This window comes from Pristiophorus japonicus, chromosome 1 (genome assembly GCF_044704955.1).
Source record: "Pristiophorus japonicus isolate sPriJap1 chromosome 1, sPriJap1.hap1, whole genome shotgun sequence".
NCBI lineage: Eukaryota > Metazoa > Chordata > Chondrichthyes > Pristiophoridae > Pristiophorus > Pristiophorus japonicus.
In genome coordinates, this window is record NC_091977.1 from 216,028,532 (window position 1) to 216,172,710 (window position 144,179).

The following is a 144,179-nucleotide window of genomic DNA, read 5'->3' on the forward strand; positions in this document are numbered from 1 at the left end:
GAAACTTCAGTACCCCATTCCTGCTTTCTCGCCATACCCCTTGATCCCCCTAGTAGTAAGGACTTCATCTAACTCCCTTTTGGATATATTTAGTGAATTGGCCTCAACTACTTTCTACGGTAGAGAATTCCACAGGTTCACCACTCTCTGGGTGAAGAAGTTTCTCCTCATCTCGGTCCTAAATGGCTTACCCCTTATCCTTAGACTGTGACCCCTGGTTCTGGACTTCCCCAACATTGGGAACATTCTTCCTGCATCCAACCTGTCCAAACCCGTCAGAATTTTAAACGTTTCTATGAGGTCCCCTCTCACTCTTCTGAACTCCAGTGAATACAAGCCCAGTTGATCCAGTCTTTCTTGATAGGTCAGTCCCACCATCCCAGGAATCAGTCTGGTGAATCTTCGCTGCACTCTCTCAATAGCAAGAATGTCCTTCCTCAAGTTAGGAGACCAAAATTGTACACAATACTCCAGGTGTGACCTCACCAATGCCCTGTACAACTGCAGCAACACATTTGAGCTAAAGACTGATGAGGCGGTCATGGACCGCACTTTCAGAAGACTGATTGAGTAGCTGCCTCCTCCTTCGCTCCTTTTCCTCCTCGGCCTCCTCGTCATCCTCCTCATTTTCCTCCGCCTCCTCCTCCTCTTCTCCCTCTTCCTCCTCCTGAGGTGGTCCCACAATCCCTGGTGGCAAGGGCTTGGCCCTCATGATAGCTAAGTTGTGGAACATGCAGCAGACCACCACATAACGAGACACCCGCTGAGCCAAGTACTGGAACCATTGCTTCAGTAGGTCGATGGTCTGCTTGATGATGTTCCTGGTGGCAGCATCGCTCTCATAATAGTGCTGGGTAGGTGTGTTGGGGATGGGGAGGGGAGTGGTGAACTAGGTGGAGAGCAGATAGACATTGGCGCATAAATTCCTCTCGAGGACTTCCCGCGGGCAAAGCACTAAATAATAGGCATAAAATGCGCACTTACCTGAAGCTGCTGCGCCCACTTGAAATCCCGATCCACAGGCGTCCTCTCCCTGCACGTCGCAGCGCGTGCACATAGGGATGTCTGCAGGAGTCACGTGAGCCTGGACATCTAATCACAGGTAAGTATTTTCTCATTCATAGTAATAGGAGATTCATAAGTAACGAATCTCCTATTGCTATGAATGAGAAAAACCCCAAAACGCACAAACACTATATTGTGTTCCAAAAACAGATGAGACTGCAACAGGGAGGTTAAAGTAACAGTGACCTGAGTCTTTATTAAGACACTCCAGAGTGAGGAACAGTCCTTAGGGGTCAGCTTATATACAGTGCTCCCAAGGGCTGCTGGGATCCCTTGGGATTTCAGGGGATGCACTCCCTGGTGGCGGAACATGGGAGTGTATGATTTACAGATACACAACATCACTCCCCCCCTCCCCCCAAAGTCAAAGGGAAAACTATTTACAAGGTGAGACGGTCGGGAGCCTTTCTTTCCCTGGTGGACCGCTTCGGTACAAATGTCTGTTCTGGTGTGTTGGCTGTGCCCTCGCTGGGCTGGCGTGTTGTTGGCCCTGCAGGGCTGCTGGGTGAGCCTGGCCTTGCTGGGCTGTTTGGTGTGATGGGTTCAATTTCCTGGTCCGGGGTGGTATTGTTGATCCTTTGGGTGTGTGTTGTGGGCTCGAAAAAGATGGTGTCTGCTGTGGGTTGTTCAGGGCAGTCTGTGAACCGCAGTCTCATTTGGTCCAGGTGCTTTCTGCAAATTTGTCCATTGTCTAGTTTGACTGCAAACACCCTATTTCCTTCTTTAGCTATCACCGTGCCCGCGATCCACTTGGGACCATGTCTACAGTTTAGCACATACACAGGGTCATTCAGATCAATGTCACGTGACACAGTGGCGCGACCATCGTTCACATTTTGTTGCTGCTGCCTGCTCTCTACCTGATCATTCAGGTTGGGCTGGACCAGCGAGAGTCTGGTTTTAAGTGTCCTTTTCATGAGTAGCTCAGCCGGGGGCACCCCTGTGAGTGAGTGGGATCTCGTGCGGTAGCTGAGCAATACTCGGGACAGGCGGGTTTGGAATGAGCCTTCTGTAATTCATTTAAGGCTCTGTTTGATTGTTTGTATTGCCCGCTCTGTCTGCCCATTGGAGGCTGGTTTAAACGGGGCCGAGATGACATGTTTGATCCCATTGCAGGTCATGAATCCTTTAAATTTGGCACTGGTGAAACATGGCCCGTTGTCACTGACCAGTATGTCAGGCAGGCCGTGGGTGGCAAACATGGCCCTCAGACTTTCAATGGTGGTGGTGGCGGTGCTTCCCAACATTATTTCACATTCAATCCATTTGGAAAAAGCATCCACCACCACCAGGAACATTTTACCGAGAAACGGGCCTGCATAGTCGACATGGATCCTCGACCATGGTCTGGAGGGCCAGGACCACAAACTTAGTGGTGCCTCTCTGGGCACGTTGCTCAACTGAGCACACACGCGGCATTGCTGTACACAGGACTCGAAGTTAGAGTCGATACTGGGCCACCACACGTGGGATCTGGCTATCGCTTTCATCATTATTATACCCGGGTGTGTGCTGTGGAGATCCGAGATGAACGTCTCCCTGCCCTTTTTTGGTTACCCAACAACAGGCAGTCTGCCTGAATGGACAGCTCGTCCTTTCGCCGCTGAAACGGCTTGATTAGCTCTTGCATTTCAACGGGGATGCTGGCCCAGCTCCCATGCAGTACACAGTTTTTTTACTAGGGACAGCAGTGGATCTTGGCTGGTCCAAGTCCTAATCTGGCGGGCCATGACAGGTGATTTATCATTTTGAAACGCATCCATGACCATCAACAAGTCTGCGGGCTGCGCCACCATCAACAAGTTTGCAGGCTGAGCCATTTCCACCCCTGTGATGGGTAATGGTAGCCGACTGAGAACATCCGCACAGTTCTCGGTGCCTGGCTTGTGGCGGATGGCATAGTTATAAGCTGATAGCGCGAGCGCCCACCTTTGTATGCGGGCTGAGGTATCAGTATTTATCCCTTTGTTTTCAGCGAACAGGGATATGAGGGACTTGTGATCGGTTTCCAGCTCAAATTTGAGTCCAAACAGATACTGATGCATTTTCTTTACCCCGAACACACACGCTAATGCCTCTTTCTCAATCATGCTGCAGGCCCTCTCGGCCTTAGACAAGCTCCTGGAGGCATAGGCGACAGGTTGCAACTTCCCCGCAATGTTAGCTTGTTGTAATACATACCCGACTCTGTACGACGACGCATCACATGCTAGCACGAGTATTTTGCACGGGTTATACAATACAAGCAGCTTGTTGGAGCATAAAATATTTCTGGCTTTCTCAAAAGCAATTACTTGTTTTATTTCCCCATACCCAGTTCTCACCTTTACGCAATAACACATGTAGGGGCTCTAAGAGGGTGCTAAATCGCGGTAGGAAGTTACCAAAATAGTTGAGGATTCACAGGAACGACCGCAGCTCCATGACGTTCTGTGGCCTGGGCGCGTTCCTGAAAGCCTCGGTCTTGGCGTCGGTGGGCCGAATGCCGTTAGCAACGATCTTTCTCCTGAAAAACTCCACTGCTGTTGCCATGAAGATGTATTTCGACCTCTTCAGCCACAGCCCTATGCGATCCAGTCGCTGGAGGGCCTCCTCCAGGTTTTGTAGATGCTCAGCGGTGTCCCGACCCATGAACAATATGTCATCCTGAAAAACCACTGTGTGTGGTATCGACTTGAGTAGGCTCTCCATGTTTCTCTGGAAGATTGCTGCAGGCGACCGAATTCCAAACGGGCATCTGTTGTCGATGAACAGTCCCTTGGACATGTTGATGCAGGTGAGGCCATTCGAAGACTCCTCCAGTTCCTGCGTCATGTAAGCCGAAGTTAGGTCGAGCTTGGTGAACGTCTTGCCTCCTGCCAGCGTCGCAAATAGGTCATCTGCCTTAGGTAGCGGGTATTAGTCCTGTAGCGAGAAACGATTAATAGTACTTTATAATCGCCGCAAATCCTGACCGTGCCATCACTTTTGAGTACTGGAACAATCGGGCTGGCCCACTCGCTGAATTCCACTGGGGAGATGATGCCCTCGCGTTGCAGCCTTGATTTCCACTCTCTCCCTCATCATGTGAGGTACTGTTCGCACCTTGTGGTGAATGGGTCATGCCTCTGGGACCAAGTGGATCCGCACCTTCGCCTTGGAAATGTTTCCAATGCCTGGCTCAAAAATGGAAGGAAATTTTTTAAGTACCTGGGTACATGAGGCCTCATTGACATATGATAGTGTTCCAGCGGATTTTGCCCAGCCAGCTCCTTCCAAGCAACGTGGGTCCATCGCCCGGGACAATCCAGAGTGGCAGTTCGTGCACCGTGCCCTCGTCGGTGAACTTGACCATGGCGCTGCCCAGGACAGTGATGAGCTCTTTGGAGTACGTTCTCATTTTCGTGTGGATCAGTTTCAGGGCTCAGGGCTGGTCTGAGTTCTTTGTTGCACCAGAGTCTCTCAAACATATTTTTACTCATGATGGATTGACTAGCGCCAATGTCCAGTTCCATGGCTACAGGTAAGCCATTTAGTTTTACATTTAGCATTGTAGGTGGATATTTCGTCTCAAATGTGTGCACCCTGTGTACATCTGCTTCCTCTCTGAGGCTTGAAATTGCTTTGATCCACCATGGACCGATCTTCCTCTGTCACGTTGTGGTTAGCAGGTTTTGCAGAGCTTGCAGTTCGTCTGCAAGCTCGTTGGAGGTGCCCCATTGTTTCACAGCTCTTGCAAACATACCCTTTGAAGCTGCATGAACAGGCTGAATGGAAGCCTCCACAACGCCAACAAGGTGTGAATTGCCTTGTCTTCATCCTTTGTTGGACTCTGAGTCATCTGGGTCACCTGAGGCCTGCTGGCAGTTGCAGATTCGTGGTTTCTGCCCTGTACATTTGTGCTCGCAAACACAATTCCAGTTAATTTATGAACATTGCTCGCACTTGTGTGCTGAGAGATTTGTTTGGTGTTATCACAGGTGGACATAAACGCCTGTGCTATCGCAATGGCCTTACTGAGGTTCGGTGTCTCTACAGTCAAAAGTTTTCATCGGATAGTCTCATGGCCAATGCCCAGTAAAAGAAAGTCTCTGAGCATCTGCTCCAGGTAGCCATCAATCTCACATTGTCCTGCAAGTCGCCTTAGCTCGGCGACGTAGCTCGCCACTTCCTGACCTTCAGATCGCTGGCATGTGTAGAACCGATACCTCGCAATCAGCACGCTCTCCCTCTGGTTAAGATGCTCCAGAACCAGTGTACACAGCTCCTCATAAGACTTATCTGTGGGTTTCACGAGAGCCAGAAGATTCTTCATGAGGCTGTAGGTCGGTGCCCCGCAGACCGTGAGGAGGACCGCTCTCCTTTTTGCAGCGCTTCCTTCTCCATCCAGCTTGTTGTCTACAAAATATTGGTCTAGCAGTTCGACATAGGCTTCCCAGTTCTCACTCTCCGAGAACTTCTCCAGGCTGTCCACAGTTTGCTGCAGCTTTATGTTGGATTTGTATATTCATCGCCAGTTATTGTGTTCCTAACACAGATGAGACGGCACACAGGGAGGTTAAAGTAACAGTGACCTCAGTCTTTATTAAGACACTCCAGAGTGAGGAACAGGCCTTCAGGGCCGACATATATACAGTGCTCCCAAGGGATGCTGGGATCCCTTGGGACTTCAGGTGATGCACTCCCTGGTGGCGGAATATGGGAGTGCATGCTTTACAGATACACAACACACTACATAAAACAGTTTAAAAAAAACCTCACACAATACACGAATAGAAATTAAAGTTGTTATACATGTTTTTTAAAGAAAAAAAAATTGGCGATTTAAAAAAAATTTAGGGTTAGGGTTTAAAATAACATTACCTGAGTTGGCAGGATTTTAACATAAATATGCTTTTAAATGTTATTTTAATCATGTTTTTTTATAGGTTTTCAAACTCTTTAACCTTTTTCAGGCGCATGATTTTTGAGGACATTTGCTGGCAAGATATGGGTAAGTCCCACAATCTCGCCTGTACAAATGTCCTCACTCCAGATATGTCTATAATCTGTCAAGCTCCAGTTTGACAGATTGGAAAAGTCAGTTTTCAACTCAAGCGCATTGCACGCTGAAAACCGATGCATTCCCGGGTCCGCAGAAACTTCGTATGGGCCCGGCACGTTGGAATTTCTACTCCAATGTCTCCGACCTGCCAGCTGTGAATTTGATGTGTGTCTGGAAGAGTGGTGGCATTGATGGCAAGGATTCGCTTTGTGTGGTCGTACACCAATTGCACATTAAGTGAGTGGTAGTGTTTGCGGTTATGGAGGATCTCAGGATTGTTATGCGGTGCCCGCAAAGCCACGTGAGTGCAGTCAAAGGCGCCCTGCACCGATGGGGAATCTCACTTTCCTGGAAAAGCCACATGCCCACTTGTCCTGCTTCCCTCTGGTGATGGGGAAGGAAATATAATCCCTTTCCAACTGTACATAGAAACATAGAAAATAGGTGCAGGAGTAGGCCATTCGGCCCTTCTAGCCTGCACCGCCATTCAATGAGTTCATGGCTGAACATGCAACTTCAGTACCCCATTCCTGCTTTCTTGCCATACCCCTTGATCCCCTTAGTAGTAAGGACTACATCGAACTCCTTTTTGAATATATTTAGTGAAATGGCCTCAACAACTTTCTGTGGTAGAGAATTCCACACGTTCACCACTCTCTGGGTGAAGACGTTTCTCCTCATCTCGGTCCTAAATGGCTTACCCCTTATCCTTAGACTGTGACCCCTGGTTCTGGACTTCCCTATCATTGTGAACATTCTTCCTGCATCTAACCTGTCTAAACCCATCAGAATTTTAAACGTTTCTATAAGGTCCCCTTTCATTCTTCTGAACTCCAGTGAATACAAGCCCTGTTGATTCAGTTTTTCTTGATAGGTCAGTCCCGCCATCCCGGGAATCAGGATGGTGAACCTTCGCTGCACTCCCTCAATAACAAGAATGTCCTTCCTCAGGTTAGGAGGCCAAAACTGTACACAATACTCCAGGTGTGGCCTCACCAAGGCCCTGTACAACTGTAGCAACACCTCCCTGCCCCTGCACTCAAATCCCCTTGCTATGAAGGCCAACATGCCATTTGCTTTCTTAACTGCATGCTGTACTTGCATGCCAACCTTCAATGACTGATGTACCATAACACCCAGGACTCGTTGCACCTCCCCTTTTCCTAAATCTGTCACCATTCAGATAATAGTCTGTCTCTCTGTTTTTACCACCAAAGTGGACAACCTCACATTTATCCACATTATACTTCATCTGCCATGCATTTGCCCACTCACCTAACCTATCCAAGTTACGCTGCAGCCTCATAGCATCCTCCTCACAGCTCACACTGCCACCCAACTTAGTGTCATCCGCAAATTTGGAGATACTACATTTAATCCCCTCATCTAAATCATTAATATACAGTGTAAACAGCTGGGGCCCCAGCACAGAACCTTGCGGTACCCCACTAGTCACCGCCTGCCATTCTGAAAAGTACCCATTTACTCCTACTCTGCTTCCTGTCTGACAACCAGTTCTCAATCCATGTCAGCACACTACCCCCAATCCCATGTGCTTTAACTTTGCACATTCATCTCTTGTGTGGAACCTTGTTGAAAGCCTTCTGAAAGTCCAAAAATACCACATCAAATGGTTCTCCCTTATCCACTCTATTGGAAACATCCTCAAAAAATTCCAGAAGATTTGTCAAGCATGATTTCCCTTTCACAAATCCATGCTGACTTGGACCTATCATGTCACCTCTTTCCAAATGCGCTGCTATGACATCCTTAATAATTGATTCCATCATCTTACCCACTACCGATGTCAGGCTGACCAGTCTATAATTCCCTGTTTATCTCTCCCTCCTTTTTTAAAAAATGGGGTTACATTGGCTACCCTCCACTCGATAGGAACTGATCCAGAGTCAATGGAATGTTGGAAAATGACTGTCAATGCATCCGCTATTTCCAAGGCCACGTCCTTAAGTACTCTGGGATGCAGTCCATCAGGCCCTGGAGATTTATCGGCCTTCAATCCCACCAATTTCCCCAACACAATTTCCCGACTAATAAGGATTTCTCTCAGTTCCTCCTCCTTACTAGACCCTCTGACCCTTCTTATATCCGGAATGTTGTTAGTGTCCTCCTTAGTGAATACCGAACCAAAGTACTTGTTCAATTGGTCCGCCATTTCTTTGTTCCCCGTTATGACTTCCCCTGATTCTGACTGCAGGGGACCTACATTTGTCTTTACTAACCTTTTTCTCTTTACATATCTATAGAAACTTTTGCAATCCGTCTTAATGTTCCCTGCAAGCTTCCTCTCGTACTCTATTTTCCCTGCCCTAATCAAACCCTTCGTCCTCCTCTGCTGAGTTCTAAATTTCTCCCAGTCTCCGGGTTCGCTGCTATTTCTGGCCAATTTGTATGCCACCTCCTTGGCTTTAATGCTATCCCTGATTTCCCTTGATAGCCACGGTTGAGCCACCTTCGCTTTTTTATTTTTATGCCAGACAGGAATGTACAATTGTTGTAGTTCATCCATGCGGTCTCTAAATGTCTGCCATTGCCCATCCACAGTCAACCCCTCAAGTGTCATTCGCCAATCAATCCTAGCCAATTCACGCCTCATACCTTCAAAGTTACCCTTCTTTAAGTTCTGGACCATGGTCTCTGAATTAACTGTTTCATTCTCCATCCTAATGCAGAATTCCACCATATTATGGTCACTCTTCCCCAAGGGGCCTCGCACAATGAGATTGCTAATTAATCCTCTCTCATTACATAACACCCAGTCTAAGATGGCCTCCCCCCCTGTAACACTGATATACCCCACAACCCTCACTGTAACAGTTCAATGTATCCCACACCACTCACTGTAACACTGATATACCCAATACCCGACACTGTTACACTCTAGTATAACCCACACCCCTTACTGTAACACACTGAGAAATCCCACACTCCTCACTGTAACACTGATGTAGCCCACACACCTCACTGTAACACACTGATATACCCCACACTCCTCTCTGTAACATTTTGATATATCCCACACAACTCACTGTAACACATGCATATACACCTCACTGTAACACCGATATACCCCGCACACCTCATTGTATCACACTGATACACCAGTCACCCCACAGTACAACACTCTGATAAAACCCACAGCCTTCACGGTAACATTCTGATATACGCCACAACCCTCAATGTAACACTCATATACCCCACACCTTTCACAGTAACACATTGATATACTCCACACACCTCACTGAAAAACTCTGATATACCCCACACTCCTCACTGTAACATACTGATATATCCCAGATCCCTTACTGTAACACTGATATACCCTGCACCGCTCACTGTAACACTGACATAGCCCCACCCCTCACTATAACACTCTGATATATCATACACCACTCACAGTAACACAATGATATACAACATACCGCTCACTGTAACACTGATATGCACCACACCCCTCACTGTAAAACTGATATATCCCACACTCCTCATTGTAACACACTGATATACCCACACCCCTCACTGTAACTCAGTGATATATCCCACACCCCTCACTGTAACGCACTGATACATCCCACATCCCTGACTGTAACATCCGATAAAAACCACACCCCTTACTGTAATAATGATATACCCCACAACCCTACTGCAAAACTGATATACCCCACACTCCTCATTGTAAAACACTGATATCTACCCCGTCAATCCCCCTCAAGCTCTTATATGTTTCAATGAGATAACCTCTCATTCTTCTAAATTTTAGGGGCTATGGGCCTAGTCTACTCAATCTCCTGCATTTGTTAGAAAGCCTTTATGACCACAGAACATCCAAATGGACTAAACAGCCAATGAACTTTTGAAGTTTAATCACAGTTTTCATGTAGGAAATGTGACAGGCATTTTGTGCATAGCAAGATCCCATAAACAGCAATGTGACAATGGGGAGAAAATCTGTTTTAGTGATGTTGGTTGAGGGATAAATATTGCCGGGAGAACTCCTTTGCTTTTCTTCAAAGTAGTGATCTTTTATGTCCACCTGAGCGGGCAGAAGGGGCCTCAGATTAATGCCTCATCTGAAAGCTGGCACCTCCAACAGTGCAGCACTTCCTCAGCCTGCATCTGGAGTGTCAGCCTAGATTTTTGTGCTCAAGTCTCTGGAGTGAGACTTAAACCCATAACCTCCTAACTCAGAGGTGAGAGTGCTACCACTGAGTCACAGCTAACATATATAATACCTTTAATTATCTTAATATGTCCTACAGCTCTTCAAGGTGAATGAACTACTTTTGGAGTGCAATTACTGTTGTAATGTAGGCAAACATGACAGTCAATTTGCACACAGCAAGTTCCCACAAACAGCAATGCGATAAATGACCAGATATGCTGTTTTGATGGTATTTGTTGAGGGATAAATGTTGGCCATTGATTGCGTCACTTCCCCGGCTCATCTTCTAAACGTTCCATGGAATCTTTTATGTCTACCTGAGAGGTCCAATAGGTCCTCTGTTTAACTAATGGGACCTCCGGCAGTGCAGCAGTCTCTCAGTACAGCACTGAAATTCCAGCCAAGATAATGTGCTTGCGCATTTGGAGTGTGACTTCTGACTCAGAGGTGAGAATTCAACCACTGAACCAACACAAACACATTACATTTCGATAGCATCTTTAACATAGGAAATAGTTCTATTGTGCTTCACCGATGCATAAGGAAGAAAACAATGGAAACCAGTGCAAAACGGAGCCATAGAAGGAGATATAAAGAGGGGCAAAATTTGGGCAGGAGGAGGTGATTTTTATGGAGTGTCTTAAGGGAAGAGAGGGATGTAGAGAAGCAGAGGGGTTTGGGAGGGAATTCCAGAGCTGGTGGCCTAGGAGGCTGAAGGCATGCACACTGATGGAACAGAGCGAGGGAGGCACAAGCGACCGCAGTCAGAACAGACTGTCTAAAAAGAAAAAAAAAAGACTTACATTTATATAGCACTTTTTGCGAACTCAGGACTCCCCAAAGCACTTTACAGCCAATTAAGTATTTTTGAAATGTAGTCACTTTTGTCATGTAGGTAACACAGCAGGCAATTTGCGCGTAGCAACATGCTACAAAGAGCAATGTGATAATGACCAAATAATATGTTTTTTTAGTGATGTTTGTTGAGGGATACGTATTGGCCAGGTCATCAGGGTCTTCTTTGAAATAGTGCCATGGGATCGTTTATGCCCACCCGAGAGGACAGGCAGGATCTTGGTTTAACGTCTCATCCAAAAGGATGGCACCTCCTGCAATGCAGCACTCCCTCAGTACTGCACTGAAATGTCAGCCTAGATTTTGTGCTCATGTCTCTTGAGTGGGATGTGAATCCACAACCTTCTGAGTCAGAGGCGAGAGTTTTACCCTCTGAGCCACAACTGACAGATGCAAGGATCTAACCACCTGGGATACAGCAGAACATCCTTCACACAAATCAAATAATGGTGGAGAGAGGATCTCAGTTAATAAATAAACAACTCAAATCTTACATTATTTACTGGCAAAAGGATTAAAATAAATTGTATTATGTCCAGATCTTTTGTGATGTATAGTTTCAATTCGCTTTTTTTTTAGAAAAAAACTGATTTATAGTATATGTTTTCCCAATCCTCTCATCGCCTGATTACATGGAAAAATCACAGCTACACTCCCAGGATTTTCCTAAACAAACTGTCAGCAGGCAATGACTCAGAAAATCTACTTACATGTTTTAAGTTTTTCCGAACTGAAAACTGAAAGATAAACAGCATTTTAGTAGAATTGTCAAAGAATGCAAATGGCAAAAAACTCAGAGGATGTTCATGAGTTGAGTGATTTGTAACCTGCTGTAAGTTCTGGACCATGGTCTTTGAATTAACTGTTTCATTCTCCATCCTAATGCAGAATTCCACCATATTATGGTCACTCTTCCCCAAGGGGCCTCGCACAACGAGATTGCTAATTAATCCTCTCTCATTACACAACACCCAGTCTAAGATGGCCTCTCCCCTAGTTGGTTCCTTGACATATTGGTCTAGAAAACCATCCCTTATGCACTCCAGGAAATCCTCTTCCACCGTATTGGTTAGCCCAATCTATGTGCATATTAAAGTCACCCATTAGAACTGCTGCACCTTTATTGCATGCACCCATAATTTCCTGTTTGATGCCCTCCCCAACATCACTACTACTGTTTGGAGGTCTGTACACAACTCCCAATAACGTTTTTTGCCCTTTGGTGTTCTGCAGCTCTACCCATATAGATTCCACATCATTCAAGCTAATGTCATTCCTAATTATTGTATTAATCTCCTCTTTCACCAGCAATGCTACCCCACCTCCTATTCCTTTTATTCTATCCTTCCTAAATGTTGAATACCCCTGGATTTTGAGTTCCCAGCCCTGATCATCCTGGAGCCACGTCTCCGTAATCCCAATCACATCATATTTGTTAACATCTATTTGCACAGTTAATTCATCCACCTTATTACGGATACTCCTTGTATTAAGACACAAAGCCTTCAGGCTTGTTTTTTTAACACCCTTTGTCCTTTTAGAATTTTGTTGTACAGTGGCCCTTTTTGTTCTTTGTCTTGCGTTTCTTTGCCCTCCACTTTTTCTCATCTCCTTTCTGTTTTTTGCTTTTATCTCCTTTTTGTTTCCCTCTGTCTCCCTCCATTGGTTCCCATCCCCCTGCCATATTAGTTTAACTCCTCCCCAACAGTAGTAGCAAACAATCCCCCTAGGACATTGGTTCCGGTCCTGCCCAGGTGCATACCGTCCGGTTTGTACTGGTCCCACCTCCCCCAGAACCGGTTCCAATGCCCCAGGAATTTGAATCCCTCCCTGCTGCACCACTGCTCAAACCACATATTCATCTGTGCTATCCTGCGATTCCTACTCTGACTAGCACGTAGTACTGGTAGCAATCCCAAGATTACTACTTTTGTGGTCCTACTTTTTAATTTAGCTCCTAGCTCCTTAAATTCGTTTCATAGGACCTCATCCCTTTTTTTACCTATGTCGTTGGTACCAATGTGCACCACGACAACTGGCTGTTCTCCCTCATTTTTTAGAATGTCCTGCACCCGCTCCGAGACATCCTTGACCCTTGCACCAGGGAGGCAACATACTATCCTGGAGTCTCGGTTGCGGCCGCAGAAACGCCTATCTATTCCCCTAACAATTGAATCCCCTATCACTATCGCTCTCCCACTCTTTTTCCTGCCCTCCTGTGTAACAGAGCCGGCCACGGTGCCATGAACTTGGGTCGTTGTGTGCTCCCGGATGCAGCGATGGATGATGAACTGCAAGATATTATCTCTGTATCCTGTTGCAGACTGGAAGAATCTACTGGTGAAGAAATTGAGGGCGACGGTGACCTTGATTGCCACAGAGAGCCGTGGTCGCCCTGATCTGATACTGGAGATCTGGTGGCAGGAGGTGGCAGATTTCATAGAATCATATCAATTTACAGCACGGAAGGAGGCCATTTCAGACAATTGTATCTGCACCGGCCAACAAGATGCTATCCACCCTAATCCCACTTTCCAGCTCTTGGTCCGTAACCCTGCAGGTTTCAGCACTTCAAGTGTACATCCAAGTATTTTTTAAATGTGGTGAGGGTTTTTGCTTCTACCACCCTTTCAGGCAGTGAGTTCCAGACCTCACCACCCTCTGGGTGGAGAAATTTCCCCTCAATTCCCCTCTAATCCTGCTACCAATTACCTTAAATCTATGCCCCCTGGTTCTTGACCCCTCGACCACGGGAAAATGGTCCATACTATCCACTTTATCCAGGTCCATCATAGTTTTATACTCCTCAATACGGTCGCCCCTCAGCCTCCTCTTTTCGAAAGGGATCTGTGGACAAGGTCCCTTTGCTCCTCTACACTTCTCAGTGTCCTACCATTTAATGTATATTCCCTTATCTTGTTTGCCCTCCCCAAATGCATTACCTCACACTTCTCCAGATTGAATTCCATTTGCCACTGTTCTGCCCACCTGACCAGTTCATTGATATCTTCCTGCAGTCTACAGCTTTATTTTTCATTATCAACCACACAGCTTATTTTAGTATCATCTGAAAACTTCTCAATCATACCCCCTACATTCAAGTCCACGTCATTGATATAAGCCACAAAAAGCAAGGGACCTAGTACTGGGCCCTACAGAACCCCACTGGAAAAAGCCTTCCAGTCACAAAAAAACCCATCAAATATTAGTTTTGCTTCCTGCCTCTGAGCCAATTTTGGATCCTACTTGCCACTTTGCCCTGAATTCCATGGGCTGTTACTTTCATGACCAGTTTGCCATGTCGGACCTTATCAAAAGCCTTGCTAAAATCCATATACATTACATCAAACGCACTGCCCTCATCGACTCTCCTTGTTACCTCCTCAAAAAATTCAATCAATTAGTCAGACATGACCTTCCCTTAACAAATCCATACTGACTGTCCTTGATTAATCCGTATCTTTCTAAATGAAGATTTATCCTGTCTCTCAGAATTTTTTCCAATAATTTTCCCGCCACCAAGGTTAAGCTGACTGGCATCTAATTATTCAGTCTGTCCCTTTCTCCCCTTTTAAACAAAGGTTTCACATTCACAGTCCTCCAGTCCTCTAGCAGCACACCTGTAGCCAGAGAGGATTGGAAAATGATAGTCAGAGCCTCTGCTATTTCCTCGTTTGCTTCTCTTAACAGCCTGGGATACTTTTCATCTGGGCCTGTGGATTTATCCACTTTCAAAGCTGCTAAACCCTTTAATACTTCCTCACTCACTATGTTTATTTCATCTAATATTTCACACTTCTCCCTGCAATGTCTGCATCGCCCCTCTCTTTTTTTGAAAACAGATGCAAAGTATTCATTAAGAACCATACCCACTTCTTCCAGCTCCACACGCAGATTACCTTTATGGTCTCTAATAGGCCGTATTCTTTCTTTAGTTATCCTCTGCTTCCTCCACCGTAGTTCCTAGAGGGCGAAGTCGGCTGCCAATACAGCCCCCATTAATGTAACCAAGTGTAGCAGTTTGATTTTTTTAAGAATAAATGTAGCTACTGTTTAGTTGCCACAACTCTCCTGATACTAAATACTGTTGAAATTACGGAATGAGATTGTTGCACCATGTGAAAATGACAAGAAAGTACTGAAACTCGCTGTGACTCATTACTCATTATTCCTTTAAATAATACCCCTGAAGTCGGCTTCCAGCTGCTTCATGCCAGCTCTCCCTGTCACTGTTTACTCCAGGCGCTAAGGTAGGTGGTGAAATCAATTTTGCAGATTGGGCGGTCAGTAATCATAGCACACTTACTGATGTCACGATCCACCTGCCATTGAGACTCCCGGTGATAACTGTTAGCCGCGGTTCTGCGGGAGGAAGGATTTGACGTGCGGCGTTGGATTTGCCTTGCCCCGTTAGCGCCATCTGCTGGTGGTAACAGGAGGCACTACTAAGGTACCAATATTTCCCCCCTGTATCTCATTAACCAATCAGATTGAATATGTGTTCATTGTTAATCCAGTCAGAACCAGGAAGTGTATCTTACAATATTTAATTCAATGCCTAATCATGTACAGAAAGCAAAATAAAGAGGATAAAGAAAGATTGGATAAAAAGAGTGATAAAAGAGACAGAAAGAAAAAGTTAAAAAAATATCCTTTTTAAAAAAATCTCCAACAATAATAAAATCAGAAGTAATAACACTCCACACTTGTAAAGGTTATATTTCAGTGCCAGAGAGGTAATTTGGTAAAAATGAACACTTACCACATTGTGAAAAGGGTACTTAAACTGGAATGGACAAGCCCTATTTTTTTCGGTCGTGTTTATCGCATCTATCACGTAAGTACAGTAACTGCACACCACTCCATGTTTTGAAGTGCCGAGTCTGTTGGTGAGATACTGTGATAGCAAAGCAAAGCAGGGCAACTTGGACAGCAACTTTCTGATTTCCAGGTCTAACTGCATGTGTATTCACCGGAAATTGCTGTCTGATTTACACTTCAATAACGGTGAACTCTTTTAGTCTTATCATTATTTTTACTGCAAAATCCGAACTGCCTGTGTTTCAGTCATGTAGTTTGATTGATAAAGGTTGACCACAACACTGGGAGGACTCCACTGCTCTTCTTCGATTAGTGTCATGTCATCTTAAATTGTGGACAGAGTCGAGGGAGCTTTACATCTATTGCTTTGCACCCAGTCCAATCAAATCCACTCAGCAAGTGCTTGAAGCTGAGATCGGGGCCCCGATTTTAACTCCAGCCCCATCCCTGGAAAGGGTTAGATGAGTGGTTAAAATTTGAAAACTCTAGCTCTCGGCTTCAACGCTACGTGCTTCCAACCGCCTTCATATTAATGATACTGTACTCGTGGCACTGATGAGTCCCCGCTGCAGAGGGGCAGGATGCTCATGAATTAAATGCAAATCAGGGTCCTATAATGCATTTAGGACCCTGATGTGATATTAACTTCTGGTGCACAGGATTTAATGATGTCAGCAATATTGTCAGGGGAACACAGGTGGGATTGGATAGGGACTGCTCAGTGTGCCTAAAGTAAAGTGCTTTAGGACATCCTGATGTGAAAGACACTATAGAAATGCAAGCTCTTTTTGTCTTCTATCAATAAAGCTGCAACATTCTCAATTGCTGTATCACTTCATTATGGCATGTTGGGTTTTGTTTGTATTTTAGAAATGTTTCCAAAAAAAGTTGGAGAAGCTGAGTATGCTTTAGCTATTGGAGTGAAGAGGAGGAGGAAGGAGGGCTGCAGCAGCAAAGGCATAAAGAAGAAGGGCCACAGAGAAGACTTTAACTCAGGGGACATGCGCGGAGAGGGCCTTACCCACCACACAGGGTAAAACAGAGGCTTAGCTTATTTGAGGAGCAGATTATTGCAGCAGGTGGTCGCGGATCTTGGCAGCCTCCTTGAAGAAGATTTCTTGGCTGCTGGACCGGGCGGCCATGCCGTGCCAGTGGCAGTGAAAGTGACCACTACCCTCAACTTTTATGCCTCTGGATCCTTTCAGGCACATTGAGGGTGTTGCAGTCAGCCTCCCACATCAGACACATCATAGATATCTTACTGGTCAGGCCAGCCAATATATTTCATTTCACACTGATGATAGCAGTCAAACTGAGAGAGTATTGGGGTTTGCAGTTCTGGCTGGCTTTCCACAACTGCAGGGGGCAATAGACAACACACACATAGCTTTTATTGTCCATCCCTAATTGCCCTTGAGAAGGTGGGCCTTCTTGAACCGCTGCAGTCCTTGTGGTGAAGGTACTCCCACATTGCTGTTAGGGAGGGAATTCCAGGATTTTGACCCAGTCACAATACAGGAACAGCGATATACTTTCAAGTCAGGATGGTGTGTGACTTGGAGGGAAACTTGGAGGTGGCCTCAGTGCCCTCAGATACAAGGAATGGACTCATGGCACAGCACTTCACTTAGACGCATCTTTCTTCCCCATCTCTTCTATGACCAGACCGCCTTGCATTAAAAATCCAGGGACCTTCATTCCATTGTTTTTGAATTCTGAACTTTGTCACCTTAAAATCAATGAACCAACTTCCATATTAAGGACATAATGACAAGGCAGGCTTGAAAGCACAGTGCACATGAAAAAAACCAAAATGAAAAATGTTTTAACGTGCATAAATAGTTCCATTTGAAGTAATGAAACATCCAAGTGTCAACCCTCAGTACTCTTTTTAGCCAATGGATTCCTGGGTCTACCACTTCAACGAGGTGCTACCCTAGTGGCTTGAGCAGAGCGGTTCATTGCCCTCCATTGCCCTTTGAATGCTCGTTCCTGTCCCATTCCCAGGATGTACATTCTCATTTTAATGTAAAATGTTTAAATGGCTATAGATGTATTGCTAAATTCACATTTGGTAAATTAGCCATTGCAGAGCACATGCATTAATATTTCAAGACTGCTGTAAAGACAGAAATTATAAAATCAAAAAGCAGATAAAACTTTATTTGTGATACAGAATCAACACTCCTCCAGTTGGGATGTCAGCATGAATATAAAAAGGGACTTTAGTGAAAGTTAAGATTAATAGAAAGGATTTTTGAATAAACCAAATCAGATGTAACAAATCAATACAGTTTAAATGTTTAAATATCGAGTGCAATTGAAAGTGCAGCAGCAAACAATTGAATCTGAAGTTTATTCAATGCTGGAGGCCTGATACTGAGGCATCATTGTGTTGCTTCTGTCACTCAAACCACAATTAAATCTGGCCTTAACACATTTTATTCAGTAAATTAATTCATCATGGGGGTGTAATTGCTCCATTCAAATCCCTTTTTGCCAAGGGACGGGGGGAGGAAGCACCTCCCTGGAATTGCCCCCATCATTGTAGAGGCGATAATGGTTTGGCGCTGAGCCTCCCGATGAGCTCCTCAGGTCATGGTGCACGCGGTGATGATGCGAGGCTGGCGCGGGGCGATGCCAACGACAGCTTTTCAGGGTGGATAAAGGGGAACCAGCGGATGTGGTGTATTTGGACTTTCAGAAGGCATTTGACAAGGTGCCACATAAAAGGTTACTGCACAAGATAAAAGTTCACTGGGTTGGGGTAATATATTAGCAAGGATAGAGGATTGGCTAACTAACAAAAAACAGAGAGTCGGGATAAATGGTTCATTCTCAGGTTGGCAACCAGTAACTAGTGGGGTGCCGCAGGGATCAGTGCTGGGACCCCAACTATTTACAATCTATATTAATGACTTGGAAGAAGGGACTGAGTGTAACGTAGCCAAGTTTGCTGATGATACAAAGATGAGAGGAAAAGTAATGTGTGAGGAGGAGACAAAAAATCTGCAAAAGGAAGTAGACATGCTAAGTGAGTGGGCAAAAATTTGGAAGTTGGAGTATAATGTTGGAAAGTGTGAGGTCATGCACTTTGGCAGAAAAAATCAAAGAGCAAGTTATTATTTAAATGGAGAAAGATTGCAAAGTGCCGCAGTACAGCGGGACCTCGGGGTACTTGTGCATGAAACACAAAAGGATAGTATGCAGGTACAGCAAGTGATCAGGAAGGCCAATGGGATCTTGGCCTTTATTGCAAAAGGGATGGAGTATAAAAGCAGGGAAGTCTTGCTACAGCTATACAACGTATTGCTGAGGCCACACCTGGAATACTGCGAAAGGATATACTTGCTTTGGAGGCAATTCAGAGAAGATTCACTAGGTTGATTCCAGGGATGGGAGGGTTGACTTTTGAGGAAAGTTTGAATAGGTTGGGCATCTACTCATTGGAATTCAGAAGAATGAGAGGTGATCTTATCGAAACGTATAAGATTATGAGGGGGCTTGACAAGGTGGATGCAGAGAAGATGTTGCCGCCCATTTAAAACAGAGATGAGGAGGAATTTCTTCTCTCAGAGGGTTGTAAATCTGTGGAATTTGCTGCCTCGGAGAGCTGTGGAAGTGGGACATTGAATAAATGTATGACAGAAATAGGCAGTTTCTTGAACAATAAGGGGATGAGGGGTTATGGGGAAGTGGAGCTCAATCCATGATCAGATCAGCCATGATCTTATTGAATGGTGGAGCAGGTTCGAGGGGCCGTATGGCCTACTCTTGTGCCTATTTCTTGTTATTGTGTTCCTAACACAGATGAGACTGCACACAGGGAGGTTAGAGTAACAGTGACCTCAGTCTTTATTAAGACACTCCAGAGTGAGGAACAGGCCTTAGGGGCCGGCTTATATACAGTGCTCCCAAGGAATGCTGGGATCCCTTGGGACTTCAGGGGATGCACTCACTGGTGGCAGAACATGGGAGTGCATGCTTTACAGATACACAACATCACTCCCCCGCAAAGTCAAAGTGAAAACTACTTACAAGGTGAGGCGGTCGGGAGCCTTTCTATCCCTGGTGGACCGACTCGGTACAAATGTCTGTTCTGGTGAGTTGGCTGTGCCCACGCTGGGCTGCTGGGTGATCCTGGCCTTGCTGGGCTGTTGAGCATGATGGGTTCAATTTCCTGGTCCGGGGTGGTGTCATTGATCCTTTGGGTGTGTGTTGTGGGCTCGAAAAAGGTGGTGTCTGCTGTGGGTTGTTCAGGGCAGTCTGTGAACCGCAGCCACATTTGGTCCAGGTGCTTTCTGCAAATGTGTCCATTATCTAGTTTGACTACAAACACCCTACTCCCTTCTTTAGCTATCACCTTGCCCGCGAACCACTTGGGACCATGTCCATAGTTTAGCACATACACAGGGTCATTCAGATCAATTTCCTGTGACACAGTGGCGCGACCATCGTTTACATTTTGTTGCTGCCGTCTGCTCTCTACCTGATCATGCAGGTTGGGGTGAACCAGCGAGAGTCTGATTTTAAGTGTCCTTTTCATGAGTAGCTCAGTCGGGGGCACCCCTGTGAGCGAGTGGGGTCTCGTGCGGTATCTGAGCAGTATTCGGGACAGGCGGGTTTGGAGTGAGCCTTCTGTGACTCATTTCAGGCTCTGTTTGATTGTTTGTACTGCCCGTTCTACCTGCCCATTGGAGGCTGGTTTAAACGGGGCCGAGGTGACATGTTTGATCCCATTACGGGTCATGAATTCTTTAAATTTGGCACTGTAGAAACATGGCCCATTATCACTGACCAGTATGTCAGGCAGGCCGTGGGTGGCAAACATGTCCCTCAGGCTTTCAATGGTGGTGGTGGCGGTGCTTCCCGACATTATTTCACATTCAATCATTTTGAAAAAGCATCCGCCACCACCAAGAACATCTTACCGAGAAACGGACCCGCATAGTTGACATGGAGGGCCAGGACCACAAACTTAGTGGTACCTCTCTGGGCGCGTTGCTCAACTGAGCACACATGTGGCATTACTGTATACAGGGACTCTAAGTCAGAGTCGATACCAGGCCACCACACGTGGGATCTGGCTATCGGTTTTATCATTATTATACCTGGGTGTGGCTGTGGAGATCCGAGATGAACGTCTCCCTGCCCTTTTTTGGTAGCACTACGCGGTTACCCCACAACAAACAGTCTGCCTAAATGGACACTTCATCCTTTCGCCGCTGGAACAGCTTGATTATCTCTTGCATTTCAATGGGGATGCTGGCCCTGCTCCCATACAGTTCACAGTTTTTTACTAGGGACAGCAGAGGATCTTGGCTGGTCCAAGTCCGAATCTGGCGGGCCGTGACAAGTGATTTATCATTTTGAAATGCATCCATGACCATCAACAAGTTTGCAGGCTGCAACATTTCCACCCCCGTGGTGGGCAATGGTAGCCGACTGAGAGCATCTGCACAGTTCTTGGTGCCTAGTCTGTGGCGGATGGTATAGTTATACACTGATAGCGCGAGTGCCCACCTTTGTATGCGGGCTAAGGCATTATTAATTACCCCTTGTTTTCGGCGAACAGGGATATGAGGGGCTTGTGATCGGTTTCCAGCACAAATTTGAGGCCAAACAAGTACTGATGCATTTTCTTTACCCCGAACACACACGCTAATGCCTCTTTCTCAATCAAGCTGTAGGCCCACTCGGCCTTAGACAAGCTCCTGGAGGCATAGGCGACAGGTTGCAACTTCCCCGCAACGTTGGCTTGTTGCAATGCACACCCGACTCTGTACGACGACGCATCACATGCTCGCAGAAATCTTTTACGCGGGTTGTACAATACAAGCAGCTTGCTGGAGCATAAAATATTTCTGGCTTTCTCAAAAGCAATTACTTGGTTTTTTTCCCCATACCCAGTTCTCATCTTTACACAATAATACATGTAGGGGCTCTAAGAGGGTGCTTAACCCCAGTAGGAATTTACCAAAATAGTTGAGGAGTCTCAGGAACAACCGCAGCTCCGTGACGTTCTGTGGCCTGGGCGCGTTCCTGATAGCCTCTGTCTTGGTGTCTGTGGGCCGAAAGCCGTCCGCCGCGATCTTTCTCCCCCAAAACTCCACTTCTGTTGCCATGAAGATGCATTTTGACCTCTTCAGCCACAGCCCATTGAGTAGGCTCTCCATGTTTCTCTGGAAGATCGCTGTAGCCGACCGAATTCCAAACGGCATTTGTTGTAGATGAACAGTCCCTTGTGCGTGTTGATGCAGGTGAGGCCCTTCGAAGACTCCTCCAGCTCCTGCATCATGTAGGCTAAATTCAGGTCGAGCTTGGTGAACGTCTTGCCTCCTGCCAGCGTCACAAATAGGTCGTTTGCCTTAGGTAGCAGGTATTTGTCCTGTAGCGAGAAACGATTAATAGTTACTTTATAATCGCCGCAAATCCTGACCGTGCCATCACTTTTGAGTACTGGAACAATCGGGCTGGCCCACTCACTGAATTCCACTGGGAAGATGATGCCCTCGCATTGCAGTCTGTCCAGCTCGATTTCCACACTCTCCCTCATATGTGAGGTACCGCTCGCGCCTTGTGGTGAATAGGCCGTGCCTCTGGGACCAAGTGGATCCACACCTTCACCCCGGAAAAGTTTCCAATGCCTGGCTCAATAAGGGAAGGAAATTTGTTAAGAACCTGGGTACATGAAGCCTCATCGACATGTGATAGCGTTCGGATGTCATCGCCGTTCCAGTGGATTTTGCCCAGCCAGCTCCTTCCAAGCAGTGTGGGGCCATCACCCGGGATAATCCAGAGTGGCAGTTCGTGCACCGTGCCTTTGTAGGTGACCTTGGCGCTGCCCAGGACTGTGATGAGCTCTTTGGTGTATGTTCTCAGTTTCGTGTGGATGGGGCTCAGTGCTCGTCTGAGTGCCTTGTTGCACCACAGTCTCTCAAACATCTTTTTATTCATGATAGATTGGCTAGCGCCAGTGTCCAGTTACATGGCTACGGGTAAGCCATTCAATTTTACATTTAGCATTATAGGTGGACATTTCGTCAAAAATCTGCACACCCCGTGTACTTCAGCATCTGCCTTCTCTCTTTGAGGCTCGAAATTGCTTTGATCCACCATGGACCGATCTTCCTCTGCCACGTGGTGGTTAGCAGGTTTTGCAGAGCTTGCAGCTCGTCTGCAAGCTCGTTGGAGGTGCCCCATTGTTCCAAAGCTCTTGTAAACATACCCTTTGAAGTGGCATGAATAGGCTGAATGGAAGCCTCCACAACGCCAACAAGGTGTGAATTGCCTTGCATTCATCCTTTGTTGCGGACTTTGAGTCATCTGGGTCACCTGAGGCCTGCTGGCAGTTGCAGACTCGTGGTTTCTGCCCTGTACATTTCTGCTCGCAAACACAGTTCCAGTTAATTTATGAACATTGCTAGCACTTGTGTGCTGAGAGATTTGTTTGGTGTTATCACTAGTGGACATAAACACCTGTGCTATCGCTATGGCCCTACTGAGGGTCGGTGCCTCTACATTCAAAAGTTTTCATAGGATGGTCTCGTGGTCAATGCCCAGTACAAAAAAGTCTCTGAGCATCTGCTCCAGGTAGCCATCAAACTCACATTGTCCTGTAAGTCGCCTTAGCTCGGCGACGTAACTCGCCACTTCCTGGTCTTCAGATCGCTGGCACGTGCAGAACTGATACCTCACCATCAGCACGCTCTCCCTCGGGTTAAGTTGCTCCCGAACCACTGTACACAGCTCCTCATACGACTTATCTGTGTGTTTCACCAGAGCCAGAAGATTCTTCATGAGCTGTAGGTCGGTGCCCCACAGACCGTGAGGAGGACCGCTCTCCTTTTTGCAGCGCTTCCTTCTCCATCCAGCTCGTTGGCTACAAAGTACTGGTCTTGCCATTTGACATAGGCTTCCGAGGCCTCACCCTCTGAGAACTTCTCCAGTTTTCCCACAGTTTGCTGCATCTTTGTGTTGGATTCGGATACTTGTCGCCATTTATTGTGTTCCTAACACAGATGAGGCTGCACACAGGGAGGTTAAAGTAACAGTGACCTCAGTCTTTATTAAGTCACTCCAGAGTGAGGAACGGGCCTTAGGGGTTGTCTTATATACAATGCTCCCAAGGGATGCTGGGATCCCTTGGGACTTCAGGGGATGCGCTCCCTGGTGGCGGAACATGGACGTGCATGCATTACAGATACACAACACTTATGTTCTGCTGTACAGGGGCCGTCGGGGTGCTCCTTAAAGGGGTGGGCCTTTGTGCCACAGCCGCTATGTTTTTCTGTTGGCCGACTTTTCAGTCAGCCCAGCAAAAGTTGGTTCAGCTGGATCACCATCATGCAGCCTGGCACCCCCTCGTGGGTGCCGGGCTGCTGGCCCAGCTGAAAAGGTCTCTACTGTCCTAGTGGTGGCCTCCAAAGCCAATGCAGAGATCACAGCGTCCCTCGCCTTTAAAAGAAGGGGAGGGGAGTTGTGGCACGTTAGCGCTATGCGGAGCGACTGCATAGCGCTCATGTCATTAGCGGTGCGCTGGCATCTTCAGCGCGGTGCTGAGAAACATGCCCCGCTACCACCCCGAGAATGCCTCGAAAATGAGGCATAACGCCTCAGACAACGCTCCGCCTCATTTCCGGTGCATTATGGCCCAATTCAGCGAGAGGGATGGTAATTCCGTCCCGGGCTCAAAAAGGCTCGAGTGCGGAGGTTACCGCCCCGCAACACTGGCGCGGAGCCATTACGTGCCCCCCTCCATGTACCCGATGTCACATGTTTTTGGAGTATTACTTGTGTTTGATGTAGTTGCCATTGAATACAGGCCCTGATTTTGCTCGCCTTGCCGGGTCCGGGGCGGGCGATGTCGATGGCGGATCGCGGTCCCGCTGCTGGCTTCAACCCGCTGACTACAATTAATTTACATTGATAGAGCTTGTTAAGCCTGCCTAGCGTGTTTCCGGGCCAATTGGAGGAAGTGGGTCTGGTGACATCATTCATGATAGGTCATCAGCCGGTTTCCTTAAAGGGGCCATGGCCAACTTCTATTGACATTTGTACTGTCAGTGTTCTCCAGCATTGAAGTGCTGCAAACACTGGCTGCATCCAGGTTCTCCCATTACTCCCTCCATACGCTTATGGAGGGAGCCACAGCACGTAGGGAGGTTCTCTTCCCGTCTGATGGGCGGAAGAGACCTCCCCATGGGGCCAAAACAGCTTGGTTGCACATTGCACAGGAGGGCACAAGCAGGGATGTGGTCAGGAGGACCTGGGTGCAGTGGTGCAACCATTTTAATAATCTCATTCGATCATGAAACGTTACTGCAAAGCCACACTCAATTTCATCCTGCTGTGCCACTCATCACATCCCCATCACTTTGCCCTCCCTACCCTACTCCTGCACATCCTTATGCACACCAACTTACCTTGCACCTCCACCCGTCCCTTTTTATCTACATTATCATATCCACATCTCATTGTCACCCCTCACACTCACCCTCGTCCGAGAGCAACCATACCAACTAACAACACACAAGGGTAGGCACTTCGATTTTATCCAATGCTTATTTAAAGTTTCTATTAATGTGCTGTCAAACATTGAAACTTTTAGTTTGAACACTTTGCGTTCTTGGACAGATTTGTGTGCACCTTTGGAAGTGGCTTAGTGAGTTGCAGTGAATGGCAAAACAGACCAATACCCCCTGTAATGCTGATGAATGTGAAAGGAATGGTTTGGACATTGTAGGGATGCTTTATGGTGTTGGTATGGGGTGGTGCTAACCTGGTGCATCATGTGGCAACCAGGGTGTACAGCAAAAAGCTAAGTGAATCTGGCCATTATGAGGCAATCCCTGGCATCCCTGGCAGCAATGTGGTCGGGTGCTGATGCCCTGTGTCCTGTGCAGCATCAGGTGATTACGGAGAAGGTTGGTATTGTTGTTGGTGCTGTTGGTTTATCTGGTGCTGCTGGTGTTGGGGATGATCGTGGTGGGGTTCTGAGGACCAAGGTGTGACAGTATAAATGCCAACCATGCTGGTGGAATAGATGGCAGGTTAAGTACAGATGACAGAAGCGACCTGTCAATGGTGAGAGATGCAATGAGGTGGGACTGGATGGAGACTTGTGGAAAGACTTGCAGCATGCTGAATCTGTTGTGGAAATGCAGTCAGGAACAGCATGTGGCTAAGGGAAGTGATCTCTGTCAGGTGGGAGCTTTTACTATACATTTGAAGCTGTCGAGTAATCAGCTGGAGAAATGGTCACGGAAATCCCGTCTTAGGTTGCCAGAAGTGGTCACCGAACAGCGTGGTTCCCGTGGCCATGAAATTAAAGTTAAAAAGTAAAGTAAAAAAGCCTGTTAAGGGTTTAATTGGGTCACCTGCTTCTGCCTGTCGGGTCTGCTCAGCACTGGTAGACCCGACATTGGGAAAATCATGTTATGGCGGGTTGACAGCAGGTTCCCAACAAACACTTTCTCACCCGACCCGCCACCAGTCCCGCCTGCTGACAACCCAGAAAATTCCAGCCACAGTGTGCAAGTTTTCTGTAACAAAATGACCATAAACTGTTGTTCTTACAGGTATTAGTTGCTGTTGGTAATATTTGGCACTTCCACAGCTCTCGGGGGGGTGGGGGGGGGGGCGGAGCGGGGGAACACAAAACCAGTGTACAAAAGCTTGAATGAAAAGACAAACATATGCCCAGATAAAGGTGATTCATGTTAGGGTATGGCATGGCTGCTGATACATGTTAGAGTGTGGCATAGGTGCTGGCAGTCCTCCAGTCCTTCACCCAACTGGCTCTTCTTCTCTCTTTGTATTGGTCAGCTGATGATAGGTGGACACCCAAAACGTTAATTTATTTTTTCTATTTTCTGATGTTGATTGACTTGCTGCAAATCCTCAGTATTTTGTGGTTTGATATGAGTATCAAGAGTAGAGCCTATCACAGCCAAGCCTGATCGAGTACTCATGTGATAGCTACACAATCACAACTTTCAGCAGAGGGTCAGGTGGTACTGATCAAGAGTAGGAGCAGTTAATTCAACATTACAAGTGTTGCTAGGGCAGGATGATCTGCAATCTGCAGCAACTCACCAAGGCTTCTTTGATAGCACATCACAAACCTGCGACTTCTAACACACCTAGAAGGACAAGGGAAGCAGGTGCATGGGAATACCACCACCCCCAATTTCTCCTCCAAGTCACACCCATCCTGACCTGGACATATATCACCATTCCTTCATTGATGCTGGAACAAAATCCTGGAACTCCATCACTAACAGCACTGTGGGAGTACCTTCACCACATGGACTGCAACGGTTCAAGAAAGCAACTCACCACCACCTTCTCAATGGCAACTAGGGATGGGCAATAAATGCCAACCGTGCTAGCGATGCCCTTATCCCAAATAAATTTAAAGCGTCATTGACCTGTAACATGGGCTCAATTTTCCCCAATGCCATTTTTTGGCATACTGCAAGAGTTCTGCCCATCTTTTTTGGCCCCAACTACTCCACAAAAATAACTAGCACCTTTCCTCGGTCTATTTTTTTGAATTTGGCACTGCACAGCCTGTCCTGTAGCTTTGGGGGGTGGAGCCTATTGTCTGCGCTGAAAAAACAAATGCCCCCCCCTTCTGCACATGCGCGAAAAAAAGGACGTTTTTGATTTGACTACTATGGGCGCGCCTGCCCACGACAGCTCCTGGTCTGTATTCGGTGATTTTTAAAGAACCAGTTGTGTGTGAGAACTTTAATTCTGAATGGAAAAATCAGAGCTGCAATACAAGATGCAACACGGCTCAAGGACGAAGAATTAATCACAGGATGAAGTGGAGGCACTAGTTACTGTAATTGAGGCCAGATGGCAGGAGCTGGACACCAGCAGAGCTCACATAAAAGTTTCACCAAAATAAATGAAGAAATGCTGGAACCAACTTGCAGAAGATTACTGTGCAATGGTGACCACCCCGAGGTCTGCAGGCCAGTGTAAAAAGAAATGTCAGGAGCTTGGTCAATTAGGTAGTGTAAGGAATATTTTCATTTATTCAATGGAATTGCAATTGTAACTGTGACCAGCTGTATATGTCCCACCCAGCAGACAGACACCCTCTCTAAAAAGTTATATTTTCATCTTTGCAGAGGAAAGTGGCACACAACAAAAGGGAAAGAACTCGAACAGGAGGAGGCCTGGCAAATCTGCACCCACTGACACCTTTGGAAGAAAGGGTCGCTGCTTTGATGGGTCCTGCCTGGTGAAAAGCAACCACCACTGCACAAGCTGGGCCCACACTCGAGGGAGAGGGTAAGTCCTGCAAATTCCACAGTCTGACTTTGCTGAATGTTAAGTACTGCGCGGGCTAGTCATGCTTCGGTTCATGGGGATGTCTCCATCAGCTACGCTTCGGTTGATGCAATGTGCTATCATTCATCGTGGTCCTTTAAATGAGTCTGCTGCCTGCGCTGTGTGAGCCTACTCATACCACCCTGCCCCCTCCTCTGCTGCTGTTGTATGTTTTGTTATATTTTGCAGAACTTGAGGCCAACCCTGACGAGGCTGAAGCCGATGCAGAAGAAGGTTCAGACGCGGACGAGCCTGAAGAGGAGAACATCTTCCAATCCCACCTTCCAGACCAAACGCATGGGGGTGAGGGGGAGGGGGAGGTGATGGATGAAGCCCACACTATTGTACTCACTCTGGAGGAGGTGCAGGTGCTTCCCATTGAGGTGCCAGGCCCATTCCTGAGTGGTACGAGTGCTGGGACATTCCATGGTTTTTAAAAGTCCGAGGCTTGGGATTTCAATGGGGTGCAGCGAGGCACACCCAGGGCCCCACCATCCGAGGCTGTGGGTCCCAGTGGGATGCAGCGAGGCACACCCAGGTTGAGGAGGGGAAGGCGAGCTCGACAGCACTCTCCTGAGGTGCAGGATCTAACAGATGTGGTTCAGGTGATGGCAATGAGTGCGGACAGCATTGACCTTACGCGATCACTCTGGACACCATCAGTGGGGTGTGTGATGAGGTATCGGGACTATTGGGAGAAGTAACAACACTCTCGCGAGAAATGGAAATACTGTCCGGGAATACGAGGGAGGGAATGTCGCAGGCAGCTGATACAATGTCGGAGCACATGAAGGAGGGAATGTCGCAGATGGCGGATGCGTTGTCAGTGAACAAAAGAACATAAGAACATAAGAACATAAGAAATAGGAGCAGGAGTAGGCCATTTGACTCCTCGAGCCTGCTCCGCCATTTAGTACGATCATGGACTCAGGTCCACTTCTCTGCTCGCTCCCATTAACCTCTTATTCCCTTATTGGTCTTAAATTTATTCAATGTCCCAGCTTCCACAGCTCTCTGAGGCAGTGAATTCCATAGATTTAAACCCTCTGAGGGAAGAAATTCCTCCTCATCTCTGTTTTAAATGGGCGGCCCCTTTATTCTAAGATTATGACCCCTAGTTCTAGTCTCCCCTATCAGTGGAAACATCCTCTCTGCACCCACCTTGTCAAGCCCCCTCATAATCTTATACATTTTGATAAGAGCACCTCTCGTTCTTCTGAATTCCAATGAGTAGAGGCCCAACCTCCTCCACCTTTCCTCATAAGTCAACCCCCTCATCTCCAGAATCAACCTAGTGAACCTTCTCTGAACTCCCTCCAAAGCAAGTATATCCTTTCTTAAATATGGAAACCAAAACTATACGCAATATTCCAGGTGTGGCCAGAGGGAATGTTGCAGGTAGTTGAAACACTGTCGGTGAACATGAGCGAGGGAATGTCACGGGTAGCTGATACACTGTTGCCGAACATGAGGGAGGGAATGTTGGAGTTTGCTGCTGCAATAAGGGAACACGCCCAAACCCCGCGCCCATTGAGAGAATCAACTGCTACTCCCACTCCAATCCCTAGACCAGCCTCTGAAGAGGCCAAAGCCGGGCCTTCCACATTACCACCTGCCCCCATCGCCCCGCCCCAGCCCCGCCATCAAGAAGTGCGCATTACCTGAAATGTTCGAAAAAATAAGCTTGGTACCAACCCGAGAAAGGTTGCGCCACCACCTGCAGGCAAAACACAGCGGGCGGTCTTAGGATAAGGTGGAGGAGAGATGAGTGCAGCCTTTCTTTGATGTTATTCTTATTATTATTATTGTTGTTACTGTTGTAACTGTTCTCAAATTAAAAGCTTTTTGTAAGTTCTGTAAATTTACAAGTTTGTAAGTGATCTTAAAGTTTTTAAGTGATTTTAGAATTTGGAAGTGATCTTAAAGTGTGTAAGTGATCTTAACTGAAAACTTTAAAGTTTGATGCAAGAATATTTTTATTAAAGTTAAGTTAAGTTAAGTACAAACACGTGTTTGTTAACTTTTGAATAAAATCTATTTTAAATTATAACTGAATCATTTCCATTATTTGTTCCACGATTAGCACTACTTTTTGAAGTAAAGAAGAATCATTTCCATTATTTGGACCGCTCCCTTCGTGACATCCTGTTCCATTCCACAGTCACCCCCAGCACCCTCTCCCCTTCCCATGGCACCTTTCCATGCAAGCGCAGGAGATGTAACACCTGCCCTTTTACCTCCTCCCTTCCCACTATCCAGGGCCCAAATACTCCTTCCAGGTGAAACAGCAATTTACTTGTGCTTATTTCAATTTAGTATACTGTATTCGCCGCTCACAATGTGGACTCCTCTACATTGGGGAGAACAAGCGTAGATTGGGGTGACCTTCGTTCAGTCTGCAAGTGTGACCCTGAACTTCCAGTCACCTGTCACTTTAATTCTCCACTGCATTCCCACTCTGACCTGTCTGTCCTCGGTCTCCTACACAGTTCCAACGAAGCTCACGCAAGCTTGAGGTGTTATATATGTATACTTGTATTTACTCTGTACAGCCACCAGAGGGCTCATCCCCTGGAGTCCCAAGGGATCCCATAATCCTGTCAGCGCAAATGTTCTCTGGAAGAATCACTCATCACTCCGGATCAGTTCCATATATCAAAACGGTTTATTACGCCGGCGGGGAGATGAAGCCAAAGGTTCATCCAGGCACCTCTCTCCACTGAACAAAGGATTTCATGGATATTTATATATTTTACAACAGTTTACTACAGTTACATCAGCCCATTTCGGCTGGACATATCCAATCATGTTGATTATAGATTACATATAGGTTCAATTAGACCAATAGAATTGATCTTTAAACATCAGGTGGCTGCGTGATCGCCTCATGTGTAACTATGGGTTACTCATGATCTTGTGACATTGTCCAGGCCCCACCCCTATCTTACTGTCCTTGGGTGCTGTCTTGGTGTAGTTTCCTTATCTCAATCCTGTTACAGGAGGACTATTGTTCCATCATTCTACCGGGACATCTTGTCTGGGGCCTGGAAGCCTGTTTATTAAAGACATTTGCTGAGCTTGTCTTTTCTGTGTATTCCTGTGTGAGGAACGGCAGTTATCAGTAACTAAGAATGTGGTCAATTCTGCTCGCTGTACTTCCTCAGTGCTTTGCTGAATCACTGGCAGCCATCTTTATATATATCCTGCCACCATTTTACATACAAATATTTAATTCTAACATTACATATATATTTAATTCTAACATTATGCCACTGGTGCCTTTGCTCTATGGAAAACACCCTTCAACAATCCCTTGGGAGCACAGGTATTTAAGGAGGCTACACAGGTTGGAGAGGCACTCTGGAGACCTGCAATAAAAGACTAAGGTCTCACTTTACTTTGAGCTCATAGTGTTCAGTCTGACTCTTTCTCCATACACAACAACTGGTGACGAGACACAGATAGCGAACCCAAAGATGCAAAGAACAGTGGGCATCCTGGAGAAATTCTCGGAGGAAGATGATTGGGAAACTTTTGTGGAGCGACTCGCCCAATACTTCGTGGCCAATGAGCTAGATGGGGATGAGAGCACTGTCAAATGAAGGGCGATCCTCCTCACCATCTGTGGGGCACCAACGTATGGCCTCATGAAGCGTCTGCTCACTCCAGTGAAACCCACGGAGAAATCGTAGAACAATTTGTGCACACTGGTCCAAGAGCATTTGAACCCGAAGGAAAGCGTTCTGATGGCGTGGTACCGGTTCTACACCTACATAACATAAGAACATAAGAATTAGGAACAGGAGTAGGCCATCTAGCGCCTCGAGTCTGCTCCGCCATTCAACAAGATCATGGCTGATCTGGCCGTGGACTCAGCTCCACTTACCCACCCGCTCCCCGTAACCCTGAATTCCCTTATTGGTTAAAAATCTATCTATCTGTGATTTGAATACATTCAATGAGCTAGCCTCAACTGCTTCCTTGGGCAGAGAATTCCACAGATTCACAACCCTCTGGGAGAAGAAATTCCTTCTCAACTCGGTTTTAAATTGGCTCCCCCGTATTTTGAGGCTGTGCCCCCTAGTTCTAGTCTCCCCGACCAGTGGAAACAACCTCTCTGCCTCTATCTTGTCTATCCCTTTCATTATTTTAAATATTTCTATAAGATCAACCCTCATCCTTCTGAACTCCAACGAGTAAAGACCCAGTCTACTCAATCTATCATCATAAGGTAACCCCCTCATCTCCAGTATCAGCCTAATGAATTGTCTCTGTACCCCCTCTAAAGCTAGTATATCCTTCCTTAAGAAAGGTGACCAAAACTGCACGCTGTACTCCAGGTGCGGCCTCACCAATACCCTATTCAGTTGCAGCAGGATCTCCCTGCTTTTGTACTCCATCCCTCTTGCAATGAAGGCCAACATTCCGTTCGCCTTCCTGATTACCTGCTGCACCTGCAAACTAACTTTTTGGCATTCATGCACAAGGACTCCCAGGCCCCTCTGCACCGCAGCATGTTGTAATTTCTCCCAATTCAAATAATATTCCCTTTTACTGTACACCTACAAAAGTTCTGAAGGCCAGGAAGTGGCGAGTTATGTTGCCAAGCTAAGACGCCTTGCAGGACATTGCGAATTTGAAGGACATTTGGAGCACAGCTCAGAGACATTTTCGTACTTGGCATTGGCCACGAAACCATACTTCGCAAACTTTTGACTGTAGAGACCCCAATCTTGAGTAAGGCCATAGCGATAGCCCAGGCATTCATTGCGACCAGTTATAATATGAAGCAAATCTCTCAGCACGCAAGTGCTGCTTCAAGTACTGTGAACAAAGCGATGTTGTTTTCGTAGCGTAACGTACAAGGCAGGTCCTACATACCTGCAGCTACACGTCTGCAGAGTCCACTATCAAGGGTGATGAATGCAAGGCCATTAACACCTTGTTGGCGCTGCGGGAGTGATCATCGTTTCCATTCATGCCGATTCAGAGTACATTTGCAAGGGTTGTGGAACAATGGGACACCTCCAACGAGAGTGCATGCGAGCTGCAAAGCCTGTTAAACCTGCAAACGACCATGTTGCAGAGGAGGACAGATCCACGGAGGGTCACGACGAACCAGAGCCTCAGATCGAGGAAGCAGAGGTATATGGGGTGCACACATTCACCACGAATTGTCCCCCGATAATGCTGAATGTTGATCTAAATGGACTCCCGGTGTCAATGGAGCTGGACACGGGCAAAAGCCAGTCCATCATGGGCAAAAAGACTTTCGAAAGGTTGTGGTGCAACAAGGCCTCAAGGTCAGTCTTAACTCCAGTTCACACAAAACTAAGAACTTACACAAAAGAACTGATTCCTGTAATTGGCAGTGCTACTGTAAAGGTCTCCGAAGATGGAGCGGTGTACAAGCTACCACTCTGGGTGCTACCGGGCGATGGTCCCACGCTGCTCGGCAGGAGCTGGCTGGGAAAGATACGCTGGAACTTGGACGATGTCCGAGCGCTATCACCCACTGATGACACTTCGTGTGCCCAGGTCTTAAAAAAATTTCCTTCGCTGTTTGAACCAGGCATCGTGAAATTCCAAGGAGCAAAAGTGCAGATCCACCTAATTCCGGGGACGCGACCCATCCATCACAAGACGAGAGCAGGACCGTACATGATGAGAGAAAGGGTAGGGATCGAGCTAGACCGGCTGCAACGAGAGGGTATCTTCTCACTGATCAGTTTCAACAAGTGGATCAATCCTTTTGCACCAGTCCTCAAGGGAGATGGCACTGTCAGAATCTGTGGTGATTACAAAGTAACTATCAATTGTTTCTCCCTGCAAGACCAATACCCACTACCAAAGGCCGACGACATCTTTGCAATGCTGGTGGGAGGAAAGACGTCCACGAAGCTGGATCTGACTTCAGCCTACATGACGTAGGAACTTGAGGAATCATTGAAGGCCCTCACCTGCATCAACATGCACAAAGGTCTTTTTGTTTATAAGAGATGCCCATTTGGAATCCGATCAGCGGCGGCGATATTCCAGAGAAACATGGAAAGCTTACTGAAGTCGGTCCCGCACACCGTGGTCTTCCAGGACGACATCTTGGTCACAGGTCGGAAACATTTGAGCATCTGCAAAACCTGGAGGAGGTTCTTAGTCGACTCAACCGCGTGGGGCTCAGGTTAAAACACTCAAAATCTGTTTCCCTGGCAACTGAAGTGGAGTTCTTGGGAAGGAGGATTGCGGCGGACGGCATCAGACCCACCAACGTGAAGACGGAGGCAATCGAGAATGCACCGAGGCCACAGAACTTGATGGAGCTGCGGTCGTTTCTGGGATCCTGAACGACTTTGGTAACTTCTTACTGGGTCTCAGCACCCTGCTAGAACCACTGCATGTCTTACTATGAAAAGAGGATGAATGGGTTCAGGGCAAAAGCCAAGAAAATGCCTTTGTAAAAATGAGAAAACTGTTATGCTAAAACAAATTGCTTGTGTTGTATGATCCATGTAAGCGTTTGGTACTAGCATGTGATGCGTCGTCATATGACGTCGGGTGTGTATTGCAACAAGCTAATGATTTCGGGAAACTGCAACCGGTTGCTTATGCATCCAGGAGTCTGTCTAAGGCTGAGAGAGCCTACAGCATGATTGAGAAAGAAGGGTTAGCGTGTGTCTCTGGGGTAAAGAAAATGCTTCAATACTTGTTTGGGCTCAAATTTGAATTGGAAACTGACCATAAGCCACTTATATCCCTGTTCTCTGAGAGTAAAGGGATGAATACCAAAGCATCGGCCCTCATCCAGAGATGGGCGCTCATGTTGTCCGCATACAACTACGCCATCCGCCTCAGGCCAGGCACAGAAAACTGCGCTGATGCTCTCAGTAGGCTGCCATTGCCCACCACGGGGATGGAAATGGCGCAGCCCGCAGATCTAGCCATGGTTATGGAAGCATTTGAGAGTGAGCAATCACCCGTCACTGCCCGGCAGATCAGAACCTGGACAAGCCAGGATCCCTTATTATCTCTTGTCAAAAGCTGTGTGCTTCACGAGAGTTGATCCAGTGTCCCAGTGAAAATGCAGGAAGAGATAAAGCCTTTCCAGCAGCGCAAAGATGAAATGTCTATACAGGCAGACTGATTTCTGTGGGGCAATCGAGTAGTGGTCACCAAGAAAGGCAGAGATACCTTCATCAATGATCTCCACAGTACCCACCCAGGCATCGTAATGATGAAAGCGATAGCCAGATCCCTTGTGTGGTGGCCTGGTATCGATGCGGACTTAGAGTCCTGCGTTCACAGATGTAATACATGCTCGCAGTTAAGCAATGTACCCAGGGAGGCACTGCTAAGTTTATGGTCTTGGCCCTCCAAGCCGTGGTCTAGGGTACACGTCGACTATGCAGGTCCGTTCTTGGGTAAAATGCTCCTTGTGGTTGTGGACGCGTTCTCCAAGTGGATTGAATGTGAGATAATGTCGGCTAGCACGTCCACTGCCACTACTGAAAGCCTGCGGGCCATGTTTGCCACACATGGCCTACCCGATGTCCTGGTGAGTGACAATGGGCCATGTTTTACCAGTGCTGAGTTCAAAGAATTCATGACCCGTAACAGGATCAAACATATCACATCTGCCCCATTTAAACCAGCATCCAATGGTCAGGCAGAGAGAGCAGTGCAAACCATCAAGCAAGGCTTGAAGAGGGTAACTGAAGGCTCACTGCAGACTCGCCTATCCCGAGTCCTGCTTAGCTACCGCACGAGACCCCACTCATTCACTGGAATCCCACCTGCTGAACTGCTCATGAAAAGGGCACTCAAGACAAAGCTCTTGTTAGTTCACCCTGATCTACATGAACAGATAGAGAACAGGCGGCTTCAACAAAGTACATACCATGAAAGCGCAAATGTGTCACATGAGATTGAAATCAATGATCCTGTATTTGTATTAAATTATGAACAAGGTCCCATTAGGCTTCCCGGCACTGTCATGGCCAAAGAGGGGAGCAGGGTGTTTTGGGTCAAACTTTCAAATAGACTCATTCACCGGAAACAATTGGACCAAATCAAGCTCAGATTCACGGACTATCCTGAGCAACGTACCTTGGACCCTACCTTTTTAGATCCCCCAACATACACACCAGTGGCAACCGGCACCACAGTTGACCACGAAGCAGAACCCATCATCCACAGCAGCCCTGCAGGGCCCAACACACCAGGCAACCCAGCAAGGCCAGCTGCACAGCAGTCCAGCAAGGGCCCAACAAATGATTCAACAACACCAGCTTTCACACCAAGACGATCAACCAGGGCAAGAAGGGCCCCAGATCGACTCACATTGTAAATAGTTACACTATTGACTTTGGGGGAGAATGTTGCTATATATGTATACTTGTATTTACTCTGTACAACCACCAGAGGGCTCGTCCCCTGGACTCCCAAGGGATCCCATAATCCCTTGGGAGCACAGGTATTTAAGGAGGCTTCACAGATTGGAGTGGCACTCTGGAGCCCTGCAATAAAAGACTAATATCACATGTTACTTTGAGCTCACAGTGTTCAGTCTGACTCTTTCTCCATACACAACACGAGGAACAGCACCTCGTCTTTAGTTTAGGCACTTTACAATCTTCTGGACTCAATATCATGTTAAAAAATTTCAGAGCGTAACCGCTGCCAATCTTCAGCTCCCGTTCCCACGCCCGCTCCCCCTCCCCCACCCCCACCCCTGCCCTGCCACCCTCAGAGCCTGTCTCTTTCTTCCTTTTTTTCTCATTGTCTCTAATGGAGGTTGGTCATTATTCCACCATTCACACCCTATCTTGACTAAAGTTTTTCTAACTCCTGGCTTTGCCATTTGAATTTGGGCCATCATCCTGTTTGTCTCTCTAATCTCTTCTGACTTCCAACCTATTACAGACCTTCCCTTTTGTTCTTTCTTCCCCTCCCCCTTTCAGTGCTTGTTAAGAATCTGTTGTTTCCGTACACTCTCCAGTTCTGATGAAGGGTCATCGACCCGAAACGTTAACTCTGCTTTCTCTCCACAGATGCTGCCTGACCTGCTGAGATTTCCAGCATTTTCTGTTTTTATTCCAGATTCCAGCATCCACAGTATTTTGCTTTTGCATTTCCATTATTTGTTCCATTAATACCACACAACATTAAGGAACAGGTCCAAACAGTAATGGCTGAGCTGCTGGAGCAATCGTTAAAGGGGAACGACGGCCCGCCTTCCTCCGCTGTCGTGCTCCAGGTTCAGGTAGTTGCATGGTTTCCTCATCCTCCTCCTCATCTATATCTTCCTCTTCATCATCAGCCCCTCTCACCTCAGGTGGGTCTTCTACTACCAGCTGCTGCTGCCTCATGATGGCTAAGTTATGCAGCAGGCAGCACACGGTCGTGAAATGACCGACAATCTCAGGGGAGTATTGCAAGTAGCCTTCAGAATGGTCCATGCATTGGAAACGCTGTTTCAAGATGCCAATGGTCCTCTCTATTATGTTGCACGTCGCAATGTGCGACATGTTGTATTTCCCATCAGCTTCCGTCCGGGCTGCGCATAGGGGCATCATGAGCCAGGCGGCGAGGCGATACCCTTTGTCTCTGCCCTTCTGGCTGCTGCTGAAACATGGCAGATATAGCATTGACGCATTGGATGAACACATCATGGGTGCTCACCGGGTATCTTGCATCAACTGACATGATGCGATGCATGTCGTCACACACGAGCTGCATATTAACGGAGTGGAAGTCTTTTCCTTTCCTGTACATCTCGGAATCTTCCAAAGCTGCTCACAAGGCGATGTGGGTACAATCAATGCACCCCTGTACTTTTAGAAAGCCAGCAATTCTGGAGAAGCCCACAGCCCTTTCATGCATTGCCTGGGCAGTCATAGGGAACGTTATTTGGTCATTCCTCCGGCTATATAGTGCAGCAGTCACCTGCTGAATGCAGATATGTGTTGCATGTTTACAAATGGCGCACACATCCCCAGTTGTGGCCTGGAATGATCCAGATGCATAGAATGAAAGTGCAGCTGTAACCTTCACTTCAACTGACAATGCAGTCCTCCTGACGCTTCTAGGTTGCAGGTCTGCTTTTACTAACTCACAGATCTCAGTTACAACTTCTTTGCGGAAATGCAGATTTCTCACGCAGTCTGCATCACTCAGGTGCATGTATGAATGCCTGTGTCAATATACCCGATGTGGGCCTCCTGCCCATTGTCCGATGTGCTCTGAGGTTCCTCATGCGATGACGTCAGGTCAATTGTCTCCTCCGCAGTACCATGATGCAGAAGGCTTGCATGAGGTATGGCATTGTCAGTGTTGCCCCCATGATTAAATTGTACCTTTGCAAGAAGCTCAAAACGGCAGGCAGGATAAGCTTCTTTGTTGTCTCTCTCCCCAAGGTTGACACCCTAGTATGGAACTCACCCAGGTCTGCGCATACGCAACAGACCTGCTTAGAACCGGAAGCTAGGCATTCAAGTGAGGTCATTTGGGGCAACCAAGTCTAATGCAATTCTTTAATTTTCCATTTGTTTCAAAGTACCACCGCACCACTGACCAAACATCTCCTCAATGGGCTCAAGGGTCAGCCAGCAGAAACGCTCCCTCGTCCGGACACAGGGGCTTGGCAACTCCCCCCCACCCCCCGCCCCCCGGGCTTCTTTTGATGCTGCTGCATCGTGTAAGGGTTCTCATCCCTTCAGTTCAGCTTCCACATACCCCCAACCCCACCCCACCGGGCTTCTTTTGAAGCTGAGCTCCTGTGTCCAGGCGAGGGACTGATTCTGCCAGCCGATGCTCCGACCTTCGAACCCGGCATGGCATTTTGAAAAAAATCTAAAATTAAAGAATTGCATTAAACTTCCATTTTCTGCCTTGTATGTTTGAAAAAATTAAACTTCATGAAGCTTATTTAATGTGTTCTTCACCCCCTCCAAAACTTCCCCTAAAAACAATGGCGTCTTTCTGCACCGGTTTTTAAATGTGCGCTGCTTTTTCTTGTGCCCAGAAGGTTTTTGGGAGTGGTCACATACGCCGTCCTAGGAGAAATGTAAGTTGGCCAAACTTGCATAAATGTGAAAAGCTGGCGCAGACATCAGGTTATGCCCCCTATGACACAGAAAAAAACAAACCTAAAAGAATCGTAATTAACTGAGTTATGCTGGCGCACAATCTTTGGGGAAACTTGGATATTTTAATTTAGGCTCAAAAAAGTGGCACGTGCCAAAAAAACAGCACAGGTAACTGGGGAAAATTGAGCCCATTAACTCTATTTCTCTCCACAAACGCTGCCTGACATGCTGAGATTTCCAACAAATTTCAGTTTTTATTTCAGATTCCAGCATCTGCAGTATTTTGTTTTTAAATTAAAATAAATACTAATTCAGACTTAATGTTCCTTACAGTAATACTGCTTAATCATTGATAGTTCTGTCCAGTTATGCATGGCAAATGAATTAATTAATAACTGACATATACAAACTCAGTGGAGTATGTTCACTTGTGTAGTCCAACACCCCTCTATTTTTTTTTTATGCTTTTCTCTCTTACCATCATTTGATAATAACACTTTGTTTCCTTCTTGATTGTCATAAACGACCTATGCTCGGGTGTAGGGAGCAGCATTATAACGTTTGCTGATGATACAAAACTTGCCAAAGTAGTATCATCATAGGCAGTCCCTCGAAATCAAGGAAGACTTGCTTCCACTCCAGAAGTGAGTTCTTAGGTGACTGTACAGTCCAATACAGAAATGACAGTCTCTGTCACAGGTGGGACAGACAGTCGTTGAAGTAAAGTGTAGGTGGGACTGATTTGCCTGTGCTTGTTTTCTGCATGCTCTCGGCGACGAGACTCGAGGTGCTCAGCACCCTCCCTCCTTCGGCCAGCGACTCCCAGGTGTCGGTGGGTGTAATGTATTTACATAAGGTCTGCCCACCACCAGGGGGGCATTACTGTCGGAGCTCCTAGGGTCACAGGTACACTCGTGCTGGGCCCGTTATATAACCTGAACTTCAACTTTGTATCTTCACTTCTGGAAGCCATTAAAGACTGACCAGGTTAAACCTGGTCACTGGCTCACAGTTCAGAGTTCATTGTATGATTTCATACACTACAACTGGCGACGAGGCAAATACGAACCCACGCAAAAGTATAGCGAGCACAGCACGATCGAGTACTGTTGAGATTCTCGAGAGATTCAATGAAGGAGAGGATTGGGGAGATTTCATGGATCGTCTTGACCAGTATTTCGAGGCAAACGACCTAAACAAAGACGAAGATGCAGAGAAGCGCAGGGCAGTTCTTCTCACCGTCTGTGGCCCCACGATCTATGCACCTATCAAGAATCTGCTCTCATCCACTCTTCCTTCAGAAAAGGATTACAAAGAACTGTGTGCTCTAGTTTGGGAACACCTTAAACCCACGGAAGGAATCCTCCTATCCAGATATCGCTTCTATAAACACGTTCGTCCAGAAGGCCAGGACGTAACGGCATTTGTTACTGACCTGAGACGTCTTGCAGGGCCTTGCAAATTTGGGCCTGCATTGGAAGACATGCTACTTGACTTTTTCGTGATCGGGGTCAACCACGAGGCGATCTTAAGTAATCTGCTGGCTGCGGAGATGCCATATCTCAGCAAGGTCTTCATCATCGCCCAGGCTTGCATGTCCACGCAGAAAAGCACGAAGCAGATATCGCGACAAAACAGGAACTCCATGGCAAGCACTGTGCACAAAATTGCATCGATGGCCGGCAGAGCTGCACATGGCAGGCCCTACTCAACCTCGTCTAAAAGACCGGGAGCCACTCAAAGTTTGCCATCGAGGCCTACTCAACTACGTATGCGAGAACGGGAGCCGATCAAAATTCGCCATCGAGGGCCTACTCGACTGCGTATGCGAGAACAGGAGTCGCTCAAAGCCTGCCATTGGGCACAAATCCGAGCTCAACATGTTGGTGTTGCGGGGGCAATCACCGACCTCATCAGTGCCACTTCAGGCAGCATGTATGCAGAGGGTGTGCGAAGACGGGGCATCAGCGGACGTGTTCACAGCAGAACAAGCGAGCTGCGACACACCACGTGGATGATGATCAATTCAGCGTGGATCTGGCAATGCAGCCCGAGGCTTTTGAGAGCTCCGAGGAGGAAGTTTATAGCGTATGTGCATTCCTAACAAAGAGCCAACCGAAAATGATGGAGGTAAAATTACTAACAAAGAGCCAACCGATAATGATGGCGGTAAAATTAAACGACGTGTAGATTTTCAATGGAATTAGACACGAGTGCGAGTCAATCGATAATGAGCCAGAGGACTTTCGAAAAGCTGTGCGAGACCAAGGCAGAGAGACCCAAGTTGAGTCTGATAAATGCGAAATTGCATACCTACACCAAAGAGTTCCTACCAGTGATCGCTAGTGCAGCAGTAAGAGTGTCGTACGAGGGAGTGGTTCATGATCTACCATTATGGATTAGCCCGGGCAATGGCCCATCGTTATTCGGCAGGAGTTGGCTCAAGAAAATAAAATGGAAATGGTACAATATCAAAGCTTTGTCATCAGCGGATGATAATTTGTGTGCTCAAGTGCTGAGCAAATTTCCCTCACTGTTTGAACCGGGAATTGGCAGCTTCAAGGGAGCCAAGGTGCAGATTCACCTAGGCCCAGACACAAGGCCCATCCATCACAAAGCCAGGGCGGTCCCGTACATGATGAGAGAAAAGGTCGAGCTCGAATTGGACAGGCTACAACGCGAGGGGGTCATCTCACCAGTCAAATTTAATGAATGGGCCAGCCCCATTGTTCCGGTATTAAAGAGCGACGGCACGGTCAGGATTTGTGGAGACGACAAGGTCACGATCAACCGAGTTTCGAAACAAGATCAATAGCCGCTACCGAAAGCTGATGACCCGTTTGCAATGCTAGCCGGGGGAAAATCGTTCACCAAATTGAATCTAACGTTGGTCTACATCACACAGGAACTGTTGAATCATCAAAGAAACTTACATGCATCAACACACACAAAGTACTGTTTATTTACAACAGGTGCCCTTTTGGCATTCGTTCAGCGGCAGCCATATTTCAGAGAAACATGGAGAGCCTATTGAAATCCGTGCCCAGGACCGTGGTATTCCAAGACAACATCCTAGTCACAGATCGTGACACCGCCGAGCACCTGCACAATCTGGAAGAGGTTCTGCGTCGTCTGGACAAAGTGAGACTCAGGCTGAAACATTGGAAGCACATTTTCATGGAACCAGAGGTCGAATTCCTTGAACGAAAGATTGCTGCAGACAGAATCAGGCCTACAACGCGAAAACAGAGGCCATCAAAAATGCGCCCAGGCCCCAGAATGTGACGGAACTGTGTTCGGTCCTGGGTCTTCTCAACTACTTCGGTAACTTCTTACCCAAATTGAACACAGTATTAGTGCCTTTGCACAAGCTACTCAGGAAAGGAGACGACTGGGTGTGGGGTGAACTTCAAGACAGAGATTTTGAGAAGGCTAGAAATCTATTGTGTTCCCACAAGCTACTGGTACTGTATGACCCATGCAAGCTTCTAGTTTTGACCTGTGCTGCGTCGTCCTATGGGGTCGGCTGCATACTCCAACAAGCCAATGAATCAGGCAAATGACAACCAGTTGCATAAGCATCTCGAAGCTTGTCCAAGGCGGAAAGAGCCTACGGCATGGTAGAGAAAGAGGCTTTAGCATGTGTTTATGGGGTAAAAAAAATGCACCAGTACCTGTTTGGGCTTCGCTTCGAGCTGGAAACTGATCACAAGCCGCTTATATCGTTGTTCTCGGAACATAAAGGTACCAATACCAAAGCATCATCCCGCATCCAGAGGTGGGCACTGACATTATCTGCCTATGATTATGTCATTCGCCATAGACCAGGCACCGACAACTGCGCTGATGCATTGAGCCGGTTACCGTTGCCCACACCGGAGGTGGAAACGCCAATGCCCACAGAGCTACTCATGGTCATGGATGCCTTTGAGAGTGAAGGGTCACCTGTCACTGCTCGACAAGTTAAGACCTGGACCAGCCAAGATCCGACCCTATCGATTGTAAAACGTTGTGTTCTTAACGGGGACTGGTCGACCATCCCCAAGGAAATGGGTAATGAAACCAAACCATATAGCTGTCGCAAAGATGAGCTTTCCATCAGTCCGACTGTTTACTGTGGGATAATCGTGTTGTAATGTCTAAGAAAAGCAGGGCGAGATTTGTACGGGAGTTACATAGTACACATCCCGGTATTGTCATGATGAAGGCCATCGCCAGGTCCCATGTATGGTGGCCTGGCATTGACTCAGACTTAGAGACATGCGTGCACCAGTGCATGCAGTTAAGCAATGCCCCAAAGGAAGCTCCGCTCAGCCTATGGTCATGGCCATCCAAACCGTGGTCTAGAATTCACATCGACTTTGTGGGCCCCTTCCTCGGTAAAATGTTTTTTATGGTGGTGGATACATACTCCAAATGGATAGAATATGTGATCATGTCATCCAGCACTTCCACTGCCACCATTGAGAACCTGAGAGTCATGTTTGCCACACATGGTCTTCCAGACATCATTGTCAATGACAACGGACCGTGTTTCACGAGCCTGGAGTTTCAAGAGTTCATGAAACGCAAAACACGTGAAGTCAGCCCCGTTCAAACCCGTGTCCAATGGACAAGCAGAGCAGGCAGTTCAAACCATCAAGCAGAGCCTGAAACACTTAAGTCACGGTTCCTTGCAGACACGCCCGCCACGCATATTGTTCAGTTACAGGACAAGGCCACACACGCTCACCGGGGTCCTGCCTGCGGAACTATTGATGAAGAGAGGCCTCAAAACCAGGCTCCCTCCAGTCCATCCTAACTTTAACGATCATGTCGAAACCCGACGTCAATGCCAGCAGTGGTATCACAACCGCACCGCAGTGTCAAGCGACCCAGTGTATGTACTTAACAATGGTCAAGGGCCCAAGTGGCTCCCGGGCAATGTTACGGATAAGGAAGGTAACCGGGTGTATATGGTTAAGCTCAAGAACGGGCAGATGTGCAGGAAACACATTGATCAAATCAAGCTAAGACACACTGACGAACCGGAACAGTTGGGAGAAGGCACCGCGAACTTAGACGACCAACCAACTCACGTCCAGCCATCAGAAGAACCCATTGTGGTCAACCAGGGAGCGAAGGGCTCTGGACCATCTCAACTTGTAATATGGACTTGTGCCAAGAACTGGGGGGGTGAATGATGTAATGTATGTACATAAGATCTGCCCACTACCAGGGGACACTACCGTCGGAGGTCCTAGGGTCACAGGTACACTCATGCTGGGCCCGGTGTATAACCTGAACTTCACCTTTGTATCCTCACTTCTGGAAGCCATTAAAGACTGACTAGGTTACACCTGATCACTGGCTCACAGTACGGAGTTCATTGTATCATTTCATACACAACAGTGGGGATATTGCATTTTATCAAGGAGGCTTTGAGGGTGACAAATTGACCCTCCTCGGCAACTTCACTGCTAATCTGGTGACCCTTGATGACCCCGAGATGCAGAATGCCCACAGCGCTTGGTCTGCCCTCCAGGGCACCATAACCAGTGCCTGCAAAGAGACGCTTAGTCACTCAACCAGGAAACACCAGGACTGGCTTGATGAGAATGACCAGGAGATGCAAGAGCTAATAAGTCGCAAATGCAGTCTAAGGAGGTGGTCTCTGTGAGAGGTTCAGGTTCCCTCTGACCAACTTGAGTGGTTCGAATCGCTCCCCCTCCCTTGGGTTCTGTACTCTGGATTTATTCGGGGGGTGTGACAAAAATGCAAAGGTCACTGGTTTGATGCAAAGAACTTTGTTTTTATTACAGTTAAGGTAATACAGGCTTATTACTCTAGTAAGAAAATACAAGGCCAAACTTACAATCATTCTAATAAAGGACAATACAAGGAAAGGTACAAGGTCAAACCTATAATCACTCTAATCAATTACCATACACTACACATTCAAAGGGGATTGCAGTAAAATTATACCTCCCACCTCCCAATACCTAATTCTAGCTAGGTTAGACTCCAGGGCAGGCAGGGACTATGCTTACCAATCCTTTTGACAGTTAACGATAGATCGCCGCGGTTGTTTTTCCGAAATCTTGTTCAAAATCCTTTGTATAATTTTGGCGGGCTTGGTTCTTCTTTGTAATATTTTGGTGGGCTCGTTAAAAGTTGATATGTTTTGCATAAGTTGATGTTCGTAAACTATTTCCTGATGGAAATATTAGTTTGATAATTGCAATGTCCTTTTGTGCTTAGTCTTTCGCATGCAGGCTGGATTGGGCCTCTTTGTGATGTATATGCTGAAATGGTCATCCAGACCCATGTTGATGGGTAGCTACCTCTGGGTGATTTTGTGATGTTAATGTCTCTTGTGGGGGAAGGATTTTCGAATACTCATTCTTCCAAACAGGTTAACTCAGCCCTCACACCCAGGTAGCTTCACTTAATTAGACTGTCTCCTGCTAGCTCCATAGGTCCACCCACAGGCTTGAGTTTGTCTTTTAAAATCCAAAATTCTATTAAAGTTTGTAGTTTCTTCCATAAGTACTTTAGAGTTCCAAACTTTTCGGTAGATTGTCCTAAATTAAATTTCCTTTCAAATGAGCCCAAACACTGAGGGGGGGAGGGAGGGTTGGGGCGGGGGGTTCTTGTGAATTTTGCATCACTTCATTCCCCCCTGTTGACACTCCACACTTTTGAGTGTCAATCAAGGTAAGCAAAATTCCTGCTCCCGAGAATCAATCTTCCCTACATTTATACTAGCTAAACATTACCCTGCATCCCCCGTTGAAAAACAAATGCAATTTACAAGCGAATACAGTCATTGCAATTCGGATATAGCATAGAGAGGGTATGATGTCCCTCTTTTACTCGGTTTTCGCAGTAAAGTAACGGTACATGGCCAAACACAGTTCTAAGTAAAACAAGTAAAAGCACATAGTCAAACACATATTCAAGGTCAGCAAAATAAAAGTACATAGTCACATCTTTAAGTGACACTCTTACAATACTCGAGATTCTGCGGTTTACAGCAGGTAAAATCAAACACAAATTAACATGGCAGTATGGTGTCACCCCTCCCTGCGCGATTCCCAAGTTCGGACAAGGAGCGTACAGCACCCTTGGATGCCTGACCTGACTACCTCTGCGTTTCACTCGGCAAGTGAGACACCATAAGTAAAGTATAATCACAAGTTGACTAATAACTAAAGTGTGGGAAGCGATTCGGATCCAAACTTGGACTGCTATATTTCTGAAAAGGTCCCACCAAGGCGGAATGGTGATCTCGAGAATCTTTTTTGTTTTCTGTTCTAGATTGTTTTCTGTTCTAGAGTATAAAAGTTTTTTTGTGAGATAATTACAGCTTTTAGCAGAGCGCTAAGATGTTCGGGTAGAGGGGGAATTGAATAGCCAAAATGTACAACATAATCCTGCAAGTTTGTAATGTTTTCCTTCACAGTGAGGGGGACTGTGGAGGGTTCAGGAATGGGGACAATCCGTTCCTGGGCCACTTGAACTGATGCCTCAGGCTTGAAGCAAAAACTGCTGTCACTCACCAGACACCAGAAGTGTCCATGTTGGTAGTGGGACGCACTGGTGGTGACACAATATGTCCCACCCCCTATGTATGCTACCTGTGGAGGGACATGGTCTTGTGTCATTACCTCCATGGTGCAGTTAATAGGCTGTGCGCCAGCAGCTTTAAACCCACACTGTGACTTTGAATGTGCACTCAAGTACTGGGGACACAGTATTACGTGTGCACCCCGGCTCCGGCACCCGGAGAGGTCAGTACCCGTTACAGCGTACTCCCACTTTATGACATAGAGTGGGACTGCTGCAAAATGAATTTGTGCACCTCCCTGAATAACTCCAATGTTCTCCACCCGGTATACCGGTGTGGGTCGGGCTGTCCCACCCATGACCGGCATCCTTAATACTATTCCCATAATAGTGTGGTCAGGTTTCCCACAGTCTACTGGGACAGGGTAGGCTTCAGAGGCGAGGCGGAGCTGGTACGGGCTTAGTGAATTACTGTACGGGTAGAGGGCTGTGAGGTGCTTGTTCCTGATCCAAGAGGGGACTACCCCTTGTTTTAAATCCTCCAGGTTGTTGCGGACCTCGCCCAACAACCATGCCCCTGACAGTACGCACACCTCGTTCTGTGCAGCCTGGTCCAAAGCGTTTCTATCCTCCCGTATGAGTGTATTCACTGTTTGTGCATGTTTTTCCAGTTCGGCCACTATTTCTTTTAAATGGACAGTCATAGCCTGGTCCTCGTGTAGTTCTGAACCTACTACGGTATTCTCCTGTTTCAGGATTTTTCTCAATTGGGTCTTTAAACTGCTTATCTGTGTTTGCAGTTCTCTGTCATCTCGGCTATTTATCACAGAGGATACTGTATTGTAGGTAGTGAAAACGTCGTTTATGATTCCCCTTCTAGGTCTCCCTGAGCCCATAGTGTCCCGAGCGTTTAGGGTGCATAGGTCTGCTTTGTCTACATTTCCAAAGTCTAACTCATAAAATATCTTAAACATGTCTCTAAGTGGGGCCTGGTATAGCAGCTGTGTTTCCTTCGGACACCATGCAGGTAGGTTACCTCGGTCAGGTTTAAAATTATTGAAACTACTGCATAACGTACCCCCTGATATAACACCTTTTCGGTCGGTACCAATACTAATCCGTTCCCTGGTCCCTTGGTGGACACCTTTCTATTACTGTGCGTATTGGCGGGGTTGTGGGCAGGGGTTTCTTAATGTATGCTCTTAATTCGGTGGCGTTAATTGATAATGGGGAGTGTGGGACCGCGCACCAGTGTAGGCTAGAATTCCACCCCATCCCTTCACCTTCATCTTGCCATTGCCTGGCGAAGGCGATAGATATGCTTGCGGGACAAATACTCTCTGATCCCCACATGCAAACATAAATCCTTGTTTGGATTCCCACCATTTGTCCCAACACACTTTTACTCAGTTTTTAGGTCCAGGTGCAAAGCTGTCCCTGCCTTCCCTGCCGTCCCTATACTGCCCCTGAGTGCTGCAACGGGTCCTGGATTGTACAGATCTCAGTGCTTGCCCTTGCAGGCCCCTTGCTTGGCTAACATGTCAGCCTGCTGGTTTCCCTCGATACGGGGATCTGTGGTGGAATGTGCCTTCACTTTACGTATATAGATATTCCCTTCCTCCCCCACGGCTCTCATGATCTTTTCCAGTTAGGGCTTAATTGCCAGGGGTCTCCCGTCTGCGGATGTGTATCCGCGGCAGGACCAAATAGCCAGGTACTCCGTACACAAATTGCATGTGAACATACTGTCCGAGCAAATCGTGTATGGGGTAGGGAAGTCTTTGGGGTGTGTGACTACGTACACCACCGCAGACAGTTCAGCATGCTAGGCGCTCATAGTACTGGGGAGCTTAATCACCAGGGCAATGCCTGCCTCGGTGTCATAAACTCCACAGCCTGTGAGTCGTTCACCTGCAGATACTGTGCTTGAACCATCCACATAGATCTCTCGGCCTGTGGGGTGTAACCCAGCCCGAAAGCCTATGTTAATTTCCCATACCCCTTCTACAGAACACCGGTGGGCTGTCCCTGGATAAATCATGTTGGCTGCGAGTCTTGGCTCGCAGAGACCCTTTATGCTCAGGTCCATTGTGAGAGGAGCAGGGTCCAGCGAGCAATGCGGGCACTGCTCACTGTCCCGTCCTTGATTCTCCCGTCCAGGAGCATTTGGGTGGGCGTATGGTGGGTAAGGAATGTGATAGGGGACTCCCCTGTGAAGATCAATGATCTTTTCACAGCCCAGTGAGTGGCTAGGAGGTGCCGCTCACAGTTGGAGTATCCCTTCTCCACATCCGTGAGTATCCTGGAGGAGTAGACCACTGGTCTCAGCCGGCCGTGCCGCTCTTGGAGCAGTATTGCACTCAGGCTGTCCCCATTGGCTACTACTTCCAGGAAAAACTCATTATCCCCATCGCTGGCCCCTAGAGCTGGTGCGTTCTGCAGGTCTTTCTTGAGTTGGATAAATGCTACCTCGCAACCTTTGTCCCATTCCCACTCCACTCCCTTGTGTAGGAGTCGGAGCAGAGGGGCTATGGTAGCTGCTTAATCCTCAATGAAATCTCTGCAGTACCCGGTTAGCCCTAGAAAAGATCTTACTCCTGATACTGTGTTGGGGTGGGTAACTTCTGCACTGCTTCCCTTCTAGCTTTGTCAATGGCTCTTTCCTCTGTGCGCACAGCCAGTCCCAGGAATTTTACTTCCTTCAGGCCGATCTGTGCCTTCTTGGGGGTTACTTTAACTCCCTCTTCTTTCAGCAGCTCCAGCAGCTCAGCCAGCAGTGGGCCATGCTCCTCCCCCTCATCGGTGAACAGGAGCAGGTCATCGACATACTGTACTAACTGCTGGGGTCTGCTGAAGCTCTTTAAACAATTGGCCATACACTAATGGAAAATACGGGGGCTGTTGTGAAAGCCCTGAGGGAGACAGTTCCAAGTATATTGCTGTCCTTTAAAGGTAAAAGCAAACTTGTACTGATCTTCCCTTCTTAAAGGTATGGACCAGAACCCGTTGGAAATATCCAGCACCAAGGCTGGGATACTTCCAATGAGGTCGGCGACAGCAGCAACGGTGGGTGCACAGGCAGGGATGTCACGGTTGAGTACTCGATAGACCACCGTGGCTCTCCAGGAGTTGTCCGGTTTCTTAACCGACCAAAATAGAGAGTTCACATGGGTAGCTATTGGTCTCAATACCCCCTGTTTAACCAGCGAACCCAAGGCAGTTTCCATGTCTGCCTCCGTCTCCCTGGGGAAGTTGTACTGTTTTTGTGGTCAAGTCATGGAGTACCCATCTATGCTAACCTCGACCCCATTTATTCTCCCGCAGTCATGTTTGTGAGTGGCAAAAGCTGCAAGGTTTTTCCTCACATACTCTTGATATTCTGCAGGGGTGTTACTGACCAGTGATTCAAGGTCGTAACCCTCCTTTGGTTTCATGATGCACACCGTCCCTTTTCCCTGGTTTCCCGGGATAACCATCACCTCACTCTCCTGCCCCGTACATACTGACCCCCAAAGACAGTGGTTTCTTAAATCCACCACGATCCCGTAACCTAGGATGAAGTCAGCCCCCAGGATCTCTCTTGCCTCCTGCTCCCACTTTATCAGGACACAAGTCCACTTAGTGTGGAGTGTACCTAAATGAATGGAGAGCGGAACGGAGAATGAGCCAGTTTGTTCAGTGCCTGTGAAACCCACCAACCTGTAGGGGACCCCGTTAGACAGAGGTGAGGTGGCGGGGTTAGCTGCATAGACAAGGGTGCTTGAGGCACCGGTGTCCAGCAGGTTAGTCCCTTTCACCTTTTCCACTTCCATCTGTACGGTCGGTCTCCCCCACGCATCATACTCGAGGGCACACAGGTGGACAGGCTGTGCCTGTCCTAGTCACGGTTTTGGTTGGGAGGGTGCAGATGGGATCTCGGTACCGGTGGTGGTGGCTACCTCCTCAGCGCCATCTAACATGGCTCGGAGCGCAGTTAAAAAGGTCTCAAACGAGTGGGGAGAGACTGGTTTATCTGTCTCGGTCTTTTGGGCAGGGGCTGGCGAATTCTTTCCTGCGCTATTCTTTCAAGGATTTCTACAATCCCTTCTCCAGTGTCCAATCTTTCCGCAACCAAAGCAGGTATGTTTTGTATCGGAGAGGTTACTCTCCTCATGGCGCCATACCCTCTTATCTTAGCTCGGCCGGATTTCGTGAACCCTTCCCTTTTCTGTCCCTCTGCTGTTTCTGTAAGCTAGGGTCAGCTGCCTAAGCACTCCCTATTCTGTGGCTTGGGGATCTCTGGGTAAACTGTTAGCTACTAGGCTTCGGAGCCAGTGTGCTAATTCGTTCGGGTTTAAGTGATCCCTGTCTCTGTCTCCACTACAGGCGCTTTTGTACACAGGCCACAGTCGGTCTGCGAAAGCCTCTGGGGTTTCTCCTGTGAGCTGCACCGTTTTCTCTACTCTCGAGAAGGGACTCCCGTCATTGCAGCCAATAGCTTCTAAAATGTCTTTCTGGACAGGAGTAAATGTTTTCTGTCCTCTTTTGGTCTCAGTAGAGAGGGACTGGTACAATTTGCTGTCTAGGGATAGGACAAGCATCTTTGCCATTTCTGCATCATCGCACCCATTAATATCCCCTGCCTGTTCCACTTCCACAAAGTGAACCGAGGGGTCTCCCTTTGGAGTTAGCTTTCCCAGGTGGCTTATCATAGCCCTAAGCTGGGGGACAGGGCACATTGGCCCTGGTTCTGGCTCTCCCTGTTCTGGCACGACTCACTCTCTTCCCTGCGGCCAAGCCAAGCTGAAACTCAGTGCTACAGGTGGTGGTGGTTCACTATCCCTGTCTGCCCCGCAACTGATTTGCCCCTCCTGCTGCTGAACCGGTGTAGTCACCGGTGCCACAGGTAGTGGCCAGGTAGTTTCTTCCTTCTCTTCCAGGTTTACCTGGGGCGTACCCGGGCTTATTAGGCATACCATGTCTTTTGCCTTGAATAGAGCAAGGTTTAAACCTTTAATTTGTTGCTGGCAGGGACCGTGGTCTACCAATTCAAACCCATTAGTGCTAAGTACTTTATATGCTGCTTGCACATCTTTTAATCTTTCCTGGAGCTCTTTTACTTGTAGGGTGAGGCGAGTGCTTTCCTCCCTCAGTGACTTTTCATTACTTTCGGCCTCGGTAACCTGACATTGAAAATAGTCCTGACTGTTTTTAAACCTTTCCATTGTTTGGGTCTTTTCCTGTTTTAGCTTACGGAGTTCTCCTGATAATCTTCTGACATAACCCTTTTCTGGTAGTTCTCTGCGCATTCCCATAATTCTGCCTGCAATGTTTCATTCATTCTGTCTTGGAGTTGGACCTGTCGCTGTAGACAGACCAACCAAATTGCCTTCTCTACTGCTTCTTTGTGATCTTTACTTGCTGTCCACTGGGCTGCAGCGTCAGTTGGACGCTCAGCGCGCAATAGACTAAGCACCAAATCCTTAGTTACATTCACTTTCTTATACACATAGGAGGAAATCCTCTCTTCCATTTTGGTTCACTGCCCCAAACCAGCACTCTCCTCATCACACCCCTTGTACCAGAGTCCTGCTTTCATGGTCACCATTTTGTAAGGGGGTGGTCTCTATGAGAGATCAGGTTCCCTTCTGACCAATTTGAGCCGTTCGAACTCCCTTGGGTTTTGTACTCTGGATTTATTTGGGGGGGGTGTGACAAAAGTGCAAAGGACACTGGTTTGATGCAAAGAACTTTGTTTTTATTACAGTCAAGGTAATACAGGCTTATTACTCTAGTAAGAAAATACAAGGCCAAACTTACAATCACTCTAATAAAGGAGAATACAAGAAAAGGGACAAGGTCAAACTTATAATCACTCTAATAAAGTACCATACACTACACATTTAAAGGGGGTTGCAGTAAAATTATACCTCCACTTCTCAATATCTAATTCTAGCTAGGTTAGACTCCAGGGCAGGCAGGCACAATGCTTACCAGTCCTTTTGACCGTTAACGATAGATCGCGGTTGTTTTTCCGTTGATACCACGTTGACTGCATTCGGTCCCTGCCACGATGGTGATGTTCTTCCTTCCTTCAGGACTTCAGGACTTCAAGGCTGGAAAAGTTAGTTTACAACTGTCGCGTTGGTTTCTCTCCTTGTCGTGATGACATACTCGCAATATAGCACCTGGTGTAGTTTGGCATCTGAGTTCAAGGCGGCTTTGAGGGTGTCCTTGAAGCGTTTCCTCTGCCCACCTGGGAATCACTTGCCGTATCGGAGCTCTGAGTAGAAACATAGAAACATAGAAAGATAGAAAATAGGTGCAGGAGTAGGCCATTCGGCCCTTCGAACCTGCACCACCATTCAATATGATCATCGCTGATCATGCAACTTCAGTACCCCAGTCCTGCTTTCTCTCCATACCTCTTGATCCCTTTAGCCATAAGGGCCACATCTAACTTCCTTTTGAATATATCTAATGAACTGCCCTCAACAACTTTCTGTGGTAAAGAATTCCACAGGTTCACAATTCTCTGAGTGAAGAGGTTTCTCCTCATCTCGGTCCTAAATGGCTTACCCCTTATCCTTCGACTGTGACCCCTGGTTCTGGACTTCCCCAACATCGGGAACATTCTTCCTGCATCTAACCTGTCCAATCCCGTCAGAATTTTATATGTTTCTATGAGATCCCCTGTCATTCTTCTAAATTCCAGTGAATATAAGCCTAGTCGATCCACTCTCTCTTCATATGTCAGTCCTACCATCCCGGGAATCAGTCTGGTGAACCTTCACTGCACTCCCTCAATAGCAAGAATGTCCTTCCTCAGATTAAGAGACCAAAACTGCACACAATACTCAAGGTGTGGTCTCACCAAGGCCCTGTACAACTGCAGTAAGACCTCTCTGCTCCTAAACTTAAATTCACTCGCTATGAAGGCCAGCATGCCATTTGCTTTCTTTACTGCCTGTTGTGCCTGCATGCCTACCTTCAATGACTGATGTGCCATGACACCCAGATCTCATTGCACCTCCCCTTTTACTAATCTGTCAGCATTCAGATGCCTTCCTGTTTTTGCCACCAAAGTGGATAACCTCACACTTATCCACATTATACTGCATCTGCCATGCATTTACCCATTCACCTAACCTGTCCAAGTCCCCCTGCAGCCTCCTAGCATCCTCCTCACAGCTTGCACTGCCATCCAGCTTAGTATCATCTGAAAACTTGGAGATATTACACTCAATTCCTTCATTTAAATCATTAATGTATATTGTAAATAGCTGGAGTCCCAGCACTGAACCCTGTGGCACCCCAATCGTCACTGCCTGCCATTCTGAAAAGGAACCATTTATTCCCACTCTTTGCTTCCTGTCTGCCAACCAATTCTCTATTCACGTCAATACATTACCCCCAATACCATGTGCCTTAATTTTGCACACTAATCTCCTGTGTGGGACCTTGTCAAAAGCCTTTTGAAAGTCCAAATACACCACATCCGCTGGTTCTCCCTTATCTACTCTACTAGTTACATCCTCAAAAAACTAGAAGATTTGTCAAGCATGATTTCCCTTTCATAAATCCATGCTGACTTGGATCGATCCTGTCACAGCTTTCCAAATGTGCTGCTATTAGATCTTTAATAACTGATTCCAGCATTTTCCCCACAACCGATGTCAGGCTAACCAGTCTATAATTCCCTGTTTTCTCTCTCCCTCCTTTTTTAAAAAGTGGGGTTACATTAGTTACCCTCCAATCCATAGGAACTGAACCAGAGTCCATGGAATGTTGGAAAATGACCATCAAAGCATCTACTATTTTTAGGGCCACTTCCTTATGTACTCTGTAATGCACTTGTTTTGGGAGTCTAATATCAGGCATGCGGACGATGTGGCCCGCCCATTAGAGCTGATCGAGCGTGGTCAATGCTTCGATGCTGGGGATTTTGGCCTGAGCGAGAACGCTGATGTTGGTGCGCCTATCCTGCCAATGTATTTGCAGGATCTTGCAGAGACAGCATTGGTGGTACTTTTCCAGTGCTTTGAAGTGCCTGCTGCACATAGCCCATGTATCTGAAGCATATAGGAGGGCGGATATCATCACTGCTCTATAGACCATGAGCTTGGTTCTGGGTTTGAGGTCCTGGTCTTCAAACACTCTCTTCCTCAGGCGACCGAAGACTGCACTGGCATACTGAAGGCGGTGTTGGACCTCATCATTGATGACTGCCTTTGTTGACAGTAGGCTCCCGAGGTATGGAAAATGGTCCACGTTGTCCAAGGCCTCGTCATGGAGATTGATAATTGGGGGGCATTAGTACTGTGTGGCTGGGGCAGGTTGGTAGGGGATCTTTGTCTTATGGATGTTTTGTGTAAGGCCCATACACTCATACGCTTCGGTGAAGGTGTCGACGATGGTTTGGAGTTCAACCTCCGAGTGTGCGCAGACACTGGCATCATCTACATTCTGTAATTCAACGACAGAGGAAGGGACAACCTTGCATCTGGAGATGGCGGAGGTTGAACAATTTCCCATTTGTTCTGTTGATTAGCTCCACTCCAGCGTGGAGCTTATTGAGGGTGAGATGGAGCATTGAGCAAGGAGGATCGAGAAGAGCGTTGGTGCGATGATACAGCCTTGCTTGACCCCGGTCCGCATGTGTATTGGGCCTGCGCTCAGCTCCAAGATTCAAATTCTTGGGGCATTGGAACCGGTTCTGGGGGAGGTGGGACCAGTACAAACCGGACGGTCTGCACCTGGGCAGGACCGGAACCAATGTCCTAGGGGGAGTGTTTGCTACTGCTGTTGGGGAGGAGTTAAACTAATATGGCAGGGGGATGGGAACCTATGCAGGGAGACAGAGGGAGACAAAAATGAGGCAAAAGCAAAAGACAGAAAGGAGATGAGGAAAAGTGGAGGGCAGAGAAACCCAATGCAAAGAACAAAAAGGGCCACTGTACAGCAAAATTCTAAAAGGACAAAGGGTGTTAAAAAAGCAAGCCTGAAGGCTTTGTGTCTTAATGCAAGGAGTATCCGCAATAAGGTGGATGAATTAACTGTGCAAATAGATGTTAACAAATATGATGTGATTGGGATTATGGAGACGTGGCTCCAGGATGATCAGGGCTGGGAACTCAACATCCAGGGGTATTCAACATTCAGGAAGGATAGAATAAAAGGAAAAGGAGGTGGGGTAGCATTGCTGGTTAAAGAGGAGATTAATGCAATAGTTAGGAAAGACATTAGCTTGGATGATGTGGAATCTATATGGGTAGAGCTGCAGAACACTAAAGGGCAAAAATCGTTAGTGGGAGTTGTGTACAGACCTCCAAACAGTAGTAGTGATGTTGGGGAGGGCATCAAACAGGAAATTTGGAGTGCATGCAATAAAGGTGCAGCAGTTATAATGGGTGACTTTAATATGCACATAGATTGGGCCAGCCAAACTGGAAGCAATACGATGGAGGAGGATTTCCTGGGGTGCATAAGGGATGGTTTTCTAGACCAATATGTCGAGGAACCAACTAGGGGGGAGGCCATCTTAGACTGGGTGTTGTGTAATGAGAGAGGATTAATTAGCAATCTCATTGTGCGAGGCCCCTTGGGGAAGAGTGACCATAATATGGTGGAATTCTGCATTAGGATGGAGAATGAAACAGTTAATTCAGAGACCATGGTCCAGAACTTAAAGAAGGGTAACTTTGAAGGTATGAGGCATGAATTGGCTAAGATAGATTGGATAATGATACTTAAGGGGTTGACTGTGGATGGGCAATGGCAGACATTTAGAGACCGCATGGATGAATTACAACAATTGTACATTCCTGTCTGGCGTAAAAATAAAAAAGGGAAGGTGGCTCAACCGTGGCTATCTAGGGAAATCAGGGATAGTATTAAAGCCAAGGAAATGGCATACAAATTGGCCAGAAATAGCAGCGAACCTGGGGACTGGGAGAAATTTAGAACTCAGCAGAGGAGGACAAACGGTTTGATTAGGGCAGGGAAAATGGAGTACGAGAAGAAGCTTGCAGGGAACATTAAAGCGGATTGCAAAAGTTTCTATAGGTATGTAAAGAGAAAAAGGTTAGTAAAGACAAACGTAGGTCCCCTGCAGTCAGAATCAGGGGAAGTCATAACGGGGAACAAAGAAATGGCAGACCAATTGAACAAGTACTTTGGTTCAGTATTCACTAAGGAGGACACAAACAACCTTTCGGATATAAAAGTGGTCAGTGGGTCTAGTAAGGAGGAGGAACTGAGGGAAATCTTTATTAGTCGGGAAATTGTGTTGGGGAAATTGATGGGATTGAAGGCCGATAAATCCCCAGGGCCTGATGGACTGCATCCCAGAGTACTTAAGGAGGTGGCCTTGGAAATAGCGGATGCATTGACAGTCATTTTCCAACATTCCATTGACTCTGGATCAGTTCCTATCGAGTGGAGGGTAGCCAATGTAACCCCACTTTTTAAAAAAGGAGGGAGAGAGAAAGCAGGGAATTATAGACCGGTCAGCCTGACCTCAGTAGTGGGTAAAATGATGGAATCAATTATTAAGGATGTCATAGCAGCGCATTTGGAAAATGGTGACATGATGGGTCCAAGTCAGCATGGATTTGTGAAAGAGAGATCATGCTTGACAAATCTTCTGGAATTTTTTGAGGATGTTTCCAATAAAGTGGACAAAGGAGTACCAGTTGATGTGGTATATTTGGACTTTCAGAAGGCTTTCGACAAGGTCCCACACAGGAGATTAATGTGCAAAGTTAAAGCACATGGGATTGGGGGTAGTGTGCTGACGTGGATTGAGAACTGGTTGTCAGACAGGAAGCAAAGAGTAGGAGTAAATGGGTACTTTTCGGAATGGCAGGCAGTGACTAGTGGGGTACCGCAGGGTTCTGTGCTGGGGCCCCAGTTGTTTACATTGTACATTAATGATTTAGACGAGGGGATTAAATGTAGTAGCTCCAAATTTGCGGATGACACTAAGTTGGGTGGCAGTGTGAGCTGCGAGGAGGATGCTATGAGGCTGCAGAGTGACTTGGATAGGTTAGGTGAGTGGGCAAATGCGTGGCAGATGAAGTATAATGTGGATAAATGTGAGGTTATCCACTTTGGTGGTAAAAACAGAGAGACAGACTATTATCTGAATGGTGACAGATTAGGAAAAGGGAAGGTGCAAAGAGACCTGGGTGTCATGGTACATCAGTCATTGAAGGTTGGCATGCAGGTACAGCAGGCGGTTAAGAAAGCAAATGGCATGTTGGCCTTCATAGTGAGGGGATTTGAGTACAGGGGCAGGGAGGTGTTGCTACAGTTGTACAGGGCCTTGGTGAGGCCACACCTGGAGTATTGTGTACAGTTTTGGTCTCCTAATTTGAGGAAGGACATTCTTGCTATTGAGGGAGTGCAGCGAAGATTCACCAGACTGATTCCCGGGATGGTGGGACTGATCTATCAAGAAAGACTGGATCAACTGGGCTTGTATTCACTGGAGTTCAGAAGAGTGAGAGGGGACCTCATAGAAACGTTTAAAATTCTGACGGGTTTGGACAGGTTGGATGCAGGAACAATGTTCCCAATGTTGAGGAAGTCCAGAACCAGAGGTCACAGTCTAAGGATAAGGGGTAAGCCATTTAGGACCGAGATAAGGAGAAACTTCTTCACCCAGAGAGTGGTGAACCTGTGGAATTCTCTACCACAGAAAGTAGTTGAGGCCAATTCACTAAATATATTCAAAAGGGAGTTAGATGAAGTCCTTACTACTCGGGGGATCAAGGGGTATGGTGAGAAAGCAGGAAGCGGGTACTGAAGTTGCATGTTCAGCCATGAACTCATTGAATGGCGGTGCAGGCTAGAAGGGCTGAATGGCCTGCTCCTGCACCTATTTTCTATGTTTCTATGTTTCTAAGGTCTGAACTTTCTATTCAGTTGATTTTTAACTGAATTGTCCCATTGAGCCTATCAGACAGTATGGAATTTCTCATGAACTGCCCTAACACACTTCCTTGATCCGCTTACGTTCTCAAAAGAGTGAAATTGCAGTGGAACTTGGTTCCGCTCCTATCTTCTGGCCCACTCTAGCACATCAGCCAAAGATGCACCCAGAATGGGATTGGACTTTCAGACTCAAAGTTTATTTTCAAGAGCTTTGCCTTCTTTGTAAAATGGCTCCCTGTTTGAATTGAGGAGAGGTGAGAACACAGGAGCAGCATGCATTTTTGTCACAGTGATATCCTGAGAAAATGATGGGCTTCATCGTGATTTGGAGTTCATCACATAGAACCATGGATATTTATAGCACAGAAGGATGTCATTAAATCTAACATCTCTGTGCAGGCTCTTTGCCAGGTTCTAAAACTTTGCCAGATAACCTAAAACTAATCCCACTCTCCTGCTATAATCCTGTATCTTTGTTGATTGGTGTTTTGTGGTCACACATCTGAGTGTAGAGCTTGGCTGGAAGTCTGGCCCAGTTGATCCCTTCCCAGATTTAATTAAGCAGGGTTCCTTTTCTCAGGCTTTAACTTGAAGGAGCCGGGTAGTGATCAGGGCCAGCTGAGCAGAGAGGGTCGGCTTAACTGAACAAGATTTTTTTTTAATTCCTTCTTTACTTCTACCTCTTCTTTACTGCACTCCCTTTCTCTTCTCTCCTCCAAGGTCTAAATTTTCTATTCAGTTGATTTTTTAACTGAATTTTATTAACCTATTTGCCTCTTTATACAGGCTGTCCGATTCTCTTATAGAAAATGCAGGAATTAGAAAAATCAGGAGTGAGCAAGTGAGAGAGGATAGAGACACCAGGAATGTGAGCAAGTGGGGGAGAGCAGAGGCATTAGCAAAGATTAGGAGAAATGGGACAGAGACACCACAAAGGAGAAAACAGTCATCAGCAATGAGCAGGGGAGAAAGAGTGTGTAAATTTGGTTGGGGCACCAGGGGTCAGCAAATGAAAGAGTAGGAAAAGATGCCAGGCATCAGCAAGACAGAGAACAAGAGGTCCCCAATGTGTTATACCATCAGGTCAACTCATTGTTTAAATGTCACGTCACACCAGAAATATCCCATGTTGTACGTATCTGCAATATGTCAGCTCCTTTTCTGTGTTTAGTAATTGTATTGACATTTACCATCAGAAGTATCCTATTTTAAAAATCTCTCCCATAGGCCAGACATTGTAAAAAAAAAACTTTCTTTCTCTGTGACACTTTGAGGTTGTGAGTATTTAACAATAGCAATATGTCTTGTCAGTAAGGATGTGCTCCTGCTTCACTTTTACACCCGCTGGCCTTCAGAGAGACCTGCTGAAATTGGAATTGAACTCGGAACATTTCCATGGTACAGAAAGGATTTGATTTGTATCCTTAAACATTAACACATAAATGTGCCGTGCTGTCAGCTGCCTAGGTCCAGTTCTGGAACTATCTCCCAAAGCCTCTCTGCCTCTCTTTCCTCCGTTAAGACCCTTCTTAAAAACCATCTCTTTGACCAAACTTTTGTTCATCCCTCCAAATAGCTCTTGCTTTGACTTGGTGTCCATTTTTGTCTGATTACACCTCTCTGACTCTATGACATGCCTTGGGATGTTTTTTCTACATTAAAGGCACTATATAAATGCAAGCTGTTGGTATAAAGGTGACCCATGGGGAACTGATATTGCTTCTTGCATTGCTATGGTCCAATCATTAGTTAAATCGGTCAGTCACTTGCACGCCCTCTGGTTTGACTAGGTAAATATCAGCCTTTAGGATTGATTAGTTACATTTTTTAACTTGAGTTTGTGAGCATATTTCATAATCAATCTATTTATCACTTCTGGTGAACGGTTATATCAGAAACACTAATTTGTATGACAGACGCTGATTGATTTGCTGCGTTTTTCAGCATTTATCCCATTGGTAGAAGTGTGAAAACCACAAAGTGAGGATAATTGACTTTTATAAGAATTTAAACACTTTTATTCACCATTTTGAATCAAGTTGGCAGAGGTATGAAAATGATTCTGTGGGAACTTGACAGGTCATCCATAGGGTTTGCATGTTAAGGGCCACTTTGTCTGACATTAGCATTTTTAAAACAACTTTTATCAGCTTTGCTTGCTTGTATTTCATAGTGGCTACAATAAAAGGCAAATAGACTTCTGTTGGGGTTTTATGAACTAATCTAGACTAAAAATATCCATCACAGTCTGCATTAAATTCTTTTTATTGAAAAAAAAGCAGATTTTCTGGTCATTATGAAATTACTGTTTGTAGTCGCTTACAATTTGGTTGTCACGGTTCCCAATTTACAACAGTGACGGCACTTCAATAGTACTTAATTGGCTGTAAAGTGCTTTGAGACATCCTGAGGTCATGAAAGGCCCTGTATAAATGCAAAACTTTCTTTTTTATAGATAAGGACATGATGGCATGAATGATACAGCGTGTTTATTTTTTAATCTTATAATTTTAATAAAAGCGTTCAATAAAATTATTGAAAGATTTTTTAAATCACAGTGCAAAGAAAATCATGCTGCAGCAGCCAGACTCTCTCAAATTACAGTCAAGGTTGCTATTGAGGGAAAAATGAGTTAGCATCTTTTAGCAGTTCCTTATGGTCCCAGACATGGTAGTATTGCTTTTAAGCATGAGAGTTTATTTGGAATTCTTATTAATAAAGCTATTATCTCACACTACTGACTCCAGGACATTTGTGGAGTTGAACAGGGATAGAACCATGACTCATCTTGAGCATTCCTGTGGAAAGAGTACGAAAGCTCACAGTGGATGATGAAATAATTGTGTTTGATTGTGCTGGTCAAATAGCCTGTCAATATTGAATGTCTCAACTCATGTTGGAGGATCACTGCCTCAATTGAGGAACTAGTGTAAGTCATTCCTATTAGAAGAGGAGGTTTAAGGAAACAATCAGAATCATAGAATCATAGAAACTTACAGCACAGAAGGAGACTGTTCAGCCGAGGCTGGATCTTTGAAAGAGCAGTCATGCTTAGCCCCACATACACGCTTTTTGTCCGTAACCCTGTAAGTTCCTCATCCTCAAGTACCTGTCCAATTATCTTTTAAAATTATTTATGGAATCAGCTTCCACCATCTCTTCAAGTAGAACGTTCCAGATCCTGACAACTCTCAGAGTAGAAACATTCCTCCCAATCTCCCCTCTAGATCTTTTGCCAATGATTTTAAATCTGTGACCTATGGTTATCGACCCACTCACCAGAGGGAATAGTTTTTTTCTATCTGCTCTATCAAAACCTCTCATCATTTTGAAAATCTCTATTAGGTCACCACCTAACCTTCTGTGTTCCAAGGAGAACAGTCTAAATTTTTCCAAACTCTCCTCATGACTAAAGTCTCTGGTAACATCCTGGTCACTTTCCTCTGTACCCTGTCTAAAGCCTTTACACCTTTACATAAAATATACGGCACAGAAGCAACTAATCTGTGCTGATGTTCATACGCCACACGAGTCTCCTCCCATTTCAGCTACCTCATCTCAGACTTGCAGCGTATCTTTTCAGTTCCTTGTCTCTCATGTACTCGAAAAGGCCCCAAGTTTCCACGTGATTTGCTCCTGATTTTTAGGAGCAACTGGTGTAGAACGGAGTATCTTAGAAATCGGAATTCTCGTCATTTAGTTTGCTCCAGTTCCAGTCAGTTGGAACAGTTTCACTTTGGAACAGAATTTTTTTTTCAAAAGGGGGCGTGTCCGGCCACTTACGCCTGTTTTCAAAGTTTCGTCAGTGAAAACTTACTCCAAACTAACTTAGAATGGAGTAAGTGAAGATTTTTGTACGCTCAAAAAAACCTTGTCTACACTTTAGAAAATCAGGCGTAGGTTACAAATCAGGCATAGGGAATGGTGGGGGGAGGGGGGGTTTAAAGGGAAGTTTACAAACATTAAACACTTCAGTTTTACAAATAAAGAGCCATCATCAATAATAAATGATAAATACATCAATAAATCAACCAATAAATCAATCAAAAAAAATTAATAAGAAATAATTTTTTTTTCAAAAAATCAAAAAATAAAACATTTTCTACTTACCGACTGCAGCACCAGGAGCCCTCCAACAGCGTGCTGGGATGCCCCCCCCCCCCAGTGTGTCTCTGTCAGTGTCTCTATCTCTCTGTCTGTCTATGTGTGTGTGTCTCTCATTCTCTGTCTGTCAGTGTCTGTGTTTCTGACAGCGAGGGGAGGGGGAGGAGGGGGGGGAGAAGGGGGGAGGGGGGGGGGGAGAAGGGGATAAAGGGGAGAAGGGGGAGAAAGGAGATGGGGGGAAAGGAGATGGGGGAAAGGAGATGGGGGGAGGAGATGGGGGGAAGGAGATGGGGAGAAGGAGATGGGGGGAAGGAGAGGGGGGGAGAAGGAGATGGGGGGAAGGAGATGGGGGGGGAAGGAGATGGGGGGGTGAAGGAGATGGGGGGAAGGAAATGGCGGGGGAAGGAGATGGGGGGGACGGAGACTCGGGGGAGGTGAAAGGAGAAGGGGGAGGGACGCTGAATGGGCCGGGCCCAAGACTTTGAGCAGGGCCCATCCCCAGCACCAGATTTACAGGTGGGTGGTGTTGGGTCGGGTCGGTGGGTGGTGGGAGGGAGATCGGTTTGGTTCGGGAGAGGGAGGTCAGGTCGGGGAGAGGGAGGTCAGGTCGGATCCAGTCCGGGGGCAGGGGTGGGAGTTGGGTCGGGTACAGTCGGGGGGGGCGGGAGGGAGCGGGAGTCAGGTCGGGTCTGGTCCGGGGGAGGGTGGGGGGGAGTGGGAGTCGGGTCGGGTTCAGTCGGGGGAGGTGGGGGGGAGCGGGAGCGGGAGTCGGGTCGGGTCCGGTCCGGAGGCGGGAGCGGGAGTCAGGTCGGGTCGGGAGGAAGCAGGAGCTGGCCGTGGGAGGAGCCTTATTCACGCAGCCCCAGTGAGGCCATTGGGCCAGGGCTAGGGACTGCGTGCTTCAGTCCCTCCCACACAGTTTGGGGCGCCTGGAGCTACTGCACTTGTGTGCCCACTGTAGCGCATGTGCAGAGGTCCCGGCACTGTTTTCAGCGCAGGGACCTGGCTCTACCCCCTACAGCTCCTGCTGCGCTGCGCCAAGGGCCAGAGGACCTGCAGGGAGCTGGAGAATACGGAGGGTTTTTTTGGCGCACTTTGTGGCGCGAAAAACAGGCGTCCAGGTCAGGACTGCGCCGTTCTAGGCGCGGCTCGAAACTTGGGCCCCGAGCTTCCTTTTGAAAACATATCAGCTGTTTGCCTCAACCCCTTCCTTTGTTAGCGAAGACATTTCTTAAAAGAAATTTATCTTATTTGCTTATTGGATTTATTCAAACCTATCTTGTATTTATGGCCCCTAGTTTTGGATTCATCCACAGTGGAAATATTTCCTCCACATCTACCCTGTCCAACCAATTTATAATTTTAAAGACCCCTATCAGGTCTCCTCTAAGTCTTCTCTTTTCCAAAGAAAAATCCCTAACCTGCTCAATCTTTCCCGATAGCTGTAATTTCTCATTTCTGGTACTATCCTTGTCAACCTTTTTTGTGCTTTCTCCTTGTATCCTCTTTAACATAAGGGGATCAGAACATATTAAATAGGAGCAGAGGTAGGCAATTCAACTCCTCGAGCCTGCTCTGCCATTCAATAAGATCATGGCTGATCTTGTATCTTAATCCCACTTTCCCGCCCTATCCCCATATCCCTTGATTCTCTCAGGTCTGGATTTTCAGCTCACTTGTGTCTCTGGTAGCACCCCGGAGGGGCAGTAAGGGGTGTTTCTCAGCATTATGGCGAGCGTCTAGCTTTTACCACAAAAACTTACCGCCCCGCCCTCTACGTTTCACTGAGACCATGACGTCAATCCTCGTGCAACGTCCTGCTAGCGCCTCAGTTGCAAAATTAGGCTCGAACACCTCATTAAACGTCTGCCCCAGGAAATGCCTGAAAAAACAGGCATTCCCAGGGTGCAGTAGGTGGTATTGGCAGCATATTTAAATGGTTGCGCACAGCACGCTGCATCAAGCTCCAACTTGAAAGCAGCAGATTTATCTACCATTGCAATGTCCTTACAATATCAGTGAGAGAATTTAATGGGGGCATTACTAGTTTGCCAACATATCATGCACCATGCTATTGCCAGGTGGCGTTAAGCTAGAAGAAGGGCTCTTGGTCATGTTGGCCCAGGGATGAGGAGAGGCTGAAGACATCTGGAAAGGAGGGCTTACCCCCCACGGGTTTACAGGCACTGACGTTCATACCCCCAGCTCTTTGAGGAGCAGTGTATGAGAAGGCTGCACTTCCGAAAGGAAATGCTGACAGAGATATGCCATCTCCTACAGGTAGACTATTGCCTGCACTGCTCTGGAGGCAGCCTTCAATACTCCCATCAATAGGTATCTGAATTAATTGGGGTGTGCTGCATGTTGCACAACTTTGCCATCATGAGGGGCCAGCCATTGCCAGTGGGGATTGCAGGCCCACCTCAGGAGGTGCAGGATGACGAAGAGGAACCTGGCGAGGCCCCCATTGGATAGCCACACCATCCATGGGGGAGGCAGTGTGGAGATGCTACCTGACCAAGAGTCGCACGTCACCAGCTCATAATGGACCGGTTCTCCTAAACAAAGAAATAGCAGACCAATTGAACAAATACTTTGGTTGTGTCTTCATGAAGGAAGACACAAATAACCTTCTGGAAGTACTAGGGGACCGAGGGTCTAGTGAGAAGGAGGAACTGAAGGATATCCTTATTAGGCAGGAAATTGTGTTAGCGAAATTGATGGGATTGAAGGCCTATAAATCCCTGGGGCCTGATAGTCTGCATTCCAGAGTACTTAAGGAAATGGCCCTAGAAATAGTGGATGCATTGGTGATCATTTTCCAACAGTCTATTGACTCTGAATCAGTTCCTATAGACTGGAGGGTAGCTAATGTAACACCACTTTTTAAAAAGTGAGGGAGAGAGAAAGTGGGTAATTATAGACTGGTTAGCCTGACATCAGTGGTGGGGAAAATGTTGGAATCAATTATTAAGGATGAAATAGCAGCGCATTTGGAAAGCAGTGACAGGATCGGTCCAATCAGCATGGATTTATGAAGGGGAAATCATGCTTGACAAATCTTCTGGAATTTTTTGAAAATGTAACGAGTCGAGTGGACAAGGGAGAACCAGTGGATGTGGTGTATTTGGACTTTCAAAAGGCTTTTGACAAGGTCCCACACAAGAGATTGTTGTGCAAAATCAAACCACATGGTATTGGGAGTAATATACTGACGTGGATAGAGAACTGGTTGGCAGACAGGAAGCAGAGAGTCGGGACAAATGGGTCCTTTTCAGAATGGCAGGCAGTGACTAGTGGAGTGCCGCAGGGCTCAGTGCTGGGACCCCAGCTCTTTACAATATATATCAATGATTTAGATGAAGGAATTGAGTGTAATATCTCCAAGTTTGCAGATGACACTAAACTGGTTGGCGGTGTGGGCTGAGAGGGGGACGCTAAGAGGCTTCAGGGTGACTTGGACAGGTTAGGTGAGTGGGCAAATGCATGGCAGATGCAGTATAATGTGGATAAATGTAACATTATCCACTTTGGGGGCAAAAACGCAAAGACAGAATATTATCTGAATGGCGGCAGACTAGGAAATGGGGCAGTGCAATGAGATCTGGGTGTCATGGTTCATCAGTCACTGAAAGTTGGCATACAGGTACAGCAGGCGGTAAAAAAGGCAAATGGTATGTTGGCCTTCATCGCTAGGGGATTTGAGTATAGGAGCAGGGAGGTCTTACTGCAGTTGTACAGGGCCTTGGTGAGGCCTCACCTGGAATATTGTGTTCAGTTTTGGTCTTCTAATCTAATCTTGCTATTAAGGGAGTGCAGCGAAGGTTCACCAGACTGATTCCTGGGATGGCTGGACTGACATATGAGGAGAGACTGGATCAACTGGGCCTTTATACGTTGGAGTATAGAAGGATGAGAGGGGATCTCATAGAAACACATAAGATTCTGACGGGACGGGACAGGTTAGATGCGGGTAGAATGTTCCCGACGTTGGGGAAGTCCAGAAGCAGGGGACATAGTCTTAGGATAAGGGTTAGGCCATTTAGGACTGAGATGAGGAGAAACTTCTTCACCCAGAGAATTGTTAACCTGTGGAATTCCCTACCGCAGAGAGTTGTTGATGCCAGTTCATTGGATATATTCAAGAGGGAGTTAGATATGGCCCTTACGGCTAAAGGGATCAGGGGGTATTGAGAGAAAGCAGGAAAGGGCTACTGAGGGAATGATCAGCCATGATCTTATTGAATGGTGGTGCAGGCTCGAAGATCCGAATGGCCTACTCCTGCACCTATTTTCTATGTTTCTATGTCTATGTTTCTATGTAAATGGAGGAAACTGAGTGATGGAACTAATACTGGACACAATGTGCCCCCATAAAGGCACATCTCCGGTAAACATTGGAATGATACTCAAGACTTTAATGGCAAAGGATCAAACAGACATTTTACTGTAACAAAGTAACAAAAACTCACCTCACCAAAAGAAAACCATACAATAGACAACGTCATGTTGCAGGGCGCTGAGTAACAATGAAGTGCATTGAATCAAAGAAACTATTTATAAGCATATTCCACAAAAATCAGGGTTTCTGCACAATCGTGTCCTGCACATTATTCTGATTTATTTAACGCCGCAATTTTCGACTGGGGTGCAAAAACTTCCTTGTGTCACACCTGATTTTGCACCCCTGATCATGGAACCTCATTTTTTGCTAAAATTTCAGATGAGGGCACAAACTTTTTCCAGGCAGTATCAGGACCGTCCCATCGCCATTACCTCCCTGAAAACTCAAAAGCTGAAAATCCAGCCCCTAGAGTACAAAAGCAAGAGGGTTCTGCAAAACCTGTAAAAATCACTGGAATATTTAGGATGGATGTCAAGTTCTTATAGCGACTGCAGAGGAGATTTACTAGAATGGTACCAGGGATGAGGGGTTTTCAGTTACCTGAAAAAGATGGGATTGCTCTTCTTAGAACAGGGAAGTTTCAGCAGAGGTATTCAAAATAATGAGGGGTTTTGATAGATTAAATAGGGAGAAACTGTTTCCACTGGCAGGAGAGACAGTAACCAGCGTACACAGAATTAAGGCAAAAGAATTGGCGGTGGGGCGGGGGGGGGGAGTAAAGGTGAACATTTATTTAATACTGTGAGTATCACGATTTAAAATGCATTGCCTGAAAGGGTGGTGAAAGCAAATTCAAATGTAACTTTCAAAAGAGAACTGGATAAATACTTGGAAAAGAAACATTTGCAGGTCTATGCAGAAAGAGCAGGGTAGTGGGACAAATTGGATAGCTCTTTCAAAGAGCCAACATAGGCAGGATGGGCCGAATGCCCTCCTTCTATGCAGTATTATTCAATCATTCCATGAATCTTGCAGCCAAAAACTTTAAGTTAACAGATGTGGCTCAGCTTGGATGCACTCTACTAGTGGTGCCCCCAGGCTTCGGTCCAAGGCCCCAGACAGGACAGTGGTGTTGGGAGTATGGTCAGTAAATTTGCAGATTATACCAAAATTTGTGCAAGGGATAAGACAGTAGAGGAGTGCAATAAAATGCAAAAGTATTTAGATGTGCTAGGGAAGTGGGACACACGATGACAAACGGCATTTAATTTAGATAAATATAGTATCATGTACATTGGAACAATACTGAAATAAATTGAGAAAGAAAATGATCTAGGTGTTATTGAGCAAAGAACATAGAATCATAGGCCAGAATTTGCTGAGGTAAGAACGTGTGGGTTGGAGGTATAGGGGGAAGTGAAGTGGTAAAAATGCAAAACCTGACCCCGACTCGACTCCAACCCACCCACTTTCACCTTTTCCCAAGGCGGGGCGGGAAGTGGGGGGAACGGGGGCAGGCTGCCAACCCGCTGCCAGATGGCGTGTTGGCAATTTTAATGTTATAATGAGGCCCAATGTCTCTACTTTAACCTTCGCCCTGGATTGGTTACCCCCTCCCCCACCACCTCAAACCGAGGCGCTGAGGAATTTCAACCCCTAGCATGATTTCTTTGCTTTTATATTTTATGGGTGAGAAATTCCAACAGGGCACTAATTTTAAAAGCTGGAAACTTTAGCGCCAGGTGCTAATGATTCCTAGCTTTTTCTAAATACAGTGTTAGTGCTGAAGGAAGGAAGTGGAGCGCTAAATCAAGCGTCCTCTTCCTTCCTGATGCACTAAAGGATGCAGGCTGGGGAGTAATGCTGCAGTGCTGCACAATGTTCCATGCAGTGCTCTCATGATCTGAGGCACCTTACCTCCCTTAAAGGGAAGGGCCATCACTGCAGGCTCCATATTGGGACCAGTGAACTGGACCCCGACAGCAGCCACGATTCAGCCCGATCAGCCCGATGCACTGCAGTAGAATGCCAGGCTGATTGATCGCGGCCGAAGAGAAATGGAAAAAACTAAAACAATGCATTGTAACAATTTTTATACTTACTGCGTCATCATCCCCTTTAACTTGTGCCCCCGAAGTGCCCGGCCTCCCGAACAATGTTTCATGCAGCTGTCAGTGTTTTCGCGCAGTGATGCTGCATTGGGAGGAACCGAAGTTAGGGTTCAGAGCACTACTGGGGCGATGTGCTCGGCAATGGTCACAATTTCCAGACGCATGAAATCGTGGCGCAATGTGTTACCACCGCCGCAAACCTTTCAACCAAGTTAACAGGAGTTGTTCATCTCGCTGCGCCCGGTTGGTAAGTGGTTAGTGCCCCGTTATCGCCCCCGGAGGTGATAACGGAAGGCTCTAATGAGGCCAATTTCTAGGATAGAGCCTCTGTTTATAAACCCAAGTAATTCATATACTTTTTTAACAAACTTATCACCTTGCCCTGTCACCTTTAAGGATTTGTGTACATGTTTACCAAGGTCTCTTTTATAGTACACTGCCTTTCCATATTAGTCCTTCCAAAGTATATCACTTCACACTTCTCCACATTGATTTTCATCTGCCATGCTTCTGCCCATTTAACCTTCCTATCTCTGTCATCTTGAAGTCTACAATTATCCTCGTCACTACAGATGCAGCGTCGAGAATCCGGAACCCTTGGGATCGAGGCCATTCCCGATTCCAGACTTTTCCAGACTTTCGATTGTCTTTCTGACGTCACGAATCTGGAAACACGAACCCAGGTTCGGGTATTTCCGGATTTCGGAATGTCAGAAAGGTGGGGGGGGGATTCCCTGTCGAGGAGCTGTTTGGGCCACCATCTCCATCGATGAGGTCATCGGGCGGGGCAGTGAGGTGAGCGGGGCAAGGCGAGGTCATCGGGCAGCGGTGGGGCCCCGAGGTCGGCAGGGTCGGCAGGTCCGGATGCCGGAACATTTTACGGATTCCGGAACTCCGGATTTTCGATGCTGCACCTGTATATATATTATGTTACCAAGTTTCGTATCATCTACAAACTTTATAATGCTGCTCCCTCCATCCGAGTGTAGATCATTTATAAAAATTGAATGAGTAATGGACCCAGAACTGACCCTTGGGGAATACCACTGCAAACCACCTCTCAATCTGAAAAACACCCATTACCACCCTTTGCTTCCTGTCACTGAACTTTCCCCTTAATTCCATGGGCTTCCATCTTCTTCACAAACCTCCTGTGTGGCACTTTATCGAATATCTTCCGAAAGTCCATATACAACATCAACATGTTCATCTTTCTCTGTTACCTCATCAAGGAATTCAATCAAGTTAGTCAAACACTATTTGCTTTAACAAATCCATGCTGGCTCTCATTGATTAGCCAATGCCTTTCCAAAAGAAAGTTTAATTTGTTTCTGATAGTGGTTTCCAATAACTTCCCCATGACTGGCCTGTAGTTTCCTGCTCTATCCCTCTTCCCCTTCTTGAATAGTGGTAAAACATTAACAACTTTCCAGAACGCCAGCACTACTCTTGTATCCAATGAGGATTGAAAGATTCTGACCAATGTCTCTGCTATTTCTATCTTTGCTTCTTTCAGCAACCTAAGGTGCATTCCATCCAAGTTAAGTCCATAAGTCAGCCATTTAAAAAAAATTGCGTGCTACACCTCCCCTTTAATTTGAGCCAAATGCTGCCCGGTTCGCCACCCGCGAGGCTGGCGTGGACATCGCCCGTGGCAGCTTTACGGGGTACTACCAACATTTTGCTTCGGGGCGAAAAGGGTCGCTATGCATGCCGCAATTTCTCCCCCTATATATTTATAAAATGTTTTAGGGTTCAATTTAATGTTGCCTGGTAATCTTTTTGTGTAGCCTCTCTTTGACTCCATGTTAGCTTTTTACACTCCCTCCTGTACTGTCCATAACCTTCCTGGTTATTCACTGAATCTTGCTGCTGACATTTGCCATGAGCCACCTTTTTGTGTTTTATTTAACTTTTATTTCCTTTGTTATCCAGGGCACAATAGCTTTGGAAGCTCTACCTTTTCCCTTCAAAAGAATATGCCTAGTTTGTACCTGAACTGTCTCTTCCCTGAATGTCTTCCATTGCTCCGTTACTGCTTTACTCTGCAATCGCCTTTTCCAATCTGCCTGTGCTAGGACTCTTCTTAAATCATTGAAATTAGCTCTTCCCCAGTTGAGCATTGTTACCTTTGATATTTTCTGGTCTCTTTCCATAATTACGTTAAACCGAATTACACTGCGGTCACTGTTAGCTCGATGATCTCCTGCTGTAACACACTCCATTTGCCTTACTACATTTCCCAGAACCAGATCCAACACCGCTTCCTTCCTTGTTAGACTGGAGACATATTGATCGAGACAGTTCTCCTGTACATGGATCAAAATTTCCTCTCCTTCTCTACTCTATGATTTTCTCAGTCTATGTAATTGAAGTCTCCGAATATTACTACCCGATTTTTGTTGCATGACTTTGAAATTTGCCAACAAATTTGCTCAGCTATCTCCTTCTCACCATTTGGAGCTTTATAACAAAGCTCCCAGTAATGTAACAGCTGCCCCTTTGTTCCTTAATGCAAGCCGCCAAATAGATTCAGACCTAGAACTGTTTAGTATATCCTTCCAATTTAGAACTGTAACACCATCCTTAATCAATGCTATCACGTCCCCTCCTCTGTTTCCTTCTCTATCATTCCTGAATAATTGCTATCCAGGAATATTAAGAATACATTCCTGGCCTTGTTTGAGCCATTGAGATCATTGAAGTTTCATTGACCAATGTCGTGAAACTGTAATTAAAGCTAACAATGTATTGGGTTGTATTAATAGAACTATTTAGTCTATATCAAAGGATAAAATGTTGTCATTATATAGGTTGGCTATCAGACTGCATCTGGAATACAATGCCCAGTTTTGGTCACCCCACATGCTGGGGTGATATAGTAGCCTTGGCAAAGTTCCAGAGGAGAGCTACAAGAATAATTCCTAGCTTAAAGTATTTCAGCTACTCAGATAGGCTCAAGAATCTCAGTCTATTTACTTTAGAGCAGTGTATCCTTAGAGGTGACATGATAGAGGCCAATAAAATAATTAAAGGGCTGGATAGTGTGCCGATTGATAGATTATTCCAGTTTAATGTGGGAAAATATGAACTAAGAACACAGAAAGGAAACAAACCTTAAATTGTAAGATTTTAATTGGGATGAAAAAGAAAGAATTTGCATTTTCAAGACATTGTAAAACACTTTACAGCCAATGCATATTTTTTAAATGGTGAGAAACCGTTAAATGTTGGTGTTCAGAGAGATTTAGGTGTTCTCGTGCAGCAAGCAATTAGGAAGGCAAATGGCATGTTGGGTTTTATTGCAAGAGGGTTGGAGTACAAGAGTAAGGAAGTCTTACTACAATTGTACAGGGCTTTGTAGGGCTGGAGTATTGTGCACAGTTTTGGTCTCCTTATCTGAGAAAGGACATATATGCCTTATGATCTCTATATTAATCCCTGGGGATAGAGGTTTAACCTATGATGAGAGATTGAGTAAATTGAGCCTATATTCTCTGGAATTTAGAAGAATGAGAGCTGATCTCATTGAAACATATAAGATTCTGAGGGGGATTGACAGTGTAGATGCTGAAATGTTGTTTTCCCTGGCTGGAGAGTCGAGAACTAGGGGACATAGTCTCAGAATAAGTGGTCGGCTATTTAAGACTGAGATGAGGAGGAATTCACTCAGAGGGTTGTGAATATTTGAAAGGTCTGTGGAAGCTGAATCATTCAGTGTATTCAAGGCTGCCATCGATAGAACGTTAGACACGAGGCGAATTAAAGATCAGCCATGATCTTATTGAATGACACATAATTCTCATGTTTTTATATTCTTAGGTATGAATTACCTTTGAAGTGTAGTCAGTGTTGTATTGTCAATAAATGTAGTTGCAAATTTGCACACGGCAATATCGCACAAACAGAAAATGAGATAAATGACCAGTTAATCTGTTTTAGCGGTAATGATTGATTGTTGGCCAGGATACTAGGGATCTCTGTTCTTCTTTGAAAAATGCCATAGATTATTTTATTTTATGTTCATCTAAACATAGCTGATTCTCAGCTTGACAGCTAATCCAAAAGATTGCAACTTCAGCAGTACCTCAATACCTTACTGAAGTAGGTTATGGGCTGGATTTTTGGGGTTTTGCGATTTCATCCATTTTTGGGCGCAAATGTCGGAGAAATTATTTTTTTTGGGCCTGTTTGGCATTAGTGCCAGAGCGCGCAACTTTCGACAAATGAAAGTTGCCGACGAGCGTTAGCGCTAACTCTGGCATTACACAACAGATTTTGTGCACCAGAGTGAAAGTTCCACCCCAAACAAATCGTCCCTTCTGTGCATGTACAAATTTTATTTACATTTTTTTCAAAATCAGCCCTTCAGGGCAAGTGTGATTTATTGGGGCGGGTGGGGGGGGGGGAAAATTTAAAAAAATTCTTCGCATGCTTCTGGTCAGCTGTTCGATTGCAAATGCTAATGCAGACAGGGAGCGCCTGCGCATGTGCAGTACACTCGAGGCTTAATCAGCCATTTCACTTTTGTTTTGGTTTATTGAGCTGCAGGTATGAGCGCTGTTCCCTATAACCTCGTTGGGGGTAAGGCCTCCTCCCCATACCTCTGTGACCTCTTCGATTACATTCAAAATGATCATCAATAATACTTCTTGCAGCTCGACGCTGTATAAAAATAGTAGCCAGAAATAATAGCTGACATAATATCGCCCTCATCTTTTAAAATGTCATTAAATACCCTTTACAACGAACTATAAACTGACAATTGTAAACCATAAACTATAAACTATTAACTTCACTATGAAAAATGCAGCCTCCTTCCCTGGATGCACAAGAAAATAAGAAATAGGAGCAGGAGTAGACCATTTGGTCCCTCGAGCCTGCTCCGCCATTTAATAAGATCATGGCTGATCTGATCATGGACTCAGCCCCTGCCCGCTCCCCATAACCCTTTACTCCCTTATCGCTCAAAAATCTGTCGATCTCCGCCTTAAATATATTCAATGACCCAGCCTCCACAGCTCTCTGGGGCAGAGAATTCCATAGATTTACAACCCACTGAGGGAAGAAATTTCTCCTCATCTCAGTTTTAAATGGGTGGCCTTTATTCTAAAACTATGTCCCCTAGTTTTAGTTTCCCCTATGAGTGGAAATATCCTCTCTACATCCACCTTGTCGAGCCCCCTCATTATCTTATATGTTTCAATAAGATCACCTCTCATTCTTCTGAACTCCAATGAGTATAGGCCCAACCTACTCAACCTATCTTCATAAGTCAACCCTTTCATCTCCGGAATCAGCCTGGTGAACCTTCTCTGAACAGCCTCCAATTCAAGTATATCCTTCCTTAAATACAGAGACCAAAACTGTACGCAGTACTCCAGGTGTGGCCTCACCAATACCCTGTACAGTTGTAGCAGGACTTCTCTGCTTTTATACTCTATCCCCCTTGCAGTAAAGGCCAACATTCCATTTGCCTTCCTGATTACTTGCTGTACCTGCATACTAACTTTCTGTGTTTCATGTTCAAGGACCCCCAGGTCTCTCTGTACTGCAGCACTTTGCAATTTTTCTCCATTTAAATTATAATTTGCTTTTCTATTGTTTCAGCCGAAGTGGATAACCTCACATTTTCCCACATTATACTTCATCTGCCAAATTTTTGCCCACTCACTTAGCCTTTCCAGATTTTTTGTGTCCTTCTCACAATTTGCTTCCCCACCCATCTTTGTATCATCAGCAAACTTGGCTACATTACACTCGGTCCCTTCATCCAAATCATTACGAGCGATTGTAAATAGTTGAGGCCTCAGCACCGATCCCTGCAGCACCCCACTAGTCACTGTTGTCAACTGGAAAATGACCCATTTATCTCAACTCTCTGTATTCTGTTATCTAGCCAATCCTCTATCCATACTAATATATTTTCCCTAACCCCGTGAATTTTTATCTTGTGCAGTAACCTTTTATATAGCACCTTATCGAATGCCTTCTGGAATTCCAAATACACCACATCCACTGGTTCCCCCTTATCCACCCTGCTCGTTACATGCTCAGAGAACTCCAGCCAATTTGTCAAACATGAGTTCCTTTTCATAAAACCATGCTGACTCTGCTTGATTGAATCATGCTTTTCCAAATGTACTGCTAATGGTTCCTTAATAATGTAGCATTTTCCGAACAACAGAGGTTAGGCTACAGTTTCCTGCTTTTTGTCTGCCTCCTTTTTTAAATAGGGGAGTTATATTTGCAGTTTTCCAATCTGCTGGGACCGCCCCAGAATTCAGGGAATTTTGGTAGATTGCAACCAATACATCCACTATCTCTGCAGCCACCTCTTTTAAGACCCTAGAATGTAAACCATCAGGTCCAGGGACTTGTCTTCCTTTAGTCCCATTATTTTAGCTAGTACTACTTCATTAGTGATAGTGATTGTATTAAGTTCATCCCTACCCATAGCCCTTTGATTATCCACTATTGGGATGTTTTTAGTGTCTTCTACCGTGAAGACCGATAGAAAATATTTGTTCAACGTCTCTGCCATTTCCCTGTTCTGCATTATTAATTCCCGAGTCTCATCCACTCGGGGACCAACATTTACTTTAGCCACTCTTTTCCTTTTTATGTACCTGTAAAAACTCTTACTATCTGTTTTTATATTTCATGTTAGTTTACTTTCATAATCTATCTTCCCTCTCTTTATCTTTTTTTTTGTCATTCTTTGCTGGCTTTTAAAATTTCCCAATCCTCTGGCCTCCCACCAGTCTTGGCCACATTGTATGCCCTTGTTTTCAATTTGATACCATCCCTTATTTTCTTAGTTAGCCACGGATGGTTATCCCTTCTCTTATAGTCTTTCCTTCTCATTGGGATATATTTTGTTGCGAGTTATGAAATATCTCCTTAAATGTTTACCATTGCTCATCAACTATCCCATACTTTAATCTATTTTCTCAGTCCACTTTAGCCAACTCTGCCTTCCTACCTCTGTAGTCTCCTTTATTTAAGCTTAGGACACTGGTTTGAGTACCAACTTTCTCACCCTCCAACTGAATTTGAAGTTCAACCATGTTATGGTCACTCATTCCTAGGGGATACTTTACTATGAGATCATTTATTAACCCTGGCTCATTACACAGCACCAGATCTAAGATAGCCTGCTCCCTGGTTGGTTCCACAACGTACTGTTCAAGGAAGCTATCCCGGATGCACTCTATGAACTCTTCCTCAGGGCTAGCCTGGCCAATTTGCTTTGTCCAATCAATATGAAAGTTAAAATCGCCCATGATTATTGCCCATGATTATTGCCTTTCCTTTTTTACAAGCCTCCATTATTTCTTGATTTATACTCTGTCCAACAGTGTAGCTACTGTTAGGGGGGCTACAGACTATACCCACCAGCAACTTTCTCCCCTTATTATTCCTTATCTCTCCACCCAAATTGATTCACCATCTTGATCTTCTGAGCCAATATCATTTCTCACGAATGCACTGATCTCATCCTTTAATAACAGTGCTACCCCACCTTTTTTTCCTTTCTGACTGTCCTTCTGAATTGTCATAAAATAAATATTTAGTTCCAGTCCTGGTCACCTTGCAGCCACGTCTCTGTAATGGCTATCAGATCATACCCATTTGTATCTATTTGTGCCGTCAACATATCTATTTTGGTACGAATGCTACGTGCATTCAGATAAAGAGCTTTTAAAAGGCCCCGACCTCACTGATGGTCCCACCCACACTCCAATCGGTGACTTGGATTCTAGTGACGTCAAGGGTTGACGGTGGATAGGCAATGGAAAACATTTAATGATCACATGGATGAACTTCAACAATTATGCATCCCTGTCTGGAGTAAAAATAAAATGGGGAACGTGGCTCAACTATGGCTAACAAGGGAAATTAAGGATAGTGTTAAATCCAAGGAAGAGGCATATAAATTGGCCAGAAAAAGCAGCAAACCTGAGGACTGGGAGAAATTTAGAATCCAGCAGAGAAGGAAAAATTAGGAGATGGAAAATAGAGTATGAGAGGAAGCTTGCTGGGAACATAAAAACTGACTGCAAAAGCTTCGATAGATATGTGAAGAGAAAAAGATTAGTGAAGACAAATGTAGGTCCCTTGAAGACAGATTCAGGTGAATTTATAATGGGGAACGCAGAAATGGCAGACTAGTTGAACAAATACTTTGGTTCTGTCTTCACGAAGGAAGACAAAAATAACCTGCCGGAAATACTAGGGGACAGAGGGTTTAGTGAGAAAGCGGAATTGAAGGAAATCCTTATTAGGCGGGAAATTGTGTTAGGGAAATTGATGGGATTGAAGGCCGATAAATCCCTGGGGCCTGATAGTCTGCATCCCAAGGTGCTCAAGGAAGTAGCCTGAGAAATAGTGGATGCATTGGTGATCATTTTCCAACAGTCTATCGACTCTGGATCAGTTCCTATGGACTGGAGGGTAGCTAATGTAACACCACTTTTTAAAAAAGGAGGGAGAGAGAAAACGTGTAATTATAGACCGGTTAGCCTGACATCAGTAGTGGGGAAAATGTTGGAATCAATTATTAAAGAGGAAATAGCAGCGCATTTGGAAAGCAGTGTCAGGAACGGTCCAAGTCAGCATAGATTTATGGAAGGGAAATCATGCTTGACAAATCTTTGAGAATTGTTTGAGGATGTAACAAGTAGAGTGGACAAGGGAGAACCAGTAGATGTGGTGTATTTGGACTTTCAAAAGGCTTTTGACAAGGTCCCACACAAGAGATTGGTGTGCAAAATTAAAACACATGGTTGTTGTGTATCTGTAAAGCATGAACTCCCATGTTCCGCCACCAGGGAGGGGAGAGCATCCCCTGAAGTCGCAAGGGATCCCAGCATCCCTTGGGAGCACTGTATATAAGCCAGCCCCAAAGGCCTGTTCCTCACTCTGGAATGTCTTAATAAAGACTGAGGTCACTGTTACTTTAACCTCCCTGTGTGCAGTCTCATCTGTGTCAGGAACACAACAACTGGCGACGAGTACACAAATCCAATGCAAAGATGCAACAAACTGTGGGCATCCTGGAGAAGTTCTCGGAGGGTGAGGACTGGGAAGCCTATGTTGAATGATTAGACCAGTACTTTGTAGCCAATGAGCTGGATGGAGAAGGAAGTACTGCAAAAAGGACAGAGGTCCTCCTCACGGTCTGTGGGGCACCGACCTACAGCCTCATGAAGAATCTTCTTGCTCCGATGAAACCCACAGATAAGTCGTATGAGGAGCTGTGTACAGTGGTTCGGGAGCATCTTAACCCGAGGGAGAACGTGCTGATGGCGAGGTATCGGTTCTACATGTGCCAGAGATCTGAAGGTCAGGAAGTGGTGAGCTACTTCGCCGAGCTAAGGTGACTTGCAGGACAATGTGAATTTGATGGCTACCTGGAGCAGATGCTCAGAGACTTTTTTGTACTGGGCGTTGGCCACGAGACCATCCTACGAAAACTTTTGACTGTAGAGACACAGACCCTCAGTAAGGCCATTGCGATAGCACAGGCGTTTATGTCCACCATTGATAACACCAAACAAATCTCTCAGCACACAAGTGCTAGCAATGTTCATAAATTAACTGGAACTGTGTTTGCAAGCAGAAATGTACAGGGCAGAGACCATGAGTCTGCAACTGACAGCAGGCCTCAGGTGACCCAGATGACTCAGAGTTCACAACAAAGATGAATGCAAGGCAATTCATACCTTGTTGGCGTTGTGGAGGCTTCCATTTAGCCTATTCATGCCGCTTCAAAGGGTATGTTTGCAAGAGCTGTGGAACAATGGGGCACCTCCAACGAAGTTGCAGACGAGCTGCAAGCTCTGCAAAACCTGCTAACCACCACATGGCAGAGGAAGATTGGTCCATGGTGGACCAAAGCAATTTCAAGCCTCAGAGAGAGGGGGCAGATGCTGAGGTACACAGGGTGCACACATTTTTGATGAAATGTCCACCTATAATGCTAAATGTAAAATTGAATGGCTTACCCGTAGCCATGGAACTGGACACTGTCGCTCGCCAATCCATCGTGAGTAAAAAGATGTTTGAGAGACTCTGGTGCAACAAGGAACTCAGACCAGCCCTGAGCCCCATCCACATGAAACTGAGAATGTACACCAAAGAGCTTATCACTGTCCTGGGCAGCGCCATGGTCAAGGTCACCTACGAGGGCATGGTGCACGAACTGCCACTCTGGATTATCCCGGGCGATGGCCGCACACTGCTTGGAAGGAGCTGACTGGGATAAATCCGCTGGAACTGGGATGACATCCGAGCGCTATCACATGTTGATGAGGCCTCATGCAACCAAGTTCTCAACAAATTTCCTTCCCTTTTTGAGCCAGGCATTGGAAACTTTTCCGGGGCGAAGGTGCGGATACACTTCGTCTCAGAAGCATGACCCATTCACTACAAGGCGCGAGTGGTACCTCACATGATGAGGGAGAGAGTGGAAATCGAGCTGGACGGGCTACAACGTGAGGGCATCACCTCCCCAGTGGAATTCAGTGAGTGGGCCAGCTCGATTGTTCCAGTACTCAAAAGTTATGGCACGGTCAGGATTTGCGGCGATTATAAAATAACTATTAATCGTTTCTCGCTACAGGACCAATACCCACTACCTAAGGCAGGTGACCTATTTGCGACGCTGACAGGAGACAAGACATTCACCAAGCTCGACCTGACTTCGGCCTACATGACGCAGGTGCTGGAGGAGTTTTCGAAGGGCCTCACCTGCATCAACACGCACAAGGGACTGTTCATCTACAACAGATGCCCGTTTGGAATTCGGTCGGCTGCAGCGATCTTCCAGAGAAACATGGAGAGCCTACTCAAGTCGGTATCACACACGGTGGTTTTTCAGGACGACATATTGGTCACAGGTCGGGACACCGTCGAGCACCTACAAAATCGGGATGAGGTCGTCCAGTGACTGGATCGCGTAGTGCTGCGGCTGAAGAGGTCGAAATGCATCATCATGGCAACAGAAGTGGAGTTTTTGGGGAGAAAGACCACGGCAGAAGGCATTCGGCCAACAGACGCCAAAACAGAGGCTATCAGGAACGTGCCCAGGCCACAGAATGTCACGGAGCTGCGGTCGTTCCTGGAATACCTCAACTATTTTGGTAACTTCCTATCGGGTTTAAGCACCCTCTTAGAGGCCCTACATGTGTACAAAGGTGAGAACTGGGTATGGGGAAAAAAACCAAGTAATTGCTTTTGAGAAAGCCAGAAATATTTTATGCTCCAACAAGCTGCTTGTATTGTATAACCCGTGTAAAAGACTTGTGCTAGCATGTGATGCGTCGTCGTACGGAGTCGAGTGTGTAGTACAACAAGCTAACATTGCGGGGAAGTTGCAACCTGTCACCTAAGCTTCCAGAAGCTTGTCTCAGGCCGAGAGGGCCGACAGCATGATTGAGAAAGAGGCATTAGCTTGTGTGTTCTGGGTAAAGAAAATGCATCAGTATCTGTTTGGCCTCAAATTTGAGTTGAAACCGATCACAAGCCTCTCATATCCCTGTTCGCTGAAAACAAGGGGTAAATACCAATGCCTCAGCCAGCATACAAAGGTGGGCACTCGCGCTATCAGCGTATAACTATACTATCCGCCACAGGCTAGGCACCGAGAACTGTGCGGATGCTCTCAGTCGGCTACCATTGCCCACCAAGGGGGTGGAAATGGCGCAGCCTGCAAACTTGTTGATGGTGGCGCAGCCCGCAGACTTGTTGATGGTCATGGAAACGTTTGAAAATGATAAATCACCTGTCACGGCCCACCAGGTTAGGACTTGGACCAGCCAAGATCCTCTGCTGTCCCTAGTAAAAAACTGTTTACTGCATAGGAGCTGGGCCAGCATTGCCCCGTTGAAATGGAAGAGCTAATTAAGCTGTTCCAGCAGCGAAAGGACGAGCTGTCCATTCAGGCAGACTGCCTGTTGTGGGGTAACCGCGTAGTGCTACCCAAAAAGGGCAGGGAGATGTTCATCTCGGATCTCCACAGCACACACCCGGGTATAGTAATGATGAAAGCGATAGCCAGATCCCACGTGTGGTGGCCCGGTATCGACTCTGACTCAGAGTCCTGTGTACTGCAATGCTGTGTGTGTGCTCAGCTGAGCAACGCGCCCAAAGAGGCACCACTAAGTTTGTGGTCCTGGCCCTCCAGACCATGGTCGAGGATCCATGTCGACTATGCGGGCCCGTTTCTCGGTAAAATGTTCCTGGTGGTGTTGGATGCTTTTTCAAAATGGATTGAATGTGAAATAATGTCAGGAAGCACCACCACCGCCACCATTGAAAGCCTGAGGGCCATGTTTGCCAGCCACGGCCTGCCTGAAATACTGGTCAGTGACAACGGGCCATGTTTCACCAGTGCCGAATTTAAAGAATTCATGACCCGCAATGGGATCAAACATGTCACCTCGGCCCCGTTTAAACCAGCCTCCAATGGGCAGGCAGAGCGGGCAGTACAAACAATCAAACAGAGCCTCAAACAAGTCACAGAAGGCTCACCCCAAACCCGCCTGTCCCGAGTACTGCTCAGCTACTGCTCGAGACCCCACTCGCTCACAGGGGTGCCCCCGGCTGAGCTACTCATGAAAAGGACACTTAAAACGAGACTCTCGCTGGTTCACCCCAACCTGCATGATCAGGTCGAGAGCAGCAACAAAATGTAAACGATGGACTCACCACTGTGTCACGGGAAATTGATCTAAATGACCCTGAGTATGTGCTAAACTATGGACATGGTCCCAAGTGGATCGTGGGCACGGTGAAAGCTAAAGAAGGGAGTCGGCTGTTTGTAGTCAAACTAGACAATGGACAAATTTGCAGAAAGCACCTGGACCAAACAAGGCTGCGGTTCACAGACTGACCTGAACAACCCACAGCAGACACCACCTTTTTCGAGCCCACAACACACACTCAAAGGATCAACGACACCACGCCGGACCAGGAAATCGAACCCATCACGCCCAACAGCCCAGCAAGGCCAGGCTCACCTAGCAGCCCTGCAGGGCCAACAACACGCCAGCCCAGCGAGGGCACAGCCAACACACCAGAACAGACATTTGTACCGAGGCGGTCCACCAGGGAAAGAAAGGCTCCCGACCGCCTCACCTTGTAAATAGTTTTCAGTTTGACTTTGGTGGGGAGTGATGTGTATCTGTAAAGCATGCACTCCCATGTTTCGCCACCAGGGAGAGCATCCCCTGAAGTCCCAAGGGATCCCAGCATCCCTTGGGAGCACTTTATATAAGCCGGCCCCTAAGGCTTGTTGCTCACTCTGGAGTGTCTTAATAAAGACTGGGGTCGCTGTTACTTTAACCTCCATGTGTACAGTCTCATCTGTGTTAGGAACACAACAATGGTATTGGGGGTAATTTACTGACGTGTATAGAGAACTGGTTGGCAGACAGGAAGCAGAGAGTCGGTATAAACGGGTCCTTTTCAGAATGGCAAACAGTGACTAGTGGGGTGCCGCAGGGCTCAGTGCTGGGACCCCAGCTATTTACAATATACACCATTGATTTAGATGAAGGAATTGAGTGTAATATCTCCAAGTTTGCAGATGACACTAAGCTGGGTGGCGGTGTGAGCTGTGAGGAGGATGCTGAGAGGCTGCAGGGTGACTTGGACAGGTTAGGTGAGTGGGCAAATGCATGGCAGATGCATTATAATGTGGATAAATGTGAGGTTATCCACTTTGGTGGCAAAAACAGGAAGGCAGAATATTTTCTGAATGGTGACAGATTAGTAAAAGGGGAGGTGCAACGAGACCTGGGTGTCATGGTACATCAGTCATTGAAAGTTGGCATGCAGCTACAGCAGGCGGTGAAGAAGGCAAATGGTATGTTGGCCTTAATAGCAAGGGGATTTGAGTATCGGAGCAGGGAGGTCTTACTGCTGTTGTACAGGACCTTGGTGAGGCCTCACCTGGAATATTGTGTTCATTTCTGGTCTCCTAATCTGAAGAAGGATGTTCTTGCTATTGAGGGAGTGCAGCGAAGGTTCACCAGACTGATTCCTGGGATAGCTGGACTGACATATGAAGAGAGACTGGATCGACTGGGCCTGTATTCATTGGAGTTTAGAAGGATGAGAGGGGATCTCATAGAAGCATATAAAATTCTGATGGGATTGGACAGGTTAGTTGCAGGAAGAATGTTCCCAATGTTGGGGAAGTCCAGAACCAGGGGACACAGTCTAAGGATAAGGGGTAGGCCATTTAGGACTGAGATAAGGAGAAACTTCTTCACTCAGAGAGTTGTTAACCTGTGGAATTCTCTACTGCAGAGAGTTGTTGATGCCAGTTCATTGGATATATTCAAGATGGAGTTAGATATGGCCCTTACGGCTCAGGGGATCAAGGGGTATGGAGAGAAAGCAGGAAAGGGGTACTGAGGGAATGATCAGCCATGATCTTATTGAATGGTGGTGCAGACTTGAAGGGCCGAATAGCCTACTCCTGCACCTATTTTCTATGTTTCTATGGAACAGATTTAAGGTGATTGGCAAAAGAACCAGAGGTGACATGAGGGAAAGCTTTCTTACATAATGAGTGGTTAGGATTTGGACTGCACTGCCTGATAAGGTGGTGGTTACACATTCAATAGTAGCCTTCAAAAGGGAATTGGATAAATATGTGAAGGAGGAAAAATTGCAGTGATATGGGGAAGGAGCGGGGGAATGGGACTAACTGGATTGCTCTTCAAAAGAGCCGGCGCAGACTCGATGGGCCGAATGGCTTCCTTCTGTGCTGTCCTATTCTTTGATTCTACGATTTAGCCATGTCTTCTGCCCGTTGTGCTTTCCATAATCTTCCTGGTTATTAACTGAACTTGTTCCTGACATTTGTCAGGAGCCTCCTTTTTTTGTGTTTTTTTAACTTTCATTTCCTTTGTTATTCAGGGCTCATTATCTTTGGCTGCTCTACCGTTTCACTTCAAAAGAATATGCCTAGCTTGTACCTGAACTCTCCTTTCCCTGAATGTCCTCCATTGCTCCGTTACTGCTCTATATAAAGATTTTAATTGTATTTCCATTTAGAATGGTGCTTTATTACTTGTTAGGTTTAATTAGACGAACCTTAAAAAGAGATAATTCAACACAGTTTCACTTGAATGTTCTGATATTTTTACAGCCTAGTTGCAATCCTGATGGACAGTTTTCAATTATTGGTTCACAACAAGAAAGTATCGGTTCAGTAATAAGAAGAACCTAATGATTTTTGCATGGCATGACTGTTTTTCAAGTATTGTTGTTGGAAGATTTGTCACAAGCGGAAAAAAACTTGACAATAAACAGGATAACAATGACAGAGAAGGCTTAAACAAAAAGATGACAAATGACTGGAAACATTTCAATGTGTTTTCCAAGTTGATGTTTCAAAAGATAATTTCTCATATTACTAAGAGAATGAATGTCTGAGCATTGTCTGTTTGATGCAGTGACAAAGGGAACAGGCGTTTGTTTGGTGCATTATGGATTGCCTGCTTGTACTGGAATTGAATACCGACTAAACTCAAGAACTGAAAGATAATTACAATTAACTTACCTCTGACCCAAATAATTTTGTAGTATTTGATGAAAGAAGAAAAGTAAGGGAAGGAAAAATCACTTCAAGTCTCATTAAAAATGTTAAATTCACAACTCCATTGAAAATAATGCCATTTTTTTCATCATTTAAATCTAATCTCCTTCTGATTGGATGCCGTGATTAAGTTTTGAAAATAATCTGATAGTCAGTGAAGTTTAAAGATTTAATATTAATGTGAAAAGCAAGTTTTCTTAAAATAATACACAACTATATATATTAAAAAGTGCTGTCGCGGTGACTATAATTAGATTGGGGAGTATCAACTCAGCCCACAGCACAATGTTCCCCACAATTCACCACAATCTTGCTTACAGGAAGGGGTAAGGCTGCCCAGAAGGTGATGCCCCTCTGGAGATTGCCTGAAGGCACATTGTTGGGGCACAGAATGGAGCTTTACACCTGGTCATACTTCATCTGACCTCAGAGCGATTGACACTGATACTGTCCCAGATGTGGAAAAGTAAAATCCCTCATCTTGACCTGAAAAATACATTAGGTTGAAAAAAACAAGCACATATTCTTCAGAAATATCATTTAAACGCTTGAAACGACATACTGAGAAATCTTACTTGAAGGGTAGCATTATTTCCCATTATTGTTGAAATGGTGTTGTTTCTCCATTTTGCAATGTGTTCTGAGTAATGTGTCATCATTGAGGACAGATTGCCTTTGTTCTGGAACTGTCCAAATAACAATTGTGTCATAATTTTTTTTTAAATCTAATATTACAGTCGTTATTAAATTGAGCATATTTCCTGAAATTGCAGTGAATTACTATATTTCAATAATGCCATTATTTTTAATTATCAGTCCCTCGTTGTCCATTTACTAAATGTTTCCTTTTATCACTAAAATGCTGAATATGTCTATTATGCCAAGTTTGTTGGCCTGCTTCCCTTTCTCTGCATGCTCTTTACTATCTTCCTCTTTGTTTGATAGATGTTAGTGTCATCGGGAAGCTTTTGGCTTTGATCATAAGGCTCGTGTAGCAGTAAGAATCCAAGGTGAAAGATACAAGCTAAATTAACTGGTTATTGTTGAAGTTCTCTTTCATTATCTGGCAAAAAGGGCAGTATTTGATCATTAAAGGAGCACATCAAAAAGAAGTGTTTTTTAATGTTATTTTATTTTGTCACAAATTGCAGTGCAATTACACACTGAGATACATTATGGCATCTCCTGCAAGTAATCTCATTGTGATGAAAATAGTTCTGATCCAAGGAACATTATAATCAGCTTTACTGCTTTACAGCTTTAGTACAAATAATTGGGAAAATATCAGTGGGATCCCTAAAAGCCTGGTTATGCCCAGAGAAAATCAACAAAAAAAACTTTTTTTTTTAGCATTGCTGAAACAAAGGAAAATAAGTAAAATATTTTAAAAAGGCACCATCAGGCTGAATGACAACCTACAATTAGTTACACAGTCACAAGCACAATCTAGGAGGCTCCCCTTTCATCATTGCGTTTCTAGCCACTTACCTGTTACTATGATGGTGATGCAATAAATATTCTTGGAGATTATGCATGGCAGAACACTTGTGATCTTGCTTTCAGGAAGCAATGCCTTAGTGTGTGACCTAAGTCAGGGGACTGTCAGTGAGTATGAGGATTGTCACTGCTGTCAATGCTCCATACCTAATTAGAAATGAAAGGCTGATGTTTCCTGCAGTATAAAATAGATATATAGTCCTCACACCAGTATCTAAATGTGATCTAGGTCCACCTAAAAAATCCAGTCTTTATTTATTTACCTGCCAAGCTCCTCGCAAGGCAATTGACAAGCAGGAAGCAGAGCCAGTGGAAAGGGTATTCCAATGGTGGGAGTTCCCATTCCTCAGGCTGGATGGCGCATCAGTGAAGGCCACTGCAATGAGTGAGTGAAAGCAGACCAGCATCAACAGGGCATATATGGGGGTTTCGGCCAGACAAGTGGCCTGGATACTCAAAGACAGATTATTTTAAGATTCTAAATCAATCTCCTTACTTAGGGGTTTGGGAGTACTGGGCATAAATCTCCCTCCACCCTCACAGACAGAGAAATGCCAAGAATCCCGTGGACAAGGTGGCGGGCTCGCACAAAGATGCACCTGTAGTGGTGCTTGTGCCAGTCCGCCCTATCCTTATTAGCTGCCCTCACACTGGCCTTGCAATCTCCAGCAAGGTCAACAGTGATGCACAATCCTGCATTCCAAAAAAATTTAGGGCATTAATGTTTAGCATTTCTTTTCTTTCGACATCTCTAAACAACGTGGAAAATACCAATCTGCTTTATGGTAATTGTTTTGTTTGGTTTTGTATTGATTTATTTGGATCAAAATACGGACGCCTCTATATTTTTACTTACTCCCTCGCTTGCTGATATCTTACTGAACCAGATCCAAACTGTACCAAGAAGAAACTAGCTGAACTAATACCCCTCTTGTACCTGATGTTGCCACCTGTAGCGCCACTGTGCTACCACTTTCTAATTGGGTAATTTAGTTCTCCAGTAAATGCCAAGCACAAAATATAGGATTGCAGCAACCACTGTCTGATAAACATTCCATAACAGCTTGCAGAGGCTCAGCTTCTGGCTAAATAAAATTGAAAAGAGTTGCACTCCACTCTCCTGTTGGATGAACATGGAGTCATGTGAGCAGTCATAGCAATAGCTCCTTTGGCCATCCACTGAATCAATAGCTGTTAATATCATAGAATCATCGAATCATCGAAATTTATAGCATGGAAGAAGGCCATTTCGGCCCATCATGTCCGCGCCGGCCAACAAGAGGATATCCAGCCTAATCCCACTTTCCAGCTCTAGGTCCATAACTCTGCAGGTTACAGCACTTCAAGTGCACATCCAAGTACATTTTTAATGTGGTGAGGGTTTCTGCCTCTACCATCCTTTCAGGCAGTGAGTTCCAGACTCTCACAACCCTCTGAGTGAAGAAATTTCACTTCAAATCCCCTCCAAACGTACCAATTACTTTAAATTTATGCCCCTGGTTGTTGACCACTCTGCTAAGGGAAATAAGCCCTTTCTATCCACTATATCTAGGTCCCTCATAATTTTATATACCTCAATGAGGTCTCTCCTCAGCCACTTCTATTGTAAGAAAAACAAACTCAGCCTATCCAATCTGTCCTCATAGCTAAGATTCTCCACTCCTGGCAACATCCTCGTAAATCTCCTCTGTACCCTCTCCAGTGCAATCACATCTTTCCTGTAATGTGGTGACCAGAATTGCATGCAGTACTCTAGTTGTGGCCTAACTAGTGTTTTATACTGTTCAAGCATAACCACCACCCCCCTGCTCTTGTATTCTATGCCTTGGCTAACAAAGGCAAGTATTCCGTATGCCTTCTTAACTACCTTATCCACCTGGCCTGCTACCTTCAGGGATCTGTGGACATGCACTCCAAGGTCCCTTTGGTCCTCTACACTTCTCATGTCCTACCATTCAATGTGTATTCACTTTCCTTGTTAGCCCTCCTAAAATACATTACCTCACACTTCTCTGGATTTAATTTGATTTGCCACTGTTCTGCCCACCTGACCAGTTGATTGATATCTTCCTGCAGTCTACAGCTTTCTTCTTCATTATCAACCACATAGCTGATTTTAGTATCATCTGAAAACTTCTTAAGCATATGCCTTATATTCAAGTCTAGATAAGAACATAAGAACATAAGAAATAGGGGCAGGAGGAGGCCATATGGCCCCTCGAGCCTGCTCTGCCATTTAATACGATCATAGCTGATCTGATCATGGACTCAGGTCCACTTCCCTACCTGCTCCCCATAACCCCTTATTCCCATATCGGTTAAGAAACTGTCTATCTCTGTCTTAAATTTTTTCAATGACCCAGTTTCCACAGCTCTCTGAGGCTAAGAATTCCACAGATTTACAACCCTCTGAGAGAAGAAATTCCTCCTCATCTCAGTTTTAAATGGGCGGCCCCTTATTCGAAGATTATGCCCCTTGTTCTAGTCTCCCCTATCAGTGGAAACATCCTCTCTGCATCCACCTTGTCAAGCCCCCTCATAATCTTATATATTTCGATAAGATCACCTCTCATTCTTCTGAATTCCAATGAGTAGAGGCCCAACCTCCTCAACCTTTCCTCGTAAGTCAACCCCCTCATCTCCGGAATCAACCTAGTGAACCTTCTCTGAACTGCCTCCAATCAAGTATATCCTTTCGTAAATATGGAAACCAAAACTGCACGCAGTATTCCAGGTATGGTCTCACCAATACCCTATATAACTCTACAGCAAATCTTCCCTTCTTTCATACTCCATCCCCTTTGCAATAAAGGCCAAGATTCCATTTGCCTTCCTGATTACTTGCTGTACCTGCATGCTAACCTTTTGTGTTTCATGCACCAGGACCCCCAGGTCCCACTGTACTGTAGCACTTTGCAATTTTTCTCCATTTAAATAATAACTTGCTCTTCGATTTTTTTCTGCCAAAGTGCATAACCTCACACTTTCCAACATTATACTCCATCTGCCAAATTTTTGCCCACTCACTCCTGTCGATCTCCTTTTGCAGGTTTTTTGTGTCCTCCTCACACATTGCTTTTCCTCCCATCTTTGTATCATCAGCAATCTTGGCTACATTACACTTGGTCCCTTCATCCAAGTCATTAATATAGATTGTAAATAGTTGGGGCGCCAGCACTGATCCCAGTGGCACCACAAAAAGCAAGGGACCTACTACTGAACCCTGCGGAACCCCAGTCACAAAATCATCATCATCATAGGCAGTCCCTCGGAATCGAGGAAGCTTTGCTTTCACTCCTGAAGTGAGTTCTTTGGTGGCTGAACAGTTCAATACGAGAGCCACAGACTCTGTCACAGGTGGGACAGACATTCGCCGAGGGAAGGGTTGGGTGGGACTGGATTGCCACACACTCCTTCCGCTGCCTGCGCTTGACCACTTCACGCTCTCGGCGTTGAGATTCGAAGAGCTCAACGCCCTCTCGGATGCACTTTCTCCACCTAGGGCGATCTTCGGCCAGGGACTCCCAGGTGTCAGTGGTGGTGTCACACTTTACCAGGGAGGCTTTAAGGGTGTCCTTGTAACGTTTCCGCTGCCCACCTTTGGCTTGTTTGCCGTGAAGGAGCTCCGTATAGAGCATTTGCTTAGGGAGTCTCGTGTCTGGCATGCAAACCATGTGGTCTGCCCTTGCGAAGCTGATCGAGTGTGGTCAGTGCTTCATTGCTGGGGATGTTAGCCTGGACGAGGACACGAATGTTGGTGCGCCTGTCCGCCCAGAGGATTTGCAGGATCTTACAGAGACATGGTTGGTGATATATCTCCAGCGACTTGAGGTGTCTACTGTACATCGTCTATGCCTCTGATCCATACAGGAGAGCGGGTTTTACTACAGGCCTGTAGACCATGAGCTTGGTGTTAGATTTGCGGGCCTGGTCTTCGCACTGGCGCATTGGAGGTGGTGTTGAATCTCCGCATCGATGACTGCTTTTGTTGACAAGAGACTCCCGAGGTATGCAAAATAGTCCACATTGTCGAGGGCCGCGCCGTGTATCTTGATGATTGGAGGGCAGTGCTGTGCGGCGGTGACAAGCTGGTGGAGGACCTTTGTCTTACAGATGTTAAGCGTAAGGCCCATGCTTTCACATGCCTTGGTGAATACATCGACTATATCCTGGAATTCAGCCTCAGAATGTGCGCAGATGCAGGCATCGTCCACATAATGTACCTCAATGACAGAGGTTGGGGTGATCTTGGACCTGGCCTGGAGGCGCGTAGGTTAAACAGCTTCCCACTGGTTCTGTAGTTTAGTTCCACTCCAGCGGGCAGCTTGTTGACTGTGAGGTGGAGCATGGCAGCGAGGAAGATTGAGAAGAGGGTTGGAGCGATGACGCAGCCCTGTTTGACCCCGGTCCAGACGTGGATTTGGTCTGTAATGGATCTGTTGTTAAGGATCACGGCTTGTATGTCATTGTGGAGCAGGCGAAGGATGTTGACAAACTTTTGAGGGCATCTGAAACGGAGGAGGATGCTCCATAGACCCTCATGGTTGACGGTGTCAAAGGCCTTTGTAAGATCGAAAAAGGCCAAGTATAAGGGCTGGCGTTGCTCCCTGCATTATTCCTGCAGCTGTCACGCTGCAAAGATCATGTTTGTTGTGCCCCACAGGGGACGAAATCCACACTGAGATTCTGGGAGTAACTCCTCGGCCACAGGGGGAAGACGATTGAGGAGAACTATAGTGACAACTTTCCTAGTGGCTGATAGCAGGGAAATTCCCCTGTCGTTGCTGCAGTCAGACTTGTCTCCTTTTTTAAAGATGGTTATGATCACTGCATCTCGAAGATCTCCCGGCATGCTCTCCTCCCTTCAGATGAGAGAGATGAGGTCATGTATCTGCGCCAACAGCGCCTCTCCGCCAGACTTTAGCGCCTCAGCAGGAAATCCATCCGCTCCCATAGCCTTGTTATTCTGGAGCTGTTTTATGGCTTTGCCTACCTCGTGCAACGTTGAAGTTTCACTGAGTTGGTGGCGGGTCGCATGCTGCGGGATGGAGTCGAGAACACTCGAGTCAAAGGCAGAGTCTCGATTGAGGAGATCTTTGAAGTGCTCCTTCCAGCGGGCCCTGACAGCCTCGGTGTCCTTGATGAGTGTTTCCCCGTTCTTGGCCAGGAGTGAGGTGGGGTCTTGGGAGTTTGAACCGTAGGTGGCCTTGACTGCAATGAAGAACCCTCATATATTGTGGCTGTCGGCCAGTTGGTGTATCTCCTGTGCTTTCTCCATCCACCACCTGTTCTTTATGTCCCGGGGTTTTTGTTGGTCCTCAGCCTTGAGCCGTCTGTAACGTTGCTTTGCAGCTCCCGAGTTGGGTTGCTGTTTGAGGCTCAGAAGTGCTCTGCGCTTGCCATCTCTTAGTTCTTGGATCTCCTGATCATTTTCATCAAACCAGTCCTGGTGTTTTCTGGTTGAGTGACCAAGTGTCTCTTCACAGGCACAGCTTATAGAGACCTGAAATGCAGACCAAGCGCTGTGGGCATTCAGCAACGTAGAGTCATCAAGGCACGCCAGATTAGCTGTGAGGCGCTGGCAGTATAGGGCTCTCTTAGCTGGGTCTTTAAGTGCCCGGCAATTACTTTTTTGCAGCACTGCTTCTGCTGTCCCCTCTGCTTTTGGGCTATGTTAATGTCGATGATGGATCGGATTAGTCCGTGGTCCGTCCAGCAGTCATCAGCTCCTGTCATGGTGCGAGTGATGCGCACATCTCTGCGATCCCTGGCTTGGACGGTGACATAGTCAAGCAGATACCAGTGTTTGGAGCGAGGGTGTTGCCACGATGCCTTGTATTTGTCCCTCTGGCGGAACAGGGTGTTGGTGATGAGGAGTTCATGTTCTAGACATTTGTCAGGAGTAGGGTACCACTGGAGCTGGCTTTCCCAACCCCCTCTCTGCCAATCAAGCCTCCCCAGAGGGCTGTGTCTTAGCCGACCCTGGCAGTAAAGTCACCTAGGAGGATCAATTTGTCGCCCTTGGGGCTGCGGGACAGGGATGTCTCGAGGTTGGAATAAAAACCATCTTTAGCCTCATCCGTTGCATCGAGTGTTGGGGTGTACGCACTGATGACTGTGGCACATTGGTTCCGGGATAGGTTAAGACGAAGAGTCATGAGGCGTTCGTTAACCCCGCAGGGGGAGTCTTTGAGGCGGTCGACCAGCTCATTTTTGATGGCAAAGCCGACTCCATGAAGGCGGCATTCTTCCTCTGGTTTTCCTTTCCAGAAAAAGGTGTAACCTCCACTGTGTTCCTTGAGCTGGCCTTCCCCTGCCCGCTGGGTCTCGCTTAGGGCAGCGATGTCAATGTCAAAACGTCTACATTCCCGAGCAACTATGGCGGTGTGGCATTTCAACTTGTTGCTGTTGGAGTTGTCCATAAGGGCCCTGATGTTCCAGGTCCCGAACTTCATATTAACAAAGTGGAAGATGCCTGTGCGTGAGTTCTTTTAATGTGGGGTGGCTTAGCTGAGCAAGGTCTTAGTCCAGTGGCAAGGGGGTCCAAGATGACTGGAGACCAGGCACTGCTGTATAAGCTGTATAAGCTGTAAAAGTGAGGTGATGGCCGCAGTATCAGTGCCGAGTAACGCCATTGATTGTGTTATGTATGCAACACCTTGTAATCAGCATTCTACCGCCACCAGGGGGCGCATCTGTTGGAGTCCCAAGGGATCCCAACATCCCTTGCGAGCACTGCATATAAGCAGGCCTCGCATGCTGTGCCAGTACTCTGGAGTCAGAATAAAGAGACTAAGGTCACACTTACTCAAGTCTACATTACTCAGTCACATTGCTTTATTTGAGACATAACAACTGCCGATGAGTAATAGATAACATCATGCGAAAATGCAGAGAACTGTTGGTAGCCTGGAGAAATTCTCAGAAGGTGATGATTGGGAGGCCTTCGTAGAGCGACTTGACCAATACTTCGTGGCCAACGAGCTGGAAGGGGACGAGAACACTGCCAAACGAAGGGCGATCCTCCTCACCGTCTGTGGGGCAACAACCTATGGCCTCATGAAGAATCTTCTTGCTCCGGTGAAACCAACAACCAAATTGTATAAAGAACTGTGTACGCTGGCCCGGGAGCATCTAAATCCGAAGGAGAGCATTCCGATGGCAAGGTATCGATTCAATACATGTCAACGGTCTGAAGGCCAGGAAGTGGTGAGCTACATCGCCGAACTAAGGCGCCTTGCAGGATGGTGGACATTTGCGAATTCGGTGGATTCCTGGAGCAAATGCTAAGAGACCTTTTTGTGCTTGGCATGAGGTTATCCTTCATAAACTATTGACTGTTGAAACACCAAACCTGAGCAAAGCCATAATGATAGCCCAGGCATTTATGTCCACCAGCGATAACACCAAACAAATTTTGCAGCATAAAGATGCATCGGCAAATACTGTCCACAAAGTAATGTTGTTTTCAGGTAGGAATGCTTATGGCAGAACATACACGCCTGCAGTTGCACAACCTGAGATGACTCCGAGTCCGCCATCAAGAGTGAATGCAAGGCAATTAACACCTTGTTGGTGCTGCGGAGGTGATCATTGAGCCCATCAATGCCACTTCAAACACTACGCATGCAAAGACTGTGGAACAATGGGACACCTCCAGCGAATGTGCAGACGAGCTGCAAACCCTGCAAACCACCACCTTGCAGAGGAAGACCGATCCATGGTGGATCAAACTGAACTAGAGACTCGAACCGAGAAGGCAGAAGTGTACAGGGTACACACCTTCACCACGAAATGTCCACCAATAATGTTAAAAGTTGAACTGAACGGAATTCCAGTATCCATGGAATTGGACACGGGTGCGAGTCAGTCTATCATAAGCAAAAACGCCTTCAAGAGGCTATGGTGCAACAAGTCACAATGGCCCAAGCTGAGCCCTCTTCATACCATGCTGAGAACTTACACTAAAGAGCTGATCCCTGTAATTGGCAGTGCAGCAGTAAAAGTCTCCTATGATGGAGCGGTGCACGAACTACCACTATGGATTGTACCAAGAGATGGCTTGACACTGTTTGGCAAAAGCTGGCTGGGAAAAATCCGCTGGAACTGGGACGACATCTGAGTGCTTTCGTCCGTCGATGACGCCTCATGTGCCCAGGTTTTGAGCAAGTTCCTGTCATTGTTTGAGCCAGGCATCGGAAATTTCTCTGGGGCAAAGGTGCAGATCCACTTGGTTCCCGGTACACGACCCATCTACCACAAGGCACGTGCGGTGCCATATATGAGGCGAGAGAAAGTGGAGATCGAGTTGGACAGGCTGCAATGAGCGGGCATTATTGTGCCAGTTGAGTTCAATGAGTGGGCCTGTCCGATTGTTTTGACCACAGAAGAATGAGAGCTGATCTTATTGAAACGTATAAGATTATGAGGGGGTTTTCCAAGGTGGATGCAGAGAGGATGTTTCTATTGATGGGGGAGACTATAACTAGAGGGCATGATCTTAGAATAGGGATGGGTGGGTGGGGTGCTTGGGTTGTTGTGCGCTCCTTCCACTATTTGCGTTTGGCTTCCGCTTGCTTCCAGTGAAGAAATGCGAGGTGTTCGGCGCCTTCCTAGATGCTTCTCCTCCACTTTAAGCAGTCTTGGACCAGCAATTCCCAGGTGTCGGTGGGGATGTTGCACTTTTTCAAGGAGGCTTTGAGGGTGTCCTTGAAGCATTTCCTCTGCCCACCTGGGACTCGCTTGCCATGTTGGAGCTCTGAGTAGAGCACTTGTTTTGAAAGTCTAGTATCGGGCATGCAGATGATGTGGCCCGTCCATCGGAGCTGATCGAGCCCGGTCAGTGCTTCGATGCTGGGGATGTTGGCCTGAGCAAGAACACTGATGTTGGTGCGCCTATCCTGCCAATGGATCTGCAGGATCTAGCAGAGGCAGTATTGGTAGTACTTCTCCAGTGCTTTGAGATGCCTGCTGTACATAATAGTCCATGTCTCTACATAATAGTCCATGTCTCTAAAGGGTGGGTATCACTACTGTAGACCATGAGCTTTGTGCCGGCTTTGAGGTCCAGGTCTTCAAACACTCTCTTCCTCAGGTGAGCAAAGGCTGCACTGGCACACTGAAGGTGGTGTTGGACTTCGTCATCGACATTTGCCCTTATTGACAGTAGGCTCCCAAGATATAGAAAATGGTTCACGTTGTCCAAGGCCTCATCATGGATCTTGATTATCGGGAGACAGTACTGTGTGCAGGGGTCAGGTTGGTAGAGAACCTTTGTCTTACGGATGTTTTGTTTAAGGCCCATACTCTCGTTTGCTTCAGTGAAGGTGTTGACGATGGTTTGGAGTTCGACCATCCGAGTGTATGCAAACGTAAGGCATTCTTGAATTGCATTTTGGTTAAGTTACAATTTTTATTGATTGTGCCTCTTTAAGAAGGGGGCACATACTCAACTCTAAATTGGTGGTTCAATTGCCATCCACTAGTGCAATAAGAAGAGTGAGCAGGTGAGGAGTGGGCAAGCAGAAATTCCTCCCTCCACTAACCCACCAATGGGTGGAGAATCCAGCTCTAGCTGCCGTTACATTAAAGCAAATGAGAACTGAGCACGTTTATTCAAAATACTCTTTCATTATACCACTACTATTTTGGGGCTTCCATTAATTGCGTCTATACCAAACTGTGTAATGACCTGCAAAATACAGCTTTGAAATTCCTGTGTGTGCTGTTTTAGTGCACAATTAACCTGTTGACGTTAAATTGTAGTGCGGACTTTACAGAGGAGGTGGCAAAGGCCGTGAATGGAACCTCCAGCATCCCATGAACTGCACAACAATGCATGAAGAAGCTTAACTATAGTAAGGATAGAGGCATGACACACCTTCATACCCCTCATGCCCTCACAGATTCAATAGTTATGTTGATACCTGACCTGTGCTATCACTGTTAGTTCCTACTGGACAGGTCTGCTACAGCCAGTTGCAACGCAAAGTCAAACCAGCTGTGATTGTCTAAGGAAGACCATCAGGAAGATCTGGCTTGTCAAGCTGCCGGCCTTAGCATGACCCAATGGTTTGCAACCGCTGACACAAGACCCGCACATTGGGAACCAACAGTGATTGTCCAGGAGCTAGTATAAAAGTAGCTTTTGTTGAAGCATTGCACGGTGAACAGAAAAAATGCTAATTCTGAAGATGTTGCCATCGCTATATTTGCTGAGAATGGGAGGACCTTGCTGTAGTCCATTTTGTGCAAACATGTCTTTTGGGGTAACTAATCCAGCTCATGGATGTGGAAAACATGAGGAGACAGGACGCAATTCAGGTCACATCGCAGGTCTGTTCCTATTTGTTACCTTCTTTTACTGATGTGTTTCTTCACCCAACATGAAGCCCTCATTCTACTGTCACTGAATATCTATCTGGGAAATGCCTTCCAAAATGTATTGTTGTTATTAATTTTTAAACAGGGTCGCATCAGAATCCTCAGCTCCTCAGCCAGTTTCTATAGCTACTTGTGAATAGTTGAATTAATGAATATTAATGCATTCCTAGGGATTCCAAATGGAGTTTGCATTGATCAGATATGACTAATGATGTTGCTTAGACTTGTATGAAGTGACACACTTCAGATATATATGGAAATTAGACCCCTTTAATGTACTGATTAATAGCGTACTCTAACAAGCTTTGATAAAATATTCAAATCGCTTCATTCTATTAAGAGTAATACACAAGAGGATTTTCCTGTAGCAAGGGTCTCACCAGAGCCAGTTGCTGAATTTTTCTGTCAGTATTTCCAGGCATAAAGAATGTAAGAGAGTGAATACCAAAAGTACTGCTGGAAATATAACTCATCTAGAGTGAAGGAGATCATAAAATCATAGAATCATAGAATGGTTACAGCACGGAAGAAGACGATTTGGCCCGAGCCCATGCCGACTCTCAGCTAATCCCACTCCCCCGCTTTTCCCCGTCGCCCTGCAAATCTTTTTCCTTCAGATACTTATCCAACTCCCTTTTGAAAGGTAAGATTGAGTCTGCCACCACTACCCTTTGAGGCAGTGCATTCCTGAACCAGTCATTGCGTAGAAAAGTTTTTTCTTGCATCACCTTTGGTTCTTTTGCCAAACATCTTAAATCTGAGTCCTCTGATTCTCTGCGCTTATGCCAATGGGAACAGTTTCTCTCTATCTACTTGGTCCAGACCCCTCATGATTTTGGACACCTCTATTAAATCTCCTCTCAATCTTCTCTGCTCCAAGGAGAACAACCCCAGCTTCTCCAGTCTATCCACATAACTGAAGTTCCTCATTCCTGGAATCATTCTTGTAAATCTTTTCTGCACCTTCTCTAAGGCCTTCACATCCTTCCTAAAGTGTGGTGCCCAGAATTGGACACAGTACTTCAGTTGGGGCCGAACCAGTGCTTTATACAGGTTTCACATTATTTCCACACTTTTGCAGTCTATACCTCGATTTATGAAGACCAAGTTCCCGTAAGCCTTTTCTAACTGCTGTCTCAGCCTTGCCACCTTCACCGATTTGATGCACACATACCCCCAGATCTCTCTATTTGTGCACCCCCTTCAGGATTGTACCATTTAGTTTATACATCCTCTCCTCCTTCTTTCTACCAAAATGTATCACTTCACACTTTTCTGCGTTAAATTTCATCTGCCATGTGTCCGTCCATTTCACCAGCCTGTCTATGTCTTCCTGAAGTCGATCACTCTCCTCATCACTGTTCATTATACTTCCAAGTTTTGTGTCATCTGCAAATTTTGAAATTGTGCCCTACACATTACAACAGTGACTACACTTCAAAAGTAATTCATTGGCGGTAAAGCACATTGAGACGTCCGGTGGTCGTGAAAGAAGCTATATAAATGCAAGTCTTTCCTTTCTTTCTTTCTGTACACCCATATCCAAGTCATTAATATATATCAAGAAAAGCAGTGGTCATAGAACGGACCCCTAGGGAACACCACTGAAATCTTCCTCCAGTCTGAGAAGCAACCGTTCACCACTGCTCTCTGTTTCCTGTCATTTAGCTAATTTTGTATCTATGCTGCCACTGTCCCTTCTATTCCATGGGTTTCAACTTTGCTGGCAAGCCTATTATGTGGCACTTTGTCGAATACCTTTTGGAAATCCATGTACACTACATCAACCGCATTACCCTCATCAACCCTCTCTGTTATCTCAACAAAAAACTCGATCAAGTTGGTTGAACATAATTTGCCTTTAACAAATCCATGCTGGCTTTTCTTAATTAATCCACACCTATCCAAGGGACTGTTAATTTTGTCCCTGATCATTGCTTCTAAAAGCTCCCCTCTATCGAGGTTAAACTGACTGACCTGTAGTTGCTGGGTTTATCTTTACACCCTGTTTTGAACAATGACGTAACATCAGCAATTCTCCAGTCCTCTGGCACCACCCCTGTATCTATGGAGGATTGGAATATTATTGCCAGTACCTCTGTGATTTCTATCCTCAATTCGCTCAGCATCCGAGGATGCATCCAATCCACTCCTGGTGATTTATCTACTTTAGTACAGCCAGCCTTTCTAATACCCCTTCTTTTCAATTTTTATCATATTAAGTGTCTCCACTAACTCTTCCTTCACTAAATCTAAGGCAGCATCCTCTTCCTTGGTGAAGACAGATGCAAAATATTTATTTAAGTGCCTTCATGCATAGGTTTCTTTTTTGATCCCACCCCTCTTTTTACTATCTTTTTATTATTTATATGCCTATCGAAGACATTTGGATTACCTTTTATGTTGGCTGCCATTCTATTCTCATACCTTTCTTTTGCCCTATTATTTTCCTTTTCACTTCTCCTCTGTCCTTTCTGTATATAGCCTGATTCTCAGATTTATTAGCAACCTAACATCTGCTTCATCATATTCTCTATCTGTTTAGCTATCCAGGGAGCCCTGGCTTTAGTTGCCCTGCCTTTACCCCAGTGAGAATGTACCTCAACTGAACCTGAAATATTTCCTCTTTAAAGGCAGTCCATTGTTCCATTACAGTTTTGCCTGCCAATCTTTTATTCCAGTTTACCTGGGCCAGATCCGTTCTCATCCCACTGAAATTGGCCTTTCTCCAGTTAAACATTTTTACTCTAGATTGCTCCCTGTCCCTTTTCATAGCTAATCTAAAACTTAAGGGCCCAAGTTTCCACATGATTCGCGCCTGATTTTTAGGAGCAACTGGTGGAGAACGGACTATTTTAGAAATCGCAATTCTCCATATTTTTTTTTCTGCAGTTCTAGTCAGGTAGAACAGTTCTAGTTTAGAACAGAATTTTTTTTTCAAAAGGGGGCGTGTCCGGCCACTGACGCCTGATTTGAAAGTTTCCACAGTGAAAATGTACTCCAAACTAAAGTAGAATGGAGCCAGTGAAGATTTTTGTAGAACTGAAAAAACCTGTTCTACACATTAAAAAATCAGGCGCAGGTTACAAATTAGGCGTCCAGAACGAGGTGGGGGGGAGGGGGGTAGGGGAAGGGAACTCATTAAATTCGACAATAAATCCTTATTTATACTTCTACAAATATTATACAAATAAATCCAACCTGAATAAACATTTATAAGCCAAGAAAAGATTAAATAAACCATCTTCCTACCTGTGTGAAAGTGCTTCAGCCAGGGAGAATTCTGCAGCCGTTCGTGTCGCTGAGCGGGAGGGGGAGAGAGAGAGAGGGAGGGAGAGAGAGAGAGGGGGAGGGAGAGAGGGGGGGAGGGAGAGAGAGAGAGGGGGGTGGGAGGGAGAGAGAGAGAGGGGGAGGAGGGAGGGAGAGAGAGGGGGGGAGAGAGGGAGGGAGAGAGGGAGAGAGGGGGGGAGGGAGGGTGAGAGGGGGGGAGGGAGGGGGAGAGAGAGAGGGAGGGAGAGAGAGAGAGAGAGGGAGAGAGGGAGGGAGGGAGAGAGAGAGAGAGGGGGAGGGAGGGAGGGAGAGAGAGAGAGGGGAGGGAGAGAGAGGGGGAGGGAGGGAGAGAGAGAGAGGGGAGGGAGAGAGAGAGGGGAGGGAGGGAGAGAGAGAGAGCGGGGGGGGGAGAGAGAGAGTGGGGGGGGAGAGAGAGAGAACGGGGGGGAGAGAGAGAGTGGGGGGGGAGAGAGAGAGAGTGGGGGGGGAGAGAGAGAGAGCGGGGGGGAGAGAGAGAGCAGGGAGCAGGGGGGTAGAGAGAGAGAGCGGGGGGGGAGAGAGAGTGCAGGGGGGGAGAGGAGAGAGAGGGGGGAGAGAGGGGGGGAAAGACAGGGGGGAAGAGAGGGGGGGAAGAGAGAGGGGGGAAAAGAGAGGGGGGGAAGAGAGAGAGGGGGGGAAAGAGAGAGAGAGGGAGGGAAGGGAGAGGTCAGGTCGGATCGGATCCAGTCCGGGAGTCGGGAGTCGGGTCCAGTGGGGGGCGGGTCGGGGAACAGGAGCGCGGGTCGGGTCGGGTCAGTCGGGGGGGGGGGGGAGCGGGTCTCGGGTCAGGGCGGGGGGGGGAGCGGGTGTCTGGTTGGCGGGGGGGGGCGCGCGGGTGTCGGGTCGGGTCTGGTCGGCGGGGTGGGGGGAGCGGGTGTCGGGTCTTGTCGGGGGCGGGGAGCAGGAGCTGGCCGTGGGAGGAGCCCCAGTGAGGCCATTGAGCCAGGGCTAGGGGCTGCGTGCTTCGGGCCCCTCCCACACAGTTCGGCGCCTGGAGCTACTGCACTTGCGTGCCGACTGTAGCGCGCATGTGCAGCGGTCCCAGCACTGTTTTCAGCGCCGGGACCTGGCTCCGCCCCCCCCACAGCTTGTGCTGGCTGCGCCGAGGGCCAGAGGACCTGTAATTAGGTGCGGAATACCGAGGATTTTTTTAGGCGCCGTTTTAGGCGCGAAAAACGGGCGCCCAGCTCGGAGGGGCGCCCGTTTTTTTTCTTGTGGAAACTTGGGCCCATTAATACTATGATAGCTGTTCCCTAAAAGTTCATCTACTGACACTTGAGATACATGTTTAAAATTAATTTCTTTATTTAATATTGGTGTGTGTTAGAAATTCAAGGCAGCGATAGATACCTCTTCAGTGTTAGTGCTGCCAATTGCTGTCCCTTAGGTGATCTGAGTGACTCCTTTCTAAGCCCTATGGGCTAGACTTTCCACTTTTGTGCAGATCGCCCAAAAATAGACGTTATTTCCAGCGTGGGCGGTAAATATGGGTTTTGAGATCGTCGGATTATCGCCCATTTCAAAACCTTAACTTTCCATTTTTTAAAAAGGGCATTACCATGAGCGATCTGAAATGGGCGTTAGTATTACATTTTTTTGATCTTCTGCTGTAAAGTGTCACCATCCATAGTAACAGCATGGCAAATCTCATTTCCCGCAATTCCAGAGGTCAAGGATCATCATTACATGCGCAGAAGAGGAGACACAGAGAGAGAGGGAGCAGAGAGGAACTGAAAGCGTGTGTTGGTGTGGTGTGTGCTTGTGGTTGTTTTGGGAGGTAGGAGGGAGATTTTTGACCAGCAGAAAGAATTCTGAGCAAAAATTAAGTTGTTCTCACCGAGATATTTACGGAAATTTGGTTGTTACAATGGAAGGGATGGAGGAAGTGACACAGCATGCTTTGGAGACTGATGCTGGCGAGAGAAGTGAGCTGGGAGAGGAACAATTGGGAGGATGAAAAAGAGCGAGGAGATTCTCGGATAAGGCAAATGCCTCCCTCATGCAGGAGATCGAGTCACACTGGGGTCAATTGACCCAAGGTGGGCGTGCGAAACCCACCCCAAAGGTCTACCAGAAGATATGGGCCAACATAGCTGAGGTGGTCTCGTCGGCGACCAACGAGGTGCATGAGGGCAACCGGTGCCACAAGCGCTGGAACGACCTTGTCAGAACTGCCAGAGTAAGTATTACATTTATTTACATTGTACTTAACTATTTATAACATTTGATTTGTAAGTGTAATATCAGATGCGATATCTTGCACTTATACCGGGAATGTTTCACTCAAAGCTTGCGTTCACAGTGTACGTCTTTAGATAAAGAATGATAAGTTTCATAATAATCATGATTACATCTGTCGGTTATGTGTTGTATCAGTCTCTGCGACAGTACCTAGCAATGATATCACGCAATGATCTCATGCCATGCCATACTGTTGTTACCTTTTACAGAAGAAGTTTTCCAAGACTAGTGCCGAGCAAAGGTGAACGGGTGGCGGGCCAGCAGTCATCATCGACCTCACCGACATCGAGGAGCAGGTGCTGGCACTAGTGGGGAGCCATTCCTGGTTGGCCACACATGCAGCTACCAGAACCTGATGTGATGCCACGTGAGTAAAGTATACACCATTGCATGATGTAGTTCAATTGATGCCACACCCACTCATATCTGACCAATAATATATGATAGATGATTGATAAAAGTGTTCTCTAAATAATGATGTCCTCCTGAGAATCATTGCAATGCAGAATTTGGTGATGGTCATGAAATGTGATGTCTGTGATGATTTTGATAGTGGTGGTGCTATTGTCGTGCATATGCTGTGTGTAGTGCTGGAGTCACTTTGTGACCCTAGCACCCCCTTCTCCTCTAATAACCTCATTTGTGTTTTGCAGCTCAGCCAGCAGTGCGGCCCCAGGCAAGAACACCAAGGCCAGAAGCTGAGGGCGCGGGGCCGGACTTGCCAGACGATCTGACATCTAGTGCGGAGGAGCACCAATTCTCGCTCGTGGATCTGCTGGGTCCGTACTCCACGGATGAAAGTGTGACTTTGAGGAGCCTGCATCGCCAGGCTCCATATTGCAATCCACCCCAAGGCCATCTAGTGCTCCTGTGACCATTCCCACCTCCACCGTGGAGGTACCGGGCCCAAGCACCTCGCCACAGGGCACCTGAGATGTCTCCAGGACAGCGCCGACCCAGCGGAGGTTGGTTAGATGCGGCAGGTTTGCTCCACAAGCGGCAGATCTAAGTGGGGACATGGTAGACTTGTCCAGGAGGAGTGTTGACATAGGTCAGCAGATCCTACAAACAATGGGAGGTATATCCCACCAGCTGGCCAGCATGTCCGCCACCATGACGGATTACGTGCCATGGATGGCAGAGGCCCTGGAGGTGATAGCCAGGAACACTGGTGGCAGAGGTCTCCCAGTGATGCCAGAGCACAGCACTGCACCCAAGGTGCCACACCTCCATTGCCAATGACACATGACAGCCAGGAGGAATAGTTTTCTTCTGGCTCGGAGCATGTTCCCACCTAGGGACTGTCCTCTCCCGTATCCGTCCAACCATCCCCCCCAATGATGTATCGCCTGAGGAGCTTCTCGGCCAGGAGGCATGGAGTCAGGAGGGGAAGGGGAAGGGGTAGACATGGGGAGAAGGAGGGGGGAAGGGGGAAGGAAAGTGATGGCTTGGTAATATTTCCATGTTGTTGTAGCAATTATGTTGGGAGGTTTGGAGGAAGGGGCTACCTTGTGTTGTTGCATTTGTGTTCTGTGTTGCTGGAAATGTTGACCATTTGATTGATGTAAATGTGATAAATTTGATGTGGGGTGGGGGTGGGGGTGGGTTGGGGTGTTTTTTACAGTTATAATTATGATTTCACACAAATGATCGGATTAAATCATGGCGAGTCGGTGAGTCAGGAGTTCGGCGAGTTGAGAGTTCGGCGAGTCGGTAGGCCCTGTGAGGTCGGCGAGTCGGAAAGCCCTGTGAAGTCGGCGAGTCGGGAGTTCGGAGGCCGGGAGTTCGGCGGCCACAGAGGTCGAGAGTTCGGAAGTCGGGAGTTCGGAGGCCATAGAGGTCGAGAGTTCAGAGGCCGGGAGTTCAGAGGCAACAGAGGTCGGGAGTTCGGAGGTCAGAAGTCCAGAGGCCACAGAGGTTGGGAGTTCGGAGGCCGAGAGGTCATGAGTTCGGAGTTCGGAGGCCACAGAGGTCGGGAGTTCGGAGTCTGAGCGGTCGGGAGGCCACAGAGGTCGGTGAGTTCGTGAGGCCACAGAGGTCGGTGAGGTGAGTTGGTAAATATCGCTCTTTTCTCCATTTCTTTTTAATTAGATTTTAAACTAGATAAGTCTAACTAGAGGGATGGCAGTGCAGCTCAGTCCCATGGAGTGCACATCCTGCGGCATGTGGGAAGTCCTGAACGCATCGCGCAGTCTAGACAACCATGTGTGCAGGAGGTGTCTTCAGCTTCAACTACTCGAGTTCCGCGTTTCGGAGCTTGAGCAGTGGTTGGAGTCAATACGGTGCATCCGCAAGGCTGAGAGCAACGTGGATAACACGTTTCAGGAGGTAATCACCTCACAACTTAAAAGCATGCACACAGAGGGGAAGTGGGTGACCACCAGACGTAGTAAGAATGCTAGGCAGGTGCGCAGGAGTCTCCCCATGAGTCCATCTCGCTTTCAAACTGATATTCACTTCTGAGTATCGGTAAGGGCGATGGTGCCTCTGGAGTGTGCAGCCAGAGACAATTCCAAGGCACCACGGGTGGCTCAGCTGCACAGGGGGGAGGGACAAAGAATAAAAGAGCCCTAGTGATAGGGGATTCTATAGTTAGGGGAACAGACAGACATTTCTGCGGCCGTAGACATGATTCCCGAATGGTTTGGTGCCTCCCTGGTGCCAGGGTCAAGGATGTCATAGAGTGGACACAGGGCATTCTCGGGGGGAGGGTAAACAGCTAGAGGTCATGGTCCATCTCAGGACCAATGACATAGGCAAAATGAGGGATGAGGTCCTACAGAAAGAATTCAGGGAGCTAGGAAGAAAATTAAAGGGAAGGACCTCAAAGGTAGTAATCTCCGGGTTACGACCGGTGCCTCATGCTAATAAGTATAAGAATAGAAGGATAGAGAGGATGAACACATGGCTGGAAAGTTGGTGTAGGAGGGAGGGCTTTAAATTCTTGAGGCATTGGGACTGCTTCTGGAAGAGATGGAACCTGTACAAACCGGACGGATTGCACCTCAACAACGCTGGGACCAATATCCTCATGGGGAGTTTTGCTAGTGTTGTTGGAGAGACTTTAAACTAGCTTGGCAGGGGAATGGGAACCTGAGAACAAATTCAAAAGGGAAGGAAGTAAAGCAGAAATTGGATAGCAAGAATCTAGAAAGTGAATCTGTAAGTCAGAGGAAACAAGGCTTAGTAAGTAGTAAGCAAGGAGGTCTTCCTGTGCTGAATGGTATATACTTTAATGCAAGGAGTACAGCGAATAAGGCGGATGAGCTAAGAGCACACGTAGACTCTTGGGAGTATGACATTATAGCCATTACAGAAACATGTCTGAAAGAGGGGCAGGTTTGGCAGATCAATATTCCTGGCAACAGGATTTTTAGACAAGATAGAGAGGGGAGTAAAAAGTGGGGGGTGGGGGGCGTCGCAGTACTGATTAAAGAAACTATTACAGCGGTGAGGAGGGATAATATGTCAGAAGGATCATCAAATGAGGCCATATGGGTCGAATTGAAAAATAAAAAAGGGGCGATCACACTGCTGGGCGTGTATTATAGACCCCCAAAGAGTGGGAGGGAGATAGAGGAGCAAATATGTAGGCAAATTGCTGTGAAGTCCAAAAACCATATGGTAGTAATAGTAGGGTATCTTAACTATCCAAATATTGATTGGGACAAATTTAGTGTGAAGGGTATAGAGGGTGCGGAATTCTTGAAATGCATTCAAGAGAAATTTTTTAGTCAGTATGTAGCAAGCGCAACACAAGAGGGGGCAGTCTTGGATTTAGTTTTGGGGAATGAAGCTGGGCAGGTTGAAGGGGTATTAGTGGGAGAGCACTTGGGTGCCAGTGACCATAATTCAGTCAGATTCAAGTTGATTATGGATAAGGAAAAGGATAGGCCTGGAATAAAAGTTCCGAATTGGGGGAAAAGCTAATTTTGCTAAATTAAGGGGTGATTTGGCCATGGTGGACAGGAAACAGCTACTTGTGGGTAAATCAGTGTCGGAACAGTGGGAGGCATTTAAGGAGGAGATCTGGAAGGCTCAGGCCAGACATGTGCCCTTAAAGAAAAAGGCTGTGAAAAATAATTCTAGAGCCCTCTGAATGTCTAGGGACTTACAGGGGAGGATTAAGAAAAAAAGGGACATTATATACCAACAGCTAAACACTACTGAATCTTTAGAGGAATATAGAAAATTAAAAGGCAAAATTAAAAAGGATATTAGGAATGCTAAGAAAGAGCACAAGAAATTCTTGGCCAGTAAAATTAAGGAAAACCCTAAGATGTTCTATAAATATATTAAGAGTAAGAGGGTAACTAACGAAAGGGTAGGGCCTATTAGAGACCATGAGGGTAATCTTTGTGTGGAGATGGAAGATGTTGGTAAGATTCTTAACAAATACTTTGCACCTGTTTTCACAAAGGAAAGGGGCAATGCAGATATTGCTATCGAGGAGGAGTGTGATATTCTGGATGAAATAAATATAGTGAGAGAGGAAGTATTGAGGGTCTTAGCAGTTTTGCAAGTAGATAAGTCTCCTGGCCTGGATGAAAGGCATCCCAGGCTGTTGAGCGAAGTAAAAGAGGAAGTAGCAGAGGCCTTAACCATAATTTTCTAGTCCTCTTTGGATCTGGGCATGGTGCCGGGGGATTGGAGGACTGCTAATGTAGTACCCTTGTTCAAGAAGGGAAAAAGGGATAGGCCGAGTAATTACAGGCCTGTCAGACTAACCTCAGTGGTGGGGAAATTATTGGAAAAAATCCTAAAAGACAGGATAAATCTACATTTAGAAAGGCAAGGATTAATTAGGGACAGTCAGCACGGATTTGTTAAGGGAAGATCGTGTTTAACTAACCTGATTGAATTTTTTGAGGAGGTAGCCAAGAGGGTCAATGTAGTGTGTATGATATAGCATATATGAACTATAGCAAGGCTTTTGATAAGGTCCCACATGGTAGACTGATCATGAAGGTTAAAGCTCATGGGATCCAGGGAAAAGTGGCAAGTTGGATCCAAAATTGACTTGGAGGTAGGAAGGAAAGGGTAATGATTGATGGATGTTTTTGTGACTGGAAGGATGTTTCCAGTGGGGTTCCGCAGGGTTCAGTACTGAGTCACTTGCTTTTTGTGGTATATATCAACGATTTAGATTTGAATATAGAGAGTATGATTAAGAAGTTTGCAGGCGACACTAAAATTGGCTGTGTGGTTGATACTGAAGAGAAAAGTCATGGGCTGCAGGAGGAAATCAATCTACTGGTTAGGTGGGCAGAGCAGTGGCAAATGGAATTTAATTCAGAGAAGTGTGAGGTGATACACTTTGAGAGGGCTAATAAGGAAAGGGTATACACATTGAGCGATAAGCCACTTAATAGTGTAGATGAACAAAGGGACCTTGGAGTGCTTGTCCACAGATCCCTGAAAGTAGCAGGCCAGGTGGATAAGGTGGTTAAGACGGCATACAGAATGCTTGCCTTTATTGGCCGAGGCATAGAATATAAGAGCAGGGAGGTTATGCTTAAATTGTATAATGCTTTGGTTAGTCACAGCTGGAGTACTGCGTGCAGGTCGAGTCACCGTATTATAGGAAGGATGTGATTGCACTCGAGAGGGTGCAGAGAAGATTTACTAGGATGCTGCCTGGAATGGAGAATCTTAGTGATGAAGACAGATTCGATAGGCTGGGTTTGTTCTCATTGGAACAGAGGAGGTTGAGAGGAGACCTCATTGAGGTGTACAAAATATTGAGGGGCCTGGACATAGTGGATAGTAAGGGCCTATTTCCATTGGTGGAAGGGTCTATTATGAGGGGGCATAGTTTTAAGGTGGTTGGTGGAATATTTAGAGGGTATTTGGGAGGGGGCTTCTTTATGCAGAGGGTTGTGAGGATCTGGAACTCACTGCCTGGAAGAGTGGTGGATGCAGAAACCCTCACCACTTTTCAGAGATGGTTGGATGGGCACTTGAAGTGCAGTAACCTGCAGGGTTACGGACCTAGAGCTGGTAATTGGGATTAGACTATAGACTCTTTGTTGGACGGCGCTGATATAATGGTAAGTACTGCAGGGAATAGAATACGGCCAGCGTGATTTCTTGGACTAGTTTCGATCACCTGGATGGGTCGGAGAAGAATTTTCCCAGATTTTTTTCTCCCAAAATTGGCCTGGGTTTTTATATGGCTTATGCCTCTCCGAGGAGATCACATGGCTCCGATTGGGGTGGAGTGTAGAATGCTTCAATATAAGGGGTATCGCAGTTGTGTGAGGCGGACTGGTTGGGCTGGGAGCTCTTTGCCTTTGCTTCATTTTTCATAGGTTTATATGTAACCTTTAGGGCTGCTGACCAAGGGACTTGTGGCTCTTTCTCAGCTGGCGTGGACACGATGGGCCGAAATGGCCTCCTTCTGCGCTGTAAATTTCTATGTTTCTATGTTTTGAAATGTTTTTTATTTAACATAACCTTGTTTCGCATTGTCTCAGATAGCTGCACCGTTACATACTGGTGATTCCTTAAGATGAAAGGCTATAATTAAACTTAACTTGAATCAACTTAAACTTTAACTGTCACCAAGGTGATGCACACCATTGATGTAGGAACTGCACACACAGCAGTGTTGCAGCTTTGTAAATATCAACAAAGTTCTTTCAAGCAAAGCGCTCATTTATGAGCTGCTGACATAAGAGTCTTGCAGCTATGTTGCCACTACGGGCCCTTTCCTGTGGTCTAGAGCGGGGTGGGACATGGTTTCAGCATCAGCCTGATTGTCTGGCCTGAGGTTAGCGTCCGCCTCCTCGTCCTCCTCTTCCTCTCCCTCCTGAGGTGGACCGACAGTCCCTTCTGACAATTCTTGTCCCTTCTTGATAGCCAAGTTGTGTAGCATGCAGCACACCACCATGAATTGAGCTCTCTGCTCAGGATCATATTGTAGCTCGCCTCCTGAGTGGTCCAGACATCTAAAGTGCTGCTTAAGCACTCCAATCGTTTTCTCGACGATATTGCGTGTGGCTCTGTGGCTCTCGTTGTATTGCTTCTCGGCTTCTGTGTGGGTGTTACGCAGCGGGGTCATAAGCTCGATGGATGCTGCCCAGAAATTTGGTATTCACTGCCATAATTATTTGCTGGTGGTCGACAATGAGTTGCACATTCAGGGAGTGGAATCTCTTTTGGTTCCGAAAAGCCTCTGCATCCAGGAAAGCTGCCCGCATCGCGATGTGAGTACAGTCTATCGCTCCCTGCACCTTGGGGAAGTTAGCCATCCTCTCGGTCTGAGCCTCTGTAGTCATGGGGAAGCTGATGAAGTCCATCCTGTGTGCGTAACGGGCTTCAGTGACCTGTCGAATGCAGCAATGTGTGGCATACTGAGATATAATGCAAATGTCGCCAGCTGTGGCCTGAAAGGAACCCAATGCATAGAACGAAAGCGCCGTGGTGATCTTGACCTCAATGGAAAGTGAGGTCTTGATGGTGCTGGCAGGCTGGAGATCTCTCCTGATGAGCTGACATATCTCACTGATAACCCCTTTGTGGCAGCGCAGTCTCCTAAGGCAGGTGTTATTGGACAAGTTCAGGTAAGACCGCTTCTCCCTGTAAGTGCGGGGGGTGTAAGGTCTCGTCCTCCTCATCAGTCTGGCACATCTTAGACTGGGCACATAATGCTGTCAAGTATATCTTCTGCCATCTCTAGTCTGCAGCATGTTCGTACTCATCAAGACAGGCTGAGAAATGACAGGCCCCATTCCAATAACTATCAGTATTATACCTATTGTTCACAAACAATAAATTTCCCCACTAAGACACCTAAACTAAATTCCAATAATCCACAGTATGATAAGATGTTTGTTCAGATGTTCATATCACCTTAAAAGAACTCCACAGTACATCAAAACTCCCCAGAATTTGAAGCAGCCTTTTAGATGAAGCGACCTGTGATTTACAAAATGGCGTCCATACCGCTGGGATTAATTCAGGTGAGAGCAACTTTATCACAGCGTTTTTTTCAGTGAGCGATATTTCTGGCGATATGTGTGCAAGGTGCCGAAAGTAACGCTCGGCGATATTTTGGGCGTTAGTTTTGCAAATCTAATCTTTACGACAAAAAAAGTGGGCAGCCGGTATTATTAAATCTCGTTAATTAAATGCCGAAAGTAACGCTGGGCGATATTATGGACGTTGGTTTCGCCCATTCTGATCTTTCTGCCAAAAAAAAGTGGGTAGTCACTATTATTTTTTACCGGCATTAAGTACTTGCCGAAAGTAACGCTCGGTGATAAGTGACTGAGAAATGGGCATTAGTTTCCATTTTGTGCCTAAATGGGCGATATATGGGCGTTATACCTTATTTCAGCGTTAAAATGGATGTTAAGTGGGCGGAAACATAGAACCATAGAAAATAAGTGCAAGAGTAGGCCATTCGGCCCTTCAAGCCTGCACCACCATTCAGTAAGATCATGGCTGATCATTCCCTCAGTAGCCCTTTCCTGCTTTCTCTCCATACCCCTTGATCCCCTTAGCCGTAAGGGCCATATCTAACTTCCTCTTGAATATATCCAATGAACTGGCATCAACAAATCTCTGCGGCAGGGAATTCCACAGGTTAACAACTCTCTGAGTGAAGAAGTTTCTCCTCATCTCAGTCCTAAATGGCCTACCCCTTATCCTAAGACTGTGTCTCCTGGTTCTGGACTTTCCTAACATCTGGAACAATCTACCCACATCTAACCTGTCCCGTCCCATCAGAATCTTATACGTTTCTATGAGATCCCCCCTCATCCTTCTAAACACCAATGTATAAAGGCCCAGTTGATCCAGTCTCTCCTCATATGTCAGTCCAGCCATCCCGGGAATCAGTCTGGTGAACCTTCGCTGCACTCCCTCAATAGCAAGAACGTCCTTCCTCAGATTAGGAGACCAAAACTGAACACAATATTCCAGGTGAGGCCTCATCAAGGCCCTGTACAGCTGCAGTAAGACCTCCCTTCTCCTATACTCAAATCCCCTAGCTATGAAGGCCAACATACCATTTGCCTTTTTTACCGCTAGCTGTACCTGTATGCCAACTTTCAATGACTGATTAAACATGACACCCATTTTGCATGCAAAAATAACGGAAAGTCTAGCCCTTTGTGTAATTTCATGGCAGAGTAAACCGAGAATGTAACAATGAAACTCCATTGTGATCTGGGTCAGATCTCTGTATTTTACACACATGTACTCCTTCTATCTCTCTGAGGGAGGGCAGAGTTAAGACTCAGTGAGGTGAAGTTTGGTTTAAAATATTAGCTGCTTTATTCTATAGCAGAAAGAGGAGAGTAAAAATAGTGAAAGTCGATTGGTACAATGTGTACAACCTTTATTCGTGTACTGATATAAAACGGAAGAACACCCAAGCACTAGACCACACCGATGGGTCATCTTGTGTAATTTAACAGCATGTACGCTCTGTGTGTACCTCATCATTTCTTCCAGGTCAGTTGAACCTTTTTATACACAGTCTGCTTGTCTGCCTCCTGGTGTCCATGATCTCATCGTTAAAAGCCTGTCTAACAGATCAATAGACTGCAAAAGAATTCACCAACACCAAAGATGAAATGTGTCAATCTGAATAACCAGATTTTGATCAGGAATGGCTTATTGCTTGGACTCTGAGAGGAATGATTTTCCCTCTTGCACATTAATCATATGCCGACAGATACAGAAACAGATTGGGCTTGCCTCAGAAGCTAATCACTTTTCGGTGGGCTCTTGTTAACAACATACTTCAACATAGCTCATATACAAGACTTTTCCATTGAAAAAGGCCAAAGAATGCCAAGTTGTAGGGATGGGTAACTAAAAGCTGCCCGAATAAGCTTAGTGCTCATCAGAAAACAGACTGGTCCGTTTGAGTTTTTTAGAGGAATCATTAATTTTCAGCTTAATTCTTCACATCTCTATGTGATATCTATTTACAGCTACTTACATAAGCACACACATAAGACACCTTAACAGAAACTGTCCCATCATGTAACTTTGCCACATAACCTTTTATTGTTCTTACATCAGTAGCTGCATTACATCAGTAGTCCACTAGGTGGCGCTCGATAACACTTCTCTCTCCTTATCGAAGAAGTAATCATGACAAAATAATCATTATACATAACTTGCATGCTATACACAACAAAAGATGTGAACTTATTTTTCCATATTTACAAATCAAACTTAACCACTGTTTTTCTGCTTTGAAGAGGATACCTACTTTCTTGAACAGAACTTTCCAATGTTGTTGTGGAATTTAGACTCATTCTAGGCTGAGCCTGAGGAGAGATTTTCGCCAAGGATTGACCTTAATCTACATTTTGACTCTTTACATCTTCAGACTGTTTGTCTGCCTGACTCGGACTCTGACTTAAATTCTGACTTTCTCTTGGACTTGTTTCTAGTACATCTGATGTAGGATTTGTAACAAGACTTGTAACAAGACTATTTGACTCATCAGAAATAATCGAATCATTCCAACTTTCAACTCCTTCTATATCTGTCGGCAAAATATGATCAATGTGAACAAACCTAACCTTTCCATGATCAAATATCTTGACCAAATATGTGCAAGGGCCACATATCTACACTACTCTTTCTGGTAACCACTTTAAAATTTTATGAATGTCAAAGAATATCCTCGCAGCTCTATCTTCAATTTCTCCAGTCGAAAATCCCTAACCTTCGGATTCAATTTCACACCTCCCTCTTACTCTACTTCTATCATGATTCTCTTTCTGTCTTAATTGTTTCTCTTCTACTAACTGTGCCAAGTTTGGCTTTAACAACAAGAACCTGGTTTGTGGCTATCATTTGAAAAACAACTCTGCTGGTATTCTACCAGTAGTAGTATGAGGAGAATTTCAATAAGTATTCAGCAAATTTGCCAGTTTGTGTTCAAATGCCTATTGCCATTTCTTTGGATTTGGATCCAACATTTGCTTGATGAAGGCACATTTTACAATTTGTATGGTGTGCTCTGCTGCTCCATTTGAAGCAGAATGGTATGGTGGAACTTTGGTATGTTTCACACCATTTCTGCTCATGAACTGTGCAAATTCTTCTGAACAAAATTGCAGCCCATTATCAGACACAATTTCTTCTGGGAGTTCATATGAAGAAAACAATTTTCACAAATTGTCTAGTATTTTACTTGTTGTTATTTTCCGCATCAGAAACACCTATACTCACTTCAAATTGTCTATTACTATGAACAATTGTTGTCCTTTAGGTCAGCAAAATCTACATGTAACCTTTGCCACGCCCTGGGAGGCCAGTTCCATGACTATAATGGTACTGATGGTGGTTTCTTGCTCAACGATTGACACGTTGTACACTGACTATGTACTCTATGGGCTAGACTTTCCATTATTGTGCAAATCACCCAAAAATGGGCATTATTTCCAGCGTTGGTATTTATTCTGGGTTTTGAGATCGCCGGATTATCGCCCATCTTCAAATTCTCTAGTTTCCACTTTATAAAATGGGCTTTAGTGGGAGCAATGTGGAAATGGGCATTTGCAGTATTTTTTTCTTCTGTCGTAAAATGTCAGCGTCCATAGCAACGCCATAGCAATGGTCTTTTCCCGCATTTTAGGAGGTCAGGGATCATCAATACATGCACAGAAGAGAAGAGGGAGAGAGAGAGAGAGAGCAGAGAGGAAGAGAATGTTTGTGTGGGTGTGTTGTGTAGGTGTCTGTGGTTTGTTTGGCTGTTGTGGAAGTTTGGAATGATTTTTCTGAGGAGTAATAAAAATAAGCACTATTTAGTTTTGTGAGACAGAAATATCTGTCACAAAAAAAAATAACATGGAGGAGGAGAGAGAGCACGATGTGGAATTGGAGGAAGCTGGTGAGGGCAGTGAGGTTGGAGAGGAATTGGAGATGGGAGGATGAAAAAGAGCGAGGAGTTTCTCGGACGAGGCAAATGCTGCCCTACTGCAGGAGATGGAGTCATACTGGGGTCAATTGATCCAGGGTGGGCGTGGCAAGCCCACCCCGAAGGGTTATCAGAAGATTTGGGCCAAAATCGCTGAGGTGGTCTCGTCGGTGACGCATGAGGTGCATGAGGCCAACCAGTGCCGCAAGCGCTGGAACGACCTTGTCAGCACCAGCAGAATAAGCATTATATTTATGTACATTTACTTCTATATTTATATAATTGGAATTGTAAATGTAATAATTAAATAAATTCAGATTTGATGTATTGCAGTTAGACCGGTAATGTTTTACTCAAATCCTATGTTTACGGTATACGTTTTTAAGTTAATAATGATAATAATAATAACTATAACATATGTCGGTTATGTGTTGTATCAGTATCTGTGACAGTACCAAGCAATGATCTTACGCAATGATCTTATGCCATGTCATGCTGTTGTTACTTTTTGCAGAGGAAGCTTTCGAAGAATAGGGCCGAACAGCGGTGCACGGGTGGCAGCCCACCTGATATGTTCGAGCTGACCGACCTTGAGGAACGGGCGCTGGTACTAGTGGGGATCCATCCCCGGTCGGCCATGCAAGCAGCAGCAGAACCTAATGTTATGCCACGTGAGTAAAGTATACACCATTGCGTGATGTAAAGTCAATAGATGCCACACCCACTCTTATCCGTACAATATATGTTAGATGATTGATGAAAGTGTTATGTAATTAATGATGGGCTCATGAAAATCATTGTAATGCAGAATTTGGTTAATTTCATTAAATGCGATGTCTGATTATTTTGATAGCGGTAGTGCTGTTCTCGTACATATGCTGTGTGTAGCTTTTGAATCACCCTCTCACCCTAGCACCCCCTTCTCCTCTAATTACCTAATTTATGTTTTGTAGCTCAGCCAAGAGAGCAGTTACTGCCAACAGGCGAGGTGATGATACTGCGGCGATGTCTGCGGTGGAGCATCAGTCTGGTGGTGAGGAGCCCCGAATATCACCCGTTGAGCTGCAGGATGGCCTCTCCACTGATGAGTTGGAGGAGCCTGCAGCAACAAGCTCCATATCAAGTACACCTATTACATTTAGTGCTCCTGCAGTCATGTCCTCCTCCAGCGTGGAGGTAGCAGGTCCAAGCAATTTGCCGCAGGGCAGCCCAAGTGTCTCCATGCCGGCGCCGACCACGCAGAGATTGGTTCAACTCAGCAGGACTGCTCCACAATTGGCAGATCTCAGCGGGGACATGGTTCATTTGTCCAGGAGGGGTGCTGACATTCCATGTATGGCGGTGGCACTTGAGGTGATAGCCAGGAACACTGGTGCCAGAGGATTCCCAGAATGCTGAACCCCAAGTTGCCGCACCCCCATTGACAACGATTGCTTCTGGCTCGGAGGACAATTCCTCTTCGGGAACATCCTCTCCAGCATAGAAACATACATAGAAACATAGGAAAATAACCAACCATCGAATCTGCCATCATCCCTCCCAATGAAGCAGTACCTGAGAAGCACTGTGGAAAGATGGCTTGGAGTCAGGAGGGGAAGGGGTAGAGGTGGGGAGAAGATATGGGGGGAAAAGGAAAATGAGGTGTATGGCTGCAAAAGTTGGAGTTGTGACAATATTAACATAGAAACATAGAAACATAGAAAATAGGTGCAGGAGTAGGCCATTCGGCCCTTCGAACCTGCACCACCATTCAATAAGATCATGGCTGATCATTCCCTCAGTACCCCTTTCCTGCTTTCTCTCCATACTCCTTGATCCCTTTAGCCGCAAGGGCCATATTTAACTCCCTCTTGAATATATCCAATGAACTGGCATCAACAACTCTCTGCGGTAGGGAATTCCACAGGTTAAGAACTCTCTGAGTGAAGAAGTTTCTTCTCATCTCAGTCCTAAATGGCCTACTCCATATCCTCAGACTGTGTCCCCTGGTTCTGGACTTCCCCATCATTGAGAACATTCTTCCCGCATCTAACCTGTCCAGTCCCGTCAGAATCTTATAAGTTTCTATGAGATCCTCTCTCATCCTTCTAAACTCCAGTGTATAAAGGCCCAGTTGATCCAGTCTCTCCTCATATGTCAGTCCCGCCATCCCAGGAATCAGTCTGGTGAACCTTCGCCGCACTCCCTCAATAGCAAGAACGTCCTTCCTCAGATTAGGAGACCAAAACTGAACACAATATTCCAGTTGAGGCCTCACCAAGGCCCTGTACAACTGCAGCAAGACGTCCCTGCTTCTATACTCAAATTCCCTAGCTATGAAGGCCAACATACCATTTGCCTTCTTCACTGCCTGCTGTACCTGCATGCCAACGTTCAATGACTGATGTACCATGACACCCAGGTCTCGTTGCACCTCCCCCTTTCCTAATCTGCCGCCATTCAGATAATATTCTGCCTTCCTGTTTTTGCCCCCAAAATGGATAACCTCACATTTATCCACATTATACTGCATCTGCCCTGCATTTGCCCACTCACCTAACCTGTCCAAGTCACCCTGCAACCTTTTAGCGTCCTCCTCACAGCTCACACCGCCACCCAGCTTAGTGTCATCTGCAAACTTGGAGATATTACACTCAATTCCTTCATCTAAATCATTAATGTATATTATAAAGAGCTGTGGTCCCAGCACTGAGCACTCCGGTACTCCACTAGTCACTTCCTGCCATTCTGAAAAGGACCCGTTTATCCCGACTCTCTGCTTCCTGTCTGCCAACCAGTTCTCTATGCACGTCAGTACATTACCCCCAATACCATGTGCTTTGATTTTGCACACCAATCTATTGTGTGGGACCTTGTCAAAAGCCTTTTGAAAGTCCAAATACAACACATCCACTGGTTCTCCCTTGTCCACTCCACTAGTTACATCCTCAAAAAATTCCAGAAGATTTGTCAAACATGATTTCCCTTTCGTAAATCCATGCTTACCTGGACCGATCCTGTCACTGCTTTCCAAATGCGCTGCTATTTCATCCTTAATAATTGATTCCAACATTTTTCCCACTACTGAGGTCATGCCAACCAATCTATAATTGCCTGTTTTCTCTCTCCCTCCTTTTTTAAACAGTGGTGTTACATTAGCTATCCTCCAGTCCATGGGAACTGATCCACGTTCGATAGACTATTGGAAAATGATCACCAATGAATCCACTATTTCTATGGCCACTTCCTTAAGTACTCTGGGATGCAGACTATCAGGCCCCGGGGATTTATCAGCCTTCAATCCCATCAATTTCCCTAACTCAATTTCCCGCTTTATCAGGATATCCTTCAGTTCCTCCTTCTCACTAGACCCTCGGTTCCCTAGTATTTCCGGAGGGTTATTTGTGTCTTCCTTCATGAAAACAGAACCAAAGTATTTGTTTAACTGGTCCACCATTTCTTTGTTCCCCATTATAAATTATTGTTCTTGCTTTTGTTGCTAGTTAATAAATGTTGGGAGGTTTAGGGGGAGGGGGGTACCTTGTTGTATTTGCATTTGTGTTATTTGTGTTATTAGTGTTATTGGAAGCGTGGAGAACACCAGCGGCAGGTCGGGGCCATATAAGGAGCGGCGAGCGGAGGCCCTGGGTGCAGCATGGAGGCGTACCATGACAAGGTACAGCGCGAGCTGCGACGGCAGTGAAGAGTGATGTCATCAAGGTCCAGATCAGTGATTGGAACATGGGCAGATACAGCAGGAGCAGCGAGGTCGGGACAAAGGAGACTGTGGAGGGATGTGATCGGGGCCTGGGAGAGGCATGAATTCAGGGCCTGTGGCCCAGGGCAGCACGGATCAGCCCACACTGCGATATATGGGCGCACTAGATCCGTGCAGCAGAGCAGGTCCCAGTCGTCTTGGGTAATCCTTACCACTGGACCAAGACCTAGCTCTGTCAAGCTCATGTGGTGGCTGGTGTGCAACGGCCACCACTCGTTAAAAAAATCCATGCACAGGCATCTTCCACCCTTCAGGATGTAGATCAGGACCTGGAATTTTAGATCCTTCATTGGAACACCTGTGACCTTATCCTTTTTTCGGCGTGGAAGCAAGTCATCCTCGTTTCAAGGGACTGCCTATGATGATGTTATTGGAAATGTTAAAAATTTAATAAATGTTCTAAATGTTATAAATTTGTTGTGGGGTGGGGTGTTTTTTAGAATTATAATTATGAATTTATACAAATGTTATTATATTTTTTTTATTTAACGTAACATTGTTGCGCATTTTCTCAGATAGCTGTAACGTTAAACACTGATGATTCCTTAACATGAGAGGGGATAATTCAACGTAACTTGAATCAACTTTTACTGTCATCAAGGTAATGCACGCCATTCATTTATGAGCTGTTGACGTATGAGTCTTGCAGCTATATAGCCACCGCGGGCCCTTTCCTGCGGTCTACATGGGAACGGGGGCATGGTTTCATCGTCAGCCTGATTGTCTGCCCCGAGGTCATCATGCACTTCCTCGTCCTCTTCCTCTCTCTCCTGAGGTGGACCAGCAATCCCTTCTGGCAATGCTTGTCCTCTCTTGATAACCAAGTTGTGCAGCATGCAGCACACTGCGACAAATTGAGCTACCTGCTCAGGATGGTATTGTAACTTGCCTCCTGAGTGGTCTAGGCATCTAAAGCGCTGCTTAAGTACTCCAATGGTCTTTTCAATTATATTGTGTGAGGCTATGAGGCTTTCATTGTATCACTTCTCGGCTTCTGTCTGGGTGTTATGCAGGGGGTTCATCAGCCAGGTGGCGAGGTCATATCCTTTGTCACTAAGCATCCAGCATTGACCTTGTGGCTGACTGGTAAACATGTCAGATACAGCGCTCTCACGCAGGATGTGAGCATCCTGTGCGGAAATTTTGCATTTACTGCCATTACTGGTCAACAACAAGTTGCACATTCAGGGAGTGGAATCCCTTTCGGTTCTGAAAAACCTCTGCAATCCTGAAAAGGTGCCCGCATGGCGATGTGTGTACAGTCTATTGTTCCCTGCACCTTGGGGAAGTTTGCTATTCTGGAGAATCCTAGAGCCCTCCCAGTCTGAGCCACCCTGGTCATAGGGAAGCTGATAAAGTCCATCCTGCATGCGTAAAAGGCTTCAGTCACCTGTCTAATGCAGCAATGTGTGGCATGCTCAGATATAATGCAAATGTCACCAGCTGAGGCCTGAAAGGAACCCAATGCATAGAAGGAAAGTGCCGCGGTGACCTTGACAGTGCAGTCCTGATGGTGCTGGTAGGCTGCAGATCTTCCCTAATGAGCTGGCATATCTCACTGTTAACCTCTTTGTGGAAGCGCAGTCTCCTAAGGCACGTGTTATCGGATAAGTTCAGGTAAGACCGCTTCTCCCTGTAAGTGTGCGGGTGTAAGTTCTCGTCCTCCTCAGCAGTCTGCCACCGCTTTGATTGGGCACATAATGCTCTTGAATATACCTTCTGCCATCTCTAGTCTGCAGCATGTGCACACATCAAGACAGGCTGAGAAATTACAGGCCCCATTACAATAACTATCAGTATTATACCTATTGTTCACAAACAATAAATTTACCTACTAAAACACCTAAAATAAATTCAATTCGTCCACAGTATGATAAGATGTTTGTTCAGATTTTCAAATCACCTTAAAATAACTCCAGATTACATCAAAACTCCCCAGAAGTTGAAGTAGCCTTTTATATGAAAAGTCCTCCGATTTACAAAATGGCGTCCATACCGCTGGGTTAAGGTCAGATGAGGGCAACTTTTTTCAGCGTTTGTTTCGGCAAGCGATATTTTCAGCGATATGTGGGCGAGATGTTGAAAGTAACGCTCGGCATTATAATGGCCGTTAATTTCCATTTTCTGACGTTTCCAGCAAAAAAAAATGGGCAGGCAGTGTTATTAATTCTCGGCGTTAACTATATGCCGAAAGTAACGCTGGGCGATAAGTGAGCGATAAATGGGCATAAGTTTCTGTTTTTTTGCTATTTGGGCGATATGTAGACATTATACCTCATCTCAGCGTTAAAATGGACGTTAAGTGGGCGATAGCGATGCAAAACTTATGGAAAGTCTAGCCCTATATCTTAATCTAAACCTGGCCACCATAAGTAACTGCGTGCAAAACACTTGGTCAAGCACATTCCCAGGTGCCGGTCATAAAGATGCCCTAACAATTTGGACCTGAACTTATTTGGGATAATCACTATTACACCTCACATGATACAATCTTTATCCACTGATAATTCATTCCTATGAATGAAGTATGGATGAATATTTTCCTCTGATACTTGATTTGGCCAGCCATGTAATCATACACCTTTGACATAACTGGGTCACGTTTGGTTGCTCTACCAATCTCTTCAGCTGTGACTGGCAGTTAGTTCATCAATATATGAAAAATAGAACACTTCTTCCCGATTGGGTGTAAATTGTGATGAGGATGTCAACCTGGACATAGCATCAGCATTACTTAGATCTATCTAGCTTAGAGATAATGTTCTCAGTTTCTAATCTTTTAAGTTCTTGCTCAAGAGTTCTTGCTCAACTTTCTCCTTGAGTGTGTTTGGTATGGGACATGGCTTTGCAGTGAACTGGTCTTGTGTCCTTCTGCACTCTGACACTCACCTTGAAGTCTTTGATTGGATTGCCTGTTTCACGGAACACCTTTGGATACTGCTTGATGACATCATCTTTCGATGCAAATTTAGTTTCCACACAAAATATCTCATTCCATTCCAACCAATTTCCACCTATCAAAGCAGGCTTGTCTCCTGCCAGTACTATGAGAGGCAAGCTCTGAAACTGATCTTTATATTTCACCGGTATGGTGATACTTTTTACCACAGGGATTTGCTCTCCAGAATATCCTCGCAGCTCTATCTTCGATTTCTCCAGTCGAAAATCACTCAGCTTGTTGAGATATAACAATTCCGGCACTATGCTCACAGATGTACCAGTGTCGATTTCCATGGATATCCTGGTTCCTGTAATATCTACTTGGATGATGATACTTTGCGAATCGCTGTTAGATACCCTTGTGCTCCTGATGACGTGTATCTCCAGAACCTCCTTGTCCTGTTGCTTCTCTTCAATGCAAAGTAGTCTCTGCCAATTTTTATTTCTGACTTTGAACGTCGGTTTACTCTTCAGTCGGCATGCCTTCACAAGGTGCCCAGTTTTTTGCAATAGAAACACTGCCTTCGCATATGGACAGCTTTGAGCAATATATTGTCCCAGGCAGCAATAGCATGTCTTCAATACATTATTAACTTGGCCAGTTGCTGAGGCCTTGGGGCCTTTTACTTTTAACCTGCAGGCGATTCACCTCGGTTGTCTAATGACTGGAAATGGCACAAAATTCTCAGCAGTATTGGTCGGCCATATCCATTGACATAGCTGTCTGAGAAGCAAAATCAAAAGTCAATTTAGGGGTTGTCAACAATTTTCTTCTGATTGCTTCACTTTTTTAACCCACAAACAAAACAGTCACGCAATGCTCGGTCCTGAAAATTTCTGAAATGATAGTGAATGGATAGCTTTTTTAAAGATACAATATACTCACTCTCAGCAATTAATTGATTTTGTGTTCCAAAACAATAACTTTCAGCAATTTCCAGAGGCTCAGGACTGTAGTACTGTTTAACTTGGTTACAATCTCAGTCAGTGCCATGTCCTTTGGATTGATGGAAACAAGCACATTGTCTGGGTTTCATACATCTTGGGGCCTGCTTCAGTCAAGAACTAGCCCGTTTCTTTTCTAAAACCACCCGGTTATGGCTTTCATCATCGGGGACTTAGGTGATACTATTTGCGGTGAAAAACATTTCTAGGTCGTGAATGCACCCAAGTATCCTATTATTCCCATAGGCACGGCCATCTAGACTCTGGCAATGTCGAACGTTCAGCCAAGTCTGATTGTAATTTACCTTGGATTTTTAGCTGTTCTGCAATACGAAGAACCTCTCAACGTCTCTCTATTGGTTGGCAGGATTATCCACCAACAAAAATTTCAGCTAGGGAATCCTATCCTCATCACCATCTGTGATATCTTTTTCAGCTACTCACGTAAGCACACACACTAGTTGGCTCATTAACAGAAACTGTCATCATGTGATTTTTCCATCAGTATTGTTATTACATCAGTAACTGCAGTACACTTTACCTTTTGGATTATCTCATTGCCTTTTTGCATTCTGTAAACGTCTCGGGACTTATCGATAAATAGATACTGCTGCTGTCAGCTTCTTCCAACTGTTACGGCTCGGGGCTTTCAGTTTTACCTCATTGGCAGGATGAGCACTTTTATGTTGTCATCCTATCTTGTTTTAGGTCTGCCTTGTGGCCTCTTCCATTTTGGCAGTGTAGGTTCTGGCAGGGTCAGATTGGGGTGACCCATGAGATGGCCATACAAGAGGAGTTGGTAACAATCAACCAAGTTGGTTGATTAGTCAGGTTGCATACAGCCTCAATTATGATTTTGTCCCGAGATTTAGGGGGCGAAATTGCCCTGTGCCCCAATTGGGGGCGGTCACCAGCTGGGGCCAGGGCTTTTTGCCCTCAGCGCAGAAGTCCCGGCCCTGCTGCGGAATTGGGCTTACTGCTCCTCAAAGGAAGCCGAGCACAATCTCGCGTGCGCCGCTTCCTTTAGAGGCAATTCCCAGGGCGCTCCTGGGGCAGGGAGTGAAGCACTACGCGGATGCTCCGCATAGCGCTGACGTGCTTCAATGCACCTCCCTTTCGCTTAAAGTGAAGGGCTGCTGTGCACTCTGCAAGGCCCCTGATGGCCTCCACTAGGTCACCAAGGCAGCGTGGGACCGGGCATGTAGCCCGGCACCAAAAATGGAGTGCCGGGCTGCATGATGGCCACCCGGACTATGCTAGCGCTGCCATACTGGTGCCGACCCAAGAGTCAGCAAACCAGAAAAGACGGTGGCATGGGGCGCTCCCCTTTAAGGAGCACCATTTCAATCTCACCTGCCATCTATTCCAGCAGCATCAAGGCCCTTGACAAAATGTCACCTTCTTCCTCAGAATTCCACCTCAATCAGCCCCAACACCAACATCACCAACAACAACACTAACCTTCCCCATAATCACCTGATGCTGCACAGGACACATGGTATCAGCACCTAATCACATTGCTACCTGGGAGACCAGGGATGGTCTCACCATGGCCACATTTACTTCACTTGATGTTGTACACCCTGGCTGCCACATGATGTGCCATGTGGGCACCACCCCATACCAACACCATAAACTATCCCCACAATGCCCAGGCCATTCCTTTCACACTCATCACTGTTATGCGGGGTACCCTTATGTCTGACCATTCACTTCAACTCACTAATCCACAGCCAAAAGTGCACACAAATTTGTCCAAGAACACAAAATGTTTAAAATAAAGATTTCAATGTTTGACAACACATTAACAGAAAGTCTACATGAACATTGGTGAAACACCTACCCTTACGTTTTATTAGTTGGTATGATTGGACAAAGATGAGGGTGAGTGTGAGGGGTGGCTAGTGAGATGGGGAAGTGATAATGTACATACAGAGAGAGAGGGATGGGTGGAGGTGCAAGGTAAGTTGGTGTGAGTAAGGATGTGTCGGAGTAGGGTAGGGAAGGCAGAGTGATGGGGATGTGATGAATGGCACAGCAGGATGAGGTTGAGTGTGGCTTTGTAGTAACGTTTCATGATCTACTGACATCATTGAAAGGTTTGTGCCACTGCTGCCAGGGCCTGCTGACCACATCCCTGCTTATGCCCTCATGAGCAATGTGCAACCAGGCTGCGTTGAAGTCCTGGGGAGGTCTCTTCCACCCATTGGAAGGGAACAGAACCTCCCTGCATGCTGTGGCTCCTTCCATAAGCATCTGGAGGGAGTGATGGGAGTGCCTGGGTGCAGCGGTGCATCTCTGTGCAATGTTTATTAGTGTTTGCAGCACCTCAATGCTGCAGAACACTCACAGAAGAACTTTCAGAAAAAGGTTGGCCATGGTTCCTTTAAGGCAACCAGTTGATGACGTGTCATCAGATGTCTTCATCACACCGGTTTCCTGTTAATTGGCTGGGAATCCCACAGGGTGGGTTTAACAAGCCCCATCAATGGAAGATTGTGTCAGAGGGCGGGCTCCAGCTGGGAGTGCATTTCCCACACACCACCGATGCCACCTGCACCCAGCTCGCAAAATCACTGCCTTGGTTTCTATCTCCTGCTGCTGCTCCCACTGCAGGGATTGAATGTGACTACATGCCATGAGCAGGAAATCTTTGCAATGAATTAGCAAGGTTCTAAATTCCGACCTGTAGTGTGCAACAGCATTCAATCCCCTGGAGCAGAAACAACAAATAACTGGAGCACTGCTGATTGGTTGGGGGTGGGGGTTTGGGGGGCATGAGTTGGATATGTGTGATAGGATGAGCTCAGGTGACATTGAGCGCATGAGCTGGGCATGGTGCTGAGGGCATGAGCTGGGTTTAGCACGGAGGGGATAAACTGGGGTTACTATAGAGGGAATAAAATGAGCTTAGCGCAAAGAGAATAAGCAGTGTTTAGGGCAGAGGTGATAAAGTGGGTTTACCACGGAAGCGATAAACTAGGTTTACCGCGGAGGGGTTAAGATGGGCATAGCATGGAAGGAATAAATTGAACTTAGCATGGAGGGGATAAACTGGGGGCGGGGCTGAGAGGACGAACTGATGGTGAGGCTGAGAGGATGAACGAGGGGTGGGACTGAGAGGATGATCTGTGGGTGATATTGATATGATCATGCTAAAAGCATGAGCTGGAAAATGGTGCTGAGGGGATGAGCTGGGCATGACACTCTCCTCCTTACCAGTCTCAGCGCCAACAGGAATTGAGAATATGTGCGCACTAGCGTGTACTGAGGAGAAGAGTACCTGCTTATATCAAGGGAGGAAGGTGCTGGTGAGAAGGCTTTCAGCATGAAGTTGGGGTTTGGGGGGGGTGGTGGTGCCGACGTGAACTGGGGATAGCAAAGGTTATAAAAGAGTTCAGGTTTAACTTGGAGAGAAGGGAAAAGAAAAGTATCCTCTGAACTCGGGTGGGAGGAGAGCAGAGCACCTTTGTGCTAGTGTAAAAACCACATGAACAATATAATTATTTAACAATCTGATTCAACACTGCAGAGGATTGATACATATCTGCAACAGCTCACAATTTCTCTGGAAAAACTGATAAAAAGTCCATATGTTTTTGACACAATCTTCCACTATACAACTGATGGAATGTTGAACTTTCCTGCAGCTTAAGGTAGGACAAGCCCATGCTCAGCTGCACTCTCAATGTAACTACTTGCCACAGGCCCATAGTCAGGGCTGTTGTTGAGTTTTCAGCTGTTGTGAAGTTGTTGATTAGTTTTTGTGAATTCTCCAGTTTGGCTATATGATTTGAGATGTGAGACACAACTCTAAGGATGGGCCATACATTTTCTCAAATGTTATTCGCAGAAGTTTTATTACCAATAATCTTCCCTTTTGCAAGTTTCTTTTTCGCATTTCAGTGTAACGTTCCAATCCAATAAACACAGCAGAACAAAATGAAAGCAGTTGCATCTGGCAGCTATTTCTTGTTTCCATGGAACAACTGATACAGTATTGCAAACATACGTGACTAAATACTAATTTGTACTCTATGCCAGGTGGTCCAGTAAGTGTAACAGTTGAAGTGTGATGGACAGGAGATGTATGATGGGGAAGTGTGACAGGCAGGAAATTTGCACTTGATGTGGCATTTTAAACATATTGTAGACACATACCTAGCATTCCGAATATTATTTTTCTGTGAATCCGAGAACCAAAAGGTGGAACTCAACTTTTAATAAAAATGGGAGGATGTGAATTCTCTCCATAATAGATGATCTGCGAACAAAGTTACAGAAACACACAGTTTTGCAATGTGCCCACTTCCAGGAATGTGATCTTGTTGGGGATCTCAATTACTGGCATGTTCCTGATTTAAAATAATTATGGAATGTCACCATTTTTTGCTGGTGTCAAAAATAAATTTAAGGTGGCTATTAACGTCGAAGAAAAATGCAGTATAGTAACTGAATTCTGTTTTATTCTTTTACATTTCTAATGATACAAATCATTATATGCTCTAAGTATATGTAATGCTCGTGGGAGTACATTAACCTTTCAAAAATTTCATGTGTCTCAGCTTTTGATAGTTCAGTCAACATATGGACAACACTGACATCATTATTCCTGGCAATGTACAAGGCTTCTATGTTAAAGCTATTATTAAACATTTCTTCAAAGACAAATATTGAATTGAATGGAAGAATTTCTGCATTCGTTATAATGAAGTATCCAATGCATTTTAGGCTGGAATAAGAAACAGAGGGGGAGAAATACGCGCCGTGTACATCTCCCATTAGCGTTCCCAGCGGATTCAAATGGGGTGCAAATGAGTTCTCATCCAGGGCGTGGGTCAGCGGGAGTAAAGGAGGCAAGAGCTGGTAGTGTCCCGCTCCTGCCGATAGCACCCCGGAAAGATGGATGGGTGGATGTGCAAGTTATGTTTGTGTGAGTAAGGATGTGCAGGAGTAGGGTTGGGAAGGCAGAGTGATGGGGGTGTAATGAGAGGCACAGCAGGATGAAGTTGAGTGTTGCTTTGCACTCACCTTTCCAAATCTAATCAAATAATTGAAACATTTGTGACACTGCACCCAGGTCCTCCTGAACACATCCCTGTTGTTGACCTGCTCTGCAATTTGGAGCCAGGCTCTTTTTGACCCATGGGGAGGTTTTTTCTGCCCATTGGAAGGGAAGAGGATCTCCCTGCATGCTGTGACTGCTTCTACAAGCAAATGGAGGGAGTCATCGGAGAACCTGGGTACAACCCTCTGCCTCTGTGCAGCCATCTCTCAACAGTTTGGAGCAATGAAAACCTCCAGTGTGCTGCTTGCACATTCTTAGATGAACCTTCCAATGCATGTGGCCATGGCTTCTTTAAAAATAGCAGCTGAAAACACATCATTTAATAAGGTCGGGTAACGTGTAAGTTGGCCTTAATAGGGCCCATTAACGCCAATTCAATTTCTGCAGTGGGATGGAAGCAAGAATGGGGACCTGGCATGCTGACTGCACACATCTGACCTGCCCAGGCACAGAAAATTCCAGCCCTTGTCTTTGGTCCCTGGCACTAACTCTATTCCTTAGCCAACGACTCCATCCTTCTTCCTGGCAACTGTCTGAGACTGAACCAGACTGTTTGAAACCTTGGTGTCATATTTCACCCCGAGATGAGCTCCAGACCACATATTTTCACCTCCATAACATCGCATGCCTTTGCCTCGACTCATCTGCTGCTGAAATCCTCATCCATGCTTTGGTTTCCTTTAGACTTGACTATTCCAATGCTCTCCTGGTTGGCCTCCCATCTTCTTCTCTCCATAAACTTAAGCTCTTCCAAAACTCTGCTGCCTGTATCGTAATTCGCACCAAGTCCCGTTCACCCATCACCCCTGTACTTGCTGATCTACATTGGCTCCCAGTCCGGCATCTTCTCAATTTTAAAATTCTCATCCTTCTTTTCAAATCTCTCAATGACCTCACCCCTCCCGCTCTTTGTACCCACCTCCAGCCCTACAAAACTCCGAGATATATTAGCATGGATAGAGGATTGGCTAACAAACAGAAAACAGAGAGTCGGGATAAATGAGTCATTTTCCGGTTGGTAAACAGTGACTAGTGGGGTGCTGCAGGGATCGGTGCTAGGTCCTCAACTATTGACAATCTATATAAATGACTTGGATGAAGGGACCGAGTATAATGTAACCAGGTTTGCTGATGATACAAAGATGGGTGGGAAAGCAAATTGTGAGGAGGACACAAAAAATCTGCAAAGGCTAAGTGAGTGGGCAAACATTTGGCAGATGGCGTATAATGTGGGAAAATGTGAGGTTATCCACTTTGGCAGAAATAATTGAAAAGCAAATTATAATTTAAATGGAGAAAAATTGCAAAGTGCTGGAGTACAGAGAGACCTGAGGGTTCTTGTGCATGAAACACAGAAAGTTAGTATGCAGGTACAGCAAGTAATCAGGAAGGCAAATGGAATGTTGGCCTTTATTGCAAGGGGGATAGAGTATAAAAGCAGAGAAGTCCTGCTACAACTGTACAGGGTATTGGTGAGGTCACATCTGGAATATTGCATACAGTTTTGGTCTCCGTATTTAAGGAAGGATATATTTGCATTGGAGGCTGTTCAGAGAAGGTTCACTAGGTTGATTCCGGGGTTAACTTATGAGGATAGGTTGAGTAGGTTGGGCCTATACACATTGGAGTTCAGAAGAATGAGAAGTGATCTTATTGAAAGTTATAAGATAATGAGGGGGCTCAACAAGGTGGATACAGAGAGGATATTTCCATTCATGGGGAAACTAAAACTAGGGGACATAGTCTTAGAATAAGGGGTCGCCCATTTAAAACTAAGATGAGGAGAAATTTAATCTCTCAGAGGGTTGTAAATCTATGGAATTCTCTGCCTCAGAGAGCTGTAGAGGCTGGGTCATTGAATATATTTAAGGTGGAGATAGACAGATTTTTGAGTGATAAAGGAGTAAAGGGTTATGGGGAGTGGGCAGGGAAGTGGAGCTGAGTCCATGATCAGATCGGCCACGATCTTATTGAATGGCGGAGCAGGGTCAGGGGCCAAATGGCCTACTCCTGTTCCTATTTCTTATGTTCTTATAATCTTATGAGATATCTGCGCTCTTCCAGTTCTGGTTGCTTGCGCTTCCCTGATTTTTAGCACTCCATCATTGGTGGCTGTGCCTTCAGCTGTCTAGGCTCGAAGCTCTAGAATTCATAGAAACATAGAAACATAGAAAATAGGTGCAGGAGTAGGCCATTCGACCCTTCGAGCCTGCACCGCCATTCAATGAGTTAATGGCTGAACATGCAACTTCAGTACCCATTCCTGCTTTCGCGCCATACCCCTTGATCCCCCGAGTAGTAAGGACTACATCTAACTCCTTTTTGAATATATTTAGTGAATTGGCCTCAACAACTTTCTGTGGTAGAGAATTCCACAGGTTCACCACTCTCTGGGTGAAGAAGTTTCTCCTCATCTCGGTCCTAAATGGCTTACCCCTTATCCTTAGACTGTGACCCCTGGTTCTGGACTTCCCCAACATTGGGAACATTCTTCCTGCATCTAACCTGTCTAAACCCATCAGAATTTTAAATGTTTCTATGAGATCCCCTCTCATTCTTCTGAACTCCAGTGAATACAAGCCCAGTTGATCCAGTCTTTCTTGATATGTCAGTCTCGCCATCCCAGGAATCAGTCTGGTGAACCTTCGCTGCACTCCCTCAATAGCAAGAATGTCCTTCCTCAAGTTAGGAGACCAAAACTGTACACAATACTCCAGGTGTGGCCTCACCAAGGCCCTGTACAACTGTAGCAACACCTCCATGCCCCTGTACTCAAATCCTCTCGCTATGAAGGCCAACATGCCATTTGCTTTCTTAACCGCCTGCTGTACCTGCATACCAACCTTCAATGTCTGATGTACCATGACACCCAGGTCTCGTTACACCTCCCCTTTTCCTAATCTGTCACCATTCAGATAATAGTCTGTCTCTCTGTTTTTACCACCAAATGGATAACCTCACATTTATCCACATTATACTTCATCTGCCATGCATTTGCCCACTCACCTAACCTATCTAAGTCACTCTGCAGCCTCATAGCATCCTCCTCGCAGATCACACTGCTACCCAACTTAGTGTCATCTGCAAATTTGGAGATACTACATTTAATCCCCTCGTCTAAATCATTAATGTACAATGTAAACAGCTGGGGCCCCAGCACAGAACCTTGCGGTACCCCACTAGTCACTGCCTGCCATTCTGAAAAGTACCCATTTATTCCTACTCTTTGCTTCCTGTCTGCCAACCAGTTCTCGATCCACGTCAGCACACTACCCCCAATCCCATGTGCTTTAACTTTGCACATTAATCTCTTGTGTGGGACCTTGTCGAAAGCCTTCTGAAAGTCCCCCCGTAAACATCTCCACCTCTCTTTCCCCCTTTAAGATGCTCCTTAAAACCTACCTCTTTGACCAAGCATTTGGTCATCGGCCTCAATATCTCATTATGTGGCTCGGTGTCAAATTTTGTTTGATAATCACTCCTGTGAAGCACCTAGGCACATTTTACTACATTAAAGGTGCTATATAAACGCAAATTTTTGTTGTTGTGATGAAGCAGGAGGCCCTGAACTTTCTTGTGGATTCCACCGGTCTCCTGTCATAAGATTGGGGGCCGACCAGTGGAAACCCCAGAAAAACGGGAGACATACGTTTGCATGAGGGTTTCCATGTTGGTTTGTAAGGGTCGGAACCTCTGTCCATTTCTTACAAACTAAATGACAGCCAGTGAGTTCTCACTCAGTTGGCTCAGACAGGAGCTGAAGTATATGACCTGTACAGTGTTCCCAGTGAAGGGGATACATATCATCCTCCACCTGCTTGATTTAGGTCCCAGCAGTGGGGTCCAGGCTAGGCGAGTAGCCTAGACCCCAAAGAATATGAATTATTTATTTTAATGATTTTTGAACAGATGAGTCCACTTACACAAGAGACTGAGGGGGACCAGGCCAGGGGTTGAGGGGTGGTGGTTGGTTCTAGGAGCACTGCGGGCAGATGCTCAAGTAGCCGGCAAGCCTCAACAGTCAGATGCCAGAGATGCCGCTCAAAAATTAGGTGACCTTCCACTGACTCTGTAATGCCTGGTGTAATGGCAGGAATCACAAAGTGAGGAATGTCAGGGCACAATATTTATTTTAAACGAGTACACCTTCCATTGTATAGGTCATGGTTAGAACCACTAGGATTAGAATCTGTCATGTCTGTTTATACTTCCTGAGTGCAAAACCCTGTTGTCACATTTTCAGCACACTGTTGTTCCACTTTTCTGCATTATATGTCATAAGTCAATGGAAAGGAAAATCGAACAAGGTTCACTATCATATTTATACATTGTAAGGAAGGTTAAAATGACCCCTGATATATTACAAACGAGTGCCCTTCCTTTGTGATAGCTGCGCACAGGTAGTATTTTTCCCCCAATGCGGCAAGCATAAATTACATTTAATGAAAAAGTTGATGTGCATTGCATGAGCACATCTACAGCATTGAGGTGATGAAATGATGGTCTAACTGCTGGTGAAAGTTTGTGACAAGGGATGAGCAACCTTTGGGTGCAGTGATTCGGATGAGGTTGAGATAAGCCTGTCGTGTATCTCACATTACTGTATATAACTGTATCTTACCATGCTATACATGACTGTAACTGGATATGACCTGTAACAATAGGCATACCTTACCACCAGGGGTGCACTTGCAGGAGACACTCCATACCTGTCCCACTGAGGTATATAAAGGGAGGTCTCAGGTAAGTGCAGCACTGGAGAACTGGAATTAAAGGTGCAGGTCCTGAGTGACCTTGACTTCAGCATGTGTCTCGTGTAAATCAGTACATTAGAGTCAGGACTTAACAGTGGCGACGAGTTATGGGATCACAGAATCCACAGAATGGCTACCAAAAGCTCAGATGAGAAATACAATGCTGGAAACAATTGGGAGGACTTTATAGAAAGGCTCCAGCAAAGCTTTGTGACCAAAGACTGGTTCGGCGACGATAAGGCAGACAAGAGAAGAGCCCATCTCTTGACCAGCTGTGGCTCGAAAACATACACTTTAATGAAAGACCTGCTGGCACTCGAGAAACCAGCAAGCAAGTCTACCATAAACAGAGTCTCCCTACAGGACCAATACCCGCTGCCCAGAGTGGAGGACCTATTTGCCACGTTGGCTGGAGGAAAACTTTTCTCGAAACTTGACCTCACATCTGCGTATATGACACAAGAACTGACCGATGAGTCTAAGCTACTCACCACCATTAACAGACATCAAGGCCTTTTTGTGTACAATCGATGCCCATTCGGCATCAGGTCGGCAGCTGCTATATTCCAGCGCAACATTGAGAGTCTGCTCAAGTCCATCCCGGGGACGGTTGTGTTTCAAGATGACATACTCATCACGGGCAGGGACACCGACTCTCATCGCCACAATCTTGAGGAAGTACTTAGTTGATTGGATCGTGTAGACCTCAGAGTTAAGAAATCCAAGTGTCTGTTTCTCGCGCCTGAGGTTGAATGTTTGGGCAGAAGGATTGCCGCTGAGGGAATCCACCCAACCGAATCCAAAACCAAAGCGATTCGCCTGGCACCCAGGCCCCGGAATGTCTCGGAACTGCGCGCCTTTCTCGGGCTACTCAATTACTTTGGGAACTTTATGCAGAACTTGAGCATGCTGCTGGAGACTCTCCACGTGCTACTCAGAAAGGGGCGCGATTGGTTTTGGGGGGACGCCCAAGAACGCGCCTTCAATAAGGCACGCAACCTTCTATGTTTCAAGAGTGTTTTAGCCTTTTTTGACCCAGGTAAAAAATTAGTCCTTACGTGTGATGCGTCAGCGTATGGGGTCGGGTGCGTTTTACAGCACGTCAATGATGCGGGTAAATTGCAGCCCGTTGCTTATGCCTCCAGGTCACTTTCGCGGGTGGAGCGCGGGTACGGTATGGTTGAGAAGTAGGCGCTCGCGTGCGTGTACGGTGTCAAAAAGATGTACCAATAACTTTTCGGGGCCAAGTTTGCGTTATAAACCGACCACAAACCCCTCACGTGCCTACTATCCGAGTGCAAGGCAATCAACGCTAACGCCTCGGCGCGCATTCAGCAGTGGGCACTCATGCTGGCGGCTTACGACTACACGATAAGGCACAGACCAGGCACAGACAACTGTGCCGATGCGCTTAGCAGGCCACCCCTGGTGACCACAGAAGGGTCCGATGAACAGGACTGTGAGATGGTCATGGCAATAAATGCCTTTGAATCCACAGGTTCGCCCATGACGGCTCGTCAAATCAGAGCCTGGACGACCAGCGACCCCACGTTATCTCTAGTTAAAAGATGCGTTTTAACCGGTGACTGGGCAGAGGCTCGCGAAGCCTGTCCCGAGGAGGTCAAACCCTTCCATAGGCACATACATGAACTCTCACTGCAGGCAGACTGCCTGATGTGGGGCAGCTGAGTAGTTATGCCCTTACGAGGCAGGGAGGCGTTTGTCCGGGAGCTCCATCACGAGCACCCGGGGATCGTCCTTATGAAGGCCATAGTCAGATCTCATGCCTGTTGGCCTGGCATTGACGCGGACTTGGAGCTCTGCGTCCGTTAGTGCACCATTTGTGCCCAACTCAGTAATGCCCCGAGGGAGGCCCCCCTAAGCCCCTGGCCCTGGCCCACCAAATCGTGGTCGCGGGTGCAAGTAGACTATGCGGGCCCATTCATGGGCAAAATGTTCCTTGTAGTCGTTGATGCATTTTCAAAGTGGATCGAGTGCATCATTTTAAACTCGAGCATCAACTCCACCACTGTGGAGAGCCTTAGAACCATGTTTGCCACGCACAGCATTCCTGACATATTGGTCAGAGATAATGGTCCGTGCTTCACCAGCGCAGAATTTCACGATTTCATAGTTGACCACGGTATAAGTCACGTTAAGACGGCACCTTTCACGCCGACCTCCAATGGCCAGGTGGAGCGAGCAGTGCAGATCATTAAACAAGGCATGCTCAGAATCCAAGGTCCCACGCTGCAGAGCCGCCTGTCGCGACTGATGCTGGCATACAGATCTCGTCCGCATTCGTTGACTGGGGTTCCCCCCGCGCAACTATTGATGAAATGAACCTTAAAGACCAGGCTCTCGTTAATCCTCCCAGACATGCATGAAATTGTTGAGGCTAAGCGTCAAAAGCTAACTGAGTACCATGACCGAAATTCGAGGGGGAGGTGGAATGAGATAGGGGACAAAGTGTTTGTGCTAAACTATGGCCGGGGTCCCAAATGGCTTGCAGGGACAGTAAGAGACAAAGAGGGAAACAGGCTACTGGTTGTACAAATGGACAATGGCCAAACCTGCCGGAGGCACGTAGACCGAGTAAAAAGTAGATTCACTGATAACACTGAAGAACCAAAGGCAGACTACAATGTGAAACTCACAACACACCTGGTGGACAGACAGGTGGAACAACACGAGGAAAGGGAAGTCTCAACAGACAGCCCAGGCGAGATACCAGCAATCACACCGAACGAAATAGACAACCCGGGCGAGATACCAGCAATCACACCGAAAGAAAAACAGGCACCAAGGCAAACAACTGAACCACAACTAAGACGCTCCACGCGAGAGCGCAGACCATCTGAGAGACTGAATCTATAAAGGCAATAATTCCTTGGGGGAGGGTGATGTCATGTATCTCACATTACTGTATATAACTGTATCTTACCATGCTATACATGACTGTAACTGGATATGACCTGTAACAATAAGCATACCTTACCACCGGAGGTGCACTTGCAGGAGACACTCCATACCTGTCCTACTGTGGTATATAAAGGGAGGTCTCAGGCAAGTGCAGCACTGGAGAGCTGGAATTAAAGGTGCAGGTCCTGAGTGACCTTGACTCCAGCACGTGTCTCGTGTAAGTCAGTACATTAGCGTCAGGACTTAACAAAGCCGATCTAAAACCAATAATTTCAGTGTCAGGTCTGAGAATTTCCTCCAAAAATATCTATCTAGCACTGCTATTCCTATACATCATACACAAGAGTATAGGTGTCTTATTGTGTCTTAAGCACTCAGGTCATTGGTTGTGAAACAGTAGCATTAATTGGCAGAGGCCACCTTTATACCATGCAGTTTCTCAGGAAAATCACAATTTTCTTTGAACTTAGCAATTCCTTTCGTTCATCTGGAAAACACAGGCCCTGAAATTCCTGGCATTGGAGTGGTTGTAAGTCCCATTTAACCCAAGGGGGGTGGGGGCGAAATATGGGCTGGATCCTGGACCTACTGGGATTCTGGCCCATTTTGGACTGAATATTAAAATTCTAGTTGAGAAAGCTGTGAATAGATCTTTCACCCACCCCCATCCCGAAATCAAGGGAGCCCGTGGGGGAGGGGTCCGGGAAGGGGGGAGAATTTCGGGGCCACCCAGGAACTGCTTCCATTCATGCCCTCCTCTAGTTGTAATGCCTCCAGTGGGAGACAAAGGCAAAAACATAACATCTGCCCATTTGACCCTCTGTCTGGCATAGGAAGGAAAAATTGGTTCAGTCTTGTGGGGCTGCCATTGATAGACCCTTGCAGCCATCGGTGGCACACCCTGGCTATGCATATCACCCATTCCCCAGGATTTAAGAGGATGTATCCAGCCTTGGCAGGAATTTCGCTGCACTACAGTTAGGCTAGTGGAGTTGGGCCCCAGGAATTTCAGGCCATAGAATTTAAACATTAGTTCCGATTTCAGTAAAGTGGATCAGTGCTCAGCTCTATTTTATGCAGAGTCTTGCATGCAGCATTTATGGTGCAATGCAAGGTTGTTTGTGGCCCAGCAAACATTATAATGGTGATATTCATGAACTATTTTCATGTACAGAACAAGGCATCCAACCCTAACCTTGAAGCTGACAATCCGATGCTAATTGCTGCTTTTAAATTCCTCTTGGTAGTCACTTCTTAATCTTTCATGCATCGTCCACAAATCAGCTCCTCTAGGTTATCGTTATCTCGGGTCCCAAATGACAGCTCCACAATCTTCCAACACGAGGGAGAGGGAAGATGTCCTCGTTTTGCTGTTTGTAGTGAAATTGAACATGGTTTTTTAAGCAAAGCTTTTACGATTTGTCTATAAGTAGCAAACAGAGAAAATCTACCTGTACGGCACTCAGAGAGCTCTTTGGGGATAATGTAACTTTGTTCAACACTGGCAATCAGACCTCCAAAATCGATGCTTCTGGTTTCTCCAGTCAGACACTCCAGGCTTCCTCAGTTGGATGGTTTAGCCTTTCCCAACTTTCTCATAATATTAAAATCTTTCTTCAGAGATTGTTTGATCGCAGTCCCATCTATCTCTTTCGTCTCTAAGACCTAGAAAGTAGGTTGCATAGCACCCATTGTTTGAGCACTCCAGGTGCCAAATAGGGACCCAAAAGACATTCGAGCAGGGAGTGCACAATTCAGGTGTGGGCCGCAACCAATGCTATCTTGGTGAGGTTTGTAGGGCAGCCATAAGGAGTGTGCACGAGAAATATGCTAAGTAGACAGATCATGACTTCAATCAGCGCGCAATGCTGATTTGAAGCCAGCATTGCCATTTTCATCATCATTGCTGGAGCTAATGCGTTCTCTTAACCACGCATAGCCGAACATGCATTCAACAGCAGGACATACACCCCACCAGCGCTTTTTAAAGGGATCATCACCAACTGGCACCCTAGCAATCCTTACCCTCACCCTGACTGCAGGCCACTTGTGCCCGGTGTCTTATCAGATCCCGTCTCTACAGTATGTGGAGTGTCTGTATCTAAGCTGGTGGCTGGTCGTGTGAAAGCAAGTGATGGTGTTTCTTCTTCTTCTTCTTCTTCACTCTCCTCTCCCTCTTCTTGTTGAGCCACTGGCTGTGCAGGTTGGATTTCTTTGGTGTATGAAATGAGAAAGGCACAAGGGTTTTGGTGAGGGGAGAGGAGGGGGAAGCAAGAGCTGCATGCTTACACCATGTGCGGGTTGTAAATCAGAAGAGATTGTGGGATGAGGGTAGTGGGATGTTTGAATGAGGATAACGTATGAGGATACCAGCATCTTGTATTCTTTCAGCCCCACCACTGGCCACAGGCTCAGCCATGGCCCTGCCAAGCATGGGCAGTACTGTCTCCTCCAAGGAGGTGTGGTGATGCAGGCAAGTCTGTCCCCCACTAGTTAAGGTCTGCTGCCTGCAGTTATATACCACCTTTTCCTGTAAGTGTGTCAGTGAGTGTGGTGTAATGTGTTTGGGCGATGTGCCCGTCATGGTGAATAGCTGAGAGTGTGTTCAAGCTGTGAGATGTGGATCTGAGGATTAAGCAGTGGTAATAAATGTGTAAGGGTGAGGTGACGCTTTGAACATGACGTCTGATTCATGACTGATAAAGATTGTTGGTAGGTGAATGATAGGTGTGTGGTGCATTGATAGTGTGTGAGGCTAGAGGTTGAAGTTAGTGGAATGTGATATTTGAAGACGCATTCACTGACCTTGACCACTCCTGTAAGTTCATTGAACTTCTGTCGGCACTGCATCCAGGCCCTTAGGCAACACTCCATTTACCTCCACTGCAATCTGTTGCCACTGCCTTCGCAGTGCCTGTCTGGAGGGCCACCTGCGGACATAGGACCTATCGCCTCCTGTCCACCTCCTGCACTAAGGCCTCCACTGCTGTGTTGGAGCACCTTGGATGCCTCTCTCTGACATGTTGTGCCTTCCAGTTGGTTTCCCAGGTGAATCTCCCTTCTGCAATGACTTCCAGCACTTTCTCTTTACAAACTGCACCTCCTCTTTAAGAAGTCCAGGTTGGCTTTAAGAAGTGCAGACTAGCATTAATTGGTGCTAGCCTCACACAAATTGGGCTCCTGCTAAGCTTGCAGGAGTCGGCTATTCAGCCACTTGAGCCTGGTCCATCATTCAGTTAGATCATGGCTGATCTGTATTTTAACTTCATCTACCTGCCTTTGTTCCATAACCTGTAAGACGCTTGCCTAACAAAAAACTATCAATCTTAGTTTTGAGTTTTCAATTGATCTAGCCTCAACAGCTTTTGGGGAGAGAGCTCTAGATTTCCAATACTGTTTGTGTGATTTCTGAGAGACCCCTGAATGGCCTAGATCTAAGGGGATAGATTAAGTACAGATCTAGCAGCTCAAACTGGGCACCTGAGCCACAGTGGCCCATCAGCAGCAGAATTGTAGTCCACCACAATTTGTAACCTCATGGCCTGGCATATCCCTCACTCCTCCATCCTCAATGATGGTGGAGCCGAGCACATTAGTGTAAAAGACAAGGCAAAACGTTTGCAACGATCTTCAGCCAGAAGCACCGAGTGGTAAATTTTCTCGGACTCCTCCTTAAATCCCCACCACTACAGTAGCCAGTTTTTAAGCCAATTCAGATCAGCCATGATCTTATTGAATGGCGGAGCAGGCTCAAGGGGACAAATGGCCTACTCCTGCTCCTATTTCTTATGTTCTTATGTTCAAATCACTCCACCCAAGCTCAAGAAATGAGTGAGTGTATTGGACATGGCTGAAGTGCTGAGACTCATGATTCAGAACTAGCCACGCCTCTAGCCAAGCTGTTCCAGTACAGCTACAACACTGGCATATACCCGGCAATATGGAAAATTGCCCAGGTAAGTCCATTCCACAAAATGCAGGACAAATCCAACCTGACCATTTACATCCTACTCATAAATCATCAACAAAGTGATGGAAGGAGTTGTCAACAGTGCTATCAAGTGGCATTTACTCACTATTAATCTCCTCAGTGATGCTCAGTTTGGATTCAGTCAAGACCACTCGGTTCCAGACCCTATTACAGTCTTGGTCCACACATGGAGACAAAAGCTGAATCTCAGCGATGAGGTGAGAGTGAATGCCCTTGACATTAAGGCAGCATTTGAGTCAGTGTGGCACTAAGGAACCCTCGTCAAACTGAAGTGAACAGGTATTAGGGAAAACGCTTGAGTGGCTGGACTTATATCTGGCACAGAGGTAGATGGTTATGGTCATTAGAGGCCAATCATCTCAGCCCAAGGACTTCACTGCAGGAGTTACTCAGGGCAGCATACTAGGCCAATCTATCTTCAGCTACTTTTTCAATAACATTCCCTCCATCATAAGGTCAGAAGTGGGGCTGTTTGCTGATGATTGCACAGTGTCCAGCTCCATTTACAATTATCCTTGGGCTGATAAGTGGCCCAGTACCTGTAAGGTACATCAGGAGTGCGAAGGAATAATAAACACTTGACCAGATATATACAGCTGCAAAAACATTCAAGAAGTTCAATATCATCCAGGACAAAACAGTCCACTGGATCGACTTCCATCCATCAACTTAAAAATCCACTCCCTCCATGACTGGCATACCATGGCTGCAGGATCTAAAGGATGCACTGCAGCAAGTCACCAAGGCTTCCTTGGCAGAACCTTGCAAACCAGAAACCTCCACCACTTAGAAGAACAAGGGCATCAGGTGTACAAGAATATCATCACCTCCAAGTCACACATCATTCTGACTTGTACATATATCGTGGCTTTTTCATAGTCACTGGAAATCCCTACTTAACAACATTGTGGGAGTACCTTCTGTTGTGTACAGAGAAAGAGTCAGACTGAACACTGTGAGCTCAAAATAAAGCATGACCTTAGTCTTTTATTGCAGGTCTTCAGAGTGCCTCTCCAACCTGTGCAGCCTCCTTAAATACCTGTGCTCCCAAGGGATTATGTGATTCCTTGGGACTCCAGGTGATGAGCCCTCTGGTGGCTGTACAGTGTAAATACAAGTCCACATATATAACTAAACTGCCCCCCAAAGTCAATAGTGTAACTATTTACAATGTGAGTCGATCTGGGGCCCTTCTTGTCCTGGTTGATCGTCTCGGTGTGAAAGCTGGTGTGTTGAATCATTTGTTGGGCCCTCGCTGGGCTGCTGTGCAGCTGGCCTTGCTGGGCTGCCGTGTGTTGGGCCCTGCAGGACTGCCATGGTGCCGGTTGCCACTGGTGTGTATGTTGGGGGATCAAAAAACGTAGGGTCTGTAAAGTCCTGACCCTGCAGTACAGACTCACACGAGGCACATGCTGAAGTCAAGGTCACTCTGGACCTGCACCTTTATTTCACAGCTCTCGAGTGCCACACTTGCCTGAGACCTGCCTTTATATACATGTGTGGAACAGGTATGCAGTGTCTCCTGCAAGTGCACCCCTGGTGGTAAAGTATGCTTATGGTTACAGGTCATATCTAGTTACAGTCATGTATAGCATGGTAAGATACAGTTATATACAATAGTGTGAGATACATGACATCACCCTCCCCCAAGGTCTTATTGTCTTTATAGATTCAGTCTCTCAGGTGGTCTATGCTCTCGCGTGGAGCGTCTTAGTTGTGGTTCAGTTGTTTGCCTTGGTGCCTGTTTTTCGTTCGGTGTGATTGCTGGTATCTCGCCTGGGCTGTCTGTTTCGTTCAGTATGATTGCTGGTATCTCACCTGGGCTGTCTGTTGAGACTGCCCTTTCCTCGTGTTGTTCCCTCTCTCTGTCCACCAGGTGTGGTGTGAGTTCCACATTGAAGTCTGCCTCTGGTTCTGCAGTGCTGTTGGTGAATCTACTTTTTTTACTTGGTCTATATGCCTCCGGCAGGTTTGACCATTGTCCATTTGTACAACCAAGTAGCCTGTATCCTTCCTTGCCTGTTACTGTCCCTGCAAGCCATTTGGGACACCGGCCATAGTTTAGCACAAACACTTTGTCCCCTATCTCATTCCACCTCCCCGTCGAATTTCGGTCATGGCACTCAGTTAGCTTCCTGCGCTTTGCCTCAACGATTTCATGCATGTCTGGGAGGATTAACGAGAGCCTAGTCTTTAAGGTCCATTTCATCAATAGTTGCGCGGAGGGAACCCCAGTCAACGAATGCGGACGAGATCTGTATGCCAGCAGCAGTCGCGACAGGCGGCTCTGCAGCGTGGGACCTTGGATTTTTAGCATGCCTTGTTTAACGAGCTGCACTGCTCGCTCCACCTGGCCATTGGAGGCAGGCTGAACGGTGACGTCTGAACATGATTTATGCCATGCTCACTTATAAAATCTTGAAATTCTGCGCTGGTGAAGCACGGACCATTATCACTGACCAATATGTCAGGAATGCCGTGCATTGCAAAGGTGGTTCTAAGGCTTTCCACAGTGCTGGAGGTGGTACTCGTGTTTAAAATGGTGCACTCGATCCACTTTGAAAATGCATCCACAACTACGAGGAACATTTTGCCCACGAATAGTCTACATGCACCCGCGACCACGGTTTGTTGGGCAAGGGCCAGGGGCTTAGGGGGGGCCTCCGTGGGGTCATTACTGAGTTGGGCACAAATGGTGCACCGCCGGACGCAGAGCTCCAAGTCCATGTCAATGCCAGGCCACCAGACGTAGGATCTGGCTATGGCCTTCATAAGGATGATCCCCAGGTGCTCGCGGTGGAGCTTCTGGACAAACGCCTCTCTGCTTCACAAAGGCATAACTACTCGGCTGCCCCACATCAGGCAGTCTGCCTGTAGTGATAGTTCATGCATGCGCCTATGGAAAGGTTTGATCTCCTCGGGGCAGGCATCGCGAGCCTCTGCCCAGTCACCAGTTAAAACATATCTTTTGATGAAGGATAACGTGGGGTCGCTGGTCGTCCAGGCTCTGATTTGGCGAGCCATCATGGGCAAACCTGTGGATTCAAAGGCATTGATTGCCATGACCATCTCTCATGGCAATCAATGCCTTTGAATCCACAGGTTTGCCCATGACGGCTCGCCAAATCAGAGCCTGGATGACCAGCGACCCCACGTTCGTCAGACCCTTCCGTGGTCGCCAGGGGTAGCCTGCTAAGCGCGTCGGCACAGTTATCTGTGCCTGGTCTGTGTCTTATTGTGTAGTCGTAAAACGCCAGCATGAGTGCCCACCGCTGAATGCGCGCTGAGGCGTTGGCGTTGATTGCCTTGCACTTGGATAGCAAGGATGTGAGAGGTTTGTGGTCAGTTTCTAACACGAACTTGGCCCCGAAAAGTTATTGGTGCATCTTTTTGACATCATACAGGCACGCGAGCGCCTCCTTCTCAACCATACCGTACCCGCGCTCCACGCGAAAGTGACCTGGAGGCATAAGCAATGGGTTGTAATTTACCCGCATCATTGACATGCTGTAAACGCACCCAACCCCGTACGCTGACGCATCACATTTAAGAACTACCCTTTTACCTGGGTCAAAAAAGGCTAAAACACTGTTGGAACATAGAAGATTGCGTGCCTTATTGAAGGCGCATTCTTGGGCGTCCCCCCAAAACCTTTCTGAGTAGAACGTGGAGAGGCTCCAGCAGCGTGCTCAAGTTCTGCATAAAGTTCCCAAAGTAATTGAGTAGCCCGAGAAAGGCGCGCAGTTCCGAGACATTCCGGGGCCTGGGTGCCAGACGAATTGCTTCGGTTTTGGATTCTGTTGGGCAGATTCCATCAGCGGCAATCCTTCTGCCCAAAAATTCGACCTCGGGCGTGAGAAACAGACACTTGGATTTCTTAACTCTTAGGCCTACCCGATCCAATCGACTTAGTACTTCCTCCAAATTGCGGAGATGGGAGTCGGTGTCCCTGCCCGTGATGAGTATGTCATTTTGAAACACAACCGTCCCCAGGATCGTCTTGAGCAGACACTCCATGTTGCGCTGGAATATAGCAGCTGCCGACCTGATGCCGAATGGGCATCGATTGTACATAAAAAGGCCTCGATGTGTGTTAATGGTGGTGAGTAGCTTAGACTCTTCGGTCAGTTCTTGCGTCATATACGCAGATGTGAGATCTAGTTTCGAGAAAAGTTTTGTTCCAGCCAATGTGGTAAATAGGTCCTCCGCTCTGGGCAGCAGGTATTGGTCCTGTAGGGGGACTCTGTTTATGGTCAACTTGTAATCCCCACAGATTCGTACGGATCCATCAGGCTTCATGACAGGGACGATGGGACTTGCCCAGTCGCTAAATTCCACAGGTGAGATAATGCCTTCCCGCAGAAGCCGGTCCAGTTCATGTTCAATCTTTTCCCTCATCACATAAGGCACAGCTCTGGCCTTGTGATGGACCGGTCCAGCATCCTGTGTGATGTAGATTTTAACTTTAGCCCCTTTGAAGGTGCCCACACCTGGCTGAAAGAGATGTTCAAAACGACTTAGAACTGTTGAGCAGGAGGTCCGTTCCTCTGATGAACATCATCCCATTTCCAATTTAGTTTTTCCAGCCAGCTTCTCCCCAACAGTGCTTGGAGATATCCTGGGACAATCTACAGGGGAAGTCGGTTCACCATCCCTTTGTGTGTGACTGAGAGCATGGCGCTGCCAAGGACTGGGACGATTTCTTTGATATAGGTCCTTAGTTTGGTGTCGATCCTTGTGAGTTTTGGTCTGTTGCTTTTGTGCGGCCACAGCTGTTCAAATTGTTGGACGCTCATGAGAGATTGACTAGCTCCTGTGCCAGTTCCATGTTGGCAGGTATCCCGTTGAGTAGGACCCTCATCATTATTGGAGGCGTCTTGTTGTAAGAACAGTGGACATTGATCGTGTTGACCCGCTGTACCTCGGTGTCCCGGGCACTGTCGCCACCATCTTCTGGTCCGCTTTCCGACCCTTCCGATTCGTATACCAGCCGAGCTGCTGTTTTTCTGCACATACGAGCCAGATACCCTGTATAGTTGCAGTTTCTGCAAACAGCATGCTGAAATCGACACCCCCTTATTGAGTGCCTTCCCCCACATCTCCAGCACAGACTGCTTCCATTGTTTCCGAAGGATGAGCTGCGTCTGGCTGATCTCTCTTGAGCTTCTCTCAGTCTGCAGTTGATTGCTCGCATTGTGCGTTGATGAGGTGTGAATGGCCGTTCATGTGGCCCTTGATGGCTTTTGGCGTCACTGCCTGCTGTTGAAGGCCTGCTCTCCTACCTTTGTCTGTGTGTGGGGGTAGTGGCTTGTTTCACGCTGTGAACCCCTTGTTCTGATGTTTTGTTAGTTGTCGTACCCGCAGTATAGATCAACTCTGTTTCTTCTTCTCCTGCCAAGAATGTCTGTGCGACCAGTGCTGCTGTCTCTAGGGTCAAGTTCTTGTTTTTTATGAGCTTTCGAAATATGCCTG